The sequence below is a fragment of the Schistocerca serialis genome, chromosome 11, assembly GCF_023864345.2.
Source record: "Schistocerca serialis cubense isolate TAMUIC-IGC-003099 chromosome 11, iqSchSeri2.2, whole genome shotgun sequence".
Classification (NCBI taxonomy): Eukaryota; Metazoa; Arthropoda; class Insecta; order Orthoptera; family Acrididae; genus Schistocerca; species Schistocerca serialis.
In genome coordinates, this window is record NC_064648.1 from 83,708,076 (window position 1) to 83,852,254 (window position 144,179).

The 144,179-nt window shown below is 42.8% G+C and overlaps 1 protein-coding gene across 3 annotated transcripts; it reads right to left on the reverse strand.

The window, feature by feature from the left end:
• Positions 1-20,955: 20,955 nt before the first annotated feature.
• Positions 20,956-113,191, reverse strand: LOC126426879 (poly [ADP-ribose] polymerase tankyrase-1-like). 3 transcript variants are annotated; one of them, XM_050088922.1, is made up of 8 exons: positions 113,085-113,174; positions 98,979-99,168; positions 95,865-96,034; positions 95,708-95,755; positions 69,515-69,590; positions 50,037-50,186; positions 44,153-44,302; positions 20,956-21,485 (listed from the first exon to the last, which is right to left on the reverse strand). In XM_050088922.1, the coding sequence occupies exons 3-8, from the start codon at positions 95,953-95,955 to the stop codon at positions 20,975-20,977; spliced, it is 1,026 nt and encodes a 341-aa protein (XP_049944879.1). In that variant the 5' UTR covers positions 95,956-96,034; positions 98,979-99,168; positions 113,085-113,174; the 3' UTR covers positions 20,956-20,974. The 3 variants fall into 3 exon arrangements, with proteins under 3 accessions (XP_049944879.1, XP_049944880.1, XP_049944881.1); XM_050088923.1 differs by lacking the exon at positions 98,979-99,168 and having other exon boundaries at positions 113,085-113,191; XM_050088924.1 differs by lacking the exons at positions 98,979-99,168; positions 113,085-113,174 and adding an exon at positions 112,948-113,064.
• Between the last annotated feature and the right edge of the window lie 30,988 nt (positions 113,192-144,179).

Sequence of the window (144,179 nt, forward strand, 5' to 3'; positions counted from 1 at the left end):
TGTCAAACAAGCAAAGGAAGTTGCGCCACAAATTCTTCGCCGCGTATAGTGGGCCTGTGCGAGTGTGGAGAATAGCGCATGCCAACGCATTGGAAGTAGAATCCATAAAAACAGGAAAATCGCTGGGAGTGCATCCGACAGCACATGTAAAGGCATTTGTGGAATGATGAACTGCAGACTTTGTACATGGAATTGCAGTAAATATAGGCTTACAATAAGGATTTTTGTCAAAGTGTCTTGTTTGTTTGTGTATATACTGATCTTAGTGGTAGAATGTCTAATTTATATGAGCCGATATTTTGCGTTTTCATTATTAATAATGATATCTCGCCTCTCGATGTGGTGAAAGTAAAGTGCACTAGAGTATTTTGTAAAAACACATGATAAAAGAATGGAGAAACAAGTATTTCTTGGTGTACCCCTAAAAAGAAAAGATTTATTAGGAACTCTGTAAATTACAGAAAAGTTCCCCGTAGTTGTATCTCTGTCATTGGAGAACGTATTTAAGGTGGCCAGTCCCATAGATCGTTACGAGGACGCACTGACGAATCTCGTATGCCCCTGAATACGTAAGAGGTGGACAGCTATGCGCAGTAGCGTGAATTAGCGCACCCAGTTCATGTTAATAAAGAACCGGATGTAATGATCTACAGAGTGAACAGCAGCACTGATATGCCAGAAATACTTGTTGATACCAAGATAGTGTAACAACTGCGAGTGTGAGCAGTGAGCTATATTTGTGTTGTGCCATTGTGACATTGCTAATCCGAAACATGTTCACAGGCCTTATAAAATCATTCATAACAAAAGGAGAAAACGGGAAGAAAATAGAGAAGAGAAGAAGTGTCGCAATAGCACACGATAAAGGACGCTATCCAAACTTCCAACAAAAATCTTGGTAAGACTGACACATGTCTAAGTTTGTTGTGTTTTATACATGTTCGCAGGCACAGTAAGAGGGACGTCTGCCACATAGGGAACTCAGAAGAAAAAACAGGATTAGAGAAAAAAAGTAGTAAATAGTAAATAGGTAGTCGGGTTGGCCAACACCGGGTTAGTCGTAGGAACTGGTAGTTAGAAATGGTGATGGGATCCTGTCCAGATAATCTTGATTCCCTATCCCTTGATTGTGTGTGTGTGAATGACTGTGAGCAAGTTGTCTTGTACATTTTTTATGTTTATGTATAAAAAAAAGTTCTGTTTCATTTCAATTTTAATTGATCCTGATGTAGATTTACAAACAAGAAAGTCATTCCTTTTCTAACGAGACAATTTCATTTTCTTCAGAAAAAATAAATGTATGGTGCTGATGGTTAAACATCAGCACTTTCCATGTACAAAAATTACTTGTCGTAGTGTGTTAATGTAGCGTAACTGAGCAAGAGGGAGTTGAAGCTACGACATCTGGCACACCACACACGAGCTGACAAGGAACGAGGACGACAGCAATTAGGGAAGCACACAGCTGACGATGGTGATGGCATGCAGACCACCCCCTGAATCGACGGGGACGGTGGTCAACTCAGCAGCCAATGAGAGGTGACATCCAGCACCTCTGTGTACGATAAAGAGATCGGTTCTGGTCTCTGTACACGGTACAGATCGGGGGCAGCAATGAAGAGGTCCAAGAAGGTTTCTATATTTGTTGCTTGCGACGTCAGGTGGAGCGACAGCCCAGATGACGTTTCGTGCGTAATGACACCAGCTTTGAAGGCCTGAGCAAAAAATAGGCTCTTGTCTGATCACGGTCCCTCCCTTGCCCTAAAACGTCTATCGAAGGAGCAATGACCTGTGGCTGAGCCGCGAAAGGTCGCCTATCATAGATGCACCGATGGGGTCTTGTGCCTGTCGGACAAAATATCAACAACGAGCTCTTAGGTGAGAGCCATCCTGCCTCAAGAAAATGCGGGCGCCTGTGGCGCCATCTCCGAAATCGACGTTGCTCTCTTCTCAGCCGTTAGCCATCCCTCAACTTCTTAGTCAGAGCTAATGTCACTTCCATTTCTGCAAGAAACTTGTGCCGTGTGTGTGACTGTGTCAGTGTGGATTCAAAAGAATAATATGCTCCACAACGAACGTACTCATTTGTTCTGTTTATGAATTATGTTATAAGAAGGTTATGATTTTATAAATATGCCATCTGTTAAAACGTCATATATTTGTCATGCCACATCTGTTCGTGTTAGAATAAGATTTCATACTTATACCTTGTTACAAATACACAACAGTGGTTGCTCAATACTCAATGATTCTTGTCATTTTACTTGTGTTATATATATATATATATATATGAAAGGTACATGTGTGTACACAATCCAGACACTGGACTGGGCCAGACCTTGTTGAATTGTGTAAAGATGACACTTACACCATGCACAATATAAACGTCCAGAGACAGTGAGACACAAAAAAAAACAACAAAAAAACCTTTATTTTGAAAATGCCAATCGGGCGTTCACATATAACTGAATGAAAGCAACCACTACCAAATTCACAAAATGTTACACAAATATTGTTCATGTATGTTTTTAGTAATTTAAGTCGAGTAGGGATGGATAACTGAGAGTGAATGGACCTTAAGTTATAATTGTGGGTCTTGCCATTCAAATGACAAGCACAGAGGTGCTTAAAAACGTGTATTTGCCCTTTGCGACGTGTGTCCTTGTAATATAATTGTAGTTTTCTTTTGAGTACTCTGACCAATAATTGTCTCAGGAATCGGCAGAGATTAAAGTAAAATTAGACTAAATAATGACCACGTCTTTAACAGTAAATCCAGTCACCGGAGGCAGGTACCCTAGGAATGAGTGGGAGTTTGCATCAGAGAGGAGGCAGTGGTAATCAATCGCCCATAACTAACCACACGAATGGGTTAAAATAACAGTTATGGAGATATTAATTTTGTGCCACAGGTACCTGTACTACAAAATTGATTTGAAGAGAGGGGCTATGTAAGATGGCAAGAACTATGACCCTTACATGAAGTCATTAAAGATCACCTAACTCACATTGAGCGAACAGTAGAGCTGAACAAAAATGACTGACAAGGCACAATGCATCTTGTAGAGGGTATAGTATGGACGTATTGGAATAACTAATGTCGGGTGATGGTTTTAAAGTAATTCACATGACATGAAAACTTTGTGGAAACGCATCGATTTGCTGGAGGCTAGTTTACCCCAGGGAAGTACTCAGAATTAACCGTGGGCGCTGGGGGAGCGGCTAAGGGAAGCGACAATAGGCAGCTTAGGGCAACCCAAGCTCTGAGAAAGCGGTAACATGGCACGGCCTCCAGCTGCCTTAAGATGAGTGACAGTGAGTGGGTGGTTGACCCCGACTCCATGCTGGTGTACTGGGAAACAGACGGGCAACTTTACGCATGTTGATAAATGTCTGTCGTCCTGTTTTCTGTGAAGCATGCAAGAAAGCCGCGCAAAGCTACGGTGGAGTGGTCAATTGAGGTCAAAATATGCGTGTTCGTGACTATAGCTACTTCACAGTGAATTCACGGTCTGCAGAGCCTGAAGTAAATCAGGTGAAGAGCGATAGTATGAAATACACCGGCCTCCGATGGGAACATAGGACCAAGGAATTTGAAGTACTCTTCTGGGAGTCAGAATTCCGGAAAAATTGGTGTTTGTGCAGACGCTAACCTTGATGGGTCGCCTGGGAGGATCGAAACAGCAGAAGTTGAGAGGAAGGGAAATTTTGTGAGAATTTGTTCACTTCCCAGAGCAGGCATTGGTTAGCGCTGGGAAGCGACGCATAATTTACTCGACTTGCGCTGCAGTTGGCATAAGTGATTTTTCTGGAGGGGAAACTGAGGCAAAGAGTGGACTGTGAGAAGTCTCCGTAGAGGTCTTCCATTCCCAGCTTGCCTAGAGTGCAGACATGGCATTCTTTACTCAGCTTGCCTGGGAAGAGTGAGCATCTCTGCAGTTTCGGACCTAGCAAAGGGAACGATTGAGCTTGGAGATAGGATGTTTTGGTTCAGCTATGTACTGAGCAAGATAGCTAGGAGTGAATAGACGAGCTCAGCCTTGCAGCACCATGGGGTCGGCCGATGTCAACACCACGCCGCCGCTCCACCACGCTGTATTCAGTGATATTGCGCCGGCTCCGGCCACTGATTAATTTGTTGGATCACGTTGGCAAAGTTTCCACAAGGGTTTCATGGGCCGTGTATTGTAGAATTCTTCTCGCACTTCGCATTACACCTGGGTCAGTCGATAGGAATTACTTTCATTGCGCTTTACTCCACTCAAACGCAATTTATTACCACTGCCTGATGGAGAGTCTTGTAATGTGATGATTGAAGGTCGTGACTTAAAATAAATTTGTGCTAATCGAGTGCATCTGTTTTTAATCAAGTAGTTGAAATCCCAAGTCACTTTCTTAATTAATTTTAGGTTCAACGTTTGCACCTGGTGTTCAATAGCTGAATAGAACATCAATGTGCACCCCTTTTCAATTAAAAGTGATCAATTCTGAATAAATTAATGTCAACACTGCCACCACAGTACAATCAGGAGTCACAGGGCCATATTACTTTTTTGCATTATCTGATATTGCGGCAGTTTTGCACTCTATGTTGATCTGTTAGTCAATTATTTGGGGTGAACACACGCCAAAACCAGCTAAGTGATGGGTGGTGTGTTACAGCTTAAATTGCTGCGACTGAAACAAGTAACCATAAAATCCGTATTCTTCCTTCTCGTAAATATTAGTCTCTCTATTTCGCTTAATTGTCGTCTTTCGAGTGTGATGTTCAGCTAGAACCTAAGAGGACAGCTTAAACTGCTGCGAGTGAATCGAGGTGCAATAACATTCAGAAGCTTCCTTGTCACAAAATCGATAGCCGATCATGCGGTCGTCGATATTGCGAGTGACGTCAAAATGACGTGCCGTTTGCAGGAAATTCGTGAAACGAGATATACCCTTTCAAACATCCAAATGAATCATCAAAAAGTCTTGCCTCTGATTGCACCTTTCAAAAAATAAAAGCAAAATATGTGTAGCCTGACAAAGTTCATTCATTCTCATTTCAGTCAACAGTTACCTAATGCTCCATTAAAAATCTCCTCGACCGATGGTATTTAAATTTATCAAATACCCACATGCGAAAGTCCACACCTTCCCAGAGTTTCTCTAGTATTAGTAAGTCTTACCAAGGATGAAATTATGCATACAGCAATAACCCACCAGGTCAGTCCATGTTCACCTACCATTTCTCTTTCTCTTCGTATAACAGAATTCCAGCCTGCATCACAACAAATTTTTCGTCAATATTAAACTCGTGAATAATTTATCTCAACATACACTGTCCACGTCTCTCCACCAACTGCTGAGCTACCAGATTTACGAAGTTTTTCTCCTTTGGTTACATTTATACATACCTCGTCCACGATGATTCATTCACTCTGCTGCTCGAAGTAGCTTACCTACATTCTAATTTTCTTATTCTTTATTAGACCTGTTCCTGCATTAACTCCGTTTAATTTAGTGCTGCTGATCCCATACTGACCTGACTAGAAGTCTTGATCTTCACTTCTGTCACTGCATCCAGCGTTTCAATTTCTCTAACATATCTACACACTTACGAGCACTAACACTTCACACTCTTACCTGTAGAATGCCAGTTTCGTTCTTCTGACTACGTCGTACTTTTCAGTAATCACAGTCTGGAGACTGGTGTGGGCGATTACTTTACCTTTGTAATATTTTAACTAAGACTGTACCATCACCATTTAAGCATGCAGTAGAGGTACATCTTCCTGGAAACAACAGCTGCTATAGTTTCTTCTCGTTTTGAGACATTCGCAGTAGCAACACAGCAAGGCCATGTTGGCTGATGTTACAAGGCAAGACCAGTCAACCATCCAGACTGTTGCCTCTGCCGCCACTGAAAAGCCTTCTGCCCTAATTAGAAGCCACATGTTAGTCTGACCTCTTCACATATACTACCACAATGTGGTTCCACGTACAGTATGCCTATGGTAGATGCACGCAAGACATTCCACCCTGGGAAGTCCACGGTCCATATAACCTACAGATTTGATCATTTATGTTTTGTACCATACTGTATACAGACAATAAGTAATAATTTGTTAACTGCCATTCTTCGTGGTGTTTTTATTTTAGTGGACAGCACACTGAAGGAGGAACAAGATACTGATAAAACCTGGAGCTGAAGAGTCTTGCGCCGCCAGGAAGAGAGAACTCTATGTACTATGGCCCTTCTTTTTCACCCTCCAATCGCTTAGTACAGAAGGTACGCAAGCGGCGGAAAGTGGATATGCGCTGTAGGCTACTGCGCAACTCTCGCACTACATACTCCGCCATTGCCGAGCTCAAGGGCTTCAGACTGCGTTGCACTACAGCCACGTAAACATGGCTGCCGTCATTGTTGCTCCCGCCAAGTGTGAATTACGAAGTGTAATTCGGTTTCTGCAAGCACAAGGGAACAGAGCAGCAGTAATTCATCGGAGAATTAGCAGAGTGTATGGTGATAACTTCATGACTGATTGTGTTGTGCGTGAATGGTGCCGAAAGCTTAAAGATGGCCGAACGACGTGCGTGATGAAGGGGGCCAAGGACGCAAGTCTGTCGTTACAGCCGACCTTGCTGAGCGAGTTGACAGAATGGTTAGAGAAAATTGTAGGTTCACCATAACTTCTTTGTCTATCGAAATTGTGGAAGTTTCAAAATCTGCCATACACTCTATCGATACTGAACATTTCGGCTACAAAAACTTTGTGCTCGTTGGATTCCTAAAATGTTCACTGACGCCCACAAAAGTCACCGAAGGGCGTCAGCTTTGAATTTCCTTGACTGTTATCACGATGAAGGAGACACGATTTTGAAATGAATTTTTAGTGGAGATGAAACTTGGATCCAACACGACACACCAGAACCAAAAGCGACAATCATAAAAATGGATGCATCCAAATACACCAAACAAACAAAAAATATTCAAACAAACGTTTAACAACAGAAAGGTTATTGCTACCATGTTTTGGGACCAAAAAGGTGTGTTGCCTATAGAGCTCATGCAGCCTGAAACCACCATCGGTGCAGCTGCTTATTGTGAAACTTTATGACGTTTGCGGAGAGCTAAAGAAAAAAAAAACAATGAGGAATGCTAGAAGGAGGTCCTCACTCTACAGCGGAGTGTGTGCTGATATGAAACTTCCTGGCAGATTGAAACAGTGTGCCTGACCGAGACTCGAACTCGGGACCTTTGCCTTTCATGGGCAAGTGTTCTACCATCTGACCTACCCAAGCACGACTCACACGCCGTCCTCACAGAGAGTTCTAGTGTCGGTCCAGCACACAATTTTAATCTGCCAGGAAGTTTCAAAGAGGAATGCCGACTTCAGGAATTGTGTTGATACATGACAATGCTCGTCAAAACACTGCTGACACAACCCAACGGCTCCTTGAACTATTTCAGTGGAACATTTTCGATCATCCACTGTACAGTCCTGACCTGGCGCCTAGGACTTTCACATTTTCCCTTAACTGAAGACTGGGCTAGGAGGGCAGCACTTTCAAACCAAAGAAGATCTTTAAAATAACGTCAATGCTCATTTGAAATCATTGGCGGCGAAGCTTTTACACGGGTACGATAAATGTCTCAATCTTTTGGATGATTATGCTGAAAAGTAACCACAAGTGTAAAAAAATTTTGGTACAAAAATAATTGTTTTCTGTGAACTTGTCTTTTATTCGTAGCCTATTGGAGGTTGAAAAAAAAGAAAAAAAAGCGGCCCTGGTAATTCCGTGGGCAGGCTGTAGAGGAGAAATTCCGTAATGTGCAGAGCTGCAAAATCCTCCAATAGCAAAACCGAACGACGCACGAGATTCAGATTTATTCTAACAGACACAGTGTATACCATCGACAGTCATTCATACAAAAGTTACGCGGATCGTTTGATAGGCGAGGTCAATTTTTACATCTACATCTACATCTACATTTATACTCCGCAAGCCACCCAACGGTGTGTGGCGGAGGGCACTTTACGTGCCACTGTCATTACCTCCCTTTCCTGTTCCAGTCGCGTGTGGTTCGCGGGAAGAACGACTATCTGAAAGCTTCCGTACGCGCTCTAATCTCTCTAATTTTACATTTGTGATCTCCTCGGGAGGTATAAGTAGGGGAAGCAATATATTCGATACCTCATCCAGAAACGCACCCTCTCGAAACCTGGCGAGCAAGCTACACCGCGATGCAGGGCGCCTCTCTTACAGAGTCTGCCACATGAGTTTATTAAACATCTCTGTAACGCTATCACGGTTACCAAATAACCCTGTGACGAAACGCGCCGCTCTTCTTTGGATCTTCTCTATCTCCTCCGTCAACCCGATCTGGTACGGATCCCACACTGATGAGCAATACTCAAGTATAGGTCGAACGAGTGTTTTGTAAGCCACCTCCTTTGTTGATGGACTACATTTTCTAAGCACTCTCCCAATGAATCTCAACCTGGTACCCGCCTTACCAACAATTAATTTTATATGATCATTCCACTTCAAATCGTTCCGCACGCATACTCCCAGATATTTTACAGAAGTAAGTGCTACCAGTGTTTGTTCCACTATCATATAATCATACAATAAAGGATCCTTCTTTCTATGTATTCGCAATACATTACATTTACATTTTTCATTTTACATTTTTCTGAAATGCTGTAGAATTTTTCAGGTGGTAAACATGATTCCTGTGGTACTCGTAACGATCTTTGAACTGGATGCGTCAGGCAATTAACTGATGACTGTAATCTGAAATTGCTACTATATCAATTGCGTAGGTAAATGAGCAAGAAAAATTTCACACTGTTATTAAACATTTTACCTTGAAGGATTGGGCATTCGAACTGATGAAAACTGAATCATGCCAAGACCGAGGGACTTTGCGCAGCGCGTTCTCCCAGGAGCAAAGCTGAAGATGGATTGCACTTTGGACACTTAGCGACTTCAGCAAAGCAGAAGATGGTGATGAGCCCCGTTATTTCGTAACACATAGCAGCTGACACAAGCCGAGTTTAAACCGAGAATACAAAGCAGTGTCAGGTAGCGATTAATATAAATGTACAGGGAATCTTACATCACATCAGAGACGAAAAAGCTGACAAAACATGAATCATGAGTCTTTAAAGTGTGCAAGTGGAGGCGGAAACCATTTCTTTAGCTGATACTCCGTTGAGCAATATACATACAAAACAATGGAAAATCAATTTCATTGGGAGTCACAGTACTTTCTTTTCAGTCCTTTTACTAGGCATTCAGGATTAATCTTTTGGTGAGTAAAATTATGATCCGTTGCCCTTAAACACTTGAAACTGAGTCACATACAATGTCAAAATATTTAAGGGCAACTGAATATAAATTCATGTACCAAAAGATTAATCGGTAAGGCCCATAAAAAGCACGCCGAAAGAGAAAACTATAATTCGCAATAAAATTACTGTAATACATTTTAACCAGAAGTGCACATCTCACAATGATTCGGACATGACATATGAAACCAACTGAGAGAACTTAGAAGGCAAGTGGACAGTTAGCAACTAACCTATAAAACCTGTAATGTTGCTCATACAATGTTTTACACTGCTACAGTAAGTTGAGAAAGGTGATGCTGTTCTATTCCTGTAACAAGGAATCGTGAGATGGACTACTTTGGTCCTGATCTGGCGAATTCTATGACTTTTCTGTATCTCTGAAACTAAGGATTCTCTTATTTCCTTATGAGAATCTCAGTTAAAACTCTGATTCTCCTATAATAGTAACTAATGATTGAAATTTGCATTACAATTTCCGTTTTAACATGAAGGAGCGAGCTGCAGACATGGATGATATGTCATAAACAACTGCAAAATTTATTGATTACACTACGTTTAATCCATTAATGGATGAAATATCCATTGGAAACAACGTAAATTTCATGCCTAAATCAAGATTCGCAGGTTCTACATTCATTTAAATAACAATAGGCCTTTATATTCAGAAGCAAGAGAATACGATTGACGTTATTATCTTTCTGCTGCTCTGATTTCAAGTCAGTCCACTTATGGTATGATCTGGTGAACTGTGCACATTGCGAGGTGAATGTCACTTATATTTAATTACTATGACATGATTTTTCTCGTGTTAGAGACAGACATTCTTTTTTTCTTTCTTTTAGTGTAGTCTAAGAAATTGCTTTGCATCTGTGATGTTCTGATGTTCTGTGATTTAGAAACCATGTTAGGCTCTGACTCACCTCTTTATCTTCACAAGCAAAACAGTAAGCATGTACAGTTTCTGAATTTTGCTTGTGGTAGTACAATTTCTATTCTCTGAAAAGCTCTTCCCCTCTCTTGTGTAGGGTATTATTTTTTGTCAGTGGTGTACAGTAGTGTGTAGCACTCTTTAATGTTGCTCACTGGGAAGTGAAGACACAATTAATATATGCTTTAGGAAATTATTTGTGTTGTGGAATTTTATAGTAATTATTTTTCCCTTGCTTGAATTTGCGTTGTTCTTTGCTTATATTGCCATGAGTAGGAGACGAAAGCTCAAGCTGCCACAGTCAGCATTGTCGTCAAATTTATTCAAGATGGCAGCTGCCCAAAGTGGTCTCCTCACCTCCTCTCCATGGGGAATAGACGTGGTAACATCACACCAATGACATCATCACCACCATTACTTCCCCTCCCCCATTTCCCCTCCCTTTAGTCACTTGGGAGTTTGCGGGAAAAAACCAGATCTATGTTGAGCTACTGGAAAGGATTTAAGGCACTGTATTTATTTATATGTAGATTCTGGTCAGTTACTTTCCTTCCTCCACTTGTGAAGTGCTGGGAAAAGCTCATTGAGCTATTAGCGAGGAAGGTATTGTATGAGTGCACACTGTGTACAATTGATGAGATATAGATTTCGAGCTGAGAGCACTTTAATAATCATATTACCTGTAAACATGGAGCTGCGGACTGTAACCATGGCTTCATACTTGATAGTTGGAATTCAAACTTGGCACTAATTTGTAGGGGGAAGTGGAGGTTGGGTGACTTAGGTTATTGGAGGTAGGCCAAGTGATTTATCTTCCCACGATTTTCTTTGCTTAGTAGCGAAACTGGGATGTGATGCATTATCCTGTTGGTATTCAAACTTGGTACCATTTTTCTGGGGGGAGAGTGGGTTGGTTAGTGGAGGTAGCCCTATTGACCTTCTTCCCGCCAAAATTAAACTTGCAGCCAAAATCCACTGTCATGGATAATGGTATGTGCATCATCAGCTGATGTCATGGCCACCATCTTGGATGATGTCATCGCCAACATCTTGGATGATGTCACAGTCGCCATCTTGGATAAAGGTACTTTGGGGCTATGGCCCTGTTGCTCCAGTACCAAGGTCACCAGTGTGTAGAAGCCTGCTCAAGATGTGTTATGAAAGCTAAAGTTAGGACATTTGGATCAAGAGCATCTTTTAAACTATTTGCTGAACCTATTGATTAACTCTCAGCAAAACTAGACAAGGAAGTTACAGTTGCAGGTTCATTAACTGTCACAGTAGTACTAGAATAGACGAAACAGTCCATGCCAGTGTAGAAAAACCATATATGTTGGACAAGCAGCCTGCAGGTTTAAAAGTAAAAACATTACAGGTACGTAATAGTGAATTTAAAAGAACATATGGACTAATGAACCTCACTTTTCTGTATCCCACAAAACACTGAAAATTATTCACCCAAAGATCTGGAGATGTATTGTGAGATAAGGGAATTGACGAGTGTACATAAGGAAGTCGGAAACCAGCACAATGCGAAACATAGAACTATTATAAAACATAGACGTGATGCTCGATACAGCATTGGCAATGGTATTGACATTCAGCGTAAAAGAGTCAGCAATCGACACATATGGTATATGAAGTACAGAGATAGCAGTAAACTTGTAAGATCGACTATAACTGCTCATGGTATCAGCTGCTGGTGGTAAAACTGCTCATTCAAATGAGCTTAGAGATAAGAGGTATAATCAAATAATAGTTCAAGAAATGCACAAACCAGCATGCAAACCAACGTTGTGGGCATGTTATGATTAAACGTTGGATGACTTATGGTAGGCTGATCGTGTAGATAGGTGGGTATATTTACTTTCAAGTAATGGATTGAAGTGTATACGTACACTAAATTCGCCTCAGCATTACCCATTAAACAAAAAAAAGGGATGAATATATGTCAGGATAACCTCAAAACCGGTTCACAGTGGAGTTTTAAAACAGGTATTTCAAGGCTGTGACTCAGCAGTATGAAATACATCGCTAGTCAGCATTCACTGGCGAGTACTGTGGAATTTTTGAACAGAGCTAAAAATGCTCAAATGTGTATGCTTTTTAATCTTCACAGTTCATACAAATGAATGGAAATTCTCCCAGAAATAACCATATAGTATAATCAAACCAAACATAGCAGAATATAAATGAGGCTAATTTATGTTGATGATAATAGACTCATGGAAACGGTGTACTGTCCTATGAAAACGTTAGATCAACGTAAAAATGCCATGTGGTTGATTTGGTCAGTTGGTTGGTTTGAGGCATGAAAGGACCAAACTACAGTAGCATCAGTCCCTTGTTCCAAACACAAACAAGGCTCAGAGTAAAACAAATCCCAAAGTACGTTTGGGAAAGTAAAAGGGGAAAAATGAATGTGAAACCATACCTAAAAAGAAAACGAATGATACAAACAAAAAATGGGGAAAAAGTATACCACAAGGATAAGTTGAAGATTGTATTAAAACCATAGAACAAATGGTCTGGGCTGGCTGATCATATGAAAAAAAGGGGATGAGCTATCCACTCTGCAACACATTAAAATGTGCAGCCAAAAACCACAAGGCGAGATGAACACACAAATGGAAGAGACAAAAACCAAGACAAACAAATTCAAAGAAAGTTTGACAGAGAGTTAAAAGGGAGGGAGGGTGGAGACCCCAGAGAGAAGGTCAAACGTCCACCCTTAGATGGTATGATAAAAACCCCTGTAATGAATAAAATGTAAAACAAAATCTGCCACTGAGGCATTGTCGCCCAACACAAAAGGCAGGGTGCTGGGAAGGTTAAAAATCCGCCGCAGATCGGTAAAATTGGACAGTCAAGCAAGATGTGCATGACAGTGAGAAGGGAGCTACAGCATCACCAAGATGGGTACTCACAATGGAGAAGGTAACCATGCATTAGCCACATATGGCCAATGCAGAGCTGGCAACGACAACAGATACCCTGTGAGTGGCTTGCATGGATGACTGCTACACATTGTCTTCTTGATAGCATGGAGTAGGTGAGCCCAGTTCTAGGCTGCCATTGCAGGAGATGGACCACCGTGTTGGGGAAAAGAAGGCGGTAATTTGTACAGCGAGGCGAACTATGTATGTGGGCGGTATAATTTGCGCAGTGGAGGAACGCCAGCTTCCACAAGTAGGCTGTTCACGGGGCTAGATCAGAAGGCACCCGTCGCGAGGCAAACTCCATAGTGGTGGATGGGGTCTAGTAGACTCAGTGTAGAGGGGGCTGCCGAACCATATACCACGCTCTCATAATCAATACTGGACTGTAGGAGGGCTTGGTACAGCTGTAGCAGTGTACAACGATCAGCACCCCAGTCGGTGTGGCTCAGGCATTGAATAAGATTAAGGTGCCGCCAGCACTTGTCCTTAACTGATGAAGACAGGGAAGCCAACTAAAGTGGGCGTCGAAGACGAGTCCCAGAAAGCGGTAAGTCTCCACTACATCTAGTAGTTGGTCATCGAGGTAAAGTTCTGGGTGGGGTGGATGGTACAATGACGATAGAAGTGCATCACGCAAGCATGTCCTCAGCCGGATGTTCACTGAAACTACACCTAGTAAAAATAACCAGCAGGAAGAAGGAGACGGTCTTAACTGTATGGTATTGGGTGAAATTACCTTCTTGTTTGAAGACGTGGGTCATCATAAGGATCAGGACCCTGTTTGGGCCCCCATTAAGCCACGTGTGTTGTCAGGAGAGCTGTCGGATGAGTATGTTGTTAAGAGTGGTATTCTCTGTAAGATGGTGGGAGAGGCTAAGCTATGCAGGATCTGTTTTCCTGTAACTTTGGTGCACCCGGTTTTTCGTTATTTTCATGATTCGTTGGTCGGTGGACATTTGGGTACTTATAAGACTCTCCAAAAAATCAAGGAGCATTTAACTTGGCCCTCCATGAACCGGGATGTGAGGGAGATGATATCTCAATGCCGCTGGTCTAATGTAGCCAAACCCAAGAATGCTCCTGAACCGGGTTTGTTGAGTTCTGAACGAGAATCGTGTCCTACGCACAAGCTCTTTATTGATTATTTAGGACCTTTACCTCGTACTAAGACGGGTCATTGATATGTACAAGTTATTATCGATGCATTCTCCAGATTTACTTGGCTCATCACGACCCATAACGTTACCACTGCCACCACTATTTATCATTTTACTAAAATTTTCAATATTTTTGGCCCACCCAAGCAGCTTGTTAGCGATAATGCTCCTGCTTTTCTTTCATCTCCTTTCAAGGCTGTCTGTTTTCATAACGGTGTCAGGCATATCACTATCACCCCATATTATCCCCATGGGTCTTTCGCAGAGAGAGATAACCGAAATCACAAGTCCACATTGATTATTTATGATCAGCAAACCCCTAGTAAAAGGAACTCCAGTCTTCCCTTGCTTAGTTTAGCCTTTAAAACCGCCAGTCATGAAGCCTTGCGAGATACGTCCTCCTCCTTGTTCTTTTCCTATCTGGTTAATTCCCCTTTTTCAAACTTATGGGGAATTCAAGATCTTATTCCAGCCGATATTAGTCCTCGTTTTATCAAGGAAAACTGGAACTGGGCCAGGTGCAATACACTCAGAGCCCATAGTAAATAATCTGAGCATTATAATAGCAATAAAAATACCTTTAAGGGTAGGTCAGTGGATCATGTTTATGTCCGCTATTTACCAGGGAGGCAGGTGCGTGGCGGGAATCTTAGTAAATTAACTCCTAGTTTCCTGGGGCCTTGCACTATCATGCGTTTTTTAGGCGAGGTAAACCTGTTGGTCAAGGAGAACAGTTCAGGTAAGCAGTATCAGGTTCACCTTAGCCAAGTTACGTTCAGGTAGCTCAGGGGTTGAATTACTCCCATCCTGCATTAAGTTTGAGGGGGTGAGATTGAGTCGTTGCTGGCTCAGGCTATGTGCTGGATTAAACCACCGTTGCGATTCTGTGTTTAGTCCCCTGCAGTTATTGCGGTTATGCTGTTATCCTCTCCTTCTGCGGGTGGCAGCAACAGTGTGTATCGATGTTCGCACTTTGGACTATCTTTGACCTGGCGCTTATATTTTCCATGTGGCTGATGTGCGACCAGTCGGTCGGTTGGCGTGGAGCAGCCAGGAATTCTCGGTGGTGCGTTGTTTGGCCGGGCCTGCTGGCGGTCTCTATGCAGTGTCGTAGTGTGAGGCGTTCTTCCCATTGCTACGAGGACCATGGATCATCGACCCAGGACACGAAAGTTGAGTTTCGATTTAACCTACCAGCAAGTTAAGACTGTTCACATTGTGTCGTTTGGAGTTCGTTGTCGCTGTTGGGGTATTCCCTTGAGCAACAACATGGTTTTCAAGTCAGAAAACTGTATTCACCCTCCGGTGGAGCATCACTGTATTTGGTTATTTGAATTGAAGTTCAGCAGTGGAATCTTCTGCCTTGTGACCGTTAACGTTCCGATTACCTGCTCTAGCAGTTGACGTAAATTTCTGGCAGTGTAGTTTCCTCATTGTGTTGTTGCTGTCCAGTACACTGTGTAGTTTGACTGCTCCATGTATGATTCGTTGTCGTTTTTCTCTTAAAGCCTTCAGCCGAGTTTAAAATATTGTTTCACGTTAGTCCTTTGGTTTTTAAAAATTTTAATGTTGCAGAATTTTAAGTTTTGGTCCTTCAGCCGATTTCTAGTTTGACTTGTGCGTTGAAGGCCTGCAACCTAGTTTAAAGTACTGTTTCACATAAGCCCTTTGGAATTCTAAAACTTTTAATGTTGTTGAATTTTTAGTCTTGGGCCTTCAGCCGATTTTGAGTTTGAGTTCTTTTGCTCTTAAGGCTTTAAGCCTAAATTAAGGAGCTTTTTCACGTAAGTCCTTTGGTATTCTCTAAAAAAATAATGTTATGGAGTTTTAAGTCTTAAGCCTTCAGCCGACTTGAATTTAATTTGTTTGCTTCAGCCTAACTAAAGAACTGTTTCAAGACAAGGCTTGCCTGTTAAATTTCTGATTATGGTTGCGTCTTAAATTATTGGCCTTCAGACATTTTTAAGTTAAAGTAGCTTTCAGCCGGTAATTAAGTCCCAAGGATTAAAGCTGTGAGTATTTTTTTTTTTTGGGGGGGGGGTAACCTTGTAATGTTTGATTAAATAATAAAGTTGTATGTTTGAGTGTAGCTGAAAGCCCTTATTTTGGCCCCTATCCACAATTTAGACTATCTGTCCTGTCCTGCAGGATTAGCAGGGCGTCTCACTATTGTCTTTGTCCCCTTGTAAACGTGTCAGACGAAATGGACACCCCACCATTCTAAATTGGCATGTAGCTTTTCATCAGACTGTAACAGGAGGTTGCGATGAAAATTAATTACCGGCACCATATTGAGGCTTTTGTGGGGAGTGACTGAAAGCTGAATATCACCCAGCTTTCCAGAGGCGAGTAACGTCTGGGAGTGGGTTGGGGATGCCATCTGAACAAAATAGACCCATTGTGCATTTTGGACAGTGCTGGCACATTCACAAACTTATCCTCTAAGTACTCAATAAAAACAGAGGTTTCGTTTCGAGAAAGGGGTACCCATCAGTTTTGCTGCCTAAGTAACATGGTGAATATTGATCCTGTCACTCTCAAGCACTATGTTGCGCCCAAGGTGTTGCTAGAGAGGGGAACGAGTTAGGGTCATACTTGTCAGTGTTGTAATCAACCTTTCCATTTTTAGAGATTGATGGGGTCATTCAGTCCCCAGCAAAAGATGACTTAGCCGGCTTCATTGCAGGTCATCCATCCTGATGACACCACCGTCGATCAAGGGCTCTCCCCACAGGTGCCACCCAGCCATAGCTAAGGCCACCTGGAATGATGGGTGTTGATGGGAGTTCTGATGCCCCATGAAGACAGTCATATAATCCTTGGCATACATGGGGAGTTTACAGCTGAGGCATCAGCAGTGTTTTCATGGGACCACCACCAAATGGGTACATGACGGCCCCAACCCAACAGACTGGCTACTGTGCTGGATATTAGGCGCAGAGGAATCCTATAGTGTCATGGGGTCGAAAGAGAAGAGGAGACGACGGAAATAGATGACATACCCCATAAAATGTCCTCACCCAGTTGCAAGTAGAGATGCAAAGCCATGATGACAAGAGATTCAGGAGACAGAATCTAAGGGCACTATAGATAACTTGTGCCACCATATGGTACGCACTTCTGTGGAATTTGGAAAGTGGAAGGTCAAACCATAGAATGGGACCTGAACATATGGCGAAAATGTGTGTGACTCCTTTTAGTCGCCCCTTACGACAGGCAGGAATACCTCGAGCCTATTCTAGCCCCTGGACCTGCTGGTTGAAGTGATTTGGTATTTATCTCGAAACACAAGACACCAAATGGGAAGTCTTACCTACCAAACTGCTCGAGTGAGATATTCGAAAAAATGCAAAGGACAAATACTTAAAGGATAGAAGTGGCACTGAAATTGACGGATGCTTTTACTCAGAGGAATGGAGCTCAGAACCACATGTATCTCTCAAAGAAAACATCACAAATAGTTGAGGAAATAAGCACTAGTTAAATACCTTAGTTTTACTGCAACAGAAAACGAATGGACTGACGATGAGGATTTGCTGTAAAATGTGGTGCACAGAGGACAACCAGCACAGCAGCTTAATATGCTCAAAAGGATATTTATTATAGGAGGTGGTGGTGTTCTCGACAAACTAAGAGTCGAATTACACGTTCTGTGGTATGACAACAGCAGAGATGGTACAAAGTCTCATAAACGTTTTCCTCATGGTGATAAGGAGATTAAACTCCTTGCTGAGGCGTGTTTGGAACATGACACTTTATATGCAGGAGATAAAGGTCTTCCAAGCCGTCATGCTGCAGACCTTACGTTAGCCTATCAAGCCAAGGTAATAAGTGTGAGAAAAGATATTGTTCTAGGACACTGTAGTACAGAATTTTTAGTGGCTACAACGATGCATGGTAAAAGCAAGTTGGGCATGGATGTGAATTTCAAGCAAGTTATGAACGCTGCACATCGTGCTCTGAACATTAAGAAGAAGAAAACTATGATGAAGAAGAAGAGGCTAGGGCAGATGTGTTCAAAAACTGTGTCCTGCCAGCAATGTGTGCAGCGAAAAGAGCCCTGAACCGTAAAGGACTGGTTAGAGCACCAGGGTTCTACTGATACATCAGGAGGTTTTATCCCCTTCCTAATTCCTGCATTTCTGTCCTCTCAGGTCTCTCAGCGCTAATTTCACTGGCTGGTGGTGCTGCAGCTATTGCCAGAACAGTAAAGAACGCACAGAACCCCCATGAGACATAACTACATGATGGAAGTGGCAGCCATCAGAAATGGACCAGACCGGAAACCATATAAGGAAGCATTAGGGCTCTTCATAAATTGAAATAAGGCTCATTAGCTATCCTACCAGACAGGGTGCTTAGAAATTCAAATCTTCTGAGGTTTGTTAAGAAAAAATTCAGGGTTCCTAGATTCTGTGGTGTGTTTATGCAGTATATTTTACCAAAAACTATGTGGAATTTAAGATAATGTGGAAATGTGAATGTAGATATTACCAGGCCCAGGATGCAAGTGGGTGGCATATGCTAAGAAATTAGAAATAATGTCTACTAATACTATTTAGGAGAGGTGTAGCCATCAGAAGAATTGCAAAAATACTTCACAAACAGAAGACGTTTGCTCTACAATCTTCATCGATACCGAGATATTAATACCTGTGTGGGCATCTGTGAATCATATTCCCACTACTTCTCACCAAGAAGGATATATAAGGATGTGTGTTAAACATCCACTCATCAGTTGAGGTTCAGTGGGAATATAATCTGACTTTAAAATAACGATCATCTGTATTACTGGATATGGAGTATTGCACTGATTGGATTGGAGACGCACAGCACCATTCAGAATGTTAAGGATGTTGACAATAAACTTCATTTGGAAATTAATGATAGAAAATAAATTGCGGATATACAGCATGCTGCAGTGGATGACTGCTACCTATGGATTATGGCTCGGAGACACCCTGACAGCATCACTACCATGTTGTGCGCAATAGGCTGCATGATGCGCAACTCCACTCCCAACATCCATGGCGAGGTCTATCTTTGCAACCACAACACCATACAGCACGGTACAGATGGGCCCAACAACATGCCAAATGGACCACTCAGGATTGGCATCAGGTTCTTTTCACCGATGAGTGTCGCATGTGCCTTAAACCAGACAATCGTCAGAGAGGTGTTAGGAAGCAACCTGGTCAGGCTGAACGCTTTAGACATTCTGTCCAATAAGTGCAGCAAGATGGAGGTTCCCTACTGTTTTGGGGTGGCATTATGTGGGGCCGACGTACATGCCACAGGTGGCCATGGAAGACGCTGTAACAGCTGTACAATATGCGAATGCCATCCCCAACCTATAGTGCATTCATATTTGCAGCACGTTGGCGAGACATTCGTCTTCATGGACGAAAATTGGCGCCCCCATCGTGCACATCTTGTGAACGACTTCCTTCAGTATAACGACATCGAGTGGCCAGCATATTCTCCAGATATGAACCTTATCGGGCATGCCTGGGACAGATTGGAAAGGGCTGTATATTTACAACGTAACCCATCAACCACTCTAAGGGATCTACAATGAATCGCCATTGAGGAGTGGGACAATCAGGACAAACAGTGCCTTGATGAACTTGTGGATGCTTTGCCACGACAAATACATGCATGCATCAACGCAACAGAACTTGCGACTGGGTATGAGAGGTACTGGGATGTACACCAGTCTGGACCACCACCTCCGAACGTCTCACTCTATGATGGTACAACATGCAATGTGCCATTTTCATGAACAATAAAATGGGCGGAAATGATGTTTATTTTGATCTCTATTCCAATTTTCTTTACTAGTTACGGAACTCTTGGAGCTGTGGTGATGCATACATTTTTTGATGTGTTTATCTGTACTGCAGGCACACCAATAAATTCTGTCTGGCATCTGAATTAGTGTAGTGTGAATACTTCTAATAATATGACATTGTAACCATGGGCACAAATTATTGGACTATCTGCCCAGTAGAGACACAGGAAAATTCCTTTCTAAGCGTACTGCTTACATGGCAGTAATATGTATGTTGTGAAATTTACAGCAGTTTCACATAGCACCTTTGCTGCTCCTATCAAGTACTCTTCAGTAATTATGTCTTGTAGAGACCTGGTGTATTTTTCGGAGTCTCTTGATTTCAAGAATGGAATCTTGCTTCTGACGACTTGCATTACTTTGTAAATATCTTACGTTGTTAATCTTGTCTGAGTTGGGTTGGGTTGATTTGAAAGAAGAGACCAAACAGCGAGGTCATTGGTCTCATCAGATTAGAGGAGGATGAGGAAGGAAGTCGGCCGTGCCCTGTCAAAGGAACCATCCCAGAATTTGCCTGAAGTGATTCAGGGAAATCACAGAAAACCTAAATCAGGAAGGCCGGACATGGGATTGAACCATCGTACTCCCAGTTTGAGGCCAGTGTTTAACCACTGCACCACCTGAATCGGTCTCTTGTTCTGATGTTAGTGGAGTAGTTAGATGTAGATCGAAAATACCTTTACAAAGAATGTCTGCTGATTTAACATTTTGCATATTTTATTTTAAAGAGAAGGAAAAATCATGTATCAAAGCTTTATTTAGTTCACATCACAGTCGTTTGTTGGAATGCTAGATAGGATTTCTACCATCCATTGTCGCTTGTTCACTCTTGCTAAGTCCAGCGCAGTGTTCCCTGCGTCCTCCTTGGCGTCCCTATCGGCCCCTGCATCCAGCAGCGCCTTCGCCGCCTCTGCGTTGCCGTAGGGTGCCGCCCAGTGCAGAGGCGTCCTACCCCACTGATCCTTGGCATCGACGTCGGCCGAGGACGCCGCCAGCAGCCGCACCACTGCCGCATGGCCTTTCCATGCAGCCAAATGTAGAGGCGTCTGCCTCACATCGGTCCTGGCATCCACTTCTGCCCCATTCCCGATCAGACACCTCACAATATCAGTATGTCCCTGCTTCGCTGCATAATGTAGAGCGGTCCACATGGTCCATCCTCTGTGCCCCACATCAGCACCAGCCCCAAGCAGCACCTGCACTTCCTCCATTGACCCCCGTGTAGCTGACTGGAGCAGCCCCCTGCTGTTCATGTCTGCAGGAAGGGTCCTGCAAGAAACAGAGAAGTTCTCGTATTTTTCTCCATATATACACTGTTTATGAGGTAAACTATAACGACCAGTTCTAAAAACATGTCAGAACAGTGAAAACTAATGAATCTTCAAATTTTCCCCCTCTATCATATAGTACAGAATAGTGGAAAAGTGCCTCTCCATTGAAGTACAGATATACGATCGCATCATCCTCACAAAGCTTCACTCACTCAGCATAAGAAAGTCTTACATTCCATCAAAAAAATGGTTCAAATGGCTATGAGCACTATGGGACTTAACATTTGTGGTCATCAGTCCCCTAGAACTTAGAACTACTTAAACCTAAGGACATCACACACATCCATGCCCGAGGCAGGATTCGAACCTGCGACTGTAGCAGTCGCGTGGTTCCGGAGTGCGCGCCTAGAACCGCTAGACCACCGCGGCCGGCTACATTCCATCACTACACAAATTCAGACGTTACATTTTGCCACATAGATTACTGATTGTGAATTCATATGAGCTCAGGATGCTATTGTTGATCAGTGTTTGCACTTCACTGAAAGAGATGATTAACGCAGACTCTACGTGTCCTCTTCACTCAGCAAATCATCCTAATACTAGCAATTGCAACTAAAAAATCACTTATTCCCGTATTTAAATAAAATTTCCTATTGTGGGAGAAAAATTTTTGAATCTATTTACTAGAAAATTTACTGATACAGCCCCTTCAAACAGAGAAAGCTAAATCACTTAACTTTTCCAGGCTGAGATGCTGTGGTCTGTACTTAAGACTCTCCCCTGATGTTTCGCCTTCGACTGCAAAAGGCATCCTCCAAGAACAATTGGCGAACTGCCCAGTTGGCAGTTCGCCGATTGTCCTCGGTGGATGCCTTCCGCAGTCGAAGGCGAAATGTCAGGGGAGAGTCTTATGTATGGACCACGGCATCTCAGCCCGGAAATGTTAAGTGATGACAACAACTGCCGTGAAAGCCTTCATTCTATTAGAGAAAGCTAAAATTTACCAGCAAACCTTTTAGACGAAATATTTCAGGTATGGCTATGACACTAATTCGATTCCCCTGCCCCTACACACAAACACATTTGATGGCACATGCACATGAGTCCACATGCACAGATAAACACGACGGCACAGTAACGAGCAAGCACACATGCATTCAGCACACACACAGATATACATGCACACATGCAGTTACTCACTCACACACGCACACACACACACACACACACACACACACACACACACACACACACACACAAACACACACACATTCTTAACCCATGTTCTTGTCGGTGCAATGCAACAGAAAGCAGCTGAGAAGTCTGCAGTTTATGAGACAAAATTAATGCTTTATCTACAGACCTTAAGTTAATCTAGAAGAAGGCGTTAGCGACCATAATGTCGTTGTGGCTTCTATGTCAGAGGAAGTTACAAAAAAGGTAAAGAAACAGCGTAGAGGTTTCTTGTTTGGGAATGCAAATAAAAGTGTCATTAACGAATATCTTCATAGTCAGCTCCAAGCTTTCGCCGTGGGACACAAAGACATTGAGCATCTTTGGTCAGAATTTAGAGGTACTGTCCACCACGTGCTAGAGAAGTGTGTGCCTAGCAGATATGTAGGGGAGGGAAAGGCTCCACCTTGGTACAATAAACAAATTAGGAAGTTGCTGAGAAAGCAAAGAATTTTGCACAGTCGTTTTCAACGTAGTCACTTCCCCACTGACCAACAGAAATTATGTGAAATGAAAGTAGCTGTCAAAAGATCAATGAGAGATTATTTTAACGAATTTGAAAATATTTCATCTGCAGATTCTAAAAACAATACCAAAAAAATTTGGCCGTACGTAAAATCTATGAAGCCACAAATAATTCAATATCTTCTCTTGCTGACAGTACAGGTAATGTAATGGATGATGGTAAACAGAAGGCCGAAATTCTAAACCTAGCTTTTACAAACTCGTTTCGGTAGAAGACTGCAGCACCTTTTCCCCTTTCAATTATCAAACAAACGCAAGGATGGCGGACAAAGTGTTTAGTGTAGATGGGATCCTTAGACGGCAGGAAGGCACTGGCCCAGACAGTATCCCTGTAAGATTACATGTTGACTATGCTACAACTATAGCACCATTCCTATTCATCATCTATCAGAGATAATTGCAACAGAGGAGCGTTACAAAGTACTGGAAGAAGGCGCAGGTCATAGTGATCAATAAAAAGGGTCGAAAATCGGATGCACATAATTAATGACTAATTTCACTGACATCGATTTGTAGTAGAATCATGAACATATTTTGTGTTCGCACATAATGAACTTTTTCGACTCTGAGAAGCTCATCTGCAGAAACCAGCACAGTTTTAGGAAACAGCGATCATGTGAGACACAGCTGGACCTCTTTGTGCGTGATATACGGCAGGCTCTACGTACCGGCTCCCAGGTTGGTGCCATATTTCTCGACTTTCGAAAGGCGTTCGACTCAGTTCCTTACTGTCGCTTGCTGCATAAAGTGTGCTGCTTTTTACTGTTTACATAAACGATCTGGTTGATGGTACTGACATCGGCATTAGACTGTTTGCCGATGATGCTGTAGTTTACAGGAAAGTAGTATCACACGAAAGTTGTGGAGAAATCAGTGAGGATTTGCAAAAAATAAATGTGTGGTGTAATGACTGGCAGTTATCTCTCAGTATTAATAGGTTTTTTTTTTTACTTTATTGTTATTTTAAAACCTGTACAACAGGCAGGCTGTCAGCAGCACACTACGCTGCTCTTCAGCCATAGAAGACACAAGCAGCAAAAACAGTGAGAAGACACATAAGTCACAGAGCGGTGGGCAATAAAACAGGAGACACATAGAGACAATCACGGAGCCGTTCACACTCGTCGATAATCCACACTGCTAGCTGATGAGACGACGCACAACCACTGAAGATGATGAGGGCACTGGTGAACGATGGAGGGGACGGTGAACACTAAACACTAACCACACAAAACACTGATGGCGGCGACCTCCGGCGCGCGAATGTCCACGTAACGTGTGCGAGTCTGGGGACCTGCCAAGAGGGGTAGAAGGGGGAGGTGGGGGAGAGGGGAGAAAAAGGATGCCAATGGCTGAGGAGTCGGGGGCAGGAGGAGAGGAACAGGGGAGGGGAGGCCCGTATTAATAGGTGTGATCTACTGCTTATAACAAGGCGAAAATCCCCAATAATGTACGAGTACAAAATAAATGCCCAGTCTTCAGAAGCGGTAATATCCGCCAAGTATCTGGGTGTGACTATTTGAAATGATCTCAAATGGAATTATCAAGGAATGGTCAAGGCGGTTCCTAGATTTCAGTTTATTGGTAGAATCCTGAAACGATGCAACCCTTCAACAAAGGAAATGGCTTACAATACGTTAGCTCGTCCAGTCTTATTGTCCGTCTGTATGGGACCCTTATCAGTTGGGTCTGATTCAAGGGATTGAGAAGGTCCAAAGAAAAGCGGCAAAATTCGTGACTGGTACATTTAGCCACCGCTAGAGCGTTACAAATCTCATAGAAAGTTTGAAGTGAAACACACGACGCGCTAAACGGAAGGGGCTGCTCACTAAATTTCGAAACCCAATCTTCGCCAAGGATGTAGAGCTTATATTATTACCACCAACTTTCAGGTCGCTCAATGATCAGCATTCAAAGATAAGGGTAATTAGGGCTTGTACAGAGGCGTTCAGACAGTCGTTTATCCCTCGCGCGATCGGCGAGTGGAAAAGAGGGTGGGAATATGACTTTGCCTCGAATTGTGCACTCCGCACACACCACTTGGTGGTTAGCGGAGTATATATATAAATGTAGATGTGGATGTACATTGCAATCCGAAATATTGATCCAAATAAACTCCAGTTTCCTGACACACTATTGACCTCACAACGCTGATGTATGCCTGTACACCATTTCATTCGCATGTGACAGCATCACTATAATGTGGCTAAGATGTCCAGCAAAATTTTTTATATGTTAAAGAAAATTAAGGACAAGTAGTTTCTCTCATTCTGCCAAGTAAGATGTTACGGCTGATAAAACCAATTTCCATCAGTCGATGCAGCACTCGCCCTTTTTTCTACAAACAATAAAATCATAGAGTTCACATACTCAAAATAAACATTAATACTCTGACAGATGTGTGAGACCCTCCTTGATCTCTCCTATGGAATGATGAAGTAGCAAATGAAAATTCTGAATTACCATAAAATCGCTAACAGCTGGTATGTGGTTTTCAGCCACGCGGGATTAGCCGAGCGGTCTTAGGCGCTGGAGTCATAGAGTGTGCAGCTGGTCCTGGCAGAGGTTCGAATCCTCCCTCGGGCATGGGTTTGTGTGTTCGTCCTTAGGATAATTTAGGTTAAGTAGTGTGTAAGCTTAGGGACTGATGACCTTAGCAGTTAAGTCCGATAAGATTTCACACACATTTGAACCTTTTTTTTGTGGTTTTGATGCACACAGTGCTACACTAAGCTTGGACTTCGGGCGAGGTACTTCCCTTTGCCAGCTACTGGTTTGTGCATCGGTTCACGCATACCCACAGTTTGATGAATTCTCGGAATAACGCCACTTAGAGAGGTTAAAGTCATGTCTAGAGATTCAAAGAGTCCAACAAAATAGAAGGGAGTGCACTTGTACACTTTACTACAGAACAACGAAGATTATCCACATTCAGACATTTAGCTATCACTACTCCTATTGTAAGGAACCTGATGCACGTTGATTAGGATTAGGGACATTGTAAGAGTCATCTCATTATCAGCTGGTTGCCTCACTATCACTTCCAGTGCAAGAACTTCCCTGCTGCTGTACAACAGATTTTGTGGATGGCAGAGCTACTCGAATGCTGTATTCTCCTAGGGCAGTTATATATGCACATCTGTGCCTGAGTGTTTTTTGGCCATTTGAACATGGAAAACACATGTCGTCTTCAGTGGGACGAGATTCTGCGATGTGTAAGTGTTGTTGCTGGTTCCAACAGTGATGTGCCCTTGAGGTGCAAACTCTGGACAACATCCTGCTACATACAAGTGATCTGTGACAGGACACGGTGTGCCAGTCAGTCTGGTGAATGGCGTTCCTCGCACTGACGTCAGTAGGTATAAAGAACGACTTGTCATCCTGACGAAATATTACGCTTCCCACATGGAAATCTATTAGTTTCTCAGGAACTACTCTGCAATTTTCCTCTACGCAACATATATATGAACTTCATTAATGGCAGTGATATACTCCAAAATACTGTCTGCCTCTACATGTTACTTGCTACTCTGACACATTTTGCATTGGTGTATGTGCAATTATTAATAGGACACTGCTTAAACTTATGATTTTGTTAGAAAAATACCACCCACATTAGGTATGGAAAGAAGTTTGTTATACATAATGTAATTTTAACTTTATGATTCTGGAAAAATGTTTATCACTTGTATTTTTATCTTAGTTTCCACCATTCTCAGAAGAAAATGATACAATAGTAACAGGGATTTTCTCTGCCTCGTGATGACTTGGTGTTGTGTGATGGCCTTAGGTTAGTTAGGTTTAAGTAGTTCTAAGTTCTAGGGGACTGATGACCATAGATGTTAAGTCCCATAGTGCTCAGAGCCATTTGAACCATTTTTTTGAGTATGATATTGTTTACAGTATTCCTTGTAAACACCTAGTATCCATGCAGTACCGTAGAATACAATCTATTTTATGAGTTATCTGGCCCACATTGATCGAGATGTTTTTGCTGTGGGGTGCGAGTGGAATAAAATGACATTTGGATGTAGTACCATGGTTGTTTTGCAGTGTTTCCTTGTTTTACATGTTATTGAGCACCATTCTTTGACCACCAACATCTGTGACTAGCAACAGTATTTGCGTTCATGATAGAGTTATTATATTACAGGCAGTCTGGGAAATATCGTCATGCTGGCCGCTGTGGCCGAGTGGTTCTTTGCGTTTCAGTACGGAACTGCGGTGCTGCTACGGTTGCAGGTTCGAATCCTGCCTCGGGCATGGATGTGTGTGATGTTCATAGGTTAGTTAGGCTTAAGTAGTTCTAATCCTAGGGGACTGATGACCTCAGATGTTAAGTCCCATAGTGCTCAGAGCCGTTTGAGCCAATACCGTCACGTCACACAAACTGAAATACCATTGCCCATGTTCCGTTCCCAAATTTGGTGGACAGTGCAATAATTGCTGCTAAATAATTAATTCTACCGGTGATACATGCGATCATGAAGTATACCAGTTCGACATTATCAGATACTATTGTGTCATAGTCCTTCCTTGTTTCAAGTTTTTTCTTATGTTTATGCTCCCAATAAAGTGAAAGCATGTTTCTCAGTTTGGAAAAGAGTGTAAGTACGAACACCACTGTCACGACAGCCAATGTTAATCAGGGACAAGGGTATCGTTGGGGAAGACTCATGGAAGTTTGATGGGACCGCTTTTGCACTCTTTATATGGGAATGATCTGACAGAGTAGCAACCTGCGACTAATTATTGATGAGGCTGTAGTGTACGGGAAAGTGTACTCGTTTGATGACTGTAGGAGAATACAAGATGAGTTAGAAAGAATTTTTGCTTGATGTGATGAATGGCAGCTAGAAAAATACGTGTTAATGAAGATGAATAGGAAAAAATTCCTCTAATGTATGAATATAATATAAGTGAGAATGTTTTTTGATAAAGGAACGTGTACTAAATATCTAGGCATAATGTAGCAAACTGATACGATATGAAACGAGAACGTGAGGACGTTAGTGGGGATGTCGAGTGGTCGACTTCGGTTTATTGACAGTATTATAAGAAACTGTTTCTCACTTATAAAGGTGACTGTGTATAGAACACTAGCTCAACCAATTCTTGGATACTGCTCGAGTGTTTTGGATGCCCACCAGGTCATATTAAAGGAAGTCATCCAAGCAATTCATGGGTGTGTTGCTAGATTTGTTAATGGTAGTTTCGATCAACACACAAGTATTGTGGAGATGCTTCGAGTACTCATACGGCTATCCCTGAAGCAAAGAGGACACATTTTCCGCGAAACACTAAGGAAATGTAGAGAACCACTCTTTTCACCTGTCTATGTATCGGTTCTACTACTGTCAACGTACATATTGCGAAAGGATCACGAAGGAAAGCTAAGAGTAGTTATGGCTCTTATGGATGGATGTGTACAATCGTTTCTCCCTCGCTCCATTTGTGAGCACACAGGAAATGAAATGACTAATACTACTGGAACATGGTATCTATCGCTTTGCGCCATATGGTTACCAGTGGAGTATGTATATAGATGTAGATGGATGTACATGTCCACTATATTATACAAAGCACGCAGACACTCCCAAAAACTTACGTTTTTCATATTAGGAGCACTGTGCTGCCACCTGCTGCCAGGTACCTCATATCAGCGACCTCAGTAGTCATTTGACATCATGAGAGAGCAGAATGGGGCGCTCTGCAGAAGTCAAGGTCTTCGAACGCGGTTAGGTGATTTGATGTCACTTGTATAATACGTCTGTACGCGATATTTCCACACTCCTAAACATCCCTAGGTCTACTGTTTCCGATTTGATAGTGACGTGGAAACGTGAAGGGACACGTACAGCACAAAATCATACAGGCCGACCTCGTCCAAGCTGTATCATATCCACTGCGAGTACTATGACAGTCGCGGGAGGTGAAAGAACTTGGATTTCACGATCGAGAGGCTGCTCATAGGCCACACATCATGCCACTAAATGCCGAACGTCCCCTCGCCTGGTGTAAGGAGCGTAAGCAAGGACGATTGAACAGTGGAAAAACATTGTATCGAGTGAAGAATCACGGTACAGAATGTGGCGATCCGATGGCAGGGTGTGGGTATGGCGAATGCCTGGTGAACGCCATCTACCAGCGTGTGTAGTGCCAACAGTAATATTCCGAGGCGGTGGTGTTATGGTGTGGTCGAGTTTTTCATGGAGGGGACTTGCCCCCCTTGTTGTTTTGCGTGGCATTATCATAGCACAGGCCTGTATTGATGTTTTAAGCATCTTTTTGCTTTCCACTGTTGAAGAGCAATTCGGGGATGGTATCTGCATCTTCCAACACAATCGAGCACCTGTTCATAATGGCCGGCCTGTGGCAGAGTGGTTACACGACAATAACATCCTTGTAATGGACTGGCCTGCAGAAAGTCCAGACTTGAATCCTATAGAACACCTTTCAGATATTTTGGAACGCCGACCTCGTGCCAGGCCTCGCCGACCGACATCGATATATCTCACCAGCGTAGCACTCCGTGAAGAATGGGCTGCCATCCCGCAAGAAACTTTCATATTGAATTCCAGCATTACCGGTGGAGGGCGCCACGAACTTGTAAGTCGTTTTCAGCCAGGAGCCCGGCTACTTTTGATCACACTGTCAAGATACCAACTCATTAGAACTACAGTGGCAATATGTCACACCGGTTGCTGAAATTTGCAGATATATTTTGTATCTTGCATCACTCTATGAAGTTATTGAAAACAAACGTTACTGAACAACATTATGAGTATAATGGAAGTCGTTATTCAAAAGCAATCACCAGAGGCTAAAGCACAAGTATCCCGCTGTCCCATTGTTTCACGAGTCGAATGATTTCCTGGTTCTGGACTTCCTGTAACGGCGACAGGAGCCAGTCATACGCTGTGCCCTTCAACACATCGTCAGAACTGAAACGCTTTCAGTTTTAATTTTTCTTTTTTTATTGGACCAAACACTGGGAAGTCGCAGGCCGACTATGACCGCGGGGTAGGGTAGGTGACCAAGCTGCTGCCACATGACCTTGGCTATTACATTTCGTGTGACGTTGATGACGTGTGACTTGCGTTACCGTGGCGCTGAATCGCTCCCTCCTACAGCAGCCCAGGCTGTATGTTCTGGATGGACTTGCGTAGGATATGTAGTGTCTCACAGTACACGTCACTATTAATGGCTTTTCCGTGTCCGACGGATTCGGTGAGTACCGGACCACGAACATCGAAATAGACTGTCAACTTCTCCTTGCAACTGATGGCACAGCTTTGAATTTTTTATGGGGGGGGGGGGGGGAGATGACGTTACATTCGCACCCCTACAGGTATCACCACGTTTTCCCAAGGTGGCAGATGCATATTTCAACTGTTTGGTTATTACAACCTTTTTCTTCTTTTCATTTGAACACTCTTCACACAAATGACAGCTTTTGTGAATTTGTGTAATTGAGTTAAAGACAACTATCTACTAGAGAGAGACGACAAGGCAGTGAACGTGTAGCTCAGAAGAATATGGCTAGCTGAAAAGATTATGGAAGGGCCCTCTTTCTCCACCTGCTGTACAGAGCATGATGAAGAAGTTTGTATCAACTGGAGAACTGGGCGTCGCTCTGGGAAGAGGCCGACACCACCACAGGTGGTTGATGAAATCGCTGGTCCCATGGCAGACAACGCTGCACACATTCCTAATCGTCAGGCAGTGCATGTCTTGTGTCATGAAAGTTGAACATCCAGTGGTCCACTATATGGAAGGTGGTTTGAACCAATCTCTGAGCATGAAGTTCCTCTGTATGGTGAACACATCACTGTTTGGTGTGCCTTCATGGCCATGTTCATCATCGGCCCATTTCTTTTTTGAATAGACTGGCGCTCAAGGACCAAAGACATGCAGTGTCACAGGCCAGCATTCCTGTGATATGCCTCGCCATCATGTTATGATTTCAACAGTTTTCACCCAAGACGGGGCCCTAGCGCACATCGCTCGTGAAGTTCACCTGCTTCTCCGAAACATGTTTGGAAACGATCAAATTATCATGCTATCGTTTCCGAATGCTTGGCCGGCACGATCACCTGATCTCACTCCCTGTAATTTCTGGTTGTGGGGCTACCTGAAGGACAGGGTTTACCAGTGGAACGTTTAGACTTGTGCTGATCTGAAGCCAAGCATTCCAAAAGCCATACACACCATATCTATGAACATGCTTCACTTTGCTGTTCACAATGCAATACTGTGCTTTCAGACTCTTCTGGGCACTGATGGGCACCATACTGAGCACCTTTTGCAGACATAATGGTACCAGTACGTAATGGTATGCTGTACCGTAGCAGCACATTGAAAGTGTTTTAATTCAGGTGATTTTGCGTTATTCTCCATGTCCCTGAAATTGATGCTACCAAGTTTGGTCCTCGTACGTTCATTAGTTTCTGTGCCATAACGAGTTGAATAGGGAAAGACTAATTACAACCACCCAGACACAAGGGATGTGGGAGTGCAGGCTGTTGACACATGGTTAATGACATGTGGACCTTTGGGTCTTGCTTAGGTAGCATAATGGCGATAAGCGAGAAATGCGGGTTAGAGTCGCAGTCTGGTACAAATTTTCGTTGTCGTCATTCCATCATACATCTAATGGTTGTCCATATTCGCAACTGCAAATACATTTCATGTGTATCAATTACCTGCTAGGTCTATGACCAAAATGGGATTTAACTAATGGACGACAAACATTATCAACATCGTTATAATTTATGAGGCGTCCGGAGGCAGTGTTTATGGCAGAATTGTCACAAAAAATGCCACTTCGACAGAGATGACTACTCGCAGCAATGTTACACGCAACTGACGTGGAACTACGTCTCGAAACATAAAAAGGACCCCAGGTGTCTGGCGTGAAAGGGTACATCAGAAGAAATCTCACGAAATCAGGTTGGTAATCAACGATAAGGGATATTTTCAGAAAATCAACCAAATTTTAAACGCACGTCTAAGCGACAGAAACAAAAATAAACTATCGAATAATCCCAGATCATGGAACTGGTCTAAACATTCGCCATCCCTACTAACGTCCCTATGTTCTCATTTCAGTTCGCATCACTTTGGACATTGTCCCTTGATATTTAATCGACGTTGAATAACATTCTATGGTTTTGAAACGTCAAACCCAAACATCTTTAGCTGTCTAAATTTTCAGTTACTTTATTTGAGCAACCAGTTTCAGCACTACCCTTTCTCAAACAGCATCCCCATTAATACTGTGCTCTTGCATTAACACACAATTTTCTAGCTGCTATTCATCACATCAAATAAAAATTCTTTCTAAGCCATCTTTTATAATCCTACAGGCATTATGCGATGACACTTTCCCATACACTACAGTCTCATCAACACACAGTTTCAGATTGCTGCTGTCAGATCACTTACATATAAAGAATACAAAAGCGGCCGCATCACACTTCCATGAGGCTCTCCTAACTGTAGCCTCGTCTCTGCTGAAAACTGGCAGTGGAGGTCAACACAACTGGTCGGGTCTTTTCACCCTTCTTGTACACAAGAGTCACCGGTGCTTTATTCCAGTCCCTCGTGACTTCGATGTGGAAGAGCGATTGGCGTTAAATGCTAATTAATTAAAGGGACAATAAAATGTACTCGCTGTAAAATTCCATCCAGACCTGGCGACTTACTTGTTTTCAACTCTTTCAGCTGATTCAGTACGGTGGGGGTGGCAATTGCTACGTCCTCCATACGGGCATCTGAGCGCCGTCAGACGACAATATGTCAATATAATCTAATATAGTCTTCCTGTGTGGCTGATATCCTGTACGCGAAATTCAAAACTTCGGCTTTCATTTTCCTCTCATTTATTGGCACATCGTACTTGTCAATGAGTAACTCGATTGAAACCCTCGATCCATATAATGATTGCACTTATTCCCAACTTAAGTCATGTTCTGTGTTAGATAGTTAGCTAAGGCCTGGCTGTGGAGTTTGTTGTGTGCTTCGTACGTCGATGTTGTGACATATATATGATTTGCGACTAACTTTGGGTTGTAGACATTGCTGAGCTCTTTTCTGATCACTCTGCCATCCCTCAGCATTTTCCGAGTTTTATTATTCAACCATGGTAGGACTTTTACATCCTTATTGCATTTATAGGCACATTTACGATTTGTACAGAAACCAAATGACAGATATAAGAGTCGAGGGGCATGAAAGGGAAGCAGTCGTTGGTAATGGAGTGAGACAGGGTTGTAGCCTATCCCTGACGTTATTCAATCTGTATATTGAGCAAGCAGTAAAGGAAACAAAAGAACAATATGAAGTAGGAATTAAAATCCATGGAGAAAAAATAAAACCTTGGAAGTTTGCCGATGACATTGTAATTCCATCAGAGACAGCAAAGGACCGAGGAAGATAAGTTGAACGGAATGGAGTGTCTAGAAAGGAGGATATAAGATGAACATCAATAAAAGCAAAACAAGGGTAATGGAAAGTAGTCGGATTAAATCACTGGGTGGTGAGGAAATTAGACTTGGAATTGAGACACTTAAAGTAGTAGATGAGTTTTGCTATTTGGGAAGCAAAATGAATGATGGTCGAAGTAGAGAAGATATAAAATGTAGACCTGGCATTTACTAGGAAAGGGATTCTGAAGAAGAAAAATTTGTGAACGTCGAGTATAGATTTAAGTGTCAAGAAGTCTTTTCTGCAAGTATTTGTGTGGAGTGTAGCCATGTACGGAAGTGGAACATGGACGATAAATAGTTCAGACAAGAAGAGAGTAGTAGCTTTCGAAATCTGGTGGTACAGATGAATGCTGAAGATTAGATGGGTAGATCATGTGACTAATGCTGAGAAGAGTAATTTGTGGCTTAACTTGACTAGAAGAAGGGGTCGTTGGTAGGACACGTTCTGAGGCATCAAGTGATCAGCAATTTAGTACTGGAGGGAAGCGTGGAAGGTAAAAATGGTAGAGGGAGACCAAGAGATGAATACACTAAGCAGATTCAGAAGGATGTTGGTTGCAGTAGTTACTCAGAGATTAAGAAGCTTGCACAGGATAGAGTAGCATGGAGAGCTGCATCAAATCAGCCTCAGGACTGAAGACAACATCACCTCCCTTGTACGATTTACAGTCAATCTATACTTTGCTCTGATTCGTCTATGTCCGCTCAATATGGACTAAAAAATCTCTATTAATTATCTGAGCAGGATGCTAACAATTGTACTAATTCATTATCTGTCCAGGTTAAGTACTCTCCACATCTTTTTGATGAACTTCAGTTATCATTGGCGTTGCAATGACCTAATGATCGCAAGTATCAGTATCTCTAATGATACGGTCCATAACGTCACACCCATCTTTAGTTTCGAGGTCTAAAATTCTTTTTCAGAGCTGCTTTAGCCTGCTCTCTACTCGGTATCAGGGACGGCCTCTGCATAGGTTTGCACTACCTCCAAGGGATACTGCTGTTTAACTGCAATTGATTCTTGAGCTTTCTACACAAGTAAAAAAGTTGTGTGCCATTTATCCTGTCTGTAGTGTCCGTGCACTGAGCACTGAAAGCGGTGTTGTGGAACTAAAATATGCTGACAGTGACTTGGGTTGCGCTGGGTATTCAAACGTGGACCCAGACGTTCCAGAGTGGTCGAGTGGGGTGGGGGGGGGGGGGGGTGGGGGGTGGAGTATGGAGGCAATTCTTGGCAACAATCTACTGGACCCTCCTGGTAGTTGAAGGTGAAGCTGGGAGTATGCGGAGCAGCATTCGCTCCCAACATGTGCACGGACATGACCTACTTGTCACAAAGCGAGTATGACTGGATAAGTGGACACAAGCTGTAAAATCACTTGTACTTCAGACATTCATTGCTGTGATCACCATTTGAATCTCATTACGTTTAGAGCCATTCCATTTAAAAAAAAGAAAATCTGCGAATATTTTTCATCAGACTTAACGGACTTCCCAGTCCTTTCCAGTACTTCCACAAAGAACAGCACTTCAGAATTTCGAGAATGGACAGTAACCCTCGTTGATACAGTTCGAAAATGGCCTGCAGCACTTAGCGCGTGCTCATTGGAATTTCCAGTCATGGAGCATATTATCAAGTATGGGAGCATGAAGAAATTGCCAATGGGGAGAAGCTGATGGAAGTATAGTCCCACAAGCCCGCAGCTTACAAGGAAGCCCTCAAGTGTGAGTTCGCAAATTCAATCTTTAGAAAGGCTCATTTGAAAGCGTTGTGTTAACAATGACTGGAAAAATATTAGCTGATAATGCCACATCATGTGCATTAGGAGGGAGACAGAAATTGACTGAGCAGGAGGTGCTGACACCAACCTTTTACGGGGTGTGTGTATTCCACAAAATGGAAATCGTCGACATTCAAGAAATATTAAAAGCAAACCATTAACTTCCACCTCGAGCAGCAAATGAAAAATGGTGTGCCACAGTGACCCCAGAGGTTCACACCATTACGATTTAAGGCGAACTCCATGGAAGTTGCAAACTGTGAAGAATGTTCAGCTGGGTATCCTGTCTCAAAGAATACATATCGAATCATATTGGTGTAACCTGGTGATGAGAACTGATGGGCTATGATGACATGTGACCGAAAGTGAAACAGTGTGTCTAGGAGCTTATCGTGGAATTGGCTATACTTTAAGGCATAGCTGCAACAGTGTGATAATATGTTTAACAGGCTCAGAAAAAACAAACATCCAGAGGCTGTATTTGTTCATCTTGCATTGTCAGACACTTTTCAGAGTGGATACTTCGCGCTAAAGGAGTATGATTTTTACACGCAGACCAGGGGTCACACAAAAGCCAGTTATTTTGATCAGTTATTGGATAATAGCAGTGCTCATAGCATAGTTGTAGTACTCTTACCCCCATTTTCCCTCTCTTGCTTGGTGTGACGTAAATTTCCGTGTTGCCCTTACAATATCATGCTAACGAGAAAGAATCGCAGGGGGTTTAACTCCTCCAACTTCTGACAGCACAATACATAACTTTCCAGAGTATCTACCATCGAAATTAGCTGTCGACATAACTGAATAAGAGTCTGTTACGGTATTTGATATTGATACAACACCCTTGGTACTTCCAGTTTCCAGGGTTCCTTTCATACACATATCCAAATCCCGAGTGGTCAGAGTTGAAAACGACTTCCTCGCTGAACGATGCGATAATTTTATCTCATCCACAAATTATTGGGCCAATTTCGCAGTTTGCTGTGCATCGTCAAGTTGACACTTTGCATGAAATTTCGTTATCTTATGTCTTTCATTTTGGTAGCACTCTTTAACATTATGAAACCTCCACTGCATGAAAAGAACTAATCAGAATGGTGCAAAATGATTACAGGATCACTGAGAAAAGAGAAGTAAATTTATAATGAAGACAGAACAACATTTCGTCACAAGTAACAAAATCCGCATAATTGTGCAAAATTGTGTTGTACGTTATCTCAGTGTTGATATATGCCACAAGGGGACGTTGAATAATATTCTGTGGTTTTAAAATGTCAAACCAAAACACTTTTAGCTGTCTAAATTTTCAGTTATTTTATTTGAGCAAAAAGTTTCAGCACTACATTGCACCATCTTCAGGACCCCTGACTGACGTATAGGAAGAATCTCATCTCTGGATCAGTCAATACATAGTCCAACATTCAGTGACTGGTAACCGATATATATATATATATATATATATATATATATATATATATATATATATATATATATGGTGGTCCATTGTTCGTGACTAGGCCAAATATCTCACGAAATAAGCGTCAAACGAAAACCTACAAAGAACGAAACTTGTCTCGCTTGAATGGGGAAACCAGATGGCGCTATAGTTGGCCTACTAGGTGACACTGCCATAGGTCAAACGGATATCAACTGCGTTTTTTAAAATAGGAACCCCCATCTTTTATTACATATTTGTGTAGTACGTAAAGACATATGAATATTTTAGCTGCACCACTTTTTTCGCTTTGTGATAGATGGCACTGAAATTATCGCAACTGAAAATATGTATCCTACCCCCATGAAAATGTTGATTAGAATACTTTGAACAAATCTGATTTTTGGTAACAACACTTCCCCTTCATGTATATACTTGTCCTTACCCAGTGTCTTCATTTGCATAAACATTCGATACATATAATGCACAAATCTACTCCCTCCTCTCTGTGTCCACCTCTTCTTCCCCCATTTCTCCATCCACCCCATGCTTCCACCTCAGCTGTCTCTGTCTTTACATATCCTACTCCCCCTTCCTGCCCATCCCATATGGCCTGTCTCTTCCACCATGTCTCTCTCCCCATGCCTCTGTCCATATCTTTTTCTCTCTTTCTCTGTCCTATTCCTCCTCCACCACAGTTTTTCCTGTCATCTCCTCCCCCTCCCCTCCACCTATATCTCCCTCCTCAAATCTCTGACCATCCTGTCCTGCCCCTTCTCTCTGTCCATTTTCTCCTTCCATTTCTATCTCATCCTCCCCCATGCACCAGTCATTCTCCTATCTTTTCCTCCCTTCACTTCCTCACCTCATCCTCTTCATTGTCTGCATGTCACTTTTCACATCGGACTCCTCCTCCCCCAATTTCCATCCATCTTCTGTTGCTCCAACTGTCTCTGTTCCCCTTTTGCCCCTCTCTGTCCCCATACTCCTATTCCTCTCTCTGTCTGTCCACTTCTGACCTTTGCCTTGCCCATCCCCTATTAGCGTCATCACTGTCTTTCTCCTACTGGCCCTCTCCATATCCTTCCCCTCCTATGTACACATGAAACTTTCCTCAGCAAGTCTACCCATACATATACCCTCTGCAAAACACATCTATAAAACAGGAAAATATTACAGTAGCCTACTTGTCAGGACTTGACAACTATTTTTGTGCTTGACATGTAGGTTGTCATGTTAAACAGACCGATAAAATCAGTTGTACCATTCCAATAAAACATATCTGTCATGTAGGGTAACTGTTCCCTGCCGCCTACGAGTAGACTGTACTGCAAAGCAGGTCAGTAAGGCAGGCTGATATCGTCACCATACAACATACCTGTCGTGCAAGGCAGGCAGTATGCCAGAGATCAGGAAAAACACCTTTTAAACCATATCTCGGTTGTTATTGGGGGTGTAAGGTTATAAGCCCCGCAGGGTCAATACTCCAGATGTGTGCTGTTTCAGTGCCAAATTAGGTTGGATTGGAAACGGGGTTTTGAAGGATATCCTGGACTATATACAAATTCTCTGTTATACACACACACACACACACACACACACACACACACACACACACACACACATATATATATATATATATATATATATATATATGTGACTCTTATTAAAAATATATGGTCTATGTCCATGTGTATGTTTACAGAGGATCATGAAAAAAATTGAAGTAAAATATATGTATGTATATTGTAAAGTGTGTGTGTGTGTGTGTGTGTGTGTGTGTGTATGTGTGTGTGTGATTATGTGTGTGTGTTTTTGTGCACCCACACATGTGTGTGTGTACGAGTGTGTGTTCTTGCTGTGCTGTGTAAGCAGAATGATATGGAAGTAGTATGATGTCCAAATCAGTGTATTTATTAAAATTAAAGTTTGGGTTCTGAATGTATCTATGAATAACACAGTTATATTGCTCCCCTAATGAGGGTGCTTGGTCTAAAAAAATAGTTACAATGATTCCTCTAAAGAAACCGTTCCCACGTTTTCTATTTTCCATTCTGAAATTTGTAAAAATATTCACGACCTTTGCCATATCACTACCCCTATTACATTTTTTTTAAACTGTCGATGTTTCACAGTTCATCTGTAAATAAATTTGTTCTTCCACCCAAATAATCTAAATTTCACACAATGTCACCACTAGGGATTTAGTTTTACTTGGTTTGTACTCATAGTTATAAAATTATATTTAATTTTCCTCTTTAATGGCAGTTTTTTAGAGTTCGTATTTGCTATTTATTTTTAAATTGGTTGGTTTAGGACTTCCATGTCCTGTGATGTGTATATAAGGCCTTTATAGGTCCCTACAATCGTCTGCTACCCACAAAGTGGGATGTCTTCATGTTTTTCACCATGTACCTATGTTATTCTTATTAGTATCATACCTGTCTAGTAATTCCCGACACAAGACCTTCTCTGCAATCTGTTTTTCATGTTTTGTCCTACGTCTTTGTATTTTCTGCTCTAACTGTGTTACTTCCTCCTCTGATTGTTCTCTTGTCGTTTTCTTCAGTTCTTGATAACCTGTTTTGGTTGCTTCCTACAAGCGTCACTCAGTCTTTATAATGGGGTTTGTGTGCTGTTAAGTTCTCCCATGTCCATATCCTATTTCTAATTACAATCATCTAATTTATTTCCCACTTTGTTTTCTGTCACAATGTCTACTGAGATTCTACTAAGTTCCCTTTTACTATGTGCTAGACGTTTTCAAGTCCTGTATTGGACAGCATGTAGACTTTGTTTACTTATGTGACTGTGTTTAAGGATATGCATTTTGCTGTGACATCTTACTTTCAACGGTTTCTGTCATTTTTCATTTTTGCAAAGTAGTCCTGGCTGTGTTCATTTTCTTCGATATCTTCTGCGATACTGGCTTCTTGCTGCTTGTTACCATGCATCTGATGTTGTTTCAAACGTGTCAAGTTTATTTTATGCGGCATATTTGGAAAATACAGGCTACTATAAGACTCCTTCTGCTGTTATAATTTCAACTTAAGGAGAGCGAGATCGATGAAAATGACAGAATTAAGGTTTTGTGGTTTTCTTCCATTGTAAAATTATTTGGTATTTACTGAATAAAACAAATCAAATTTACCCTTCTAAGTGAATTCAAAGTGTGTTTTTTATCGCTGCAAAGTTGATGCACTGCGTAAACGGTTGTAGCTACTTGGTGTGTCATCTCTGGCGGCACCACTCGCTTGCTACAAGCAGGGTATCTTTCCAGAATTAGACAGTGTTTTGTTTTCAACGTTGTATGTCTTTATCTCTGTGACAAGTGCCTGTTAATATCAGTAAACATAAACGCTATACTGTGTGTGTTGACTTGTGGAGTTTGCTTTATGTTGTTTAGCTGTTCATTTTTGCGTATTTCACGAATTTTGTTCTTACCTGTTTTACGTATTTGGTTTGTGGATATCAGTATGCCCTGTTCCAGCAATTGAGTGTGTAAGAAAAGGCACAATGAGTGGAAGAAGAAATCTTTTGTCGTTTTGAAAGGAGATGCTGCTCAGACTGTTTCACCGACTACTCCAAATGAATGTGATAGAACTCCTTCTTGCAAGAAACCTCGTGACAGCAAAAAAAAAAAAAAAAAAAAAAAAAAAAAAAAAAAAAAAAAAATTGAAAACTGTTAAAGTGACAGTAATGACGTGAATGAAATAATTAACATTTCCTTGCTCTCTAATGTTTTGAAACATTACATATTATGCCAAGTTTGCAAAGAAAGAGGACTGGAACTGAAAATAACTTCACACATTGGCTTGGCATGTAAACTGTTATTGAAGTGTATCAAATGTGCTGCAGAAGTTTCATTTTCTAATTATAACAATATTCTTGTAGTGGTAATAGTGGAAAGACGGTGTATGATGTAAATGTTAGGCTAGTGTATGGCTTGCGTTGCATTGTCAAGGGCAGTGCTGCAGCGACAATGTTGTTTGGAATTATGAACTTGCTAAAACCACCGACCAAGTTTGGACTTAACAATGAATTGGTGGGATCTTGCGCGGAAGATATTGCTGAAGCAACAATGAAGGAAGCAGTTGAAGAAGCTGTGACAGATAATGGGAATTTTAGAGATTTAACTGTTGCTTTAGATGGCTCATGGCAACATAGAGGTCATAAATGTCTAAATGGTGTTGTGACAGCTACCAGTGGAGACAGTTGCAAACTAACTGATGTTGATATTCCCTCAAAATGTTGTAGATGTAAGGGCAATACCAAGGACGAACTTAGTGAAAGTTGTGAAGCAAATTTTCACGGCACGAGTGGAACGATGGAAGTTTTGGGAGTGAAAGCAAATTTTTCCAGATCACAGGGGTGTTTTAATGTACAATACACTAAGTCTCTAGGAGATGGTGATTCTAAGTGATATAAAGCTGTAGAGGAACTCAAACCTTATGGCAATCAAATTCACATTAAAAAACAGGAGTGCAATGGGCATGTGCAGGAGTGCATCGGGGCTCACTTGCGTAAACTTTTAGGATCCCAGAAGCTTAGTGATGGTAAGACCCTTGGAGGAAGAGGGACTATGGGTGTGCAATTAGGCAAAATACAGGAAGCATTGAGCATATGAGGAGAGCAGTACGGACATTATTATTTTTGATACTGCATCAACAAATGAGCACCCACAACATGTACTGTGCCCCATAGGTGATGACTCATGGTGTAAGTACCAATCAGGAAAGGAATATGCCCATAAAAACAGTTTGCCAAATGGTGTAATTGATGTAATTAAGGCCATATTCAGAGATTTATTACAGCAAGTTTATTGGAAAAGTGTTTACATGGGAAAACACAAAATCCAAATGAGTGTAAATAATTTAATTTGGATTAGGATTCCCAAAAGAGTGTTTGTACAGATAAAAACATTGCATTTTGGAGTGTATGATGCAGTGGCAACATACAATGAAGGAAACATTATCAAATGGTTCAAATGGCTCTGAGCACTATGGGACTTAACCTCTGAGGTCATCAGTCCCCTAGAACTTAGAACTACTTAGACCTAACCAACCTAAGGACATCACACACATCCATGCCTGAGGCAGAACTCGAACCTGCGACCATAGCGGTCGCGCGGTTCCAGACTGAAGCGCCTATAACCGCTCGGCCACCCCAACTGGCGAAACTTTATCAAATGTGATGTGATGAAACGTTTAGGTTTCCAACGAGCATACAAAGCCATTTCCACAATGGGCCTAATTGCTGAACAAAGACTAAGAGATGCAGGAAGAAGAGACAAAAGCCAACTACATGCAGCAAAAGGGAGGAAACGAACACTGAAAAGGAAACTAACACTGAAAAAAGACGAGGATGCTGGTACTCCATCATATGGGGCCGGAATATATTAAAAAACTTTGGAAGCCATTTTCGTAACTTTAAAATTTTCATCTTTGAAGAATATTTTCTCAAAAACTGCTAAAAGCATATCAGTGAAATTTATACAGAATATTGTTTACTTCTTTTCCTTCATTTTTATAACAAATTGTAAAAAAATATTGTATAATTCAAGAGTTATAGTACCAAAAGTGTAAAATTTTGGAGACAAAAATAAGCATCTGTTTAAAAAAATTGTAAAACAAAAACAAATAAATATTTCATAACATAGGATTATAACTTTATAGAGAAATATTCACTGAACATGTAGTCCAAATTTCAGAGCAGTATGTTTAATTCTTTTAGAAAAAATATTCCTTCTACTTGCTACAATTAACATGGAGGATATGGATCGTCCCATCTCCCCATAAGTGTTCTGCATCTTTGTTGATTATCAATAGCATTTTAATAAATTCTGTTGTCTACCTATGCTGTATGAATCTTTTAAATGGAAATTGGACGCACAGCTCGCTCACATAAGAGGCTGACCATCTTAGTTAATTCATGTACAAAATCCTTTAATCACTATATAGAAAGGCATATGTTTTCTTAAGTCCACTCACATATTTCTGGGCCTATGTTGGTACTATCCAAGCGCCAGTTGTACCGCATTTGAATTTAACATTAACAACAATGGATGTGAAGTTGTGTAGCGATCCTATCAATTCACAGTCAAATATCGGTATTTTTTTCGTACAGTCAAATACTATGAGTGAAGAAACTGTACTCAGCACGCATGGAAACCCCCGCTATATTCCGGAACTGGGGAAGTGTCCACTGCTGCACACATCTCTACTCATCAACACACGCAGTGGGTGTGTCTGAATTTCCTAAGAGTAAGGAGGAGACCACATAACCACAACTGCACAGGAGCACACCTACAAAATGGACTCAGCATGTCATCGAGGCTGATATGTCCATGAAGGCTTTCCAAACACTACCATCGGAGGTTCTCACACAAATCTCTCACAGTAGGGTTAACCACTATCCTCTCACTACCCAACTTTAGTAGTGTTGCTGTTCCCATTATGGTGTGGATGAACTTCTGATTGTAGTGTCTGGGAAACAAAGGTGTAAATTTAAGCGACAGTGGAAGTCTGAGCTAGGTGTGGCCATGAGGTCAGGTGGCCTGTTTATTAAGATGACTATTTGTGATGAGCAAGAGATCTCAGTGTGCCACACATTTTCAATGTTCACTACATGTGGAGGTGTCCAAAGAAGTCCTTTAAAGATATACAGTACTGATACGAAATTTGAACAGACACCCCACAATATAACATATCCTTATTCCCCACTACATAGTAATTTCTGTCATTTCCTGCTTACTGGTGTATTTCTTCATTATCTCTTTTTGAGGACCAACACAGAAATAGAATACCATTATTTGTTTCCATAAAGTCAATGTCTCGTGCATATCCAATGCGTAAAAACCCTATTCCACACCCATTCTCTACAGAATTAATTTAGAAGACAAAAGAACATAAACTGAAATAGAAACTGCTTCTTTCACACCAGTACATTCATTGTCTATGGAAAAGAACTTTATTTTATAGCATCTTCCCATATAACCACAATGAGTGAATCACACTTGTAATCCAAAGAGTATGCTCAGGATCACTTTGACCCACGCCTACTTGAACGTCATAAGTCATGAAAAGATCAACTTTTCCTCAGAACTATAACATCTGCTGCATCGAAAAAAATACAGTAAAGTTAGATCTCAATCTTTTACCATAGTACTTGATTCATGTGTGGTGACAGAACTAACCGCAAGCGAGAGACGTCAGGGTCATCAGGTGGGGGGATCTCGCAGAGGGGCGGGAGCGGCGCAGCGGTGGCAGCAGTCCGGTTCTGCTCGCTGCAGTTGCCGTGTGGCTGGGCGGTGGCCGTGGTCTCGCCGTCTGCGGTGGCTGGCGTGCTGCACAGAAGGACATGACGTGGAGACGTGATAGCATGTTCACATGGAGGCTAGAGCACAGTTTAAAACAGACAATACTGGTGAAGGATCTACAACACAACGACAATAACTGCATCATTAACTAGATTGACTTAGCACTGAGCTAATCACTTCATTCACAGCTTCTCCTGAGTTCCCCGCACCAGTAATTTACATTATGTGATCAGAAGTATCCGGACACCTGACTGAAAATGACTTACTAGTTTGTGGCGCCCTCCATCAGTAATGCTGAAATTCAGTATGGTGTTGGCCCACCCTTAGCCTTGATGACAGCTTCCACTCTCGCACGCATACGCTCTGTCAGCTGCTGGAAGGTTTCTTGGGGAATGGCAACCCATTCTTCACGGAGTGCTGCACTAAGGAGAGGTATCGATGTCGGTGACGCCTGGCACGAAGTCGGCGTTCCACAACATACCAAAGGCGTTCTATAGGATTCAGGTCAGGACTTTGTGCAGGCCAGTCCATGGCAGAGATGTTATTGTCGTGTAACAACTCCGCCACAGGCCGTATATTATGAACAGGTGTTCGATCATGTTAAAAGATGCAATTGCAATCTCTGAATTGCTCTTCAACAGTGGGAAGCAAGAAGGTGCTAAAAACATCAATGTAGGCCTGTACTGTGATAGTGCCACGCAAAACAACAAGGCGTGCAAGCCCCCTCCAAGAAAAATACAAACACACCATAAGAGCATCGACTCCGAATTTTACTTTCGGTACTATAAAGTCTGGCAGATGACGTTCACTGAGCATTCGCCATATCCACACCCAGCCATCTGATCGCCACATTGTGTACCGTGATTTTTGTAACTCCACAGACCGTTTTTCCGCTGTTCAATCGTCCAATGTTTACGGTCCTTACACTAAGCTGTTTGGCATATACTGCCGTAGTGTGTGGCTTATGGATAGCCGCTCGACCATGAAATCCAAGTTTTCTCACTGTCATAATACTTGCAGTGGATCCTGATGCAATTTGGAATTACTGTGTGATGGTCTGGATAGATGTCTACTTGTTACACATTACGACCCTCTTCAACTGTCGGCGGTCTCTGTCAGTCAGCCAACGAGGTCTGCCTGTACGCTTTTGTGCTGTACATGTCCCTTCACGTTTCCACTTCACTATCACATCGGAAACAGTAGACCTAGGGATGTTTAGAAGTGTGGAAATCTCGCGTACAGACGTATGACATATGTGACACCCAGTCACCTGACCATTTTCGAATTCTGTGAGTTCCACAGAGCGACCTATTCTCCTCTCTGACGATGTCTAATTACCACTGCGGTCGCTGATATGGAGTACCTGGCTGTAGGTGGCAGTAAAATGCATATAATATGAAAAACCTTTGTTTTTGGTGATGTCCGGATACGTTTGATCACATAGTGTAGCATACGAAGGAACAGATGTACGAAACTAAACAGAAATGAAGATAACGTACAAGAGAACAATTACACTGAAAGATACAACTATTTGAAACCATACTCTCTGAACATCTGACACCAATAGACGTACAGAAATTAGAACGACAGAAACCTTTAAATGCACTGAATGTGGTACTATTTTCATCAGATGATGGTTTTACCTTGTGTTTCGTCGATGGGTCTGTACGACACACAGATGGTCAGATCTTAGTTGCTACATATCACTTTCTGTTATTCCATGCCTGGTATCTAAAGAAAACAAAAAAATAAATCTAAAGTACGAAGAAACTAGAAATAAAAACAGAAAAGGACATATTCTGCCAGACACCTAGAAAGACGACGTCGGTTTTGATCCAATGATGGTATGTGCCAAATGGTGGATATTGGATGTACTGTTAATGGTTTCAGTGTCTTCAGACGGTATATAGCTTGGTGGCGTAGCTAATAGTGTGCCATCTGAGTGTACCCTATAGCAATGAATGCTCCAGCCAGAAGGCGCAGAGTGGTGCAAACGTTTTAAGCAAGCACGCAACCATGCCACAGAGACACACTTGTTCTCTCTGCAGCTAACTGAGCAAATTTGGAAGTGGTCAAATTGTGGGCTTTGAGTGGCGGGATTGTCCTTTCAGAGAACTGTCACATAAGTTGGTCATAGATGAAGTCTTGGAAGGCCATGTGGCACAGACACCCGTCAGGATCGTAGTATTGTAAGGGCAGCAGTGGCGGATCATACAGCTAACACACTACAGATAGGAGATCTTGTGAGGCCATATGTGTCAACACGTAGTGTTGTGAACTGGTTATTTGCAGTGGGACTGCCAACATGCACAACTCTCGCCCATCTTTCATTTGTGAACACCATTGACATGCATGACTCGACTGGTGCTGTCGAAGGATCATTTGGAACATGGAATGGCGCGTTGTGGTCTCCAGCGATGAAAGTGGATTCTGGTTGCACGCAAGTCATGGTTGTTAGTGCATACTATGTAGACCTTGTGAGTGCTACGCTGTAGAGTGAATTCGTCCAAGACACTCTCGTCCTACTCCAGATGTTATGGTATAGGTTGTGACAAGCTTCAATTCTCGTTCACCTTAGGCAATTCTGAAAAGGGCGCTACTCAGCACTCAGTATTAGCAGAATGTTGTTAGACCTTTTCTTTTTCCATTCTTCCAACAGGAATATGTTGTGTTATTCCAACAGGACAATGCACACCATCAAGCTGCCTGTAAATCTCAATATGCTCAGTTTTGCGTTCTGCCCACTCATCTAACATAGGGTGCCAAGAAAGCTGCTTCCTCGGATCGCTAGACAATAATTCAAGCAAATCGTATTAAGGGAATTCATTATAAAACTTACGAGATATTTACGTGTCACAAGCAAGAGGTGACAGACGAACATAAGCGAACTCTTCAGTATACACAATTCGTAATACAAGTGAACGAATACAGTTTTTAAATCACTGCTGTAGCGTTCGTAGGTCGGCTCAACTCACGCCACAGCCAGGCGGAGCGGCGCTTGTATTCTCCTCGTGTAGAGGGCACTCTTGTATCAGTGCCGTACGTGCGTTAGCGTGCTATTGGCTGACGCCGCCTCACAGCCCTCTCTGCCATAACGTTCCTGGCCGATGTGCAGGCGCTTCATATTACGCCGAAACGCTCTGTAAGACACGGAGCAACTTCCCTGCCAGCATAATCCCCAGACAAATCTCCTAGGGAGCAAGTGTGGGAGCCTAAACCGTGTACAAATGTGGGTGTTTCACCGTGGTCGATACCTGGTACCACAGAACTGTCTGTGCTATCAATCTTTAAGTGTAATTATTTCATGTACTCCATATGCGCTGTTGCAACAATAAAGCTTGAATGAAATGGAAACTTCTTAAGTGGTGCACTATTTTTTTCCGTATTGTATTATAACAGTGATATATTATGAGAGGACGTTACCGTGTATGACGTCATTTCTTTGCGACTACAGGTTGTGTAGAAAGCGGTAAAGAACATCCGAGTGCTCTGAGAACACAAGGAAACTGGGGTAATTGGGCCACTTTAAAGTGACAACTGCATATCGCGTTACGTCTTTATCATAGTACTTTAATATTGCATGACAAAGTGAGTAGGCAGCAAATAAACAGGATCTCTTCAAATCATTATGCACAGATTTCGCATAATATAAAACAAACAAGGCAATAATTTGTCTTAAAGTAAGAATAAATGGCAGTTACTCAATTTTGAAGGAAAGGTATGGCACTGAGTGCCGAAACTGAACGCTGTTCACTCTATGAATCCAAAGAGGGAGGTAGAAACAAAAAAACTGGTAAGTAAATTGTTACCAGGCACCTATTTCAAAATTCGTATTGCACTGTCAGACAAAAATTTGACTTACTTCCAGGACGAAATTCAGTCATCAGCTGCAAATATATTTTGTAGTGCTGTACAGGTTACGATAAATTAATTTGTCCTCTTTAGATGCCTACAATATTATGCATACCATAGACCTTGGCTATACATTTATGTGAAGCATAAAATGTGTTTAAAATAATCATGCACAATATGTACATTTCTAGGCATACCATGGCAATATGCTTCTATGAAGGAGATATTGACATCTGATAAACACACATTAAGTAAGTTTCTTTAATATTACAGTTTTAAACATGGCTGCGTGATCAGTGACCGTTTTCAAAGTAAAATTAAAGCAATAAAACCCCTCGGTCGCAAATATTAAGTCTTTTGACCTAGTTTTGGCACTACTAATAGTGCCTTCATCAGAAGTAAAACATTCAAACTGGCCTATAACGTAAGTACAAAAATTATGCGACATTTTTTTTGTATAAGTGTAAGTAGTGCCTAAGAGTACAAGAAAGGAACAGCACTTACATGTTAGGTATAATATAAATATGAAGCAATAAAGCTGTAGTCACAAAATCTTTGAAGTTGTATTTTTCTGTATTATACTTTTTATGCTTCACATAAATGTAGAGTCAAGGTCTAACGATTTATAATATCACTAATTTTGTAGGCTTCTGAAGATGACAAATTGATTTGTCGAAACCGGTAAAGTGTAATAAAACTTATTAGCAACTGATGGCTGAATTTTATCCTGAAAAAATAATACTACAGTTGCTGAAAATTACAACCACAAACAAAATAAAAGAGAAAGTGATGCATCAAGAAGACTTGGTGCGATTTCAATATAACTTGATGCACACACACATCATCAACAGGTCTGTAATTAGTTGGAAATGCAGTTCTCTGTGAGTGGCAGAATAGCTGCAGAGTTTGTAGTACTGTTGTTCAATTTTTAGCATTGTTTCCAGGCCTTATAAGGTAGAAAAGTGGCATAAACAGCGCCCTCTGTTGAGCGCTCTGAATGAGATGGGGATGTCGAGTATTCACGTGAAACAGCATTATTGGCAACTGAGGGGTTTTGAAGAAGCTTTATTGCGAATCTTCACTTACCTTGCTGCTCGAATCCTTCAATATCCAGCTTTTGGGCCATTAGAATGCGATGGGACCCCATGTTAAACTGCATGGGGGCGTCAGGGCAGGCATTCCCGTCATCATGGATCAAATCGACCATGTCAGACCACAAGGAGGTAGCATCGCTGAATGAACACAGTTTTAATCTGCCTGGATGTTTCATATCAGCCCGCAATCCACCCAGGCTGTGGCCAAGCCATGTCTCTGCAATATCCTTTCTTCCAGGAGTGCTAGCTGGTCTTGCAAGTTATGCTGGAGAGCGTCTGTGAAGTTTGGAAGGCAGGAGACGAGGTACTGGTGGAAGTTAAGCTATGATGACGGGTTGTGAGTCGTCCTCAGGTAGCTGAGACCATAGAGCTCTTGTCATCAAAAGACAATTTTTTTTAATGTGTGAAATCTTATGGGACTTAACTGCTAAGGTCATCAGTCCCTAAGCTTACACACTACTTAACCTAAATTATCCTAAGGACAAACAACACCCATGCCTGAGGGAGGACTGGAACCTCCGCTGGGACCAGGCGCACAGTCCATAACTGCAGCGACTTAGACCACATGGCTAATCCCGCGCGGCAGACAAAGTTTCTGAGTTCGAGTCTCGACCTGACACACAGTTTTAATCTGACAGGAAATTTCAACACCCACAATTCACTGAGTCTAATGAAATATCCATTTTCATAAGTGCTCATAACCCATATGCTGCATCACGAGAAAATGGAGAATCAAAGGTATGACACTCAAACTTGAAACTGAACAACTTCCACTGTGAAGGTGTAAAACGTGCACGTATAGAGACAGAACTCACCGTAGGCGAGAGACCGTGGTGTCACCAGTTGTGGGGGTGGTGTGGGCGGTTGTCATCGGTGCAGTTGCGATAGGAGTCCTGCTGTGGTCGCTGTGGTCGCTGTGCGGCAGAGTGCTGGCTGCCAGTGTGCTCTCTGGGGTGGCTGGAACACTGTACAGAGATAAGCAGTGAGTGGAGGTGTACTCACGTGGAGGACAGGTAGCAGCCTCCCATACACAGTGCTACTGAGGGCTTGTCCAAACACAAAAAAATACAACACATGGTGTGAACGACAATAGTCGCTCCACTAAGATGTACCATTGAGGTACAAGAAATGATTATATGACATTTTTGGCTGGGAGGTCCCATCTGGGGAAGTTCAGCCGCTGAGTGCAAGTCTTATTTCAGTCGACGTCACATTGGGCGACTTGTGTGCTGGTGATGAGGATGAAATGATAATGAGGACAATACAACATCCAGTCCACGAGTAGGGATATTGTCCAACCCTGCCAGGAATTGCACCTCGGCCGACTGCATTGTAGGCACGCACAGTAACACTTAGCTAAGCAGTTGGACACCATAGAGGTAATCAGTTCACACATTTTTCCTCCTGAATTTCCCATACCACCAGCTTAGCGTATTAGACCATAGTATGTACGAAATAAACCACAGATAAACGTCTATACTTATGCTGCACTACTATAGCAACCACTGGGCAGCAAAGTTTGAATGCATATCTACAATATGAGCAATATTACAATGGCTATAGCCTTTAAATATACTTCATGGGATACTATCAAACAATGGAAAATGTAGGGTGGAATGTAACACTATCATGAGACAGAAAGTAGCTACTCACCACATAGCAGAGATGCTGAGTCACAGATACACACTACAAAAGGATTCTCACAATTAAAGCTTTCGGCCATTGGCTTTCGTCAACAATAGACACACATACACACACAATCATGCAAACGCAACTCACAAACACGACTGCAGTCTCAGGCAGTCTCCCTGCCCATGGCCTCCTCCTTTCCCCCACCCAGTCGCCACTCCCATCATGCACTGGTGCTGCCACTGCCAGTGTGGCCTCAGATGCGTGAGACTGCGGTCGTGTTTGTGAGTTGCGTTTGCGTGACTGTGTGTGTATGTGTATGTGTGTCTGTTCTTGACGAAAGCCAATGGCCAAAAGCCTTAATTGAGAGAGTCTTTTTGTAGTGCGTATCTGTGACTCAGCATCTCTGCTATATAGTGAGTAGCTATTTTCCTTCTCATGATATTGTTAATGTGATATTGTGATCATCAGACGGTCTATGTAGGTTCTGTGTTAGACACCTGGCTGTTAGAGACACGGATGTTAAACAAGGCAGAGAACTTCTTGTATGAAGCTATTCTTATGAAAAAGAAAGAAACAGATTTGATTTACGTTGCCCAACGAGAACTCTCACTAAGCAGGTGAACATTGAGCATCAAATAACTGTTAAGGCGAATGAGTATTTGAGGAACTTCATTAAGGTAAGGTGAGACAGTGTATGCCTGGTAACTGACAAAAGGGTGTCACTCTGCTGAAATTAAAAATTCTGTTTCGTTATTGTATTCAGTGTACTCGTACTATCAGACTGTGATTGAGGGATTTCCTGGAGAAGGAAGGATTCAATATGGTAGAAATTAATGAGAAAGAGGTTACGCAATAGAACTATCAAAGCACATTTCAGTAAGGACACATGAAACAACGATTGCACATAAGAAATCCTTAAAGTAATCTGTGAATTTTGGCAATGAAGAGGAGATAGACGCTAATGTCTGTGATGTGAAGTATAACCACTGAAGAAAGTGTGTATGGGTGTGTGTGTGATTTTTTTCCATTACTTAATGTAGTGAAATGTCGTGTGGCTAGGGCCAACCGTTGGGTGGACCAGTCGCCTGGTGTAAGTCTTCTTAGTTGTCGCCACTTCGGCCACTTGAGCGTCGATGGGGATCAGATGATGATATTGATGATAAAGACAACACAACACCCAGTCCTAGAGCGGAGGAAATCTCCGACGAGGCCAGGAATCGAACCCAGGCCCCTTAGCATGGCATTCTGACGCACTGTCTCCTCAGCTATTGAGGAGGACACTTAATGTAGAATAATTGGGCTATGAATTTACGAATGACACGATGTGGAGGATATGATAAACGGACATTATACGAGACATTGATCTTATGATGAGCAGATGGACTCATACCATGCATTAGTTAGTGAAGCCTGTGGTGAAGTTGATAGTCAGGAATATCAACACAGATTCTATTTGATTTATTAAGTGCTTCTCTGAGCAACACTTCTGAATACTGCAAGTATAATAACGTCTACAGATAATGTGTTTGTCTACCAACTCAGAGTCGTCACCTTTGGAAAGTTTCTGAATACCCACACACACATCTGCTGCATGTCGCATTGGGTGGCACTGTGGCCAGTACGACTGCTGCGCCTCTGAAACGAAGCTGCCTGCTGTTGAGTAAGCACAGGAGGTACTCACCCCATCAGCTTTCAACCAACAGCTACCATCCACAGCGTCTACGCCGCCGGATTACATTGTTTCCATTCCTGGACTTGATGATTTTCCATACTCTGCATCGTCAATAGCAGCGTGTACCATCGAGTGATCGAGTGCATTAAGTTTTTCTGTTTGGGGTTGTGAATCCTGGTTTATCTTTCTGCATGCACAGGAAATGCTTGGTGGCCCTGATCATCAGAAAGGATCTGGTTAGGGTTCAGAAAACGTTTGGTGTGCCTGACCTATGACCAGTTGAATCGTTTAAGGTGGAATCTATGTACCAAACGTTCAGCGAAAGAATCGATAGTCCACCTGCTGAAAAAGTGTAGTCAAATAGTGTGTTCAAATTTGACGATGTTGCAGTGACAAATCAGAAAATATTTATGCTTCGCTCATATACGCTAGTTGATATACAGCATTTCAGCCAGACATACTCTAGGGTCCAAAATCATTTGATCCGGGATACTGCAAACCTTTCAGGCAGGACAATCTGAATTTCAAATACGTTTACCAAACTCATGATGGAACCGACATGTCATTAGCTGAAATCAGCACCGTATGTTGGGATTGATAAGATAACTCGCAATATGATTTTCTGATTAGTGATAAAACGAAGAAACTGAATGAGTGGCGATATAGGCAAAACGTCGACGAGATTCTGTATAAAAGCAAGTGTACTGGACTGTAATCGTGTCGGTATACTGTAGGCTATGTTCAAGTTTGCATGGCTGTAGTGTGCTCATTAACAGAAAAATCGAGACCTTCAGTGTCAGATTAGGATAACTGCGTCAAGGCAGCAGCTCTGAAAGGGGAATCCCAGCCGAATGGCAGGCTCCACTCAACTGAGCAAACACTCAGCAAAAGGTTAGCGGTATTGGAGGGCATTATCAAGCCAGCAGCTACTACAGTTGAGTTCAATGGTGGAACCCCACAGCAAGTAAGTTGCATTCTGTCTCGAAGTTTGTTCAGAAGGCAGGAGAATACCAACAAAGCACGTGGTCCTACAGGTGTTGAATGCTACTTGCCAGAAATTTCGTCTCACGGGATAGCTGGATAGTGAAAAGCGTCTCTCTGAAACGTTTAGACCCGTAACTGGAAGTATTTAACAGTTCTTGGTCGTGGTGACGAATGGTGGTAGTGGTATTAGTAGAAGAAGAAAGAGAAGTGGAAGAAGAAGAAGAAGAAGAAGAAGAGCAAGAAGGTGTGGGTAGTCGAAAGCATCCCTGTATTTAGGGAAAGCTACATATAAGCTTAACGAAGAACACCTTAAAGACAAGGGATTTTGAATGGACATCGGTTTACTGGACCTAAAAACATCAAACCATTAAAAGTATTTGCTGAAATAAAAATATTGGTGACATACTACGTATGACTACCGTACAAAAGCGAACACCGCAAAAAGACCATTAAAAATCAGAAACAGTAGGATATACATTAACATTATTAGACCAATGTTACGCAGCGAATTTCGCCTAGGCCATGCCTTTGACATTCAGCATAAAATGCTGAACACATTACCTCCCGAGTATATGTATTACAATGATCCTAACGAAAACATGTATCGGCATCAGCAGCAGCGAATACAGTGCACACAAATGGAATATCAATCACCTCAGAGCTACGAGAAAGTTGCATTGTTGAACAATAATAGTGGAGACGGTGATCCGTACACTTCACTAGTGCTATCGCAGAATCTTCCAGGGCAGAAGAGCTATAATAAATAATTTGGGTGATCTATCACAGGCCGATCTCGTGGATGCAACAGAAAACTCATGAATTAATGCAGGTTGAAATACATCTTAATGATCACAGATATGTGTTCCAAATTTTCCTGGGCAGCTCCTCTGAAGGCAAAGACAGGGAGTAACGTGGTGCAGGCGTTTGAACAATTGCTTCAGAACTGTAGGAATTGGTGTCCAGACAAACTGCAGAATGATCACACAGGTGAATAATACAATAAGGACATCAAGCTGGTAATGGATCGATAAGGGACAAACCACTATTCAACATTCTCCCACATGAAAGCGAGTATTGGAGAGCGTATGAGCAGAAACAAGCGCCTTGCCTCTGTGGCAACCAGCAGTTCCCGTAAGGTCAACGAAGTTAAGCGCTGTCAGGGTGGGCTATCTCTTGGATGGGTGACCATCCGGTCTGCTGAGCAGCTGCTTGAGCCACTTGACTGAGAAGTAGCTGCTCCGGTCTCATAACCTGATAACGGATGGGAGAGTGGTGTGCTGTCCACATGCCCATCTGTATCCATATCCAGGGAGCCTGTGGTCTGAGGATGAAAAGGTGGCTGGTCGGTATTATTCGACCTCTATGGGCTGTTTGGGAGGTAACCATTAAGAACCATATGTGGATGGCTTGCACACATGTCAAGACATTCTCCAACAAATTATGGGAGTGTATAATCCAACTGAAGACAGCTGTCGATGCACGTGACAATGGACTTCTGAATACAGCATACAAGCGGATTAAGATGGTGGATCCACGCAGACAGAAAGTCATAGTAGATGATTTAGTGCTTATTTCAAAATAAAAAATTGTGTCTCAGAAATCTTACTTTCCTTGCTGCTCAATGGAGACCTTTACAGTGTCCAGAGCACAGGGAACAAACCCGAGAACACACACCTTAAAGAACAGCGCTGGTGGAGAAACTGCAGGAAGCTTTTACACACAGGAATGGCAAAAGAGTTCCGACTTAAATTTGCTTCTCGTAGAATCTGTCTTAAGGATAAAGGAAACAGCGCGTTAGTGAAATGTCTTGGGTGTTAATAATTACTGATCAGTTGGGCGAATGCTCAAACTGCGGTAAAACAGGGCGTGCAAACCTCAGATAAAGCTTTCCATGAGTGCTAGTAAGGTAATCAGTGGAGGTGGTGGTGGCATTGTCGATAAACTGCCAGTCGAGCTTCATCCTGTTGGATTCAATTTCAGTGAACCTGGAATGATACCGAGAAAGCATCTGGCTGATGGTGGAAAGGCGATTAATGACAACTGCCTGCATCCAAGGACCTACATGAGCCTCTGTGTACAATGTAAGTGGCCAATCATCTAATAAATGAACTGAGGTATACACCTCTTCTGGAAAATGTATGTTCTTCCTAGGCATCATAGCTATATTGTATGTAAGCATTCAGCACCTCAGGTGTGTGAGGGCAGTGTCACAGGACTGGCTGCCAGGATCACAGTGGCCACCAGCAGTATCATGGCAGTGTGAGGGCAGTACTCTTCAGGTAAGAGCCAGCTCTTCGGCAGGGCCCAGAGCAGGTCGGTACTAACCTATGTTAGCTGCTTGCATGCATAAGACTCTCCATCTAGTGGTGGCCGGTATGCTGTTGCCAGGTTGTGACTACTGCTCATTGTTTCTACAACCTCTGGAGTATTTTATTCGCCACCAGGTGCTCGGTAGCTCACATAGTGCGTTATACTGTGCACCGACAGTGAAACATACAACCACCAGTGCTATGTGGAGGTTACGCCCATGACACAAGCATGATAGTGCTGCCACAATATGGTGGGAAAATAAACTATTCTCTTGATCATGGGATACTGCAGACAAGTTCTGAGTCACCCATACCTATGAATGCAGGAGTCGATTCGACAAGGCAGTGATGTGTTCCTGGAATGGGTGTCATTCACCTATTTGCAAGGTGTCATCTCCTCAGAGTTTCTCACTGGTGGTTCTCAACTCGCTATCCCTCCATTCCTCTCTCTCATTATGTATTGAGCCGACTGGTTAGTGCTTCTCAACAATTACTGTCCTTTCATTCTTTGCCACTGCTGTTTCAACCGTTCTTCTTAAACCCTAGACCCTTTCAGCATTATGAAGCGCTATGTCGCTGCTTTCAACATAGGTATACAGAAGTAATTTCAGCTCTCTTCTCTGTGTATGTGCGTGTTTCCGTTTTTTATAACTTCCTATCAGATGACAAGTTTCCTTCTCCTCCAACCATTGCAGTTCTGAGCATCCTGTCGCCTATGTTGAGCGCCAGTGCAGTTCAGGATCTGGTTAGGCAGCTTTGCACTCCTGAGGAAGGCTTCTGCTTAAATTCTGATTTACATGAAAGCAACTATGAGTTTCTCTTCCCTCTCTCCCTCTCCATATGTGCATGTGCACAGATGTCTAACAATACCCTTTTTGTTTCTGTCTTTTGCAGAAATCTTCAGTCAGATCAAGGAGTTGGGGATGGATCCAGTGCCACAGCTTAGTCCAGTAACTACTGGCTTGACTCCAACTCAGTGTACCATTCTCATTACTGATGACAACGACAGGCAGGAGATACCTTCTGAGCCCACCCCATGGCAGATAACACCAAACGTCGAATACCACAGATATGAGCAGTAGTTCTACCACCCAACACAAAAAATTGCATTCTAGCACTGCTAATGGTATGTGTTCTTGTCTGCTTGTAGGTGCACTCAACAATGAGTATCATGTGAATTTCTTGACCCTTTTCTTCAACATTAGTTCATGTTGGCCATCAAATAGAGAATAGTTCTATCAACAAACACAACTGCCTGCATTGATTACTAATGTTATGTGTTCTATTCTCTGTTTGCTGGTGCACTCGATGCATGTGTCCAGGTTGACACACTTTTGTTGGAGGTAGCGACTAATAAATTCCCTTTGACTCATTCAGAGGCAGTTAACTCTGAACGTTATTAGAAACGCTGTAGACGTCCATATATATCTTCATTTTATAAATATTATGCATGATCCTTTATATTTTTCCTCCTCCTCTTGGTGCAGATTATATGGAGGAGGTGCTGGGTGGTAGAGTCGCACATATAGCAGCAGCAGGCCCACTGACGATGGTACAGCTGCATCTGGCTGTGCAGCAGCCTTGCCCACCATATGTGTTCCAGCAGTTCTCCCGCCATCCATGATGCAGCCTGGCCTGTTGTGAGACACTGATAATTTTGAATGTATGTAGAAACAGTATAGGCCCCTACATACTCTGTTTTTTGAAATTATGTATGAGAATGAATATTGGTTCCTCATTCTCTCTTTGTATGTGATATGTGGGAGAGGTAGTGTGGTGGACATGTGCGTCAAACAGGAGCTGGTCGACTCATGATGTCCCAGCATGCTCCACAGCCGCCCATGACATAACCAAAGCACCAGCAAGAGCAGCAAACTGGTCATTTCAGCGGCAGCCTGCCCCATTGATGACTGTGGTGATGTACTTATGGCTGACCACGAGGCAGAGGCATTCCAGGCCTAGTGACATCTGTGGCGCAGCACTGGCCATCAAAGTTCCAGACCTGTGGCACAGCGGTTCAATTCCAGCCTGTTTGCCATTATCTTGAAAGTGCTCTCAACAATCTTGCCCATCTCGCAAGCATCACAATCAGAGATCGCCGTGATACCGAGTCGTGTCTAGTAGCTGCAGTACTCACATCTGTGCTATTAAGGATTAGAGAGTAAGAACTTCTGCGGTACTGCACTACTCAGTGGTCACTAGAGCATTTCCGAAATTATCTCATCTGCTCAGACTGACAATCTGAATGTGAGCTACCGAGATCCTGCCACTTTCCTTAATGCTTGTGAAGTAGTTTTGGAAAGGGAGCTCCCTGGATACGTCGACAGTATCCCGCCATTAAGTGCAAGGCAGTTCTGTACTGTAAGCTGACGCATTCCCTGAAACACGAAATGGTTTTGAGGAGAGCAGTGTCGTCAAAATATGGAGGTGAACTGTCATGGTATCATGGGGTGGGTCGGTGGCAGAGTAGTTCAGAACTTTTATTAAGAGTTTTATGTTCGGCCTTTTTCCTGAGATGCAGGAAAGAATGTCTGGTGAGGCACACAGCCATGTACTCCACCTTAATTTTTACTCACATGTTTTTGATCCAGGTATTGGAGGTCCATTTACATCTCTCTTCCAAAAGATGTCGCTGCAAAACATGCGTGATTTTATGTCTGGAATAATGCCAAAGGGGATGTATATTGCATAACATTGTCGTTTATGGCCAGCAATAGGAATTACCCTAGTCATGAATGTCACTCGAATACATACAAAACATCCAGTGTCCCCTGTCGTCGTAGTGTCGACAGCATTTTCTGTAAATCTGTAGGACATTCAAAATTTGATATGCAGAACTCCAATTACACGATTCATTTGTGCACCCTCGGAGATAATGACCCAGCCAATGAACACGACCATGAGCAGACCTTGAACAACAATTAAGTGAAGCGTAAAGCAAGGGGACCACACAACTTCTTCAAGTTAGCCGGTAAGTGTTCCAGATTCAGACACCTGTCTCTAATATCTGAGCGCATTTTGGATAAAACACATGCCACACTTGTTTCTGCCCACATGTCCAAACATTGTGGTACAAGACATTTCTGAAATAGATGTCTCAAGTCATTCACCAAGGGTGAGTATCTCGAAACACACTTCATTGACTGCTCAATCCATGAACTGGTACATGTGGAAAACCTGCCAAAGAGAAAAAGTTCTTAAAATGTAAGAACGACCACCACCAGAAGCGGTGTTCCTTAGTTATGTACACTGTTCTCGAGTGCCTCATAGTTCCTGTGACACATTCTGAAGGTGATCCCCCTGCCTTCCATATCATCTACATAGAATGGCTTGTACCATATGCAGCTGCATAATACATTGCATGCATGTATGACTCTAGTCTCAACAAATTCAAATTTATGTTGGGGAAAATCCTGCGAGAGATGGATGATGACTGACTTCTAAGAACTTGTGTGGGAAGCTAATAATGCTCATAGTGACAATGTCCACATGACCAACTTAAAGTAGAATGATCCATTGTTTGAGAATGCATTTGATTGCTGTATTTGTGGGGTGCTGTTTGATAGAGATGAGGAATCTCCTCATCGTGACCATTGTCACCTAACAGGGACATTCATTGGACACCTCACAACACATTCATTTGGAATTACCAGCTGCCATGGCAAATACCCATCTTTTTATACCATTTCATTGGGTACGATATCCACTTTCTGGTACAGTATTCGGGTGACTTCTCGTTGAAAACTGAGAAGGTCTATGTCATTCCTAACACCGTTGAAAAGTACATCTCATTTTCAAAGAGAATCATGCCCAGAATAATGCTTTGCTTCGTGGATTCGCTTCACTCAATGCATGTGTCTCTTTAGATACATACTGAGCCAATGTGTTTTGAGGATATGCAAATCACCAGAGCCACACATCCAGATGATCGAAGTTTCACCTTGTGACGAAGAAGAGTGGGTTTCAACATAAATACTTGTTTTCGATGGTGTTCGGTATGCCTTCATACACAGTGATAAGGGAAGGTGGGCAACAGGGGCAGGCGACAGCCATTGTCATAAGATAGCTGGACGGCAGCAGAAGTGATAAGGGAACCAGTAACACAGCAAACAGAAGATTTACTTCACTTGTATTTCGCCAAATATGCAAAGACTTATTACAAATGATGCAATAAGATATAGAGTTCAGCTCACACAATAGCAACAACTATGGCGTGGGAGCTGTGACTTGGCGAAATCGAAGTGGCATCCGTAACGAAGAGGCCCGAAGTGCGAGCAGGCTGAGCCACTGTCACTAGCCATCCCGTATTGCAGCCGCAAAGAGCGCTCGAAGTACACCTGCTGAACGCATAGCTCAGTGGCCGCGATGGCTGGGTCCACCAGATTCCATGGTACCACTATCGGAGTCAGACAGAAACATGCAATTCAATTGCTATGATGTCTATGATGTAGTACTGATACATGATATCACCAATGGAGAGAATCAATGAAACTACATTGCCAACTCAGCTGCATTCTCCAGTGAAATAATAAACATTATCATAACGGATGTGGAGTATGAGTACAAGGTTAATATTTGACTGGAGTTTGGCATCACTGATTTAAACGAATATGCCAGATGATGTGGAATGCTGATGTACACATGCTCACTGAAATATTCAAGAAGTTCTGGAATGTACACATGAGCACATGCTTTTTGGATACTGCCTTCCACTTGATGGCACCTGGGCTTTCGTGGGATACAATGTTAAGGAAGATGTTTGTCAACATTGTTCTGCTGACCAATACTGATATGTTACTCTTCTTAAAATGTGGGATTCACTTGGGATTTGCCAGTTGATGGCAAGATACGCTAGGGTGAATACCCATAAATAAGTGATAAATTACAACCTTTACCTGGTTGTCAATCATCCATATGAACAGTCCATGTAATGAAGTATACCTTTTGAAGGGTTCTAGTGGCTGTCCAAGAAGAAAATAGACAGTTTGAAGCATGAGATCCATTAAGCTGAGGATTGTGGTGAGGGGTATGGTCTGAGGGTAGAGCAGGAATATCCCACCAATATTCATGAAGAGCACAATGTCTTGTTTCGATGTTTCTTCACCAGCTGGTGCTTCTCCCTGTTTCCCCTGTATACAGCGTAAACAGAACAGAAACCATTAACGAAATACCAAATATATCGAGAAAACTGTATATATGGAACACAGAAAGAGCTGATTCATTGAAATGTAAATATCCTAAAAGAAATGCTGGATATATTGAATGTAGTGATTATATGGGAAATGTAGTAACCAGGTTGCATCATATATATATATATATATATATATATATATATATATATATATATATATATATATATATATATATTGTAAGGAAAATATTGTTGACGAACTAGAAGAAAGAATCATGCAGAAGGCCTAATATCTGAGTCCTTGGCTATGAAAGATGAGCCTGCTTGTGGCTCTAGGTATTGAAAGCTATGTTTCTGCAGTTTGGGCTTCCACTTCCTGTGAACGGTGTAAACTCACCGCATTTTCCAGGATTTTCGGATGTGGTGGAGTCCTGTAAGCTGGCCAATTCTACGGAGATGCAGGTTATGGGAAGTATTAATGTTAAGATCCGTATTGGAGTTTTTATGTTGAAATTCACAGTTAAGATAGAATATAATTTCTCTGTGTCAGCTATCAAAGGTTGTCAATCCGTAAATCTGGATTAGTTTCTCAGTGGAGTCAAGGAAAGTTTTATTCTGAGTTTGCAGACCAGAAATTCTTTAGTTTTGTAAGCATATGGTGAATCGAAGGGCAGGGTATCAAGTACAATTTACCAGTTCAGTCAACACCGATTTTCCAGATTATGACTTGTAACACTCCAGCTGAATAAACAGATTGTGGGTTTATGTGTAGGATTTAGGGAAGTGCTTATTCACAGACTAGATTTGGTTAGAGGAGCAAAGAACATTACTGAATTTACAGGCAATATTCTCGCAAAGCATTCCCAAACAGACTGCCCCCACCTAAGGCGCTTTCAGATGAGATGCTATGGAAGCATGTTAGAAAGCAATCCAAATCCCCATACTGCCCTGCCCCCCCCCCCCCCCCCCCCGCCCGTATGTTTATGGTGCCTAAGCCACATGGCAGGGTGATACCAGATGTTTACTATCAGGCCCTGAATGAGAAAGTAGTTCTTCAATCTTTAACCCTTCCTTATTTTCAGTCGTGCTTCTCATAGTTACAAGGGGCAAAGGTCGTCACTACCTTTGACCTACACGAAGCCTATTATCAAATTCCAACGGTTTACTCACTGTTCGATTTTAATAAACACTGATCTGGGTTGTCTACAGTAGCGGGCGCTGCAAGGTGTATTGGATAAGATTTTTCTGACCTTAAATCCCACTCTGCCTATCACTATCTTGATTATTTGGTGATCCTTAGTGAGAAGTTTCAGAGCAAGTAGGCCACATCACACAGATGCTTCAGCTGCTGCGTAGGACTGTGTTTTTGGTTAAAATTTCCAGAGCTACTTTGCTCAGCCAGAAATCTCGTTCATAGTTCGTATTGTTTGTGGTCAAGATATTACAGTGAATCAGAGTCGGAGAGAGGCTATTTATTCTTATCCCAGAGCTCAAAATGTACAAGCAGTGTTGGGATGGTAAATTACTTCCATCAATTTGTACCTCTAAATTTTCTCAATAGTGTTCCACGAAAAGAACAACCAGTTGAGTTCCCCAAGCATCTCCCTACCATTGCAACTACCAGTAACAAACCTAGCAGCCCACCTCTGTACTGCTTCGATGTCTTTCTTTAATCCGACCTGGTTCGGATCACAATCACTCGAGCAGTACTCCAGAATAGATGGCACCAGTGTCCTACATGTGGTCTCCTTTACAGACGTACCAAACTTTCCTAGAATTTTGTTCAAACTGACTTCACCACGTCCAGGAGTTGTGGCCGTTGTTTTGTAGGATGGGGTAGTTAAGAGAGAATCTGTAGCATATGCTTCATGTAGATTTATCCAGTAGTAAGCCATATATTCTGTATATGAGTTGGAGCCACTGCCAGTTCTGTTCACACTCTCGAGAAATGTAAACTACACTATGTAATCAAAAGTATCCGGACAACCGAAAAAACTTACGTTTTTCATATTAGGTGGATTGTGCTGCCATATCAGCGAAATCAGTAGTCATTAGACACTGTGAGAGAGTAGAATTGGGCGTTCCACGGACCTCACGGATTACGAATGTAGTCAGGTGATTTGGTGTCACTTGTGTCATACGTCTGTACGCGAGATTTAAACACTCCTAAACATATCTAAGTGCACTGTTTCGAAGTGATAGTAAAGTGGAAACGTGAAGGGACACATACAGCACAAAACCATACAGGCCGACCTCGTCTGTTCCCTGACGGGGACTTCCGACAGTTGCAGAGGGTAGTAATGTGCAATAGGGAGATATCTATCCAGACCATTACAAAGAAATTCCAAACTGCAGCAGGATCCACTGCAAGTACTGTGACAGTTAAGCGGCAGGTGACAGAACTTGGATATCACGAGCCTCACATCACGCCGGTAAATGCTAAACGACGCCTCGCATGGTGTAAGCAGCGTAAACATTCCACGACTGAACAGTGGAAAAATGTTGCGTGGAGTGACGAATCACGGTACATAATGTGGCGATCCGATGGCAGGGTCCGGCAAATGACAGGCGAACGTGATTTGCCAGTGTGTGGCGATTGCATCTTTCAACACGACCGAGCACCTGGTCACAATGCACGGCCTGTGGCGGAGTGGTTACACGACAATAACACACCTGTAATGGAGTGGCCTGCACAGAGTCCTGACCTGAATCCTTTAGAACACCTTTGCCATGTTTTGGAACGCCGAATTCGTGGCAGGCTTCGCCGACCGACATCGATACCTCTCCTCAGTGCAACACTCCGTGAAGAATGGGCTGCCATTTTCCAAGAAACCTTCTAGCACTTGATTCAACGTATGCCCGCGAGAGTGGAAGCTTCATCAAGGCTATGGATGGGCCAACACCTTAATGATTTCCAGCATTGCGGATGGCGGACGCCACGAACTTGTAAGTCATTTTGAACAAGGCGTCTGGATACTTTTCATCACATAGTGTAAGTGTAAAAGAACGGACTCTGAAAATTGCAGACCATTAACTGTAATATTAGTTGGCTGAAGATTCCGTGACTATGTTCTCAGCTGGAATATAATAAATTTCCTTGAGAGGGAAAAGCTTCTGTCTACAGTTCAGCATGGTTTTAGAATGCATCCCTCTTATGAAACTCGGCCAACCCTCACTTACACGAGATCGTGTGAAGCATGGATGACAGGAAACGGGCGGATTCCATAGTTACAGATTTCAGTGATGCATTTGACACGGTGCCACACTGGCGACTGTTAACGAAAGCACAAGAATGCGAAATGGTTTCCCAGGTATGTGAGTCACTTGAAGACTTCTTAAGTAACAGAACCCAGTACGTTGTCCCCGACGACGACTTGGGGCGATGATAATGTTAGGAGTGTCCCAGAGAAGCGTTATTTTCTATGCACATAAAAGATCTGGCAGACAGGGTAAGCAGCAGTCTGCGGCTGTCTGACGATGATGCTGTGGCGTACGGGAAGGCGCCGACGTTGAGTGACTGTAGAAGGAGACAGGATGACGTAGACCAAATTTCTAGTCGGTGTGATGAATAGCAGCTGGCTCTAAATGTAAAAACACGTAAGTTAATGTAGATGAGTAGGAAAACCAAACCCATAATGTTCGAATATAGTACTAGCAATATTCTGCTTGGCATGATTACGTCGATTAAATATCTAGGGGTAACGTTGCAAAGCAATATGAAGTCGAATGAGCATGTAAAGAGTGTAGTATGGAAGGTGGATGGTCGACTTTAGTTTATTTAGCGAATTCTAGGAGAATGTGGTTCATGTGTAAAGGAGGACTCTAGTGCGACCCACTGTTGAATACTGTTCGCGTTTTTGGGATCCACACCAGGTCAGATTAAAAGAGGACGCCGAAGCAATTCAAAAACGGTCTGCCAGATTTTTTACTGGTAGGCTCAAAGGCTCAAACAACACACAAGTCTTACAGTGTTGCAAATGGGAGTCACTGCGAGGTAACGCGACGTTCTTTCCGAGGACCACCAGCGTGAAAAATTAAGAGAACAGATATTTGATGCTGACTGCAGAGTTATCCTTTAGCTTCCAACGCACATTTCGCGAAGAACCGTGAAGACAAGAACAGAGAAAGCAGGGCTCATACGGAGGCACATACACAGTCGTTTCTCCCTCGCTTTGTTTGCGAGTGGAACAGAAGAGAACCCGACTGGTAGTGGTACAGAGTACCCTCCACCACGTACCACATGGTGGCTTGCGCAATATGTGAATAGGTGTAGATAATTATTTGATGTCATTCCTTCCACGCCTTTTGTAACTGGGGAGTATATGGTCAAGCCAAAATAGTGACTGCATGATTATTTTAAATTTTGGTGTATCTTATTTTACAGCCTCTGCCGTAAAATATCTAGGAGTAACTAACCCCAGCGACCATAAGTGGAATGACGGCATAAAACAGGTAGTGGGGAAAGCAAATACCAGACTCAGATTCACAGGGAGAATCTTAAGAAAATGTAAGCCTTCCACGAAAGAAGTGGCTTATAAGGCGCTTGTTCGCCCTTTTCTTGAGTATTTTTCATATATCTGGGATCCCTGTCAGGTAGAATTGACAGAGGAGATAGGCAAGATCCAATGAAGAGCGCCGACGGTTTAGGGGGCGAGAGAGCGTTACAGAGATGCTAAACAAACTCGACTGTGAGACGTTACAAGAGAAGCGTTGTGCATCACGGAGAGATTTACTGTTTCTATTTCGGGACAGCACTTTTCAGGAGGAGTTGGGCAATGTATTACTTCCCCCCACATACATCTCACGTACTGACTACGAGGAGGAAATTCGATAAATTAGAGCCATACAGATGCTGGCCGACAAACGTTCTTCCCACGCTCCATTCGCGAGTGGAACTGGGTTGGAGGTATCAGATAGTGGTACCCTCCAGCACACACCATTAGGTGGCTTTCCGGGTATGATGTAGATGTAGGAGTATGGGGATTATTGGTCTTTTTATGATTCCAAATGTGATAGCAGCAGCTGTCATAGGATACTAATGCAAAAGTCCTTTCAGCTGTATCATCACCCCGATAGCTGTCAGTTTGGGCTGGGAGACTATGTTGACTCAGATTCATCAATGTTGCAATGCTTTTTAACACCAGAGCGATCCTCCACCGGTCGTTGTGCTGAGCGGTGTTGCAGCGCCTGCTGGACGAAGCTGCCTCCCACATAGCGGCAACACTGGGGCTGGGACACCTCCCTCCCCCCCTCCCCACACCGCCCGTTTCACCAATTTTCAACCTGTGCTGGCCGTCGTAGGAACACACCCAGCCCCAGTACACTGTCCCCACGCTCTAGACATGCTTGTTTTCCTGCCTTTGTATCGTCAGTGGTAGTGGCTCCCATAGAGTGATCTACAGCGCTAAGGCAGTCTGGGTGGGTTGTGGGCCCTTGCGTACCTCTTGGCACATGCAGGAATTGATGGTTAGCCTTGAATATCTGGAGAGGCTCTAGTTATGATCTAGAAACCGGTTGGGTGTCGCTAGTCTAAGGGCAGTTGGTTCTCTTAAGAGTTTGACGAAGATGGTGATATTTGGTTCGTGGGGCACTCAACTGCGAGGTCATGAGCGCCTGTACAAAGTCCCAATTTTGACACAGTCCAATTTTTACACAGTGCAATCTAACTTCTGTCAACAGTGATAATGATGAGGATGAAATGGTGAGGACAACACAGACTCACAGTCCACAGGCAGAGAAAATCCTGAACTCAGCTGCGAATCGAACGTGGAACCCCTGTGATCCAGATATAGCAACGCTAGCCACTAGACCACGAGATGCAGACTCTTATGAGTTTATGAGCACAGTGGCTCTACGATTGCTGGTTTGCTATATTTAACCAGAGCTCAGGTAAGGGACAAGTCATACGTAATATTGTTCAACTTATGTCTTTGTAAATGTGGAAGTTTGGTTGCCAATGTTAAAATTTGTTTCATTATAGTGCCTCTTCCCAAATTATTGCAGTTGCATTTTTTCTTAGTTGAGAAAGTTGTGGCGGTATTTCCATTTCATTTTTTAAAATTATATATTATCCTAAATCTTGATTGGATGAGAGTTTGTGAACATGATAGTTTTTGTAATGAGGCTTTTTGATGTTACTTGGCTCCAACGCATGTTGAAGGAAAGTATCACACTCACCTCGATCTGTCCTTTCCACTCACTTATTATGTTCTAATCTATAATAGGGTATTTTGAAGGGCCAGCTGTGGTAGTATATGTTTTTTTCCAACATTGATTTTCGCATACAATTACGGAAATGCATTTCTGCCTAGGTACAACACAATGAGAAACAGATCATTCTGTGCAGGCACTACTCTTTCAAAAACAAGAATTCCAATTGTTACGCAGTTCATTACTCACTGCATAAATATTTGAACATTTGAAAAATAAAGGAAATTTTTGAAAATTATTGGACACTGGACTCGCAAGGGCTATTGTACTCTGATACAGTGCATATTAAAGGATAGCTGGATCTACATGTCTCATCAATACTGTCATCATAGAAATAATCAGCAACCAGTTGCATAAAGAATATTTGATTTTTTTTTTGACACACTTATTGCACTTCATCAGAAGGCTATACCCGTCGCAGTATTTACGAGTGTCAGCAATAAGATGCATGCAGCATACTCCTCCATACAAGTGTATTACTGATGCCGTTTTTGTACAGGCAGTATGAACCGCATGACTACATCAATATACTGCGTCTGTCTCATTGTTGATACTTGCAAATTACTCCATGTTTTAACCTTCTGAAGAAGGGCACTAACTGCCTGAAAGCAGTTAAGGAAATTAAATTTCTTTTATGCAAGTGGCACCTGATTATTTCGATATACACAGTCGCACTTGCTGAAAATTAATAAAATACTAAATATTGACGCTGTTAAGGGCTCGCCTCCCATGCAAGTGGGCCCAGGTTCCTTTCCTGGCTGGGTTGGACATTTTTCTCCGATTGGGAACTGGCTGTTGTTTTGTCCTCGTCATCATTTTATCCTTGTCACCGGCGCTCTGGTTGCCCAATGTGGGGTGAACGAAATAGGACTTTCACTTGGCAGCCGAACTTCCCTGCATAGGGACCTCCCGGCCAATGATGCCATACGCTCATTTTATTTTCATCGGAGAGAAAGGGCCCATTAGCTGGGAACACCACGGAATTTAGTGAATGGCCTTCAGTAAGTCGATAAAGAATTGCTCGCAACTGGTTGGACACAGATTTGAAGGGGGGTCCTCCAAGAAGAAAGTACAGTGTCATGAAAGCCTCTCCCTGTTTGTGTTATTGACATTAGTGTAATAAGTTTCGGAATATAACCTGAGGAACAGCTGTATATAAAGTGGAAGAACACGTGAAGGAAATGGGCATCATCTTGTGGAAGAGCTCGTGGCTGATGTGTTGTCGTGAGGTCTCAGCTGTTGCCTTTGGTCGAGGTTACAATCAGTAGTATGCAGGTACATCCTCCAGGACATGTGTAGGAGGAATCTCCGTTAATGCAGGCCTTCTATGCATGCTCTGATTGTGAACCATACCCTTCACCTTGGAGCCTAGTAGTTGTTGTTACGGTCTTTAGTCCAGTTGCATGCAGCTCCTTCCATGCTACTCTATCCTGTGCAAGCTTCTTCATCACCAACTAACTGCTGCAAGCTACATCCTTCTGAATCTGCTTATTGTATTCATCTCTTGGTCTTCTTATACGACTTTTACCTTCCACACGTCCGTCCAGTACGAAATTGGTGATCCCTTGATACTTCATGACATGTCCTAACAATAGATCCCTTCTTCTGGTCAAGTTGTGCCGCAAATTCCCCTTCTCCCTAATTCTATTTAGTACCTGCTCATTAGTTACGTGATACGCGAATCTAATCTTTAGCAGTCTTTTGTAGCACTACATTTCGAAAGCTTCTATTCCCTGCTTGTCTAAATTATTTATCGTCCATGTTTCACTTTCATATACTGCTACACTCCCCACAAATACTTTCAGAAAAGACTTCCTGAAACTTAAATCTATACTCAATTTTAGTAAATTTCTCTTCTTCAGAAACGCTTCCCTTGCCATTGCCAGTCTACGTTTTATATCCTCTCTACTTCGACCATTATCTGTTATTTTGCTCCCCAGATAAGAAAACTCATCTGCCACTTAAAGTGTTTCATTTCTATTGTACTTCGCTCAGCATCACCCGATGTAAGTAGACTACATTCCATTATCATCGTTCCGCTTTTGTTGATTTAATAGAAATCATAACAGCAAGTAGGGTCGAAACAATTTATGAAGCTACCAGAAACTCGGCTCTTATGTGACATTCCTTAGCTAGCTTATTTGATAATGTACACACTTAAGTTTAGAGATTCGATGAGCCTATTATGAGAAGTCACGTAAAGCATTATGAGCTATCAAAAAATGGCCATGAGTGATAGTGTATTTTACAGCACAGACGGACCTAAGGAAACTGAGTGTCATACACTGCAGGCTTCAGAATAACACACACACCTAGAACTGGGCAACACAGGCGAGTGCCTTCTCACGTGCCTACCTGGTTTCTGTTGCTGGCTCCAGGTCCACGGCCGCCGTGCCCGTAACCTCCTGAGCTGGCGCCGTCGGGGGCGATTCTGAAAAACGGCGTCACTGGGCAGTTCTTTGTCCGTACACAGATCTGTCTACACTTGTGTGAGCTACAGGCAGACCTATAGCAAGCAACAGTTGGTAAATGTTGTCCATCAAAATCCAATTATAGCAATATCCTTGCAGCATCAGATTAATTCCATATATAAACAGCTGCAAATCTTTGATAATATCACTTAAAGAATTTTCTATTTGTTTACACAAAGAGCTCGAGGATTGGCAGAGACCTTATTCCCTGACTTTCTTTCTAATGTTGCTTGCTCAGGAAGTCTTTCTGAATTGAGGTCTAGCATAATTCTAAAAGCACCAGATCGAACTATTATCGTATTTTACTGAGTTATCCTCCTGAAGTCAATAGTTACTTAAGAAAAAAAATTTATGATTCGAGTTGGTATTAAAAATGGTTCAAATGGCTCTGAGCACTATGCGACTTAACTTCTGAGGTCATCAATCGCCTAGAACTTAGAACTAATTAAACCTAACTAACCTAAAGACATCATACACATCCATGCTGGACGCTGGATTTGAACCTGCGACTGTAGCACCTAGAACTGCACGGCCACTCCGGCCTGCTGAGTCGGTATTATTCTGCCATGATTGCTAATACAGAATGTTTTCATGAAGGGAATGGTTCCCATAGGGTATTAATCATCTGCGGTAGCGTTCTCGCTTCCCACGCCCTGGTTCCCGGGTTCGATTCCCGGCGGGGTCAGGGATTTTCTCTGCCTCGTGATGGCTGGGTGTTGTGTGATGTCCTTAGGTTAGTTAGGTTTAAGTAGTTCTAAGTTCTAGGGGACTGATGACCATAGATGTTAAGTCCCATAGTGCTCAGAGCCATTTGAACCATTTTACTAAAATCTGGAATACCTTTCCAGAAAACATTATCTCCAGGTAACAGATACTTTTAGGCTGCAACTCATTGTATACACATCTGAGGTAGTCCAAAATAACAACGCTCAACCAGGAACAGGGCGGCATGTCAGAGCTAGTCATAGTGAATACGTCTTCCTTTCAAATAACATATTTGCTATCGTTTTGCCCCTCCCTCCCCCCCATGAATCATTGACCTTGCCATTGGTGGGGAGGCTTGCGTGCCTTAGCTATATAGACAGCCGTACCATAGGTGCAACCACAGTGGAGGGGTATCTGCTGAGAGGCCAGACAAACGTGTGCTTCCTGAACTGTATGGTTAAATGATGGTGGCGGCCTCTTGGGTAAAATATTCCGGAGGTAAAATAGTCCCACATTCGTATCTCTGGGCGGGAACTACTCAGGAGGACTTTGTTATCAGGAGAAAGAAAACTGGCGTTCTATGGATTGGAGTGTGGAAAATCAGAAGCCCGCATCTCGTGGTTGTGCGGTAGCGTTCTCGCTTCCCACGCCCGGGTTCCCGGGTTCGATTCCCGGCGGGGTCAGGGATTTTCTCTGCCTCGTGATGGCTGGGTGTTGTGTGCTGTCCTTAGGTTAGTTAGGTTTAAGTAGTTCTAAGTTCTAGGGGACTTATGACCACAGCAGTTGAGTCCCATAGTGCTCAGAGCCATTTGAACCATTTTTTTTTTTTTTTGGAAAATCAGATTTCTCAATTGGGCAGGTAGGTTTGAAAATTTTATAAGCAAAATGTATAGGTTAAAGTTAGATATAGTGGGAATTAGTGAAGTTCGGTAACAGGAGGAACAAGACTTCTGGTCAGGTGAATAGAGGGCTATAAATAAATAATCAAATAGGGGTAATGCAGGAGTAGGTATAATAATGAATAAAAAGTATGAGTGTGGGTAAGCTACTACAAACAGCATAGTCAATGCATTATTGTGGCCAAGATAGACATGAAGCTTATGCCTGCCACAGTAGCACAAGGTTATATGCCAACTAGCTCCGCAGATGACGAAGAGATTGATGAAATGTATCATGTGATAAAAGAAATTCTTCAGTTAGTGAAGGGAGACAAAAATTTAATAGTCATTGGTGACTGGAATTCGATAGTAGGAAAAGCTGTTGAAACTACAGACAGACTGTGGAGGTACAGTTGGAATTGTCAAATTATCAGCTAAAAGGTAATACATAAAACTATTTGAAGAATAACAAAAGGCAAGCTACTACAGATCTAAATTTCCCAGCTGCCCAGCTTTTCTACAAAAACGTATCACAGTAACAGAACATATTATTAATTCTGTTTGACATCCATCACAGTACTACCTAAGGCGTGCAGTGAGACCCTACTCAATAATTCTGTAGCAAAGGAATACATATCCTGTATGATATATGCAGAAATTAACAGTAAACAAATCCAATATGTAAGATAAGTTTAACAAGCAAGGAATCAACAAAAGAAATTATCTAACATAAGCTGCATAAAACGCAGGACACTGGATAATATGGGCAATTGCCAAGTATAAGTGAACTTAAAAGTAGGTGCGAAAAGCACTGTTTGAACAAACCGTAAATGCCTCCATACACTACCAACATGAGGAAGAAAACAGAACCCAGTAATGCACTAAAGTATGTAACAGGAAATTACCTTTTGCACTCAACACAAGGCTTCCACAGTGCCCAGTTGATCACAGGTTTACAGCCTCAATGCATGACTGCACATTCTGCAAATACATGCTTAATTGTGAACAGATCTCTGGCCTATATTGTTGGTCAGAGTTGTGCGCAGCTCGTCTTAATGCTGTTTATTGCTTGGCATCTTGTCATTGTGGTTATGCCATTTCGTTTCTTATTCGATTTACTGGCGTCAATAAGTTGCTGGATTGTTTGCCCGTGAGTGGCAGCAGCAGTGCTTATCGATATGAGTACTGTGGTACTATGTGTGGAGTGACCGCTAGTATTTCCAGGTCGCGTTATTTAGAATGGGGAGTTGCGAACGGAGATCAGTCCGGTTGTGGGTCAGCAGCGAGCAGGTCCGTGCAGTACGAGGGCAAGCCAGGGCAACTGGCGGCGTGAAGCCACTGCCAGATCGAGGAGGGGTAGCTGCAAGAGCGACGACTTCGTTGCACACTGAACCGTGGACGTTTAAGTTCAGTGAAGAGTTAACTACTTATGCAACCTCAACTATTCTGAGACCCCGCCCGTGGTCGGCGGGTTGTTGCTCCCAGGGCCACTGAGCCTGGAGGCAATAAGTGAAGTGTTTCAAGGCAGTGAAATATTGCAGCCCTCTTTCTCTATTTGTTATTCCTCATTGAATTTAGTATTATTCTTATTATTGAAGTGCAACTAGTGGCAGGTTCTGCCTTGTGGTCGCAAACGCTCCATTTACCTGCCCTGGAGATTAGCGTACTGTACCTCCAGTAATGTACCTTTCCTCGTCATGTTGATGCTGTCCGATACGGCGTGTAGTTCGACTGCCTCTTGTACTGTAATGTGCATATTTTTTTGGGAGGGTCTCTTCACCCTTGCCCAAAAATTTTCCATCATTATACCGATGATCGGACGTTAGGCGGATTGGTTAGTTAGTCGGTCAGCGCCTAAGCTGCCCTAGTTTGAGTTGCCATCCTATTACATGAGTACAATTCTTGGCTGGCTGTCTCACCTTACCTTATGTTTGAGTTACCTTCCCAGACCGACCTTTGGAACACTTGCCGAGAACCACTTGTCTTGAATCCTTCAATTATGATCTTTGTTTTAAGGATACAGGTAATTTTCTAATTATTGTTGGTGTGGCCTTCAGCCGAGCAATAATTTCATTTCTTTAGTGATAAGGCCTTCAGCCATGTGACGGTAAGTTTTTTTTAAGCAAACTTGTTTTAAAAGCAATGGATTTATTTTAAAAGTGCTATTTGGAATTGTTTTCCTGTCTTCTAATTCAGGCCTTCAGCCAATTATTATTGGAAATTGGCTGTCGTCTTCAACCAAGTAATAATTTCACTTCTTTTATAATAAGTACTTCAGCCATGTTACTGTTTGTTTTAAAACGAAGTATTTATCTTAATATTTGCTATTTGGAATTGTTCTTCTAACATCAAATTTGGGCCCTCAGACGTTTGTTGATTGAGGTTATTGTTGGTGTTCTTCGGCCCTAAAATTGTGGAACTTATTTTCCTGTGATGAGGCCTTCAGCTGTCATGCAGTCAATTGTGTTTTTTAAAGAGATTGTTTTAAAATTTTAATTTCTTTAAATAAATTTTTCATATTTGTTGTGAAACTGAGAGTAACTGATTACGGGCCCATCCACAATCGTAACCTTATTCAGGACCATCCTGAGAAACCAGCTCTCAACAATATCAGACAGTAGTTTAAAATCACAACTGTCAAGAAGGTGTACAAGAAACCAGGATTAATGAATTTAAGGCTGGTAATGAAGCACCTGGCACCAGGCAACAACCATTGTGATGCTGCCAATAATTTTTTACAAGCAAGAAAGCCACTTTGCTTCAATGTTGCACCAATGTTAATCGCTGACTCCTGCTACTGCTGCCCCAGTGGGGGGCCAGTCCCCAGGCCCCAGTGCTCAATCCCCAGTGCCCAATCTCATTCCCAATCTCCAGACCCCAGACCCCAGTTGCCAGAACCCAGTTCTCAGTCCCCAGTCCCCAGTCCCCAGTCCCCAATGCCCACTGCCCAGTCCCCAGCCCCTGTCCCCAGTCCCCCAGCCCAAGTATCCAATCCCCAACTCCCAGTGCATAGACCCAGTCACAAGTCCCCAGTCTCCAGCCTCGAAACCCCACTGCCCATGTGCCGTCCCCAGTGTCCAGTTCCCTATAGCCAGTGCCCAGCCCCCAGTACCTATTGCCCAGTCCCCAGCCTGTGTTCCCATCCCCCTGTCCTCAGTCTCCAGTACCCAGCCCCAGTCTTTTCACAGTGACTAGTCCCTAGTCCCCAGTAAACAGTCCCCTGTCTCCAAACCCCAGTGCCCAACAACCATGTGCCCAGTCCCATCTCCAGTCCCCTGTGCAAGGTGCCCAGCCCCCAGTGCCCACAGCGCAGTCCCCAGTCCCTGTCCCCAGCATCCAGTCACCAGTATCCAGTCCCCATCCCCCAGTGCCTAGCCTCAGTCTCCAGTGCCCAATCCCCAGGCTCCAAACCCCAGTGCCCAACAACTATGTGCCCAGTCCCATCTCCAGTCTCCAGTCCCCTGAGCCCAGGCCATAGTCCTCAGTCCCAGAACCCATTCCTCAGTCCCCAGTACCCAGACCCCAGTGTCCAGTACAAAGTGCCTTGACTTTAGGATGATTTAACTTTTGGCAAGCTTCACAATAAGTGACATATACTTCATTGTCTCATGCCCCCATCTCATGCAAAGATATCCATACGTGTACGGTGTTTAACAATAATTGCAATTAACAACATTCTTAGAGACGACCTAATGCGTCGATTCAGTGCAAATTGGAGTGTCCTGCAACTGCATTACCTAATTTGCGACTTTGTAACTTGTTCACTGATGCATTAAAAGTGCATTATGTTGGCAATTCAGAGAAAAGTAGCGTCTTACGAAACATACCGGCTCTGCACAATGAGAGAAATGCAGTTAACGTGTATTTTCTGTTAGTGAAGTACTTGTGGTCTTCGTTTTCAAGGTCCGCTTCCAAATGAATAGCTGTTTGATGTCGATCATGGATTTTAAATAATAAAATACGACATTCTGTCTCATTGCTACTAACGCAAGCCCCAGCTGATATTGGCCAATTTCGCTGATGGATACTGTTGCATTTCGCATCCGAAATACTGCTATATCGTCACCTTTCTTGATTCGTGTGCACATGCGCTTTAGTCATAGCATTATTCAATACTGATGTGTGTTTTGTATGTATCTAAAATACGTACAAAATACACATGATGAATGGCAAATACGATACAGCTCTGTTATTATGAAATTCAACATCATTGTTTCCTAGTTTTAGAGTAATGGCTTTTCCGCCATCTTTAGCTGATCGTCGACGTCTGAGTAGATACGACATTGCTTGTGATAGTTCAGCAGTTAAGTGTGTTGGGTTTCATTTCGTGCATTTCTCATCAGACATGCTTGGTGAATTATTTGCTGAGTGAATCACATGGAACACGTATCATGGTTTGGTGACGACCTAGATTAACCTATTTTCTGTATGTCTGTCCTTTTGATTGGAGGCTTTATAGATTTAGGCCAATCACTTATATAATAAAATGGAACACCTACAGCTGTCCTTACGATGTTATTTATTATATGGCTACCACTTTCGGTGCTTCAGTACATCGTCTCCAGGGCTTAACTGACGCTGAGCGAGTTAACTCCAATGGCACATACGATTCAACAATAGGCAACATCTATCAACTACCTGCAACAACAATGTTTAGTCTCCGATCGTCATGTTCGTAGTTGATAGTTGGAGACACAGCATCGTTGTTACAGGTGGTTTGTGGAGACCAGTTCATAGATGTTGCCCATTGATGACTCTAGTATAGGAATGGTGTTTAACTCCTCAGCGTCAGTTAAGACCTGAAGATTATGTATTGAAGCACCGAAACTGGTAGCCACATAATAAATGACGTCATAAGGACGGCCACAAGTCTCCCATTCTATTACATAAAATAACCTAATTCTGGATAAGTGCCGACAAGTGGTACTTCTGCTGAGACGATTTGACCAATATTATCTGGTGTGTGGGTTTTCCGATCAACCAAGTCAAAATGTATGCTAATGGCAACCCTCTCTTATGCCACTCAATAGAATGCATCCGACAGCGTCTTTCCAAAAACACGATCCTTTGTAATGAGATCCATTAAAGATTTCAATGTTACTTTGAACACACATGCTGAAATATCATGATGATTAAATGATGACTGCCCACTCAACGGAAGTTCTTTCACTTGATTAAAAGTAGGATTGAATGTGATTAGAATGAGAAAACTGGGCTGCTCTATGCGCGAACACGTGTCATTGCATGTTGTCCATTCTCACTCACTTGCAGTTCACTCCACGTAGATGTACGCTGCTTAGCTCAGTGGTAACGTGCTTGCCTCCTGTGCAGCGGAGCCAGGTTCGATTCCCGGCTGGGTTGAAGATTTTCTCGGGTCGTGGACTGGGTGTTGTGTTATCCTAACCATTGGCACGCGAGTCGTCCCGTGTAGCGTCGACTGAACAGACTCGCACTCGGCGGCCGAACCTCCCCGGATGGGGTCTCCCGGCCAGCAGTGACGCGTAGACGTGGCTGGTAGTGTGGCCACTTTTCTCGATTTTTGAGTTTCACATTGAAATAATGATTTCGTGGGATTCATATTGATGCTAACAACATTGAAAGACCTAACACTTTGATATGACATGTCAGAAGATAAGGTCGAAACCTGAGTGATGCAAATAAATGACTTCGGTAGAACAAAAATAGCGTACTTGTTGTTCAACCTTCAATACCTTTTACACCCAAAGACGACTATGATATCTTTTAAAAAATTCTACACGACTGTGAACTCTAATCGCAAGAAGTAGAAAATATAACTGTTAGTAATTCTTTTCAGGGAGAAGAAAGGAAGATTATGGTTCCAAATTTCGTCGACAGAGAGGTCATTACGGATGGAGCACAAGCTCGGATTGTTTGAAGGGCAGGGAAGGAAACTGGCTGTGTCCTTTCATGGAAACATCCTGGCATTTGTCAGGGGAGATTTCGGTAAATCACAGAAAACCTAAATCTGGATGGCTGGACGCAAATGTGAACGGTCGTCGTCCTTAATGCGTATTCTTTTCAGAATGTATTTTCAACAGAGTGGAAGTCAGATATGAAAGGTAAACAGTACACGCGCGCGCCCGCATCTCGTGGTCGTGCGGTAGCGTTCTCGCTTCCCACGCCCGGGTTCCCGGGTTCGATTCCCGGCGGGGTCAGGATTTTCTCTGCCTCGTGACGGCTGGGTGTTGTGTGATTTCCTTAGGTTAGTTAGGTTTAAGTAGTTCTAAGTTCTAGGGGACTGATGACCATAGATGTTAAGTTCCATAGTGCTCAGAGCCATTTGAACCAGTACACGCGCGAAGAGAACAGAAACTTTCCAAATTAATGGTACAGAAGGACGCTGAAGATTAAATAGGAAGATAGAATAATGAAGCAAGAAGTGCAGAATGGAATCAAAGAGGATCTTTTGGGTACAACTGAAAGAAGGGACATGTTGATAGGACACAGTCTGAACGATGGGGCCGTAGTTAAACTGTCAGTTGAAGGACCGCGCGGTTTGAGGCGCCATGTCATGGATTGGCGGCCTCTCCCGCCGGAGGTTTGAGCCTTCCATCGGGCATTGGTCTGAGTGTTGTTCTTACATAAGTTAGTTTACTTTAGTTTAAGTAGTGGGTAAGTCTAGGGACCGATGATCTCAGCAGTTTGGTCGCTTGGGAATTCACACACATTTGTACGTTTGATGAGAGTATACTGATACTTGGGTTTGTAGCAACCAGACCTTATGGAGAAGTAAGTGGTATCGCAGAATCCTATTCGACAGCTAATACACGTAGCAGTTCATTTGCAGGGGAATTAAGAGAGTAAAGGAGTGAATGGTCATCCTAGACACCATCATCACTGCATTGGTCACTTCGTTTTTAGGAAAATCCTTGGAAGATTTTGTATTTTTCGATACTTCAGACACAACCACTAAAGTGGGAATTGGAATAATGAGCTACTGCTGAGTGTAGCCAAGCTAAAACTAGCAATGGGCGCTAGATTGTACGATGTATATCAGGAAACTTTGAGGAAAATGCAATCGTTAGTATCGCAGTCTTTTATACTAATAAATCACAGTAGCTTGGAAACATAGAGCATCTCTCTATTGTAAAATCCAGCATACAGCTAAGTTAACAGAACTGTGGCACATACAACTATGTTGGCATTTATTTACGTTTTTCGTAGTTCACCTCTCGTGCAATGACTGAATGAGACCTCAAATGACATTATATAAATTGATCATTATCTAGTATGTTTCTGTAAGAGCGTGCAAAAGTTTAACAGGACGCATAGGTTGCTCCACTGAATAATTTCTGCTAGAATCCAATATATATTAGCTTTCTTTCAATGTGGAAATATTTATTAATGCAGATAAACTATAGCAGAATGCCTTAAGTTATATACAGAAAGGAGAGAGACTTTTTATCAGATAACTACGTATGCGACTGTTGTCATTGAGACAATGAGAAGTCACTGATAAGAACCGAGTGAAAGAATGGCCACAAAGCAAGAAAAACGACGCTACGTTCTGTCATTCCCGTCTCATTAACCACTACCGCCGCCAGTGCGCACCATCCCTTTGCCTCTTGGACTGCCTGCTTCCTTTGGGAGTTGCAGGACTGAGGTCACCGTGTAACGAGAGGCTTGTACGTGTCCAGTTCTGCAGGGCACGCTGCGTGAAGGACATGGTGTGCTACGAAATCAGACGTTGCATGCACTAGTCTATGGTAGCTGTGCAGCTGGCGAATACTATGTAAATCATCAACGTACAGTGTGCTGGCATAGCTGCCGAAATCTCTCCAGAAATTTCTCAACATGTTTTCACCAATTCCTTTAATTTAAACATTTAAGTTTAGACTGGTAAAATTGTCTGAAACCTTTTTTAATAGTATTCTAATGCCATGTTAAGAATAAATCCTTTCTGCACTCTCAATTTTCTGAGAAATTATTTGTGGAACTTACTGACATTTCTTTTGACTGCTGTTTGCGCAAAACAAATAACTGGCTTAAATTGGTTTGAAATCTGATTAGCTGAAATTGATAGACAAATGACATCTCCCCCTTCAGAAAGCTTCATTTACACTTATTTACTGGCAAGTCATAGTAGCTGAATCTTAAGCAAATGAAACATCTTTTTTTTCTTTTTCTTTCGTCACCAGTCTTCTGATTGATTAAATGTGAAAGACCACGAATTCCTCTCCGGTGCCAACCTTTTTATCTCAGATTACTAACTGCAACCTACAACCTCAATTATCTGTTGGATGTAATTTTCACCATCTACAGCTTCCTCTAGCAACATGGAAGTTATTCCCTGAAGTCTTAAAAACATTTCCCATCCTCCTGTCACTTTTTCTCGTCAATGATTTCCATGTATTTCTTTCCGTGCCGATTCTGCAGGAAGCCTCCTCATTCTTTACCTCATCAGTCCTGCTAATGTTTGACATTCTTATGTAGCACCACACCTGAAATGCTTCTGTTCCGGTTCCTTCACAGTCCACCTTTCACTATCATAACATGCTGTGCTCCTAACATATATTCTTAGAAATTTCTCCTCAGATTAAGGCCTGTCTTTGATAGTAGTAGACTTCTCTTAGCCAGAAATGTCGCGTTTATCCTCCTTTCTTTGTCCACCATGCGTTATGTTGATGCCCACTAGCATAATTCCGTAACTTCGTGATCCCAAATTCTGGTGTTAAGTTTCTCGTTATTCTCATTTCTGCTATTTCTCATTATATTCCTCTTTCTTCGATTTTCTCTCAACTCATATTTTGTTCTCAATTTTGTACTCGCTAGACTATTCATTCCATTCAACCACCCCTGTAATGTATCTTCACTTTCACGGAGGATAGAAAAGTCATCAGCGAACCCCCTTTTGCACTGAATTTTAATCCTGTTCTTGAATTTTTGTGTTATTTCCCTCATTATTTCTTCCATAAAAATATTTAACAGTAGTAGGGAAGCAAGTGTTAGTCCCTTTTTAATAAGATCGCTTCGTTCTTGGGATTCTGTTCTTATTCCTCACTCTTGGTTTATGTTCATATTGAATATTATCCGCCTATCCCTATGATGAACCCGTACCTTTCTTAGAATTTCGAACACTTTACACCATTGTAACCCATCGAATGCTTTTTCCAGGTGGACAAATCCTATCGTCATGTCGCGATTATTCTACACTCTTGCTTCCGTTATAAACCACAGTCTCAGAACTGCCTCTCTGTTGTCTTTAACTTTCCTAAATCCAAACTGACCGTCCGCCTTATTTGACCTTAAGTTGTCCAGAGCTCTGTAAAAATCCGATTGATACCCCACCTCTTCGCTATCGCCTCAGATCTCTTGTTCTGTCACGTCATAAGAAAACTCCTCCCCCTCATAGAGGCCTTCAGTGTACCCTTTCCACCTATTCGCTTTCTCCTCTGCACTTAACAGTGCAGTTCCTATTGCACTCTTAATGTTTTTAATTTAATCGAAGACTGTGTTGATTTTTGTATAATCTGTGTCAGTATTTCCGGTAATCATTTCTTTCTCGACTTCTTCACACTTTTCGTGGAGCCATTTCGAGTAGCTTGCTTGCACTTCCTATTTATTTCATTCCTGGTTCATATTTCTGTATTTCTAGGTTTCACTTATCATTTATGTAATTCCTTCTTTGATCGATAAACTGAATTATTTCTTCTGTTACCCATAGTTTCTTCACAGTTCCCTTCCTGGTTAAATTTTTCCTTCCAGCTTCTATGACTGCTGTTCTTAGGGGTGTCCATTCCTCTTCAACTGAGCTGTCACCTGAGCTATTGATTGGGGCAGAATCTATAGCCTCAGAGAATGTTAAGTGTATGTCTTCATTCCTTAGTACTTTCGTATCCCACTTTTTTCGCGCATTTATTCCTTCCTGAGTAGTATTATAATCTTCATCCTATTCATCATGGTAGCTAAATTGCGATCTGGCTATGCTTTACAAGCCGATATCTGACTACGGACATGTCTGCCTGACCATGTTGTAATCTAACTGTCATCTTCCTGTGTTTACCAACCTTCTCCAAGTACATCTCTTCCTCTTGTGATTCTTGAAAAGAGTATTCACAGTTACTAGCTGAAATTCATTACGGAACTCAATTAGTCCTTCTTCTCTCTCATTTTTATTATCAAGCCAATATTCCCCCGTAATCACTTCTTCAACTAGTCCCCCACAACGGCAGTCCAATCCCTCATTAAATATTACACTTTATCTCCTTTTATGAATAGCATTATTATTATTATATGCTTCCTCTGTCTTTTCTTATTCTGCTTGCGACGTCGACATGTGTACCTGAATTATTGGTGCTGGTTTGTTGTCAATTCTAACGACAACAACTGCATCACTCAACTGTTCACAATGACTCGTTCGCTGATCTACCATCCTATTCATAACGAATCTTACTCCCATTATTGCTTTTCCCGCTGCTGTTGACATTACGTTACAGTCTAAAAACCAAAATTCCCTGTTGTTTTTCTATTTCACTTCACTGACCCTCACAATATCTAAACCGAGCCTTTTAATTTTCTTTTTCAGGTATTCTACCTTCCCTACAAGGTTCAGACATCAGACACTCCACACCTCGAATCCTGGAATGTTAACTTTTAGTGGGTAGTTCAACCTTTTTCTCATGGTCACCTCCGCAATGGCAGTCCCCTCATCAAGATTCGAATAGAGGGACTAGTGTGGAATCTTTTGCCACAGGAGAGATCATCATGACGCTTTTACAGTTACAGTCCACATGTCATGTGGATACAAATTACGTGTCTTTAATGTGGTGGTTTCCGCTGTCTTTTGCGCCCTCATACCGTTGATAATTCCTGATTCCTCCGCCTTTTAGGAGCAGTTTCCCACCCCAAGACCAGAGGGCGCTCTGCACCTGTTTTATGCGCCCCTCCACCTACTTTGACAGTGCTGGTGGCAGGCAGGGTGACTTCTCATCCCAGAAGTCTTCAGCCTCAAGTTCTGATGAGTTCATTCATAATTTAAGCAGTGGCGACGCTCAAACCCTGGTACCACGACATTTTAACTACTAGTCAAAGATGCAACCCTACCTTTTTTCCCAAGTGGAACTTATGTAGCCTCTAAAGGTAGGGGTTGGGGCAAACTGGTCAGGGGTTGCAACACATGGACTGGAGACTGTGTCCTGTTCCGTCATCCAGGGACCACGGAGGAGCGGAGAACGAGGAATATGAGCATGAGACACGCCAAGCAGACACGTTGTCACAGGACCAAGTGCAGCAGGAAACAAAGAACGCGAGGGGGAGGGAGCATCAGTTCTTCACACTCGTTGGGATGATCTATGTGTACTAGCTCGGATGAAAACATTACAATGATCGTAGAATAACCGGTACTATGAGTGGAAAGCGTATGGGTGAACTTCTCATTGCACTAACACGCCAACTCCGAGATGCGTTAGGTAAAACACTACAAACAATAATTAGAAAAGTGTCGTCTGTATTTGGGATTGTGGGCAACTGCACATGGAAATTCCAAAAACCGAGGACCTTTTTCTTGCCATCAGCAAACAAGTTGTAAACTGCGGGTCCACAAATCCACGTCACGGAATTTGTCTTCGTTTGTGGAAAGTATCCAAAGTCCTGAGAGAGGAGGGGTTTTAGGGGTGTATGATCAGGAGACATATGGGCAACAGGGGACAACACCTCTCGCACCAAGAACAAGAAACCTATCACTGATATCGACACCAGGTGGTGCTCGTCCACGTCAAAAAAAAAAAAAAAAAAAAAAAAAACAGGCGATAAAAAAGGGGGTGTCTGCAAGGTGAATCGTTTGAAGGCCTCATTGGCACACTTGTGCATAAGGTTCCAGGAACTGCACAAAGATCAGCGCCCATACAAATTCCCAATTTTTACACAGTGCAAGTTTTACACAGTCGAATCTAGCCACTGTCACGAATGGTGATGATGATAAAGAAATGATGGGGACACCACAAACACTCAGTCCCCAGGCAGAGAAAATCCACAACCTGGCTGGGAATCAAACCTTGGACCCCATGATCCAGAGGAGACAATGCTAACCACTAGACCATGAGCTGCAGACTGATCCAGTGTGTGTGTGTGTGTGTGTGTGTGTGTGTGTGTGTGTGTGTGTGTGTGTGTGTGTGTACACAGTCTGTAACACTGAAGTCACGCCATTGAACAGTCACCACAATCTTGAAGGCAGCAAGAGCAGATAAATACGAGAACCGTCGGGTAATCCTTTTAACATTTCACGCATCCGAGCTTCTGACAAGGATAGCATACATAAAAATGGAAAAGGATATTGAGGCTGTGCAAGATGGCGATCAGTTGGGTCAGGAAACATGAAGGGACCAACAAGGCAGGTGTAATATCGCAGATGGAATTGGAAGCCAGAGTTATGAAAAAGTCAGGGTACTTTCATAGGATTCTACAACCTAGAAAAAGCTTTCGGCATTGTGAAGTGTAGCTAAATATTACAAATGCTAGTAAAACTATGTCTGAGCTATAGTGAAAGATGTATAACATATAGTATTTACAAGAACCAAGCAGTTGTTGTACGAACAGAAGACAAAGGGAAAAGGACGGAGAGTGTACAGCTAGGATGCAGTATGTCCTCGCGACTGTTTAATCTGTACATCGGTGAAGCAATTACGGAAATAAAATAAGGGTCGAGGGGCAGGATTAAAATTCACGGTATCAAAGATGAAGTTCGCTGATGACGCTGTTATCAGAGAAAATGAGGAAGAATTGCAGGGCTTGTTGTATAGATGAAGTGTACACAATACGTGCTCAGCTTGAACAAAATAAGGACGTACTGAGGCGTAGCACCTTTGCATCGCACCTACAGCAGTCAGACGAAAGCAGACAGGTTCATACAAATGGCGAGTCACGGTTCTACCACGACACGATAAAGCAAATCTGTTTCTTCCAAGTAGAAACGGCTGTGGACGAATGGTGTCAGCATGAAACAGGTTTTGAAATCTGAAGCAGTATAAACAGCGTATTTTGAAAATGAAACTTTATCATCTGTGAATGTTGTATCTTTCATTAAGTACTGCTGATCTAATGTGTTTAGCTATACGTTTGAACGAGGGTGTGAATGCGAAGTAATTTAATAAATGAATGACTTTTAATCTATTGACTAAGTAGAAGCTAGCGTGTGAATTGTAACTATATAGACAGAATGAATGATACTCCCAGGGGAATTCGTAAAGTGTAATTCGCCAGCATGCGAGGCCAGAAACTTACGGCATAAGAAGGCACCCTCGTTCTGCTGCCGGCCTTGTTAAATAGGGCGGAAAAACAGACAGAGGATCGAGGCACTCTCTTGTCCTTGCCGTGGGAAACTACCCCCAAAGGGCGGAAGAATCCGCAATGATCAACGGCATGAAGTTGCAGGAAGAAATGGTAGCCACAGCATTAAAGACACATATCATGTGTCCACAGGACAAGTGGCCTGTAACTGAAAAAGTGTCACGATGGTCTCTCCATTGGCAAAATATTCCGCAATAGTCCCCCTCTCGGATCTCCGGGAGGGGACTACCAAGTGGGAGGTGACCACGACATAAAGACTAAACAACCAACTAAATGATAGTGATCTACGAATCGGGGCATGAAATGTGAAAAGCTTGACGTGGCAGGGAGGCTAGAAAATCTGAAAATGGAAATATCACGGCTCAATCTGGATGTAGTAGAGATCAGTGAATGGAAATGGAAAGAAGACAAGGATTTCTGATGAGATGGGCATAGGATAATATCAGCACTAGCAGAAGATGATATAACGGGAGTAGAATGCGTTATGAATAGGAATGTAGAGCAGAGAGTGTGTTACTGTGGAAATTTCAGTGATGGAGTTCCTCTCATAAGAACCGACAGCAGACCAGAACTTACGACGATAGTTCAAGTATAGACGCCGACGTCACAAGCTGAAGATCAATAAGTATGAGGATATTGAAAGGGTATACAGTACATAAAGGTAGATGAAAATCTAATAGTCATAGGGGAATTGGAATACAGTTGTAGGAGAAGGAACACAAGGAAAGGTTTCGGGGTAATACGGGCTTGGGACAAGGAATTTGAGAGGAGAAAAAGTAATTGAGTTCTGTAACAAATTTCAGCTTGTAATAACGAATACTCTGTTCAAGAATCGCAAGAGAAGGAGCTTTACTTAGAAAACGTCGGGTAAAACGGGAAGATTTCAGTTAGATTACATCATGGTCAAACAGAGACACCGAAATCAGATACTGGAGTACGCAGGAGCAGATATCACAATGTAGTAGTGATGAAGGGTAAGCTGAAGCTTAAGAGCTTAGTCACGAAGAATCAATACTGAAAGAAGTGGGATACAGAAGCAGTAAGGAATGAAGAGACACTCGTAAAGATCTCTAAGGCTATAGATACAGCAATAAGAAATAACTAAGTAAACAGTAAAGTTGAAGAGCAATGGGCACCTCTAAAAAGTGCAATCACAGAAGCTGGAAAGAACAACATAGTCACAAAGAACATGACTGTAAACAAACCCTGGCTAACAGAAGAAATACTTTAGCTAATTGATGAAAGAAGGAAGTACAAAAATGTTCAGGATTACAGAAATGCAAGTCGCTGAGGAATGAAATAAATAGGAAGTTCAGAGAAGGTAAGATGAAACGCTTGCATGAGAAATGTAGAGAAATCGAAAAAGAAATGGTTGTCGGAAGGAAAATCAAAACAATATTCGGTGAAATTTAAAGTAAGGATGGTAACATTAAGAGTGTAACGGGAATTCCACTGTTAAATGCAGAGGAGAGAGCTGATAGGTGGAAATGGTCCATCGAAGGCCTCTGTAAGGGGAAAGATTTTTCTGTTGTGATAGAAGAAGAAGCAGGAATCGATTGAGAAGAGATAGAGGATCCAGTATTAGAATCCAAATTTAGAAGAGCTTTGGAGGACTTAAAATCAAATAAGGGAGAGGGGATAGATAACATTCCATCACAATTTCTAAAATCACTCGGGGAAGCGGCAACAAAACGGCTATTCACGTTGGTGTGTAGAATGTATGAATTGGGCGACAGACCATGTGCCTTCCGGAAAAATATCGACGTTATTCAGAAGACTGCAATAGCTGACAAGTATAAGAATTATCGCACAACCAGCTTAACAGCTCATACCTAACTGACGTAGTATTTGCAGTAGATCCTGATGCAGTTAGGAATTCCTGTGTGATGGTCTGATTAGACGTCTGCCTACTACACATTACGACCCTCTTCAACTGTCGGCGGTCTCTGTCAGTCAACAGACGACGTCGGCCTGTACGCTTTTGTGCTGTACGTATTTCTGCTTCACTAGGACATCGGAAACAGTGGACCTAGGGATGTTTAGGAGTGTGGAAATCTTGCGTACAGACGTATGACACAAGTGACACTCGATCATCTTGACGACGTTCGAAGTCGGCGAGTTCCACGGAGCGCTCCATTCTGCTCTCTCACGATGTCTAATGACTACTGGGGTCGCTGATATGGAGTACCTGGCAATAGGTGGCAGCACAATGCACCTAATATGAAAAACGTCGGTTTTTGGTGGTATCCGGATCCTTTTGATCACGTAGTGTATTTGCCCCCAAGAACTATCTCAGATTCCAGGAATACCATTCTGTCGGTCCCAGTCTTTTATCAGTAAACGACCAGCACTGTGCCGTTAGTGTATCATCAGCCAGTGACTTGAAAACCTCTCCCACTGAAAGAGAGTGTATGTGCCGTCAGATTAGGTTCTTGCGTATTTGTGGATTGCGTTGTGTGTCACATTTTGTTACCGATTTACGACAACGACCTGCTGACAGGTGCTACATGTAAATTACGTTAATGGTTACAGATGACACCAGTAGGGTCAACGAAAATTGATCAGTTACGGTCCCCAGTAACTTTCTTTTCTGTTTCCTAACTTCTTTGCCGTTAGCGTCCTTTCGGTAGACACATGTAAGATCAAACTACTTTCAGTTTCTCTATAGCTATAAAAACGTAGACGAAACCAAAGTTAGGTATAGTAATGAACTGTCACAGGAGGTAAAAGCACGAATATTATATAACTCAGATTACAAAGGAACTTGATGACTTTTGTGTTCCTATCGATATTGAACAGACATTCATAAAGCTGTCTCTTTTGCTTCTGCAGTTGCCGTATGTGTTATCTAAGTAATTTTAATCAAACTCTTCTCTTTCTCGAGTAATCTTTGATCTCAAGGAAAAGTGATTTGTAAAATATAGCCAAGAACCTCATGCTGCAAGTAGTTTATTGTAAAGTTGGGTAGACTTACCGATGATTCACAGTTCATAGCATTTCTCAAGAGGATTATGCAAACGAACACTACTGAGTCACAACGATGCTAATTGCTTTGGTTACACAGTGACTCAAGGCAGTTACTGCACCACGCAGTCGGTCAATGGAATTGAGCAAAAATGGTTCAAATGGCTCTGAGCACTATGGGACTTAACATCTATGGTCATCAGTCCCTTAGAACTTAGAACTACTTAAACCTAACTAACCTAAGGACATCACACAACACCCAGTCATCACGAGGCATAGAAAGTCCCTGACCCCACCAGGAATCGAACCCGGGAACTCGGGCGCGGGAAGCGAGAACGCTACCGCACGACCACGAGCTGCGGACAGGAATTGAGCACCAAATTAGTTTCTTAAGACAAATCCATTATTCTCGCTCCTCTTTAAATTATTTTTATCTTCCCTTGACTTACTACTGCTATTCAACGTTTCTGTTAGGTAGAATTTGGTGTGGCGTGTGCCGATGATTATTGCAGCTATACATTTATTATTATTCCTATTTTGCTTCAGTAATCAGCAGCCTCAGTCCATTCCAGAGAATATGTTCCAGTGTGATTACCTACAACAGATCAGGACATGTTGACGTAGTGTAAAGTTAGAGAAGGTCCCTATGTTCCTCTGGGAGCCGGGGGAAAGTTCGTAAGTCTTCTGTATGAATAGCTGGCGTGAACAAGTCAACGCCAGAAGCCAGCCTTCCTTCAGTACTTAAAACCTAGTCCCCTGATTGGCCCTGCGGAGCCCCCTGCAGAGCTTTGCACAACTGTGTGGGACTCCTCGCTGCTCAGAGGGAGTCCAGGGGCGACAGCTGTTCTCGTTGTCCGACCAACCTCGTTGGCTGAGCGCGCCTCGCTTTTTGAACAGGCGCCCGGGCCTGGTGAGGTGTCGGTCCTCCACAGAGAAATGACACTGCGTGCGGGGCGGGTCTGCGAAATTTCTGGCCGGAGACACTCAGACACAGGCAGCCGGATGGTACACTCATTTCCATTGGAGCGTGGTCTTAGACACGAAGTCAGGTTAAGATTTTATAAGTTAGGTCATATTTGCACAGGGTAGGATGAGGACTCTAAGGTGTAGGGAGAGTGATTAATTTTACTTGTTTTCTCTTTTGCACGTGAAGTTTAATTGTTTTTTGTGGAGGTTAGAATTTTGTATTCGCTTTGTTGCATAATCTTGTAATTAGTGGCGTGGACGCTATGAAACTGGTTATTAATTACGCGCCATTTATCTTTCTAGTGCAGCTGGCCAGCCGTAGTTCCTGTTTCGTTTGTGCAAAATTCAGGGCTGAAGGATTTTTTCTCTTGCGTGTGTTCGGATGCCACGTAGTCACTGGCCATTCCAACGCTGACTGTAATTGCCGTTACTGGAAGGACCTCAGGCCCACATGTCTATCGAATCCCACTAGGCACATACCATATCTATAATTGTTCATTTCTGTGGCCATAGTGTCAATAGTTGCATTATAACTCTTGGGAGTATTTTTGTTGTGTTGTTGCAACTACAAAAATGCGTGAATTTTTTCACTAGACGCTTTTCACTTTATTGAGGTAAAGAATCATCTGCGGTCTGTAATTAAGCTATTTACATTTCGATTTGCCTTTACATTGAAAAACAGTTCGTTAAGAACACATTGATTTCTACTTACGGTGATTTTCGGTTGATTTCTCTCTTACATCGGGAAATGCCGTATCCCAACACATTGTTGTTTTTATGCGTTAGACATTGATAATTTTGGTCTTATTTTTAGATGTTCTACAGCACTATACATTTCTTATGGTTTTCGCTACCCATTTATACGCACGCATCTTTGTAATGGCAACGACAGAACAGAAATACCCTCAACAAATCAATAATCCCTGGCATTTACTGGCGATTGAGAACAGGCGTTGTTAATTTCCGTGTCTCTGTGATCTCCATATGAGTGGATAATCGTGGGTTTACTCTAATGTAGATGTTTATCCTAGACGAACGAAGAGGCTATCTGTCCACAGCTCCAGCGCTAAATTCGCGTGGTCCATCCCTGCTTTGGTGTATGTAAGGAAATAAAGTGGAATACACCCGTTCTTAACATAACCTTTTTGTATAGAAATAGTCGAAGCCAAGTAACTTGTATAGGTGAACAGTATCTGAGCTGTTTAATTAAATGAATTTCATATGATGTAAGGCTAAAATGCATGGAAGTGAAACATGGACGAGAAGATAATAGAAGCTTTCGAAATGCGGTGCTACAGAAGGATGCTACAGATTAGATGGGTAGATCACATAACTAATGAGGAGGTACTGAATAGGACTGGGGAGAAGAGGAGTTTGTGGCACAACTTGACTAGAAGAAGGGATCGGTTGGTAGGACATGTTCTGAGGCATCAAGGTATCACCAATTTAGTATTAGAGGGCAGTGTAGAGGGTAAAAATCGTAGAGGGAGACCAAGAGATGAATACACTAAGCAGATTCAGAAGGATGTAGGCTGCAGTACGTGCTGGGGAGATGAAGAATCTTGCACAGGATAGAGTGGCATGGAGAGCTGCATCAAACCAGTCTCAGGACTGAAGACCACCACAGCAACAACATGTCTTTGTGTATGGCGAATCCGTTACAAAGCTTTCTAATAGATAAATAGTTTGATAAACGCAGTCGCCTTGCCGTTTAAAATTGTCTACTCCCCTTTGGCTCAGAGAGTGTTTGATTATCCTGGAAGCTATCAAAGATTATGCCAAGTGAATCTGAGTAAATAATACGTGGCTAAAAGGTCGGCCGTATCTTCGCGTATCTCTTGCGTTTGCTTGGTAGTTTTTGTTTCTTTGGGTTCGATCACTTAGTTGGTTTGTTGCTTCAATAAATCGCGACCCGTATGCCACTTGTCTATGGTAATGGGACACCCGTTCCTAACACAACCTTTTTTTATAGAAATAGTCGATACCAAGTAACTTGTATAGGTGAACAGTATCTCAGCTATTTAACTAAATGAATTTCATATGATGTCAGACAAAAATGCATAAAAAGGTATTAACTTGTTACACTTGGCATGTACGGTTAAAATTATCCTTTCTTTTGAAATTACTAAATATGTGGCATACCTGAAAGTCATATTATTAATTGCACAATCTAACGCTAATTATTAAATTTATTTCAGGATTCATTTATAAAATAATGTTATAACTTACTGATGATTATTCCTTTGACAAGAAAGTGTGTAGACGCTTTTGCTTTGTAAACTCTTTTGAATATTATGAGTACTGCGGAGTTTCAGGAATAGTGGGTATGTGTGTGGTGGAGGCACACGTATTTCTTTTATGGTCAGCACTAACAACGTAATTTGGATTATTAAGTGGAAATTGTAAAGACAGTGTAATATTGAAAAATGCGACAAAGAATAAAATTCGTTATCTTCATCTTTTATTTAGTCATCACGAACCAACAAAGCAAAAGCAAAATTTCAGCCTCAAGAATGTACCCTAGACGCAAAAACTGGAGTCAACAACAAGAGAAAATGAAGATAAGTAAAAAGTTTTTATTTTGTATATCTTACGTCTTTCGAAGTTTTGAAACTAATGAGAACACTAAGAAAAATTTAATATAGATATGCTGTCTTGTGACAGCCAGAGCGAGAGCACCAGCAGCAGCGAGTACTGTTTGTATAAAGCGTTTATTTTGCATTTTGTTTACGACCTTATACTAAGGAAGGGATTCTATTTGTGTTTATCTGCTGTGCATAGTAACTAACAGTTCTTGATAAAACTTTACGTAGTTTTCGTGTTAGATTTCTTAGTGTTTTCTTGATCGTTTAGAACAGAAAGCGCCCTAAAACCGTCTTTTGTTTGTTTCGCGGCCGTTAGCCACTAGTCACTTGAATCAGCAGTTGTCTTGTGACAGCCAGAGCGAGAGCACCAGCAGCAGCGAGTACTGTTTGTATAAAGCGTTTTTGTACTTATTTGCTGCGCTTAGCTTTTAAATAGTTTTTCTGGGAAAACCTAGCGTAGTTTTCGCGTCTCGTATTTCAGTGAGTGTTTCTTGATTATCAGAGTAGCTCATCAGAAGATTATCTTGGGAATTTGTCACCGTATAGAGTAGGGTAAACATAGTCATGTGTAGGGACTGTGGTTGTTGTGAGCGGACGCAAGGAGAATTGGCCACTCTTCGGGGGCAGGTGGAGGCTTTGTCTCTTAGGCTCATCGAGCTCGAGGCGCAGGCGTCGGCTCGTAGTGGCGTTGGGGCAACTGTGGTGAGACCTATGCCTACTTCGGTGGCCTTGGAATCACATGGAACCCCTGATGTCGCTGCGTCTTCCGGCAGTGAGCATCTTACCGGTCAGCCATCACTCCAGGGTGAATGGCGGACAGTGGTGGGCTCGCGCGTGCCTGGCCGAAAGGCGAAGGTGGGATCTGGCCGCGTGGCAGCTGCCTTACCCCTTTCCAACAGGTACGGGGTGCTTCCTAGTGGTGATGACATCGTTTCCGAGCCACCACAGGATGCCTCGCCTGTTGGGCCAGTGGCCGATTCTCCGGCAAGGTCCCGACAGTCACAGAGGGCGGGCCTATTAGTTATAGGGAGCTCCAACGTTAGGCGGGTTATGGAGCCCCTCAGGAAAATAGCGGGTAGGTCGGGGAAGAATGCCAGTGTGCACTCGGTGTGCTTGCCGGGGGGTCTCGTCCGTAATGTGGAGGAGGCCCTTCCGGCAGCTATTGAACGCCCTGGGTGTGACCGGCTGCAGATAGTAGCACATGTCGGAACGAATGACGCCTGCCGCTTGGGTTCTGAGGCCATCCTTGGTTCCTTCCGGCGGCTGGCTGATTTGGTGAAGACAACCAGCATCGCACGCGGAGTGCAAGCTGAGCTTAATATCTGCAGCATAGTGCCCAGAGTCGATCGCGGTCCTCTGGTTTGGAGCCGTGTGGAGGGTCTAAACCAGAGGCTCAGACGACTCTGCGACTATAATGGTTGCAAATTCAACGACCTCCGTTATTGGGTGGAGAACTGTAGGGCCCCCCTAGACAGGTCAGGCGTGCACTACACACCGGAAGCAGCTACTAGGGTAGCAGAGTACGTGTGGCGTGCACACGGGGGTTTTTTAGGTTAGAGGGACCCCCCCTTGGGCGAAACGATAAAATACCTGACGGCTTACCAGAGAGGACATTATCATCGTTGATAAAGAACGTCCGTCCTCAGAGACCAAAAACAGGAAAAGTTAACGTAATATTGGTAAACTGCAGGAGTATCCAGGGCAAGGTTCCTGAATTAGTATCTCTTATTGAAGGAAATAGTGCGCATATAGTATTAGGAACGGAAAGTTGGTTAAAACCGGAAGTGAACAGTAACGAAATCCTAGACACAGAATGGAATATATACCGCAAGGATAGGATAAACGCCAATGGTGGAGGAGTATTTATAGCAGTAAAGAATTCAATAATATCCAGTGAAGTTATTAGCGAATGCGAATGTGAAATAATCTGGGTTAAGTTAAGTATCAAAGGTGGGTCAGATATGATAGTCGGATGCTTCTATAGACCACCTGCATCAGCAACCGTAGTAGTTGAGCGCCTCAGAGAGAACCTGCAGAACGTCGTGAAGAAGTTTCGTGATCATACTATTGTAATAGGGGGAGACTTCAATCTACCAGGTATAGAATGGGATAGTCACACAATCAGAACTGGAGCCAGGGACAGAGACTCTTGTGACATTATCCTGACTGCCTTGTCCGAGAATTACTTCGAGCAGATTGTTAGAGAACCAACTCGTGAAGCTAACGTTTTAGACCTCATAGCAACAAATAGACCGGAACTTTTCGACTCCGTGAATGTAGAAGAGGGTATCAGTGATCATAAGTCAGTGGTTGCATCAATGACTACAAGTGTAATAAGAAATGCCAAGAAAGGAAGGAAAATATATTTGCTTAACAAGAGTGATAGGGCACAAATCGCAGAATATCTGAGTGACCACCATCAAACGTTCATTTCTGAGGAAGAGGATGTTGAACAAAAATGGAAAAAATTCAGAAACATCGTCCAGTACGCCTTAGATAAGTTCGTACCGACTAAGGTCCAAAGCGAGGGGAAAGATCCACCGTGGTATAACAATCATGTACGAAAGGTACTACGGAAACAAAGAAAGCTTCATCATAGGTTTAAGAGAAGTCGAATCATAGCTGATAAGGAAAAGCTCAACGAAGCGAAAAAGAGCGTAAAGAGAGCAATGAGAGAAGCATTCAACGAATTCGAACATAAAACATTGGCAAACAATCTAAACAAGAACCCTAAAAAGTTTTGGTCATATGTAAAATCGGTAAGCGGATCTAAATCCCCTATTCAGTCACTCGTTGACCACGATGGCACCGAAACAGAGGACGACCGAAGAAAGGCAGAAATACTGAATTCAGTGTTCCGAAACTGTTTCACTGCGGAAAATCGTAACACGGTCCCTGACTTCAGCCGTCGCACGGACGCAAAAATGGAAAATATTGAAATAAACGATATCGGAATTGAAAAACAACTGCTATCACTTAGTAGCGGAAAAGCATCCGGACCATACGAGATACCCTTAAGATTCTACAGTGATTATGCTAAAGAACTTGCCCCCTTTCTATCAGCAATTTATCGTAGATCGCTGGAAGAACGTAAAGTACCTAGCGACTGGAAGAAAGCGCAGGTCGTTCCCATTTTCAAGAAGGGTCATAAATCAGATGCGAATAATTATAGGCCTATTTCGCTTACGTCAATCTGTTGTAGAATAATGGAACATGTTTTGTGTTCTCGTATTATGACGTTCTTAGATAATACAAATCTCCTTCATCATAACCAACATGGATTCCGCAAACAGAGATCATGTGAAACTCAGCTCGCCCTATTTGCCCAAGAAATTCACAGTGCCGTAGACACTGGCGAGCAGATTGATGCCGTATTCCTGGACTTCAGGAAGGCATTTGATACGGTTCCGCACTTACGTTTAGTGAAAAAAATACGAGCTTACGGAATATCGGACCAGGTTTGTGATTGGATTCAGGATTTCCTAGAAGAAAGAACACAACATGTCATTCTTAACGGTTCAAAATCTGCAGATGTAGAGGTAATTTCGGGAGTACCGCAGGGAAGCGTGATAGGACCTTTATTGTTTACAATATACATAAATGACTTAGTTGACAACATCGGTAGCCCCGTGAGGCTATTTGCAGATGACACGGTTGTCTACAAGAAAGTAGCAACATCAGAAGACTCGTACGTACTCCAGGAGGACCTGCAGAGGATTAATGCATGGTGCGACAGCTGGCAGCTTTCCCTAAACGTAGATAAATGTAATATAATGCGCATACATAGGGGCAGAAATCCATTCCAGTACGATTATGCCATAGGTGGTAAATCATTGGAAGCGGTAACGACCGTAAAATACTTAGGAGTTACTATCCGGAGCGATCTGAAGTGGAATGATCACATAAAACAAATAGTGGGAAAAGCAGGCGCCAGGTTGAGATTCATAGGAAGAATTCTAAGAAAATGTGACTCATCGACGAAAGAAGTAGCTTACAAAACGCTTGTTCGTCCGATTCTTGAGTATTGCTCATCAGTATGGGACCCTTACCAGGTTGGATTAATAGAAGAGATAGACATGATCCAGCGAAAAGCAGCGCGATTCGTCATGGGGACATTCAGTCAGCGCGAGAGCGTTACGGAGATGCTGAACAAGCTCCAGTGGCGGACACTTCAAGAAAGGCGTTACGCAATACGGAGAGGTTTATTATCGAAATTACGAGAGAGCACATTCCGGGAAGAGATGGGCAACATATTACTACCGCCCACATATATCTCGCGTAATGATCACAACGAAAAGATCCGAGAAATTAGAGCAAACACGGAGACTTACAAGCAGTCGTTCTTCCCACGCACAATTCGTGAATGGAACAGGGAAGGGGGGATCAGATAGTGGTACAATAAGTACCCTCCGCCACACACCGTAAGGTGGCTTGCGGAGTATAGATGTAGATGTAGATGTAGATAGATTAGAACACGCAGTGAACAATTTATCCACCCACAAGGCGAGAGAGGACCAATGGAACCCCACTCGGTGTAGTAAACTACAACCCCATTTCCTGCTGCGGCTCCGTAAGGGTTTGTAAATGAAAACACAGAGCGGAGTTCGTCGTGAAATTAATATGTTCCCCTTTTGACGTATCTACGAATAATGGAAAAGTAGTACCGGTACTTACGTGGATCGTCAGTTCTAAAACGATCGACTGTGGCCTCTGGAACGTATTCTGAAAAATAAATTGATAAAATCTCAGTGGAAAAAAAAGAACATGTATTTAATCAGCTACTATAAAATTATTGGTCATTGCTATACCGTCAACTGCAATAAAACGTTACCTGTTGTGTTGGACTCTGGGTCACTGAAGTCGGTAGCTCTGACTACCGCCATTAAAATGTAGATTAGCCAAATACTGGTTCTGTAGATCATAATGCCGGGATAAAGTTGCTACGTCAAATAAAGAACTCCCTCAAAATATCTTCATAAGATTTTCAGACTGCTGAAGAACCTGTAATTTTATGAATAAATGAGTTAATTTTCTTTCTACATGGTATAATACACTTTAACTTGTGTAAATTAATGTTTCACTCCGACTAGGATCCTTATCACTCTACAAGACTCATATAACTTCGTCCTGTCCAATATATATAAGAGATGGGGTCGGAGGGTTTCTTGAGTACAGCAGCAGCTTTCGCCAGCTAAACGAGCCTTAGGCCGGTAGGGACATGCCAGCACGCACTTCCGAGCATGGTGCTGGGTGAAACTAAGTACTGGGGGAACTTCATAGCGGTAACTGAGTGCTGACTCGAATTATTATTTAACCGTACATGGTTTATGTCTCGAGAGGCCACAAAATGATCGTCATGGATGTAAGATTATTTTAAATAATTGTACGCTATGTAATCAAAAGTATCCCGACACCTGCCTGAAAATGACTAACAAGTTCGTGGCGCCCTTCGTCGGTAATGCTGGTAATCAATATGGTGTTGGCCGACCATTAGCCTTGGTGGCAGCTTCCACTCTCGCAGGCATACGTTCAATCAGGTGCTGGAAGGTCTCTTGGGGAATGGCAGCCCATTCTTCACGGTGAGGCCTGGCACGAATCTGGCGTTGCAAAACATCCCAAAAAGAGTCCATAGCATTCATGTCAGGGCTCTGTGCAGGCCAGTCCATTACAGGGATGTTATTGTTGTGTAACCAATTAGCCCTAGGCTGTTCATTGCGAATAGGAGCTCGATCATGTTGAAAAATTCAATCATTATGCCCAAATTGACCTTCAACAGTGGGATGCACGAAGGTGCTTAAAACATCAATGTAGGCCTGTGCTGTAATAGTTCCACGCAAAACGAGATGGGGTTCAAGCCTCCTCCATGGAAGACAAGACCACACAATAACATCACCGACTTAGAATTTTACTATTGGCACTACACACGCTGGCAGATGACGTTCATTGGGCATTCGCCATACTCACACCCTGCCATTCGATCGCCACATTGTCTACCTTGATTCGGCACTCCACAAAACGTTTTTCCATTGTTCAAGCGTCCAGTGTTTACGCTCCTTACACCGAGCGAGGCATTGTTTGGCATTTACCGGCGTGATGTATGGCTTATGAGCAGCCGCTCGACACGAAACACAAGTTTTCTCACCTTCCGCCTGTGATAGTACTTGCAGTGGACCCTGATGCAAAAAAAAAAAAAAAAAGAAAAAAAGGTTCAAATGGCTCTGAGCACTATGGGACTTAACTGCTGAGGTCATCAGTAGTGTGGGACGTCACAGATGGTATTTCAGCGCCAAAATCTGTGTGCATACTGCACGCTCTTTGTGCCACTGGCCTGTTTCCGTTTTTAGGAGTTTTGTCGTTCCGGTTTCGGCAACAGCCGTTCTCGGTAAATTTTTGCAGTGATGTCACGAGAGGTAATTCTGAAATTAGCAACTAGGCGGATAGGTAAACGCGAGAGTCAACACGAACATTCTCTGGGTGCAGAACGTGTGGCTTGGTGTAATGGAACTGAGCTCAGGCTCACGCTTTAACTTTGTGCACGACTTGTATTCTGAAGGCAATTTCTCTCATTGACTTTAAAGCACTGCAGCTTCCTGATTACGAAATTCAAGACAGCATCGTTTGCTGCATCTGATGGTCATGGTGGTGATCGGGGCGCGACAGTGGTTGGTGCCAGTATGTTCCAAAAAGCGGTGAGAGAAACTGCGACCCTTCAGGAGGTCGTATCTCGGAGTTCTGTTAATCACAAAGGATCCAGTGTTTTAGGTAGCCCTTGGCCTATCTACCGTTTGCATATCTGTCGGAAGAACGCGCATACTGTAGCTATCTTACAGTAAAAAAAAAAAAATAAATAAAAGCTCCGTCCGAAGAGGCCATGAAGGCCCAACGGTACCGATCGGCAGCCATGTCACCCTCAGACCACAGGCGTCACTGGATGCGGATACGGAAGAGCATGTAGTCAGCACACCGCTCTCCCGGCTGCATGTCAATTTACGAGACCGGTTCCGCTACTTGTCGATCAAGTGGCTTCTCAGTTTCCCTCAGCGGATGGTCACCCGTCCAAGTGCTAACCCTGTCCGACAGCGCTTAACTTCGATGATCTGACGGGAACCGGTGTTACAACCACGGCAAGGCCGTACGCATCTTACACTACAGGGTCCTAATTTAAACATTACGCACTTCCTCCAGTCCAGGCGAACAGAGCCAATCGGTTGGTTCTTTTTGCGCCGGTCGTGCACTAGGGTGTACCTTAGGTAGCTTTTAAAAAGACGATTTTTTCAAGTGCGGTTCCTGAGCAAACGATGCAGAGCTATGATTTTTTGAGCACGGTAAGTATCAATTGGGGGATTACCACTTCTATCATTTCAATTCATGGTAGATATTCCGAAATTTTCACCATATTTTTCCAAGACGGTATTCTCGGAGCACTTTTTTCGATACCATCCAGAGGTTCAGGGTTACGATTAATAAAAGGTCTGAGGCGAAAGTCTAGTTTCAACTGATGTAGTGAACAAATGAAAGAGGTTTTACAATCATCGCAATGGTTGTGAGGTGACGAAATTAAATTTTTAGTCAGCATTTCTTCACTAATAAGACTTTATGACGCTCTGTCCATCAACAATGGGCACTTGATGCCCTAGGTGGTACTTCAGCGACAAGAGAATGGGCTAAAAAGGGTTTTAATAAGCCTGAAAAGAACTTAAAACATCATTTATATTTGGAAAGTTAACAAATTCAATAAAATATTTCTAGTAACATTTTTACTTTTTTAATACATCATAAGCTGGGCATTTTCGAGGAACAGTGGTTATCAAGCAAAGCACACAAAGAATGTAAAACAAGAGACTGTGTTTAAACCTTATATGAAGAGTACTTATTTATAGCTTATATGCGTCAAAGTATATAAATGAGGGGAAGTACATACATAACCTTTCCAGATTGTACTGACCTGCAGAATTCTCTTTTGTATAAGCAGGACACTGTGTTACAGACCAGCAGGAGAAAGTGCCTGTCAGAGCACAAAAAAGGCGAATATGTTCCCCTTTAAAAGACTTTGACACGGAGTGGGGAGCCAGCTGCATGAACCCGTGTTCGTCACCAAACGCTTTGGCATGAGAACACGCTCGCGGTTTTTTGCGCTGAAACAGAGTAGCAGAGAGATATTGCGCACGTAAGGGAGAGGAGGCAGTGCAAGTGAGGGACAAAGAGCAAGAATATAATGATGGTGGAAGACAGAACATGGCAGGGAAAGAGAAAGACAGATTTATGAAGGCAATAACAGTGGGGACAAATGAGAGTGAGATATTAATGGTCAGTGAGAGACTGCGGCAGTAAGACGGAGATGGATGGAGAAAGAAACAGTGGAAGCAAAACAGAGAGGAGACAGTGGAAATGAGAAATACAGACGATTGGAGACCATACACAGCGTTTGAAAGGGGCAGGGGTGGGAGGGGGGAGGGTTATGTATAGGGAAGGGCATCTTTTGAATTGAAATTTGAAACACGTGAGTGAAATGAAAAAGATAGGTTCAACCTTCCAGAAAATTTGAACTTAATTATGTGTTTCATACATTCTCTCAAGAATAAAAGCTCTTCTGGTTTTGATGGTGTTTGCAATAGAATACTAAAGATTTGTTCCCATTTAATAAGTCTGGTATTGTCTGAAATATGTAATACATCACTGATTCAATGCATTTTCCAAGAGAGACTAAAATATGTCATCTTTAAACCCCTCTTTAAGAAAGTTCATAAGAGAAAAGTCAGTAAATCCCGACCTATTTCACTGCTGACATCATTTTCCAAAATTTATATCTCACATTGGCAACAATAATATCCCCAATAAATCACAGTTTGGGTTCCATAAGGGTTGCTCTACTGAGAATGCCATTTCCATGTTCACACACCAGATATTACACGCATTAAATAACAAAATAGCACAGACAGGTATTTTCTATGAACTATTCAAGCCATTTGATTGTGTGAATCATAGTATCTTACTCGATAAATTGAAGTTTTATGGGATTGATGGTATAGCCAACGAAGGGATCATGTCATATCTAACCAAACGAATGCAGAAATTCAACGAACGGAATCAAGAGACACAATTCTGATTGGGGAGAAATCACATATGGATTTCTCCACGGCTCAATCTTAGGTCGACTACGGTTTCTCATATATATAAATGATCTACAAACTAATGTAAACAAGCAGAATTAGCTCTTTTTGCATATGAACCAGTATTGCAATCACTCCCAGTATCCATACAGAAATGGAAGAAATGGTGAACAAAGTTCTCAAAAGTATTATTGACTCGTTATCTGCGAATGGTGTCAGCCGGAACTTCACAAAGACACATCATATTCAGCTCTCCACCTCTAGGGCAACTGCATCAGTGATAAGTGTAACACACGTTGAAGAAATAATACATAGGGTGGAAACTTCCAAATTCTTAGATGTCCGTATAGATGAGAAGTTAAATTAAAAAAAAACACATTTTGGAACTCCTAAAACAACTTAGTTTGAGCACATTTGCACTTAGAATCAGGGCAAATTTTGCGGAGAGAGGCATCAGTAAGTTGACACATTTCGATTATATTCATTCTGTAATGTCATATGCAATACTGTTCTGGGGTAACTAATCTTTAAGAAAGATCTTCATTGCCCAGAAATATGGTGCAAGAGTAATATGAGGTGCTATCTAAAATTTTCGGGACTGGTGCTGCCATCTGTTGAAAACTTTCCCTTTGGACTAACAGTCACCATCACCATCAAAGTAGTTGCCATCCGCACGTACACACCGGTCCCAGCGCTTCTGCTATGGGTGAAACGTTTTCTGGAAGTCCTGTTCTTTGAGTGTGTTTATCACCGACAGCAATGCTTCGTGAATCCTCTCAAGAGGCCTTTCAACTTGAGTTTCAGTTTTGGGAATAGTCCGAAGGCACAAGGTGCCAAATCTGGCGAGTACGGTGGGTGGAATATAGCCCCCATGTCGTTTTTTGCCAAAAAGGTCCTGGTGAGCAAGGATGTGCGACAGGGCGCGTTGTCGCGATGCAGCAGCCAGTTCCCTTGACGCCAAAGTACGGACCGTCGTCGCTGCACGTTTTCACGGAGCCATAGCAAAACGTCACAGTAGTACGCGGAACTCACTGTTTGATTCCGTGGGACGAATTCTTTGTGCACAATTACCTTGCTATCACAGAAAACGATGACCATGCTATTCACTTTGCTCTTCACCTGTGTCGCCTTTTTTGGGTCTTAGAGAGCCCGGGCTCTTCCACGGGGACGGTTGTTGCTTTGTCTCTGGATCATAACCGTAAATCCAGCTCTCGTCGCCTGTGACAACCCGTGAAAGGAGGGTTGGATCATCAGATGCGGTCTGACGAAGGTGCACACTTCAAGACGCTGTGCCTTCGTAAAATCGCCACACACCAAACAGAGAGTATTGTGGAAATCAGTGTGGACACGCAACACGTCCTCCCACCTAAATAACACTCTGCACACTGACTCATCAGATATGCAGCTCTCACCACGTGCTACTTTCCAGATGGCAGCACCAGTCCCGCAAATTTTGGATTCCACCTCGTACGTGGGGCTCACCTGTGATTTTCTTCAAGAAATCTGTTTAAGAAGTTGGGCATTATAACTACTGCTTCACAGTATATTTATTCCCTGACAAAGTTTGTTGTAAATAATCCTCTACAATTCAAAAGGAACAATGAGAAAAAAAGGGGTGAAACGGGGGCACCACGCCGCAACAAAAATTTTTGACGACTTAGCCCGTGATATAAAATGTCTAACAGATAAAATTTGAAAATAAATTGAACAAGTTTCTCCTTGACGACTCCTTCTATTCCGTAGAAGAATTCTACATCTACATCCATACTCCGCAATCCACCTGGCGGTGTGTGGCGGAGGGTACCTTGAATACCTCTATCGGTTATCCCTTCTATTCCAGTCTCGTATTGTTCGTGGAAAGAAAGATTGTCGGTATGTCTCTGTGTGGGCTCTAATCTCTCTGATTTTATCCTCATGGTCTCTACGCAAGATATACGTAGGAGGGAGCAATATACTACTTGACTTTTCGGTGAAGGTATGTTCTCGAAACTTCAACAAATGCCCGTACCGAGCTACTGAGCGTCTCTTGCAGAGTCTTCCACTGGAGTTTGTCTATCATCTCCGTAACGCTTTCGCTATTACTAAATGATCCTGTAACGAAGCGCGCTGCTCTCCGTTGGATCTTCTCTCTCTCTTCTATCAACCCTAACTGGTACAGGTCCCACACTGCTGAGCAATATTCAGGCAGTGGGCGAACAAGCGTACTGTAACCTACGTCCTTTGTTTTCGGATTGTATTTTCTTAGGCTTCTTCCAATGAATCTCAGTCTGGCATCGGCTTTATCCACCATCAAGGTTATATGATCATTCCATTTTAAATCACTCCTATTGCCTACTCCCAGATAATTTATGGAATTAACTGCTTCCAGTTGCTGACCTGCTATTTTGTAGCTAAATAATAAGGGATCTATCTTTCTATGTATTCGCAGCACATTACACTCGTCTACATTGAGATTCAATTGCCACTCCCTGCACCATGCGTCAATTCGCTGCAGATCCTCCTGCATTTCAGTACAATTTTCCATTGTTACAGCCTCTCGATATACTGCAGCATCATCCACAAAAAGCCTCAGTAAATTTCCTATGTTATCCACAAGGTCATTTATATATATTGTGAATAGCAACAGTCCAACGACACTCCGCTGCGGCACACTTGAAATAACTCTTACTTCGGAAGACTTCTCTCCATTGAGAATGACATGCTCCGTTCTGTTATCTAGGAACTCTTCAGTCCAATCACACAATTGGTCTGATAGTCCATATGCTCTTACGTTCTTCATTAAACGACTGTGAGAAACTGTATCAAACGCTTTGCGGAAGTTAACAAACACGGCATCTACCTGGGAACCCATGTCTATGGCCCTCTGAGTCTCGTGGACGAATAGCGCGAGCTGGGTTTCACACGATCGTCTTGTTCGAAACCTATGCTGATTCCTACAGAGTAGTCTCCAGAAAAGTCATTATACTCCAACATAATACGTGTTCCAAAATTCTACAACTGATCGACGTTAGAGATATAGGTCTATAGTTCTGCACATCTGTTCGACGTCCCTTCTTGAAAACGGGGATGACGTGTGCCCTTTTCCAATCTTTTGGAACGCTATGCTCTTCTACAGTACACCGCTGCAAGAAGGGGGTCAAGTTCCTTCGCGTACTCTGTGTAAAATCGAACTGGTATCCCATCAGGCCCAGCGGCCATTCATCTTTTGAGCAATTATAATTGTTTTTTAATCCCTCTGTTATCTATTTCGATATCTACCATTTTGTCATCTGTGCGACAATCTAGAGAAGGAACTACAGTGCAGTCTTCCTCTGTGAAACAGCTTTGGAAAAAGATATTTACGATTTCGGCCTTTAGTCCGTCACCCTCTGTTTCAGTACCATTTTCGTCACAGAGTGTCTGTACATTTTGTTTTGATCCACCAACCACTTTGACATAAGACCAAAATTTCTTAGGATTTTCTACCAAGTCAGTGCATAGAACTTTACTTTCGAAGTCGTTGAACGCCTCTCGCATAGCCTTCCTCACACTACATTTCGCTTCGTGTATTTTTTTTTTTTTTTTGTCTGCAAAGTTTTGGCTATGTTTATGTTTGTGGTCAAGTTCCCTTTGTTTCCGTAGTAGTTTTCTAACTCGGTTGTTGTACCACGGTGGCTTTTTCCCTTCTCTTACGATCGTGCTTGGCACATACTCATCTAATGCACATTGTACGATGGTTTGGAAATTTGTCCACTGATCCTCAACACTATCTGTACTTGAGAAAAAACTTTTGTGTTGACCCTTCAGGTACTCTGAAATCTTCTTTTTGTCACTTTATCTAAACAGAAAAATCTTCCTACGTTTTTTAATATTTCTATTTTCGGCTGAAATCATCGATGTCGTTACCGCTTTATGACCGATGATTCCCTTTCTGTCTAACTGTTTCAAATAGTTCGAGTATGTTTGTCACCAGAAGGTCTAACATGTTATCGCCACGAGTCGGTTCTCTGTTTAACTGCTCAAGGTAGTTTTCAGATAATGCACTTAAAAAAAATTTCACTGGATTCTTTGTCCCTGCCACTCGTTATAAACGATTGAGTCTCCCAGTAAATTAAAATCTCCACCCAAAACCATAACATGGTCGGGAAGTCTACTGGAAATATTTTCCAATTTTTCCTTCAGGTTTTCTGCCACAACGCGCTGCTGAGCCAGGAGGCCTATAGAGACATACAATTACCAGGTTTGAGCCTGCTTTTCCCGTGACCTTCACCCAATTTATTTCACATTTCGGATCTCCATCAATTTCCTTCGATACTATTGTACTTTTTATCGCTGTAAACACGCCTCCCCCTTCAATGTCCAGACTGTCTAAATTTGCAATGTGTAAAAGGTTAATGGTAGGTATTGCTAACTCAATCTGTATTTCCTTGCTTTCATTTTAGTGGAAAATAGAATTATATGGTGATGTTTAGAGTACGAAGAGATGTACAAATTGATTTGCAGAATGAATGTAAAAGGAGTCGTACCACATCATCACGATTTATCGTGTAAAATGATCCATGGAACATGAAAGTTACTATCGATCTAACTGCTGAGGTGTGATGAAGACTGTGGCAGTGGGAACGAAAGACAATTGTGTCTCCTAAGTGATGTAGGAGACACTGGCTGTGGGAAGCAGTGTAAATCAATGGGAGGATAGAGGAGCCTAGTCAGAGGAAGACGCTGAGTATGTAGGTTTAGCTACAAAGAAGGACTGGGTAGGAGGACTTAGAATCTGCGTTAAAAATGCGGAAATGTGTTCGTGCGCAAAAATTTTTGAAGAGGAAGGCGGGATGAGGATTGACGCAGGTGCTTCAGCACTTTTCTGACAGGATATTCTAAAGAGGAAGATAATATCTTAGTTATGCTCTGACAGGAGTATTTTATCGCTAGCAAACAATAATGATTAATATTTGCGCCATGTATGGTAAAGGAAGACCTCAGATGGAAAACAAGTTCTAAGCAAAGCAGAATGGTGGAAGTAATATATAGGAGATTTATACAACGGTGATGTACTGGAGTGCAATATTATGGAAATGGAAGAGGACGTAGATGAAAATGAAATGGGAGATATGATACTGGGCGAAGAATTTGACAGAGGAGTGAAAGACCTAAGTAGAAACAGGACCCCAGGAGAAGACAACATTCCATTAGAACTACTAATAGCTTAGGGAGTACCAGCCATGACAAAAGTCTTCCATCTGGTGAGCAAGATCTATGAGAGAAACATTTATGACACAAACGAAATACCCTCAGACTTCAAGAAGAATATAATAATTTCAATCCCAAAAAAAGCAGGTGTTGGTAGGTGTGAAAATTACCGAACTGTTAGTTTAATAAGTCACCTCCAAAATACTAACATAATGATTTACAGAGGAATGGAGAAACTGGCAGAAGCCGACCTCAGGGAAGGTCACTTTGTATTCCGTAGAAATGTTGGAACACGTGAGGCAATGCTGACCCTACGACTTAGAAAATAGATTAAGGAAACGAAAATATACGTTTCTAGCATTTGTAGATTTAGAGAAAGCTTTTGACAATGTTGACTTTCCAATTCTGAAGGTGGCAGGAGTCAAATACAGGGAGCGAAAGGCTATTTACAATTTCTGCAGAAACCAGATGACAGTTGGAAGAGTCGAGGGTCATGAAAGGGAAGCAATAGTGGAGAAGGGAGTGAGAAAGGGTTGTAGCCTATCCCCGATGTTATTCGATCTGTGTATTCAGCGAGCAGTATAAGAAACAAAAGAAAAATTTGGAGTAGAAATTGAAGTTCAGGAAAAGAATAAAAACTTTGAAGTTTGCGCATGACATTGTAATGCTGCCAGAAACAGCAAACGACCTGAAAGAGCAGTTGAACCAGATGGACAGTGTCTTGGAAGGAGGATATAAGATGAACATCAACAAAAGCAAAACGAGGATAATGGAAAGTAGTCGAATTAAATCAGGTGATGCTGAGGGAATTAGATTAGGGAATGAAACACTTAAAGAGTAGATAAGTTTTGGGAGCAAAATGACGACAGTTGAAGTATAGAGGATATAAAATGTAGACTGGCAATCGAAGGGAAAGCGTTAATGGAGAAGAGAAGTTTACTAACATTGAGTACAGATTTGTTGGGTTGTCCTTTCTGAAAGTATTTGTGTGGAGTGTAGCAGTATATGGAAGTAAAACATGGGCGATAAGTAATTTACACAAGCACAGAATGGAAGCTTTCGAAATGTAGTGCTACAGAAGAATGCTGAAGATTAGATAGGTATATCACGTAAATAATGAGGAGGTTGCAAACAGAATTAGGGAATAGAGTAATTTGTGGCGAAACTTGACTAGAAGAAGGGATCGGTTGGTAGGACATGTTCTGAGGTATCAAGGGATCAAAAATTTCGTACTGGATGGAAGCTTGGACGGTAAAAATCGTATAGGAAGACCAAGAGATAAATACACTAAGTAGATCCAGAAGGATGTACGTTCCAGCAACTACTTGGAGATGAAGAAGCTTGGACAGGATAGAGTGGCATGGAGACCTGCATCAAACCAGTCTCTGGGCTGAGGATAACAACAACAGCAGCATAGTAAAGGAAATGTGCTTTAGGACTTTTGAAAGAGTGCACATGGGTTTTCGTAGTTAATACTTTGAGATAGGAAGTCTGCATGTACATGCTCCACTTTTAAGCTGTACTCCTGCATTTAATTTATTATTAAATATTAAGAACTTTCATTTGCATCCTTACTAATGTGAGGCAGCTTTCACTGATACTTGCATAATGTCAGTAAACGTTTATCAGATTCGTACTGTTATCCTTTGGTGTTAGACAACATTGTTAGCCACACGGGAATCTATCTGTTCTGTCCACTGCTTCACAACTTGGCTTACTTGCCCGTGAGTACAAAGGCGATCCAGCCGGCAGTGGACGCCGTGCGTTTGCCCACGGCGCCTCTGTTATTCCGCACTCGCAACGTTTTTAGGCGCTGCACCCGGGCAGAGCAAAGATACACAGGGTGATTCACGAAGATATGCAAATACTTAAATATGTTATTCTACAAGTAAAACCAAACAAAAAAAGTTCATATAAACATAGGTCCGCAAGTGTTTAGTTACGGAGCTACGGCTAATAAAAGATTTTGCCTGAAATTTAGCAACTTCACTAACATGGAGCCATCGCAAAACTCTATGAGGTTAAAATAAAGCACGATACCCATATATTTTGTTGTTGTTGGTCTGGTGAATCTAATGAAACATGTCCAAGACGTGTGCCTGCAGTGGTTTTCCAGAACATTCAGAGAAGCAAAGACTATTACACAAGTGAATTTGTTCACTTCCCTGAAACGAGCAACAAAATCCGTTCATACCCGTGCAGCTAAATGCATTGAACTTGGTGCAGACATTTTTGAACATTTATTGTGGATTTATTGTGAAATTGTATGTACACTGTACAACTTCGTTAACACGGAGCTTTTGTTTTTTCCGGTTTAACATGAATTCACGTGTGCTACGGTATTAATACAAGCAGATTATATGACACATTCATACAGTTTCACTCAACGTTATTACCTTCATTTTTCCAAATTTATATTTTCTACAACTTCTGTTGAAAACTTTGTGCAGTTATTTGGAATTTAAAAAAAAACAAATTGGGCCAAGTAGTTAATAAACTAAAAGTTTTACGAAATTGCGTCTTTTCCGTATTTCTGGAAAACCACTGGAGGCTCACGTCTGGGACATGTTTTATTAGATTCACCAGACCAATAACAACAAAATAAGTGGAAATCGTGCTTTATTTTAACCTCGGACAGTTTTGCGATGGCTCCATGTTAGCGAAGTTGATAGATTTCATGCAAAATCTTTTATTAGCCGTAACTCCGTAACTAAACATTTCCGGTCCTACGTCCATGTGAAAGTTTTTCTTTAGTTTTACTTGTAGAACAATATATTAAAATATTTGCCTCATGGCAGTGTGGTTACATATTCCATCTACAGCGCCAAATATTCGTGTAGCCAGTCCCTCATTTTATAAAGATTCAGAGAATCGGTTTTCAATTTTGTCTATAAAGTTAATTAACCAATTTTCGTCGCCTGTATGTATCATGCTATAGCGTTACGTTATTCGGTTATGAAGAGCGTATCTGTTGTCTGTGATAAATGACGGAATGGGGGGGGGGGGGGGGGAATTCCCATTCATTTTGTGGATGGAGATTATGAAGAATTGTTTATTTACTATCAATATACCACTTCCAACTACTAAAATAAATAGCTCTAGAATTAGGACCAGATTACCGTCAGATGCCGACCTGCTACCGTGTCATCCTCTGCCATATGCCAACACTGATTACTTCCTCACAGTGGCAGCAAGCCCCGTACAGACGCATTAGATTTATTTGTGTGGAAACTGATTTTCCGCCAACGGACTTTAGTTTGAAATGTGGAGAAACTAGGGAGATAACAAAGTCATCAGAGCACCAAAAACAGAAATTCTGTTGGCTATGACCAAGTGTTTATAGATTCATCACATCACTTAAGGTTAATAATAATGATGGCCTGATGGAGTTTCTGCTGATTTCGTAGGAGCACCCCTTAGCTATTTATGTAATCAACGACTTGGTGCACACTTCCTGGCAGAGTTAAATAGTATAGGAATAGCGATCTATAAAAGGACACATAGCCAGACCATCTTTAATTATTTGCCTGTTTCGCTCCTTCCACTCTTTTCAGAATTCTACGAAAAAGTGGTTACGAAAGAGTAGTGTCGCTTTTAATTGAGCAGGACTCTTTAACTGCTTCAAGGTTTCACTTTGAGGACTTCTCCACAGAAAATTGGATGTAAAGTGATTCATTAGCTAATGTGGTAATTTATCTTGTTGGTGTATTTCGTGACCGGGTGAAAATCTCCGATCGTGAGGAACACAAAGTTCAACTTGGCATCTACATCTACGTAATTAATCTGATATTCACAATAAAGTGCCTGGCAAAGGGTTCAATGAACCACCTTCAAGCTGTCTCTCTATCGTTGCACTCTCGAACGGCGAATGGGAAAAACGAGAACCTAAATTTTTCTCTGCGAGACCTGATTTCTCTTATTTTATCGTGATTATCATTTCTCCCTATGTAGGTGAGTTACAACAGAATGTTTTTGCAATCGGAGGAGAAAACTGGTGATTGAAATTTCATGAGAACATCCCGTCGCAACGAAAAACGCCTTTCTTTTAATGACTGCCACTCCAATTCACGTATCATGTCTGGGGCACTATCTCCCCTGTTTCGCGATAGTAAAAACGAGCTGCCCTTCTTTGAAATTTATCGATGTCATACGTCAGTCCCACCCGATTCGGATCCCACACCGCACAGCAGTACTCCAAAATAGGGCGGATAAGCTTGGTGTAAGTAGTCTCTTTAGTAGACCTGTTACAGCCTTTGAAGTGTTCTGCCATTGAATCACAGTCTTTGGTTTGCTCTACCCATAATATTATCCATGTGATCGTAACAATTTAGGTTATTTGTATTTGTAATCCCTAAGTATTTAGTTGAATTTACACCCTTGAGATTTGTGTGACTTATCATGTAATCAAAATTTGGTGGATTTCGTTTAGTACTCACGTGAAATTTCACACATTTCATTATTAATGAGTTGTGTTGTAAGTCTAATTCCTCTTCCATATGTCGAGTTTGACATTCGTATCGGAAGTCATAGGGTGTTATAGGCGTGAAACTAACCTCTGACTGAGGGGAACACGACGTGTTAGTTCCGACAAAGGCCGGTGCCGGGCACACTCTCGCTCTTAATCTCCATGAATAACCTTGTAGAGACCCTAGCGTGCGGTTAAAAAACTGTAGATCGTTACCCAAGCACACTAATCAAGAATCCAAACTCAGCCCCATAAAACAAGGATGACAGCCGAAGATGCGGTTCACAGCTGGCAGTTTATGAGTCTTAATACCACAGTGAGTCTCATTATGCGTTTCAAAACAAGCAAGAGTGACCTACTTGCAGGAGTATCAGTCGTTAATGGTCACAAACTAAATGAAACAGTTTGTGTAAAATTCCTTGGTGTCCGAATGGGTAGCAAATTAAAAAGTCGTTAACGAACAGAGACAAACCCAACAAGAACATCTTCCGCTCTCAGAAGCACCTCGCACCCTACTGACCTACAGGCAGGGACCTTTACTCATTCTGCCTCCTGTCACATTGATTTGGGGTAACGTCTCCAGGTGCACTGCACCTACAGCAGATAAAGTGTTTATTCCGCGGAAGTGGACAGTAAGATTATTGCGGCACGTAGATAATCTTGCTTAACTCTTACAGTTCTTTCACTACTTCCAAATACGTTTATTGTAGCCGACAATTACAATCGGTTTTACCAGAGCACAGGGCGATTCAAAAGACTGCGCAGAAACTTTAACAGGTGCCACAGTTTTTTCGTCGGGAATTGGTGATACATACACGAGGCTTTTGATATGCCCCTACAAAATTAAAAATAATTTTTGGGGGTCGTCAGATGTGGAGAGCGAGGTGACCATGCACCTGGACCACCTCTACCTGTCCAGCGTCTGAGTTACGTGGAACTGAGTGCGTCACGTACATCAAAGGAAAATGTGCTAATGCTCTTCCTATTAGCCATTTCTGCAATGCACAACATTGTCGACTAAACAGTACACTGTTGAAGTTCAGAGGCATTTTCATTGACTGTCTTGTTGTTCCTGAAATTCCATAGCCTGAGATTTAGTTCCAACTGGTTAGGTTGTTTCATTTTGGCTAACCGGTCAGCTCCTTCGAGTTGTGTGCAGTCTTTCAAATAACTGTACATAACGTAATGAATTCTACGTCCAACTGTCCACAATACTCTTTCTTGTTTTAGCAAAAACATTTATCAGTCCTCAGTGCCTGAAGGTCGGTCAACTGGGAAATAGGGCTTACATATACTGCCACTTTGTGGAAGAAACTTGCTGCAAGTATCCATTGCTCATACAGCTCCGACAAGCTTAAATCTAGGGTAAAATTAGTTCAGACAACAGCTTTGAAAAACATACAAGATGCGACGACATAAATATTGGTAGTAATGGCACTGTTAAAATTATGCTGTAAGAGTAATCTGCTATTGTGCATACCTCATGTGAACCAATACAGGAAGGCATCGGACGAGCTGTTGCGTTCAAAGTCATGGAACACCGCAATGACCAGTCAAAATAAAGTTGCTTCTCCTTCCTCCTTAAGTGACCAATGAAACGATGTATCTTTTTAAAATTATAACGTAATGGCATGCGCAGCGAACAGTAACAACAAAATATAAGGGACACTGCATAGCTAGAGCGCTCATAGTGGCCGAAACGTTGGCTTCTCTCCAGCAGCAGTAGTTTCATCCATGATGACGCGGTACCACACCCAGGAAACATTTATGTCGACAGACTCTGGCTGTGGAAGCCTATTCAATTATAACAGTATAATGAGTCGCCCTCCTCTAACATTACCTTTTTTTTTATAGAGGTAACCGACACAATGCGTAGTATCGATTCTTGCATAGGTTAGAATTACCTCAGCTGTTTCATTCATAGAATTCATATAATTTTGTATACGATGTATTCCATTTCTGGCTAATATATATAAGAAAGAAATTAATGTGTTACAACTGATATGTACTAACAGTTAAAATAAGTTTTATTTCAAATAATAACTGAAGTTACAAAATTTGTTGTATGCTTAAAATATTATTAAATGTACTATCTAATACTAAATATTAAATTTATTTCTAGATTGATTTAAAGAATAATGATATATTTTAGCGAGGATTATTCTTTGGTACAACACTCCGTCGTCAGGCCACAAGTGGCCTACCGGGACCATCCGACCGCCGTGTCATCCTCAGTGGAGTATACAGATATGAGGGGTGTGGGGTCAGCACACCTCTCTCCCGGTCGTTATGATGGTATTCTTGACCGAAGCCGCTACTATTCTGTCGAGTAGCTTCTTAATTGCCATCACGAGGCGAAGTGCACCCCGAAAAGTGGCAACAGCATATGGTGGCCTGGATGGTCACCCATCCAAGTTCCGACCGCGACCGACAGCACTTGACTTCGGTGATCTCACGGGAACCCTTGTATCTACTGCGGCAAGGCCGTAGCCATTCTTTGGTAAAGAAAGTTTGTAAATTGTTTTGCTTTTTTAAACTCTTTGGAATAATGTGAGTACTGCAGAATGTAAGGTTCAAATAGCTCTGAGCACTGTGCAACTTAACTTCTGAGGTCATCAGTCCCCTAGAACTTAGAACTAATTAAACCTAACTAACCTAAGGACATCTCACACATCCATGCCCGAGGCAGGATTCGAACCCGCGACTGTAGCGTCTGCTCGACCCCAGACTGTAGCGCCTAGAACTGCACAGCCCAGCATGTAAGTGGTGGTGGGCATGCCTCTGATGGAGATAGATGTTTTCTAAGTTTGTCACCCAGTATTTAATTATGGTTTTTTGGTTATGTGGAAAATGTGAAAACGTTGTGATGTTGAGAGATGTGTCAAAGAACTAAATGCAAGAATAATACAGGCATATCTTCATCGGTTATTTAGTCATCAAGAACGTAAGAAAATCGAATTCCCATGTGCAAGAGTGTACCCCAAGATACAACTTTGAGCCATCGACAACAACAACGAGATGATGAAGATAAGTAAAAAGTTATTCTTTCGTATACCTTACGAATCTCTAAGCTTTCCAAATTCGCGCATAGACAGAGGATTTCAATAGTGATGGGTGGGAGAATAAGATTACGAAGTTAAGAGAGACAGAATAAAGGACTCGGTCCTTACTTTACTTCCCCGCATTTTCACAGTGGCGGCTTTTAAGAATGAGGAACACTGATTACAGGAGACCACGACGCTGAGTAGAGTGAGGGGCGCGACACGTCGCACGGCGGCGGCAGAAGTGCGGCGGAGAGGAGACTCACCGGAGGCGTGCAGCAGCGGCGCAGCTGGCGGAGCAGTGGCGGGCGGCGGCGGCGGCTCCCGCCTTCTCTTTTGGCCTCGCGCCCTGGCGGCGGCTGGGCTGGGCCCGGCTGCCGCCCCCCCCCCCCCCCCCCCCCCCACTGAGACCGTGGTCCCCTACCTGGTCTGCCTCCTTCCCCACCTGGCCCCCTTCCCCTACACATACCCACGCCCGACCCCAACAACGAAACATCTGCAGCCGTCTGACGTCTCAAGTACTGCTGCGCAGCGCCTCACACGGAGGCCGTGGAGGGCACCTTCGTAATCGGGACAAGGGGGCACCTTCGTAATGGGGACAACTGCGCCGCTCCTCTTTCTCAGCTCGCGACCTCTCTTGACTCGACTCCAGGAGGGTCGCGTGCTTGCACACGGTGAGCTCTCCATCCCAGCCGTTATTCTCTCCTCCCCCTCTGAAATACTCACTCCGGACAAAAAGCTCGTAACCTCAGGTGACGTCACGCTCATATCGCGCCTCTAGTCTCGACAAAGGCCTCATTTTCGTGAAGAATAGAGTCCACGTCGTTGCTGAGGCGTGCCGTATAAATGATAATTGGACCTGTAGAGCTACAAAACTGTGAGTGGAGTCTAATCAGGAACGTGTGTGTTAACAGCAGTTGTCATCTTTAAAGGTGGCAGCGTGTACAGCACAATAATCAACAAAGCTGCAGAGAAAGGGCGACACTGACAACGAAAATGTTTATTTAAACACCGTGGTTAATGTTCACTGCAACCTCAATAAGTAGGCTAGAGTAAAAAGCACCTCGAAACTTCACACAACCACTTCCACCCTGAACTGAATCCTCTGTAAGTGTTGTTGTTGTGGTCTGGTTTGATGCAGCTCTCCATGCTACTCTATCCTGCGCAAGCCTCTTCATCTCTAATGCAACACACATCCTTGTACACTTCCCTCCAGTACTAAACTGGTGATCCCTTCACGCCTCAGAACATGTTCTACCAACAGATCCCTTTCTCTAGTCAAGTTGAGCCACAAATTCTTCTCCCCAATTTAATTTTTTTCGTGCTCATTAGTTATGTAATCTACCCATCTACTCTTCATTTTTCTTCTGTAGCACCACATTTCAAAAGCTTCTGTTCTCTTATGGTCTACACCGTTTCTCGTCCATGTTTCACTTCCAAACACGGCTAAACTCCGTACAAATACTTTCAGAAAAGCATTCCTGACACTTACATGTATACTTGGCGCCAACAAATCTCTCTTCTCCAGGAACGCTTCCCCAGCCACTCTACATTTTGTATAGTCTATTTCGACCATCATCAGTTATCTCGCTCCCCAAACATTTCTACTTTAAGTGTTTCATTTCCTGATCTAATTCCCTCAGTATGACCGGATTTAATTCGACTACATTCCATTATCCTCGTTTTGCTTTCGTTTATGTTCATCTTATATCCTCCTTTCAAGACAGTGTCCATTCTCTTCATTTGCTCTTCCAGGTCCTTTGCTGTCTGTGACTGACTTACAATATTATCGCCAAACCTAAAAACTTTTATTTGTTCTCTATGGATTTTAATCCCTGCTCCAAATTTTTCTTATCTTTCCTTTACTGCTTGATCAATATACAGGTCGAATAACATCAGGGATAGACTACAACTCTGCTTCACCCCCTTCTCAACAGTTTCTCCTCTTTCATACGTCTCGACTCTCATAGCTGTCATCTGATTTCTGTCCAAATTGTAAATAGCTCCCTGTATTTTACCCCTGCCACCTTCAGAATTTGAAAGAGACTATTCCAATCAACTTTGTCAAAAGATTTTTCTATGCCTATAAATGCTAGAAACGTAGGTATGCCTTTCCTTAACCTGTCTTCGAAGATAAGTCATAGAGTCAGTATTGCTTCGCGTGTTCCGGAATTTCCACAAAATGCAAACTGATCTTTCCCAAGGTCGCCTTTTACCAGTTGTTCCGTTCATGTGTGTAAAAAATTTGTGTCAGTATTTTGCAGCCATGACTTACTACGGTAATTTTCGCACCTGTCAACACCTACTTTCTTTGGGATTGGAATTCTTGTATTCTTTTTGAAGTCTGGAGATATTTTGCCTGTCTCATACATCTTCCTCACCAGATGGAAGAGTTTTGTTGTGGCTGTCTCTCCCCAGGATATTAGTTGTTCTAATGGAATTTTATCTACTCCTAGGTCCTTGATTCTACTTGGGTCTTTCACTGCTCTGTCAAATTCTTCATTCAGTATCACTTCTCCCATTTCATCTTCATCTATGTCCTCTTAACTTTCCATAATATTGCCCTCTAGTACATTGCCCTTGTATAGACTATATACTCCTTCCAACTTTCTGTTTCCTTTCTTTGCTTAGGACTGGTTTCCCATCTGAGCACTTGATACTCATACAAATGGTTCTCTTTCCTCCGAAGGTCGCTTTAACTTTATTGTAGGCAGTATCTATCTTATGTCTATCTCACCTCTAGTGATATAAGCTTCTACACCCTTACATTTGTCTTCTAGCCATCCCTGCTCATCCGTTTTGTACTTCCTGTCGATCTCATTTTTGAGATGTTTGCATTCCTTTTCGCCTGCTTCGTTCACTGCAGTTTTACATTTTCTTCTTTCATCAATTAAATTCGGTATCTGTAAGTAGTGGCTTGAATTCGGAAGAATGAAAAGAAGATCGCAGTTTGATGGCACATCGTCACAGAGGTCAATGGAGGCGTGAGGGTTTGCACTAAAGACTCATTGTGCCCTCGACACCTCGGAATCAGTAGACAAGATGCGAAACTGTGACTTGTGGGAACATATTACACACCTACAGCCAGCTACAGCTCAGTTTCTGTGTTGTTTGGCCTGCTGAAGATCCACAGTCTAATAGGGTGCTTGGTCCCAACTCCGTTGCATACGCTTCTCTTGGCAAATATCGCCAGGACACGTTGCGATATGGCCATGTATTCTGTGACGGAAGCTTTCCTTCATCGATTTGAAACCATCTGTAGTTGACAAGCTGTGGCTTTTGTCGTTGGCCCTAGCGGTAAAACTGTTTTTATGACATACCTGCTGTTGTATTTCTTTTCATATCGATACATTGGACAGCACATATTCATAGACCTACAAATCGGGGAACTTCAGGCAATGTGTGGTCAGATTTTAAAGACACGTCCAAACATGATAGCACCTATGTTTTCTTGTGTGAACTGCCCATAACCCGCGATATACTTCTATACAAAGCTACACTCCAGAAAAGTACCTTTCAGAAACTGCTTCACAAATGTCTCTTTTCCAGAAGTACTTTTCACGCTATTCCAATTACGAATTTGGATCTTCTCTACTTCGGCTGTTATCACTTATTTTGCTGCCCAAATAGAAAGTCATCTACAACCTTTACTGTTTCATTTCCTAATCTAGTACCCTAAGCATCGTTTGATTTAATTAGACCATATTCCATTACCCTTATTTTACTTTTTTGTTCATGATCTTTTTAAAATTTCTCCTCAAGACTGCATCCATTCCATTCAACTGATCATACGTTTCTACATTCCTCTGGAAGCCAAACTGATCTTTCCTGATGTCGGCTTCTCACTTTCTTCCATTCTTTTACAAACAATTCATGTCAGTATCTTACATCCATGACAGCACACTGATGCTTTGGTAAAACTGAAACCTTTACTTGCCTTGTGTGGTACTGGAATTATTACATTCTCATAGATGTTATAGATCTTGTACACCATGTGGAACAATTTGGTCGTGTCTGCTCCCACAAGAATCCCAAAAATTCTGAGAGAATGGTGTCTACTTCAGGGACCTTGTTTACATTTAACTCTTTCTGTGCTCAGTCAAATTCTTCTCTGAATATCGTATGACCCATCCTATTTTCGCCACTTCCTCTACTACTTTTCCCTTATATTCCTATGACTACGTGCCAACTATTCATCTAGTTGCGCTTTTATTCCACCTCCATTACACAGTCAATAATGTTGTAATTCAGCTTTCCACTCACATCCGTTCTCAGATACTTTTGTTTATTTTCCTGTCTGTCTATTATTTCCCCGCCTGCATCTGTCCTCTGTTTCAGTATATCATTCTTGATTTACACTGTTTTCTTTTCGATATTGTGACTGTACATTATTTATATCCCACTACAATCGATTCTAAAACCAAGTCTCTAATTTGCTCGAAAGGTGATTTCATTCGTTGTTGACGTTTAGTTGGCCTAGAAGAAAGCAGTACCAACTCTTCAATAATATGAAGGTCGTTTTGGTATATTCCGTTCCATGCATTACTTATTTGTCTGTCTTGCCGTTGTCAGGACACGACAGCTTCCTCTGTGGTTGCTGAAGGCAGTCCAGGTGGTTGTGTGGTGCAGACCTCCCAGCCTGGCATCTCTCGCTCTCTGCGATTCAGCGTTTTCCGCTGTCCTGATGAACTGCAGCGCTAACTGATGCGCTAGAACGGTCCTATCTACATCTACATCTACATCTACATGGATACTCTGCAAATGAAATTTAAGTGCCTGGCCACCTTCACAATTCTCTGTTGTTCCAGTCTCGTATAGCGCGCGGAAAGAAAGAACACCTGTATCCTCCCGTACAAGCTCTGATTTCCCTTATTTTATCATGATGATTGTTTCTCCCTTTGTAGGTCAGTGACAAAAAAATATTTTCGCATTCGGAGGAGAAAGCTGGTGATTGGAATTTCGTGAGAAGATACCGTCGCAACGAAAAACGCCTTTGTTTTAATGATGTCCACCCCAAATTCTGTATCAATTCAGAGACACTCCCTCCCCTATTTCGCTATAATACAAAACGTGCTGCCCTTCCTTGAACTTCTTCGATGTACATCGCCCCTCCTACCTGGCAACGATCCCACACGCAGCAGTATTCTAGAAGAGGGCAGAGAAGCGTATTGTAGGAGTCTCCTTAGAAGATCTGTTACAGTTTCTAAGTGTCCTGCCAATAAAACGCAGCCTTCCCCGCAATATTTTCTGTGTGTTCTTTCCAATTTAAATTGTTCGTAATTGTAATTCCTAGGTATTTAGTTGAATTTACGGTCTTTAGGTCTGACGGAAGTTTAACGGATTCTTTTTAGCACTCATGTGGAAGAACTCACTCTTTTCGTTAGCTAGAGTCAATTACCAATTTTCGCACCATACAGATATCTTTTTTTTTTAAATTCCTCACTATCGTAACACTGACTGGATCCTCTCCTTCGCTCTCAAGGGTGCTCAGTACAGGTTTCGTAGAAACCGAGTCTGATACTTTCGTAAAATGTGCGAACGCCCACAAGTGTTAGCCCACAGTCATTAGATTAGTCCACGTTTAACTCTAGGACTTGCAAGTGTTCCACTGCCCTCTATTCACTTCTACAGTCAGCTTGTTATTTGGCTTCTATGGCTCTGAGCACTATGGGACTTAACAACTATGGTCATCAGTCCCCCAGAACTTAGAACTACTTAAACCTAACCAACCTAAGGACATCACACAACACCCAGTCATCACGAGGCAGAGGAAATCCCTGACCCCGCCGGGAATCGAACCCGGGCGCGGGAAGCGAGAACGCTACCGCGCTTTGGCTTCTTTAATGTTGGCTTTCCCTTTTTCTAAGCATTGTGAATATCTAGCAAATTGTGGACAGTCAGCTGGTACGTTAATAAATGTTTATGCTCGACTGTATCGATCTTTTTAAAGTTAAGCAATTAGACCATTGCTGCAGAATATAGGGAGTAATCTACTCCATAGACATTGTGTGCTTACGTTCTTTAGCATAAATGTTTTGCGATTTCTGTTGAACCATCATCATTTCTTGGCGGTTTTTGTTTCTTCACACCACGCATATATTTATCCAAACCATCTGAGGCAATATGGGCACTGTAGCAATATTTGATTAGCGATTTAATGTTGTCATTTTGCATAACCAACAACGATTTTTCATTTGTGACACACTGGACTACATTTTAGACTGATCTGAAGACGGCTCGTCAGTGAGCCGAAATGGGTAATCAATAAAGAAAATTTGCGACCTTAACGCAGCATTTTTATCCACACATGTGTAAATCAACAGATCGTGTATCTTCCTCTTGACAACGTCATAGAATAACAGTATTTTTGATTCGAAAATATTGTTTGGAAACTTCCATTTGTTACGAGGCTAATATTACACACTCAAAGAAAACAAGTGACACCTAGGCCCCTTACCCTGTGTATTTCTAAATATCATTTGTTTTCAAAGAGAAATAAAATCAGCGCAAAGAAGACCTGTTTACAAATCAGCAGGTTATTGCATAAACATAACACTACAGCATCCACTTTCAGTTTGTAAGTCAATTACTTGAGCTTTTCGGGGAATTTCACAATTCGACCAAATCGGGTAACTTTCTTTGGTGACACTTGGAGGTGCATATAACTCATTCACAGATGATGTGCTGCGCATGTTATGCTGTTGATCACTGGCGTTTGACGTCACAAGAACGTAGCCAGATTTCACTCAGTTAGGTGGGATGTTCCCTTTCATATCCTGACTTTTTAGAACGAAGTATTCTGTTTTCGCTCCAGGACTTCGTAGTGGCCCTCGTAGGGATGCCCTAAATTGGCTTTAACTTTGTCACTGCTCCCCAATACATAAGTCACAGCTGCAAAATACTAACGCGAATTCTTTACAGACGAATGGAAAAACTGGTAGAAGCCGACCTCGGGGAAGATAAGTTTGGATTCCGTAGAAATGTTGGAACGCGTGAGACAATACTGACCCTACGACTTATCTTACAAGAAGGATTAAGGAAAGGCAAACCTACGTTTCTAGCATTTGTAGACTTAGAGAAAGCTTTTGACAATGTTGACTGGAATACTCTCTTTCAAATTCTCAAGGTGGTAGGGGTAAAATAAAGGGATCGAAAGGCTATTTACAATTTGTACAGAAAACAGATCGCAGTCATAAGAGTCGAGGGACATGAAAGGTAAGCAGTGGTTGGGAAGGGAGTAAGACAGGGTTGTAGCCTCTCCCCGATATTGTTTTATCAGTATATTGAGCAAGCAGTAAAGGAAACGAAAGAAAAGTTCGGAGTAAGTGTTAAAATCCATGGACAAGAAGTAAAAACTTTGAAGTTCGCCTATGACATTGTAATTCTGTCAGAGACAGCAAAGGACTTGCAAGAGTAGTTGAACGAAATGGACAGTGTCTTGAAAGGAGGTTATAAGATGAACATCAACAAAAGCAAAACGAGGATAATAGAATGTAGTCGAATTAAGTCGGGTGATGCTGAGGGAATTAGATTAGGAAATGAGACACTTAAAGTAGTAAAGGAGTTTTGCTGTTTGGGGACCAAAATAACTGATTATGGTCGAAGTATGGAGTGTAGCCAGGTGTGGAAGTGAAACATGGACGATAAATAGTTTAGACAAGAAGAGAATAGAAGCTTTCGGAATGTGGTGCTACAGAAGAATGCTGAAGATTAGATGGGTAGAGCACATAACTAATGAGGAGGTATTGAATAGAATTGGGGAGAAGATGAGTTTGTGGCACGACTAGAAGAAGGTTCTGAGGCAACAAAGGATCACCAATTTAGTACTGGAAGGCAGCGTGGAGGGTAAAAATCGTAGAAGGAGACCAAGAAATGAATACACTAAGCAGATTCAGAAGGATGTAGGCTGCAGTAGGTACTGGGAGATGATGAAGCTTGCACAGGATAGAGTAGCATCGAGAGCTGCATCAAACCAGTCTCAGGACTGAAGACCACAATAACAACAGATGTTTGCTAACGCGTATTGCTTGCTTCACCTCGTGGGAACATTTTGAAGGGCGTTGTTTATCGATATTTTGGCGTAACTGAGAAGTGTATGGTGGTAGGTCTATGTCTTGTTTGCTTCCCGACCTTACAACGAAATTCAACTGGAAATTGTCAGAGTAGTGCCACGTAGCATCCCAGCAGCTGTTGAGATATTTTTGTCTGTCAAACACCAACTCAGCCGTAGAAGAATTGTGGGAATCATGTCATTCCATTTATTTTTACCATCTGATCTGACAGCTGTCTTCAGCATTCGATGAGTTTTCTCTATTTCCCCATCTGATTGTGGATGACATGCCGTAGTTTGCTTTAATTTACTATCACAAATATGGCAAATGAAGATAATAGCTTTGACTAAAATTGTGCTGCTCGGTCACTCACTGTTTTAGTTATGTGCTGATCCAGAAGTTATAAATCACTCTTACCACTATTCCTGCTAGGACATCAGACAGTGGAGTGACAGCTGTCCATTTCACTGAACCGTTCGGTGGACGTTAATTGGTTCAAATGGCTCTGAGCACTATGCGACTTAACTTCTGAGGTCATTAGTCGCCTAGAACTTAGAACTAATTAAACCTAACTAACCTAAGGACATCACACACATCCACGCACGAGGCAGGATTCGAACATGTGACCGTAGCGGTAGCTCGGCTCCAGACTGTAGCGCCTAGAACCGCACGACCACTTCGGCCGGCTGGTGCACGTTAAGCTGTATATAAATTCTTCTGAGGGAGCCAGTACGCCCATCATATCGATGTGTTCCAAGTGAAACTAATAGCCGAGTGACACCCCTTGGTGCATTCATCGCCTATTTTGTATTTAATCTGTTTAAATTCTTTAATAAAAGTTTCTTTTAAAGAATTATCCCTCCGTGTCTGTCTTAGTACCTGCTTCTGTGCACTCTGGATGGCAGATCGCACCTTGCCGTCAGCTTCCATAGTCCTATGTTCTATCCATTCTAGTACGATTTCGCCCATTTTTGGACATCTTGTTTGATGTTTGACAAACAAATCAGCAAGTGAGTTATTTAAAAGGAGACTTAATACTAGGGTGTGTCACCCAGTGGTAATACTGAAAAACTTTAAATTGCTGAGAGTTACACTATGTGATCAAAGTATCTGGACACCCCCAAAAACATACGTTTTTCATATTAGGAGCAATATGCTGCCATCTACTGCCAGGTACTATATGTCAGCGACCCCAGTAGTCATTAGAAATTGTGAGAGAGCAAAATGGGGCACTCTGCAGAACTCACAGCCTTCGAACATGGTGAGGTGATTGGGTGTCACTTGTGTCGTACGTCTTTACACGAGATTTCCACATTCCTAAATATCCCTACGTCCACTGTTCCTAATGTGATAGTGAAGTGGAAACGTGAACGGACATGTACAGCACAAAAGGGTACAGGCCGGCCCCATCTGTTGACTGACAGAGACTGCCGAGGGTTGAAAAGAGTTGTAATGTGTAAAATGCAGACATCCACCCAGACGATAACAAAGGAATTCAAATCTGAATCAGGATCTACTGCAAGAACTATGAAGATAGGCGGGAGGTGAGAACACTTGCACTTCATGGTCGGGCGGCTGCTCATAAACCACACATCACACCCGTAAATGCCAAACAACGCCACTTTTAGTACAACGAGCGAAAACAATGGACAACTGAACAGTGGACAAACATGTGGCGATCCGATGAAAGGGTGTGGGAATGGCGAATGCCCGGTGAACCTCATCTGCCGGCGTGTGTAGTGCCAACAGTAAAATTCGGAGGCTGTGGTGTTATGGTGTGGTGGTGTTTTTCAAAAATGGTTCAAACATGGTTCAAATGGCTCTGAGCACTATGGGACTTAACGTCTGAGGTCATCAGTCCCCTAGAACTTAGAACTACTTAAACCTAACTAACCTAAGGACATCACACACATCCATGCCCGAGGCAGGATTCGAGCCTGCGACCGTAGTAGTCACGCGGTTCCTGACTGTAGGGCCTAGAACCACACGGCCACCACGGCCGGCATTTTCAAAAATCAAATGGCTCTGAGCTCTATGGGACTTAACATCTGAGGTCATCAATCCCCTAGAACTTAGAACTACTTAAACCTAAATAACCTAAGGACATCATAGACACATGCCCGGGGCAGAATTCGAACCGGCGACCGTAGCAGTCGCTCGGTTCCGGACTCAAGCGCCCAGAACCGCAGGCCTACCGCGGCTGGCGATGGTATTTTTCATGGAGGGGGCTTGCTCCTCTTGTTGTTTTGCGTGCCACTATCACAGCACAGACCTACATTGACGTTTCAAGCAACTTCTTGCTTCCCACTGTTACAGAGCAATTCGGGGATGGCGGTTGCATCTTTCAACACGATCGAGCACGTGTCCATAATGCACGGCCTGTGGCGTAGTGGTTACACGACAATAACATCCCTGTGATGGACGGGCCGGAACAGAGCCCTGGCCCGCATCTCGTGGTCGTGCGGTAGCGTTCTCGCTTCCCACGCCCGGGTTCCCGGGTTCGATTCCCGGCGGGGTCAGGGATTTTCTCTGCCTCGTGATGGCTGGGTGTTGTGTGCTGTCCTTAGGTTAGTTAGGTTTAAGTAGTTCTAAGTTCTAGGGGACTTATGACCACAGCAGTTGAGTCCCATAGTGCTCAGAGCCATTTGAACCATTTGAACAGAGCCCTGAATCCTATAGAACACTTTTGGGTTGTTTTGGAACGCAGACTTCGTGCCAGGCCTCACCGACCGACATCGATACTTCTTCTCAGTGCAGAATTCCGTGATGAATGGGCTGCCATTCCCTAAGAAACCTTCCAGCACCTGATTGAAGGTATGCCAGCCAGAGCGGAAGCTGTCATTAAGGCTAAGGGTGGGCCAACACCACATTGAATTCCAGCATTATAGATGGAAGGCTACAGAAGAATGCTGAAGATTAGATGGGTAGATCATATAACTAATGTGGAGGTATTGAATAGGATTGGGGAGAAGAGACGTTTGTGGCACAACTTGACTAGAAGAAGGGATCGGTTGGTAGGACATGTTCTGAGGCATCAATGGATCACCAATTTAGTATTGGAGGGCAGTGTGGAGGTAAAAATCGTAGAGGGAGACCAAGAGATGAATACACTAAGCAGATTCTGAAGGATACAGGTTGCAGTAGGTACTGGGAGATGAAGAAGCTTGCACAGGATAGAGCAGCATGGAGAGCTGCATCAAACCAGTCTCAGGACTGAAGACCACAACAACAACAGATGGAAGGCACTCGAACTTTTAAGTCACTTTCAGCCAGGTGTCCGGATACTATCGATCACATATTGGACGAATGTTAGTTGTTGATTCATCGCACTGTAATAATCCTTCACTAGGGTTTCCTGCTGTTGAAACTTGAGGTATGAGGACTAGAGGGAAGTTTCTCGAGTTTTTCATAGCTCATTTGAGCATCTGCTATCTTATCGTAATCAGTTGGTGGAACGGTGGTCTTATCATTTAATATTAAAGACTACGACCAAGGTGTGGACAGGGCCAAGGAACTGATATGTCAGACGTGATTTCACACACAAATAATTTATACATAACATACAATACGTAACACCAATTACGTAAATCCTGCTTCGATGCTTAAAATTGCCCAAAATGGGAGGGCCACCACTTTCGAATTGGAAAGGCTTTAATTTAAGAAGCTAAAACACCTATTTTAATTTTTTTAAATTATAACAATACAACACATAAGTAAGCGCTAAGTGAACGCACTCTTAAATCTTTAATTATTAATCACAAAGCGTGGGATTTACCAAATTTAAATTCTCATTGCAATATAAAACATAAATACATGAATTCATAACACGGCATGGCTTCAATATTTCTACCTGGACGACCTATGGTCCTAAAACTTTCGAATTACATTCCAGCCAATCACATTAATAGCTTATAAACACGGTTGGTAAAATAAAAACGTTTGCACTATAATCAAATTTAATAATCCATCATCACTCAAAAAACATCAGAAGTTCGATACGGAACATGTAAGCCTGTTTATATAATCTTTCGGGCCAAAATAGGCACGATGGCCACCATAACAGAAGTGCGCTAGTTGCTTTTAGGATAGGTGCTCCCATTAGCTTAATCACTGAGCAGATATTTACAGAAGCGACAGGTAAGATAGTTAATGCAAATAGAAGGTACTTCTAAAGTTTTTTTTTCCTTCCTCCCTTTTAACAAGGGGGTTTTAGTAAGGTGGAAATTACACATTGAGGATACGCAATAGCAATCCAGCGGGCCCGCCTTCACGAGGACTACACACGTACTAAACTAGCGGCGTATCCGCTGTTCGAGCCAAACATTATCAACACAGTTCCATATTCCTGACACCCAAATAGTCGGGATCCAAACAAAACCAAAAATCCCAAGAGCGTAAGATCCAGCATAGCTTCAGAACAGATCTTACTTCAGGCGGTTGCCTTCACAAGTACAGGTATCAAAATGAAAACAAGAACGTCTATCAACATTCCCTAATCAGCACAATGTTCTTCTTTAGGTCCTTGTAGCGCTTGAAACGCTGACATGCCAATGTTAACAAACCTCTAAGATAACATCCTCCAACTGACAAGCCGAAACCAAAGAGAACCCTTATCAGCTCCGTGACAGGACTCGAACCCCCACCCCCACTACTGTCAGTGCTACTCACTTGGAATAGATACAACGCAAATAGTATGGCGGACACATATACCCAGGGATTAACAGAACAGTAGACTGAACTAGAATTAACCTTAATAATACAGCACTAGATCTTGGGAGACAAGGAACTAACTCCCCACCCGAAATTCTGCAACCAAAGGGCGGGAGGATGAACTACCAAAACATAGAAGTGCAAACGTACACAAACAACTACCCAAAATACACCACTACACCGGTTAGCAATGATGCGTGGAGGAATCTGCACTGTCAGAATTGCACCAGTGAACAGAACAGAGGATTGCTAGAGCGGTGGCAACAAGGCGGGAAAGACGACTGGATGAAATCAATCCCAAAGGACGATCAACTTGAAACATTCACACTTAACATCTTTTCTCCTTTCCTTCGGCACACTTCGTCGTTTGTCCAGGACTGCCGTGCACAATTATGAGCCGTCCCCAGTCGTCCCGTCAGACACCGACCCAGCCGAACTGCTCACGGACTCAAACCCTCGCGGAACGGCGGCTCCACCGCCCCATGATGGTTACTGTTTGTTTGCCTTCGTCGACACAGCCATCCGCCTCCCGCAGACAACCCAAAAGAGCGGACAGAGGGGCCCAACCAGGCCGGCGTTCCTCAACGGGTAGAAGTGCGGGTTCGATAACAACACCCGTAGGCGGAAGGCAGGATGTCGATGTCTCCAGAGCAGACACGAAGGCCACTGCGCGACAACCTCCCCCGTCGTGACCGCGCTCCCCTATAAATAGTGCAGGCCAAAGAGTTGCTGTTATTGTGGTCTTCAGTCCTGAGACTGGTTTGATGCAGCTCTCCATGCTACTCTATCCTGTGCAAGCTTTTTCATGTCCCAGTACCTACTGCATCCTACATCCTTCTGAATCTGCTTAGTGTATTCATCTCTTGGTCTCCCTCTACGATTTTTACCCTCCACGCTGCCCTCCAATACTAAATTGGTGATCCCTTGATGCCTCAGAACATGTCCTACCAACCGATCCCTTCTTCTGGTCAAGTTGTGCCACAAACTTCTCTTCTCCCCAATCCTATTCAATACTTCCTCATTAGTTATGTGATCTACCCATCTAATCTTCAGCATTCTTCTGTAGCACCACATTTCGAAAGCTTCTATTCTCTTCTTGTCCAAACTATTTATCGTCCATGTTTCACTTCCATACATGGCTACACTCCATACGAATACTTTCAGAAATGACTTCCTGACACTTAAATCAATACTGGATGTTAACAAATTTCTCTTCTTCAGAAACGCTTTCCTTGCCATTGCCAGCCTACATTTTATATCCTCTCTACTTCGACCATCATCAGTTATTTTGCTCCCCAAATAGCAAAACTCCTTTACTACTTTAAGTGCCTCATTTCCTAATCTAATTCCCTCAGCATCACCCAACTTAATTAGACTACATTCCATTATCCTTGTTTTGCTTTTGTTGATGTTCATCTTATATCCTCCTTTCAAGACACTGTCCATTCCATTCAACTGCTCTTCCAAGTCCTTTGCTGTCTCTGACAGAATTACAATGTCATCGACGAACCTTAAAGTTTTTATTTCTACTCCATGAATTTTAATACCTACTCCGAATTTTTCTTTTGTTTCCTTTACTGCTTGTTCAATATACAGATTGAACAACATCGGGGAGAGGCTACAACCCTGTCTTACTCCCTTCCCAACCACTGCTTCCCTTTCATGTCCCTCGACTCTTATAACTGCCATCTGGTTTCTGTACAAATTGTAAATAGCCTTTCGCTCCCTGTATTTTACCCCTGCCACCTTTAGAATTTGAAAGAGAGTATTCCAGTCAACATTGTCAAAAGCTTTCTCTAAGTCTACAAATGCTAGAAACGTAGGTTTCCCTTTCCTTAATCTTTCTACTAAGATAATTCGTAAGGTCAGTATTGCCTCACGTGTTCCCGTGTTTCTACGGAATCCAAACTGATCTTCCCTGAGGTTGGCTTCTACTAGTTTTTCCATTCGTCTGTAAAGAATTCGTGTTAGTATTTTGGAGCTGTGACTTATTAAGCTGATATTTCGGTAATTTTCACATCTGTCAACACCTGCTTTCTTTGGGATTGGAATTATTATATTCTTCTTGAAGTCTGTGGGTATTTCGCCTGTTTCATACATCTTGCTCACCAGATGGTAGAGTTTTGTCAGGACTGGCTCTCCCACGGCCGTCAGTAGTTCCAATGGAATATTGTCTACTCCAGGGGCCTTGTTTCGACTCAGGTCTTTCAGTGCTCTGTCAAACTCTTCACGCAGTATCATATCTCCCATTTCATCTTCATCTACATCCTCTTCCATTTCCATAATATTGTCCTCAAGTACATCGCCCTTGTATAGACCCTCAATATACTCCTTCCACCTTTCTGCTTTCCCTTCTTTGCTTAGAACTGGATTTCCATCTGAGCTCTTGATATTCATACAAGTCGTTCTCTTATCTCCAAAGGTCTCTTTAATTTTCCTGTAGGCGGTATCTATCTTACCCCTAGTGAGATAGGCCTCTACATCCTTACATTTGTCCTCTAGCCATCCCTGCTTAGCCATTTTGCACTTCCTGTCGATCTCATTTTTGAGACGTTTGTATTCCTTTTTGCCTGTTTCACTTACTGCATTTTTATATTTTCTCCTTTCATCAATTAAATTCAATATTTCTTCTGTTACCCAAGGATTTCTACTAGCCCTCGTCCTTTTACCTACTTGATCCACTGCTGCCTTCACTACTTCATCCCTCAAAGTTACCCATTCTTCTTCTACTGTATTTATTTCCCCCATTCCTGTCAATTGCTCCCTTATACCAAAGAGTATGCTGCAGTAAACAAGTGAGTCGGTCGTGTTACCAACCTACGGTTTCTAAGTACACCAAAGACAGAACTCGCAATCGATAGTGGGTACACTACGGGCGGGAGTTTAAACGAAAGGGCTTCTTAAAAGACCAACCCTGAACAACTGCGGAAAACGAAATAGAAGCGAAGCAATAAAAGACAGCAACGAGATGCTAGAGCCCGATCGCACCCAAACACTGTCGATTACCAAAAATATTGGCTCCACACGACGCTCAGGAAACGAGCTGTGGAAAGATGGAAGTACACACTGGTCAGTTGGTACTGTTTCTTACAGTCTGGATAGGTTTTCAGTCACAATACATTGTTTTCTAGAAATGTGTTTTCTTCGGCAAAATGTCGTACGAACAGTAGGAGGCGGAACTGCAAAGCGGTTGCCTTATCGTTTCGTTGTCCAAAGGCATGCATCAAAGAAGTATGGTCGATATACGTTGCAAGTGGGCGTCTTTCACAGAAGTATTTAATAAATCTTATTGCCATTTGAATGATGAGAATTTCCCTACCGTATGTTGAATATTCCATCCGGGATGGCGAGAACTTTTTGGAGTAGAAGCCAATAGTTTTCCATATACCTTATGTGTGTCGCAGCAGTACACCACGTGCAAGATCTCGAGCATCTGTAAATGATTCGCTCTCCATACTAGGGTATGATGAAACGACTGCGTTTGCAGAAACAATTTTGCACTTCTCGAACTGCTTTATTGAATCCTCTGCGACTGAATGCTTCTTTTGTCGTATTTATTGATATTCTTCAAGTAATCGTTTACCAGATGTAGAAGTATGAAACCGGAATATCCCTTTAGATGGTGCTATCAGTCAGTGGAGGGCCCTTGAGACAGCGTCTGCAGCGCCATCTGCTTTCTGTAACGGCTGACGACGAATGTCAACACACAGTAACCCAAGTTCCGTACATCGGTATCTGTTTCAAACTCGTAAACATGTTTATTTTTGTGCCTACGAACTACGATTTGCCGACAGCGTTGGTTTTTTGCTTTCATTTGACGAAAACTGCTGCAGAATAGCGTGAGACTCTTGTCGAAGCTTTCGGCGAACATGCTATTGCGGAAACACAGTGTTTCGAGTGGTTAAAACTATTCAAGAGTGGTGAAGTTGACGTGAGAAACGACGATCCCGGGAAACCACCGAAAACGTTCGAAGAAAACGAATTGCAGGCCTTATTGATTGAAGACGATGCTCAGACTCCACAGGAACTCTCGGAACAACTGAATGTGACGCAGAAGGTGGTCTCTTTTCGGTTGAAAGCTATGGAAAGGGTGCAGAAAGTGGGAGAAGGCGATGAAAGACAGCAAGCAACTCGATAGTCGACTTGTGAAGTGCTGCTCTCCAGGTACAAAAGAAAGTTTTTTTCGAATAGCGACATGTGATGAAAAATGGATCCTAAGCGTCGTAAATCCTGGGTGCATCCAGGCAAACCGTCAATATCCACTGCAAGACCAAATCGCTTTGGAAAGAAGACAATGCTCTGTGTTTGGTGGGATCGGGAGGGTGTCATCTATTAAGACCTGCTAAAACCTCGTGTAACTGTTAATACTGATCGCCACCAACAGAAAATGGTCGATTTCAATGGAACATTACGTGGAAAACGAGCGGAATCTGAAGAAAGGCAACATAAAGTCACATTGGTCCACGAAAAATTTTATTTATTTATTTATTTAATTTTTTTTTTTTTGGCGTGCGATGTATAGCCTGCCGGACAGGTGGGAGAAATGTATAAACAGTAATGGAGATTATTTTGAATAAAATATTGTTTGTCACATTCGAGCAACAGACGTGTAATTAATGGAACGAGATTACGGGTTCATACTTGTACACCTGATATAGCAGCTAGATTTTTTTCGACATGTTAAAAATGCCACCGGTAAAAATTGAATATGCGAAGGAATGAAGTATTTGTGACACAGTTGCTACAAATCAGAAATTACTTACCACTTGTACTCGTTTTGTGTCTGGTTTGGTACCTCCTGGATCAATCACAAGACCTAAAAGATAATTTCTTGGCCTCCAAACACAGATTTTGCAATAGTAATCATTAAAGCAAAATAGTTCAATTGTTCTAACAGGATAGTTATGTGCTGAGCGTATTTTTCTCAGGAGTAGAGGATATCAGTATAGCCTCTAAATATGCAAGATTGAAATCTAAATATCTTCTAAATTCATTACGTAGTCTCAGAAAGGTACCGGCTCCATTCCCGATGCGAAATGGCATGAAACTGAACTCATACAGTCCAAAGGGTGTGGTCACAGCCCTCTTTTCCTTATCACTTTCATCTGGTGAGTATGGAAAACGCTTTGAAGAGATGGAGTTGTCTTGCCCATAGGGATGGAATTTAAATCATCTGCAGGAGAAACTGGGTAGCTGTCATTAATATGTACACCATCCAGCTTTTGTACCCTGTGCCGCGAACTAGTTCACTAGGATTTAGAAGGGTGAAATATAAACTGAAGAGTCAAAGAAACTGGTACACCTTCCTAATATCGTGTAGGGTACCCGCGAACGCTGAGAAGTACGGCAATACAACGTGGCTTGTACTCGACTAATGTCCAAAGTAGTGCTGGAGGGAACTGACGGCATGATTCTGGCAGGGCTGTCCATAAACCCGTACGAGTACGAGGAGGTGCAGATCTCTTCTGAACAGCACGTTGCAAGGCATCCCAAATATGCTCAATAATGTTCATGCCTGGCCAGCGAAAGCGTTCCCGGAGCCGTTCTGTAGCAAATCTGGACCTGTGGTGTGTTGCACTGTTCAGCTGGAATTGCCCAAACCCGCAGGAAAGCACAATGGACATGAATGGATGCAGGTGATCAGACAGGATGCTTACGTTCGTGTCACCTGTCAGAGTTGTATCCAGATGTATCAGGGGTCCCATATCACGCCAGCTGCACACGCCGCACACCATTACAGAGCCTCCACCAGCTCGAACAGTCCCCTGCTGACATACACGGTCAATGGATTCATGAGATTGTCTCCATACTTGTACACGCCCGTCCGATCGATACAATTTCAAAAGAGACTCGTTCGACCAGGCAAGATGTTTTCAGTCATCAACAGTCGAATACAGGTGTTGACGGTCCCAGGTGAGGCGTAAGGCTTTGTGTCGTGCAGTCATCAAGCGTACACGAGTGGGCCTTTGGCTCCGAAAACCCATATCGATGACGTTTCGTCGAATGGTTCTCAAGCTGACACTTGTTGAGGGCCCAGCACTGAAATCTGCAGGAATTAGCCGAATGGTTGCTCTTCTGTCACGCTGGGTGATTCTCTGAAGTCGTCGTTGGTCCCGTTCTTGCTGGATCTTTTTCCGGACGCAGCGATGTCGGAAATTTAATGTTTTACCAAATTCCTGATATTCACGGTACACTCGTGAAATGGTCCTATGGGACAATCCCCACTTCATCGCTACCTCGGAGATGCTGTGTCCCATCGCTCTTGAGCCGACTATAACACCACGTTCAAACTCAATGTTGATAAACTGCAGTCGTAGCAGCAGTAACCGATCTAGCAACTGCGCAAGACACTTTCTGTCTTTTGCCGACCGCAGCTCCGTATTCTGCCTGTTTACTTATATCTGTGTTTGAATATGCTTGCCTATGCCATTTTTTTGCCTCTTCAGTTTATTATTATTCATTAGGAACTGGAATTCTAGTTCACCAAAATTTAGTTTATGTGGATCTAACCCACCGGTTTTTGAGCACACTGGCCGGCCAGAGCTGGTTGTGATATGATGATTAATATCATTCTTAATTTTCTCCTTCCCCCCCCCCCCCCCCCCCCCAGCGTAAAGCTGGGTTTCGTCAGATCAGGATATTCTTAAGTAGTTCACAGTACTACAGTTACCATAGAGTGAACTAACGGAATCAGACAATCCAACTGCATACTGCTGTTAAGCCACGTGCAACTGATTAGTGCTGGCAGCTAATATTTTCCCACCAGGTCAAAGCCAAACTCATAAAAAATGTCTCCAGCGATTATATATTTTGTTGTGTTGCCTACAATAAAAGGATACTTCAAACTGCATTTTAAACCTTAGTCAATATTTGATCAATCATACATCCGCAGCATAAAGTTCGTAGCCAGACTTTTTAATCCCATCCTGGGACACGCTGGTACAACGTAAACGCCAGCACCGCTGTCAAGCAGAAAACGGAACCCTGTCGTTTTATCTCTAACAATCAATCGATTTCGGCGGCTGGTAAAACCGCTACGGCAGAACACTCGGCCGCCGACTGGAGTTTCCCTCACTTTTCCACTGGAGAGGTTGACCACACTCCTCAGGTCTGCAGTTCGAGCTACTGCGAAAATTAAAACAGCAGTACTTTCCTGAACTGTTGTACCTCGGCTTGCTGTGGTCTCTGCTACGAGAATGCCGTCGCGATTGACACTGTCGATCCCTAGATCTGCATTTTAAAACTTCAGTTTCAAGCTCATCGATCCTTACCACAAAATCTTTCACTGATACACAGAAATCACACAACGCAGGGAACACTTCGTTGGAGATGACTCAAGTTCCTGGATGCTTCGCATTTCCATCATCAGACCAGCCATTTGCGCTAGTTTGTCCACATTTTCTTCGGAAACTATTAAAATGCAGGGTGTATCAAAAGGAATTATCCGATCTGGCACGTCTATATTTCTGAAACTAATGAACATATACAATGAATTCTGTTTTACGACGAACGGGAAACACAGAAGTTTTTTTCATACCTTTTCATAGGTGTTCAATATGAACCCCTTGAAATGCTCGGCATTGTCAATGCAGTATTCAAATTACTACCATATTTAAATTACTCCCACACTGCTGCGAGTACGTCTTTAGTTACAGCTGTCCACAGCTGCTGTTATTTGATGTCTCACTTCATTCATTGTTGTTGTTGTTGGTGGTGGTTAGTGTTTAACGTCCCGTCGACAACGAGTTCATTAGAGACGGAGCGTAAGCTCGGGTTAGGGAAGGATTGGGAGGGAAATCGGCCGTGCCCTTTCGAAGGAACCATCCCGGCATTTGCCTGAAACGATTTAGAGAAATCACGGTAAACCGAAATCAGGATGGCTGGAGACGGGATTGAACCGTCGTCCTCCCGAATGCGAGTCCAGTGTGCTAACCACTGCGCCACCTCGCTCGGTATTGTTGTTGGTAATGGAGGCAAATAAAAAGAGTCTTTTATAAATCCCCACAAGAAATAATTACATACAGTCAGATCCTGTGAGCTTGGAGGCCAGTAATGTAAGGCTGAGTCATTTGGTTCAGTGCGACCGATCCATCGTTCAGTAGTCCTTTGTTTTAAAAATTCCGGCACTTCCAGATGCCGGTGTGGCGGTACCCCATCCTGTCGGTAAATGAAGTAGTCTGAATGAGTCTGCAATTGTAAAAAAAGAAAGTTCTCAATCATATAGGGATGTGTTCCTCCTGTAATAATGTTCTCAACAAACAAAAATGGACCGTAGACCTTTTCCCAAGAAACTTCACAAAACGCATTAAATTTTGCAGAGTCCCTCTCATGTTGTACAGCTTCATGTGGTTGTTCTGTACCCCATATTACCACATTATGATGGTTCACCTCCCGCTTCACTAAACACTAAGAGTGGAACAAAACTGTCATCCTCCATCTTGCCGAAACCAAAATTACAGAACCCCACGCGTTGTTCTTTGTCAATTGACGAAGAGCTTGCAATAGCTGAATTATATATGGTTTGATGTGTAAACGTCGACGCAACACACGCCACACGGACATCGGGGTACGTCGAGTTGCGCGGCGAACGGGTTTCTGCGGACTCCTTGTGAAACTGTGGCGGATGCGTTCGACGTCCGCGTCAAACACTCTGGGACGGCCCGGCGATTTGCCTTTACACAAACAACCTGTTTCTCGGAATTGTTCGTGCCATGGTCTAATGCTCTGTGCTGTAGGAGGATCCACGCCATACCTAGTCCGAAGGCCAACCTGAACACTCATTACTTACCTGCACAGTGCAAAACGTAGAACACGAAACACTTTCTGTTGTCCTGACACCATTTTTACTAGAACTGAAGTAGGCGCACACCCCTGCTAGCCGGCCGCTGAGGCCGCGCTGCTGCTGTGGTCACAGGTTCGAATCCTGCCTCGGGCATGGATGTGTGTGATGATCTTAGGTTAGTTACATTTTAGTGGTTCTAAGTCTAGGGGACTGATGACCTAAGATGTTAAGTCTCATAGTCCTTAAGAGCCATTTAAACACGGCTGCTGCCGTGCGTGAACCATGTAAAACTCGATACTTGATTTTTCCTGCAGTATGTTGTTCATGCACATCGTACATATCTCAAATAACATAATAGTTATGATTTTTTTAAATCTGATGATTCTTCCTGATACACCCTGTATTTCGTACACAACCACTAAGTTTGCCTAGCCACAGAGTCTCAAAAAATTTTATCTGGAACATTCTTTCCTTCATAACCTTTCTTTCTTCGAATAAATTTACACGGTTTCATGTCACCAACAATAAATTCGGTAGCTAGTTTCTTAATCTGAAGGTCTTCACTTTCCGGAAAAATCACCAATAGTCTTTCTTTAGCTAACGCATATTTGTTGCTTTCGTGACTTGTCATGAGATCCCGTACGGTTTCAAGATTTTGGGATTCAAACTGTGCCAACAAGTAATCTAATTAAGTAGCTTTATTCTGGATTCCCGAAATTGTGAATTGTGCCTCAGACTGACAAAACTATATATCAGACTTTTCAGCCCATAACTGTGGAAGTTCCACATCCTCTTATCCCACATCTATCTTTGTATCACTGTTTGGGATATTACTGTTTCATTTATAATCTTTCACATTCGTTTCCGGTTTAGAGGAACGCAAATCACCCCACCTAGGCGAACGCCATGGTTTGTTTAATCACGTACATTTCATACCACACTGTATAGGGACACAATGTAATCCTTTTGCCGCGTGGAGTGGCTGTGTGGTCAGAGGCGCCCTGTCACGGATTGCGTGGTCCCTCCCGCCGGAGGTTCAAGTCCTCCCTCAGGCATGGGTGTGTGTGGTTCTTAGCGTAATTTAGATTAGGTTAGAATGAGATTTCCACTCTGCAGCGGAGTGTGCGCTGATATGAAACTTCCTGGCAGATTAAACTGTGTGCCCGACCGAGACTCGAACTCCGGACCTTTGCCTTTCGCGGGCAAGTGCTCTACCATCTGAGCTACCGAAGCACGACTCACGCCCGGTACTCACAGCTTTACTTCTGCCAGTATCTCGTCTCCTACCTTCCAAACTTTACAGAAGCTCTCCTGCGAACCTTGCAGAACTAGCACTCCTCAAAGAAAGGATATAGCGGAGACATGGCTTAGCCAGAGCCTGGGGGAAGGTAGGAGACGAGATACTGGCAGAAGTAAAGCTGTGAGTACCGGGCGTGAGTCGTGCTTCGGTAGCTCAGATGGTAGAGCACTTGCCCGCGAAAGGCAAAGGTCCCGAGTTCGAGTCTCGGTCGGGCACACAGTTTTAATCTGCCAGGAAGTTTCTTAGATTAGGTTAGTTTAAGTCGTGTGTGAGTCTAGGGACCGATGACCTCAGCAGTTTGGTCCCTTAGCAATTCACATCCATTTGAACATTTTCATTTTGTAATACTTTGTTAATTGCTGTTCATTCTTCCTTATATTTTGATTTTAATCTGCAGCAGTATATTTCCTGAAGCAGATGTTGTGTGGGGTACAACGATGTTGCTAGGCAAGACTACTGCTGTACATCGAGTCAAATTTTCGTCCAAAATAAGTTAGGCTAAGATTAATCTGAGGCACTTTTTATGAAATATTGTATAATTTTGTCAACAGTGAACCTGATTCTTCTAGTGGTTGTAAAGCTGTTTCAGCTAGGTGCATCAGTTACGTAACGAGTGGCTAATTTCGTAAATGAGTATTGTATCAGTGGTTAGGAAAATCGACAGAGAAAAGTTTACCAGTGTTATTAACCATTTTCATTTGAATGACTGGGCTGCTGAAAAGATGAAAACTGAGTCGGATCAAATCCGAGGGACTGCAGAACGTCTGCTTGCTGGAATGAAGCTGCAGGCGTATGGCGTCGTGGACACCTAGTGACGTCAACACGGAAGACTGCGAAGGATCCGTTAGTGTCGTAGCCGCCCCTTATCAGTTAGGGCACCGGCACTACAGACAAGCAAGGTGGGCTGCTGACCTCCCTTCAACAGCTCATATCGAAACAAAGCCAGTGAATGTAAACGTCAACACTTTCCCCATAAACACGTCACTACTTTGTGACTATTATGTGACAGAGGTCCACCAGTTCGAAGCAATGTTACTAAGTGTAACACACGGCAGACTCGGCACGCCAGCATAGTCGGACCGGCAGTGTGGACCGACAGCTAGGACTGCCCTGGCCATTACCTATGCTGCCTCTAGCCCAGTAGACACTTTCCGTAGTCTTCTGTAGAAATTTATATCTTATTGGGCGTAACGCCACTTGGGAATTGTGTAGTGTAGTATTTTGGTTCCAGAATGAGTTTTTCACTCTGCAGCGGAGAGTGCGCCGATATGAAACTTCCTGGGAGATTAAAACTGTGTGCTGGACCGACACTCGAACTCGGGACCTTTGCCTTTTGCGGGCATGTGCTCCACTATCTGAGCTACCCAAGCACGACTCACGCCCCATCCTCACAGCTTTAGTAGCTTTGGTAGAGCACTTGCCTGTGAAAGGCAAAGGTCCCGAGTTCGAGTCTCAGTCCGGCACACAGTTTTAATTTGCCAGGAAGTTTCAGTATTTTGGTTGTTATTATTTCTTATCATTGTCTTGTAACTTTTATCTAGCTTTTGCCACCACAAGAATTATTGTGTTTCTTGTTGTTCTCGAGTTTGGAAATTAGTGTACGCCAAGAAGGCATTTTAGTTAAATGAAGTGTGTTCAATGTTGATTGTTAGTTCTTTCCTGCCGACTGCAGGACACTACACTTGGTGCCGTGACGCAAAGTGTCTGAGTTTCGACCGAGAGCGCGTCCAGATTATTGAGTAAGGGGAACTTTAGGTCGCGTAATCCAGGACATTCTGGCCACACCAGAGATGAAGCAGCAGAGATAACAACTGCCGAAGGACTTCGAATTCAGCAAAATGAGGAGAAACCTGTTTGTCAGGTAATACTGTGTTAAGGACAGTACACACGACCAGATTCAACATAAAAGTTTATCTAGCAAAATCGGCTCAGGCGCATTTTGAAAAGACATGTACGAGAAAGAGGAACTGGCAATGCTATCACATCATGAAGCCTATCGGAATGTATAGAGGAATGTGTTCCACGCCGCACAACTGCACCAGCCGCTGCAGCTCACTATGCAGTCGACTGGGACATCAAACACACAGCTACTCTGGAGCTATGTTTCGAATTCTCGTAAGACTCCATCTTTTTTTTATTTTTTATACAACCGTTCTCTAGTTTTCGTCATATATAAGCAGGATATAACTTTTTCACATGACAATAGCCAATCACGGGACAGTGGAAGCCATTAAACTCCATGCATGTGTGTACTAAACACGCAGTGCACAACACTAACTAGTCGAGCCAAGTCCACGTAGGGTGTCGCCCGGGTTGAATACGTTGATATGCTTTTGGTGCTGGGTATATCCGATAACCAAGCTGCTGCTGCTCCTGCTGCTCGAGCGCATGGTGCAGTGCAACCTCAAAGGCGCCATCTCGACAAGAACGTATTTAATAGCGCGGAGCAAGGCCTTCGGTAATAAGTAAAGGACAGAGGTCGTCGAAGGACTAGAGACGCTCTCCTAACAGAGAAACCGATTCTCGAAACCGTTCACCAATCACGACCCAAAGTATATCTGTTTAAAAAAGCTGATAAAAATTCTGTTAACACAATTTTAAGAGACAGTCATTGCTCGTTCCGATCTCCTCATATAAGTGTAGAAAAGCTGTGGACTGTCTTTAAAGAGATAGTATCGACAGAAACGGAGAGATATATATCACATAAATTAATAAGTGATGGCACTGATGCCCCATGGAACACTAAACGGGTCAGATCGTTGTTGCAGAAGCAAAGAAAAATGCATGCCAAATTTAAAAGAACGCAAAATCCCCAAGATTGGCAAAGTTTTACGGAAGTTCGAAATATAGCGCATACTTCAATGCCAGATGCTTTTAATAATTTCCTGCCGGCCGAAGTGGCCGTGCGGTTAAAGGCGCTGCAGTCTGGAACCACAAGACCGCTACGGTCGCAGGTTCGAATCCTGCCTCCGGCATGGATGTTTGTGATGTCCTTAGGTTAGTTAGGTTTAACTAGTTCTAAGTTCTAGGGGACTAATGATCTCAGCAGTTGAGTCCCATAGTGCTCAGAGCCATTTGAACCATTTTTAATAATTTCCACAACGAAATTCTGTCTCGAAATCTGGCAGAAAACCCAAAGAGACTCTGGTCATACATAAAGCAGACCAGTGGCAAGACGCAATCAATACCTTCACTGCGCGAGTACAACGGTGCAGTCGCCGATGACAGTTCCACTAAAGCAGAGTTGTTAAACACGGTTTTCGGAAACTCCTTCACCAAAGAAGACGAAGTAAATATTCCTGAATTCCAATCAAGAACAACTGCCAAGATGAGAAACATAGATGTAGATATCCTCGGTGTACCGAAGCAGTTTAAATCAATAAAGGCCTCTGGTCCATACTGTATACCAGTCAGGTTCCTCTCAGAGTATGCTGATAAAATAGCTCCATATTTAGCAGTTATATACAACCACTCGCTCACAGAAAGATCCGTACCTACACACTTCAAAATGGCTCAAGTCACACCAATACCCAAAAAGCGAAGTAGGAGTATTCCGCTGAATTAAAGGCCTATATCACTAACGTCATTTTGCACTAGGGTTTTGGAACAGATATATTCGAACATTATAAAGTACCTCGGAGAAAACGATTTATGGACACACAATAAGCACGGATTCAGAATATATCGTTCTTGTGAAACACCACTAGCTCTTTATACTCATGAAGTAATTAGTGCCATCGACAGGGGATATCGAATTGATTCCATATTTTTAGATTTCCAGAAGGCTTTCAACACCGTTCCTCACAAGCGCCTTCTAACCAAACTGCGTGCCTACGGAGTGCCGTCTCAGTTGTGGGATTTCCTGTCAGAAAGATCACAGTTCGTAGTAACTGATGGAAAGTCACGGAGTAAAACAGAGGTAACATTCTGTGTTCCTCAGGGAAGTGTTATACGCTCTCTATTGTTGCTGATCTATAATAACGACATCTGAGTAGACGCCATAGATTGTTTGCAGATAATGCTGTCATTTACGTCTTCTAAAGTCATCAGATGATCAAAACGACCTGCAAAATGATTTAGATAAGATATGTGTCGGATGCGTAAAGTGGCAATAGACTCTGAATAAAGAAAAGTATATAGTTAGTCACATGAGTAGTAAAAGAAATCAGCTAAATACTTAGGGATCACAATTACAAATAACCTAAATTGGAACGATCACATAGATAATGGTGTGAATAGAGCAAACCAAAGACTGCAATTCATTGGCAGGACACATAAAAGGTACAACAGGTCTACTAAAGAGACTGCTTACACCACGCTTGTCCGCCATATTCTGGAGTACTGCTGTGCGGTGTGGGATCCGCATCAGGTGAGACTGATGGCTGACATCGAAAAAGTACAAAGAAGAGCAGCTCGTTTTGTATTATCGCGAAACAGGGGAGATAGTGCCACAGGCATGATACGTGAATTGGAGTGGCAATCATTAAAACAAAGGCGTTTTTCGTTGCGACGGGATCTTCTCGTCAAATTTCAATCACCAGTTTTCTGCTCCGATTGTGAATACATTCTGTTGGCATCCACCTACACAGGGACAAATGATCATCACGATAAAATAAGAGAAATCAGGGCTCGCACAGAAATATTTAAGTGCTCGTTTTTTCCCCGCGCCTTTCGAGACTGGAACGGTAGAGAGACAGGTTGAAGGTGGTTCATTGAACCCTGGGCCAGGCACTTTATTATGAATAACAGAGTAATAGCGTAGATTTAGTTGTAGATGTGGATGTGTCGAAATTGGCTCAAGGATATGGCTGGGAATTACCCGAGATACATCAAAGTGTTGCACGATGAGGAACCGCATCTATATCACTACACGTTAACTCAACACAAGCGACCAGAAAACCGCATTTGATGAGTAGAGTTTTGTGAATGACTTTTTTACAAATGGAAGATAAGGAGTGTTTTATAAATAACATCGTATACACTGACGAATCTACACTATCTAATCAAAAATATCCGGACACCTGGCTAAAATAGACTCAGAAGTTCGAGGCGCCCTCCATCGGTAATAGTGGAAATCAATATGTTGTTGGTCCACCTTTAAACCGTGATGACAGCTTCCACACTCGCAGTTGTACATTCACTGACGTTCTGATAGGTTTCTTGGAGAATGGCAGCCCATTGTTCACGGAGTGCTGCGCTGAGGAGAGGTATCGATGTTGGTCGGTGAGGCCTGGCACGAAACTGGCGTTCCAAAACAATCCAAAAGTGTTCTACAGGACTCAGGTGACGCCTCTGTGCAGGCCAGTCCATTACAGGGATGTTATTGTCGTGTAGCCACTGCTCCACAGGCCGTGCATTATGAACATATGCTCGATCTTGTTGAAAGATGCAATCACCATTCCTTAATTCGTATTGACCAGTGGGAAGCAAGGAGGATCTTAAAACATCAGTGTAGGCCTGTGCTGTGAGGTTGGTTGGTTAGTTGTTTGGGGAAGGAGACCAGACAGGGTGGTCATCGGTCTCATCGGATTAGGGAAAGAAGTCGGCCGTGCCCTTTCAGAGGAACCATCCCGGCATTTGCCTGGAGTGATTTAGGGAAATCACGGAAAACCTAAATCAGGATGGCCGGACGCGGGATTGAACCGTCGTCCTCCCGAATGCGAGTCCAGTGTCTGGCCTGTGCTGTGAGAATGCCACGCAAAACTACAAGGGGAGCAAGCGCACTCCATGTAAAACACTACCACACCATAACATCACCGCTTCCGATTTTTATTTTTGGCACTACGCACGCTGCGTAGTTCAACGGGCATACGCTGTACCCATAACCTACTATGGGATGGCGACGATGTGTACCGTGATTCGTCACTCCACACAACGTTTCCCCACTGTTCAATCGTCCAATGTTTACGCTCCTTACAGCCAGCGAGGCGTCGTTTGGCATTTACCAGCCTGATGTGTGGTTAATCCGTTTTCTCACCTCCCGCCTGACTGTCATAGTACTTGCAGTGGATCCGGATGCAGTCTGCAATTCCTGTGTGATGGTGTGGATAGATGTCTGCCTATTACACATTAGGACCCCCTTCAACTGTCATCGGTCTCTGCCAGCCGTGGTGGCCGTGCGGTTCTAGGCGCTTCAGTCCAGAACAGCGAGACTGCTACGGTCGCAGGTTCGAATGCTGCCTCGGGCATGGATGGGTGTGATGTCCTTAGGTTAGTTAGGTTTAAGTAGTTCTAAGTTCTATGGGACTGGTGACCTAAGATGGAAGTCCCATAGTGCTCAGAGCCATTTCATCAGTCTGTGTCAGCCAACAGAGGAGGTCGGCGTGTACGGTTTTGTGCTGTACGTGTGCCTTCGCATTTTGACTTCACAATCACATCGGAAGCAGTGGACCAAGGGATGTATAGGTGTGTGGGAATCTCGCGTGCAGACGTGTGATACAAGTGACATCGGATCACCTGACCACGTTCCAAGTCCGTGAGTTCTGCAGAGCTACTCATTCGGCTCTCTCAAGATGTCTAACGATTACTGTGGTCGCTGCTATGGAGCACCCGCAGTAGGTGGCAGCACAATGCACCTAATATGAAAAACGTATGTTTCTGGAGGTGTCTGGAAACTTTTGTTCACTTAGTGCATCTTCACCTGTGAAGATATTTCCAACATCCGAAACAGCCATTACTGGCCGGAACGCAACGCACGTGTCGCGTGTGGATGTGCCCTTCAGCCACGCTTTGGCATGAACCTGTGAGCTGGAATCGTGAGAAGAGTGCTTTTGGGCGCATACCTATTGCAGGACAAGTTGATTGCGCCCCTGTATTGTACGTTTCCTTATAACGGTTTGCCTGACGCATTAGAAAATGTTCCACTTGGTGTTCGGCGACAGCTCTGGTATCAGCACACTTTGCAAGGAATATAAATAACTATTTAAACGAAGCATTCCCAGGGAAACAGTTTGGTCACACAGGCCCAATGTTCTGACTTCCACATTCCTCGGGTCTCAATCGATTATATTTTAGTGCGTGGGGACACTTAAAGAAATAAGTTTATAGCACTCCACCCATGGACGTACATGACCTAATAGCTCGCACGCATGCCGCTTTGCCGATGGTGAATATAAGTGTGTTGCTTAGGGTACAGCAAAGAACGATCTAGTGAGTGGCGAAGTATTTTAACTTGTTAGATGGTCACTTTGAACATCTTCTCTAAAGTCAATGTTGGTCACATGTGTACGTACTGGCTCAGTAAAGGCTGGGCGTCAAACGTAAGGAATGGTAAATATTATTGAGTGTTGCATGGTGTGCACTCTAGTGTCACCTACCTATCGTGTCTTGCTCTACCTTACTGGGTACAGACCATGTTGATGTGTACACTGTTATTCCTTATTTGCTTTATTTGAGTCATGAAGAAAATAAAATGGTCCGTAAGAAGTTCGTGTTATCTCCTGATGTTTAAACAAAGGTTACAGAAACACAAGGGAATACGCAAGGTACCGCATTTTGAAGATGTGAACTGGATACAGTTTGATACTTTAACTGAAATGAAGAAGAAGAAATGTCTGGCGCGAATGCTACTCGAACGTTAGCGAGTCTGCATATCCGTTTCCCACGCCATTGTCTCTGCTCACCTTTTTTCTTGCGCCCCGCCCCCCTCCCCACCTTTGGTTGATTGTTGTCGTTTTTTTTTTTTTTTTTTTTTTTTTTACAGGCGGAAATCAGCCCTCTGAGCCATCACGCTGAGCTAACCAGCCAGGATCTGAGCTGGTGGAACAGCAGCTCCGGCACAACGAGTAGCTCATGCTCTCTTTTCTTGGCCATGGTTCAAATGTCTCTGAGCACTATGGGACTCATCTGAGGTCATCAGTCCCCTAGAACTTAGAACTACGTAAACCTATCTCATCTAAGTACATCACAAACATCCATGCCCGAGGCAGGATTCGTATCTGCGACCGTAGCGGTCGCGCGGTTCCAGACTGTAGCGCCTAGAACCGCTCGGCCACTCCTGCCGGCTCTTGGCCATGCTGCACACAGTTACAGCGTTGGCAGGAACTTCGTTTCTCAAATCGTATTTCTGTTAAACCTACTGTCGGGATTAGGTTTCGCTAGGTACACCTTTGCCTTGACGTGGGGTGACAAATGGCGTGCCTACCGCCGGAGTACGCCATTTCTTCCTTCACTATGTTTACAAAAATAGTAAATTAATTCTATTGAGAATGTTAGTTTTATCTTTTGTGTGCTTTTAGTGGGTCCTATTGATTAATATTTTATAGCATGAAATTATTTTCCGTTGTTCTTAAGTAATTCAACCAGATGCAATGTTGGAATGTTTTAGCACAAAGGTAAATTATATCATTTGACATTGATGCTGAGTGCATATAGACAATCCATAATATGTTTCCCTATTCGGTACCTAACCACATATGTAAAAACCTAAGATAACTTTGGGGGCTGGAGGACAAGGTGCCACTAACCTACAATGCTCCTTGTAGGCTGCTTTGCGCTGGAACAATGAGCTGAAAAATAA

What these genes read in the sequence shown, in the direction of transcription:
- LOC126426879 (XM_050088923.1), bottom strand. Translation starts at nt 95,955, where the DNA reads ATGATCTACAGAACCAGTATTTGGCTAATCTACATTTTAATGGCGGTA. An exon ending in CCCAGAGTCCAACACAACAG is followed by an intron (nt 95,756 to 95,864) that starts GTAACGTTTTAT and finishes TTTATTTTTCAG; the next exon opens with AATACGTTCCAGAGGCCACA. An exon ending in CCTGACGTCTCTCGCTTGCG is followed by an intron (nt 21,486 to 44,152) that starts GTTAGTTCTGTC and finishes TGTTTCTTGCAG; the next exon opens with GACCCTTCCTGCAGACATGA.